The sequence below is a fragment of the Calonectris borealis genome, chromosome 13, assembly GCF_964195595.1.
Source record: "Calonectris borealis chromosome 13, bCalBor7.hap1.2, whole genome shotgun sequence".
NCBI classification, from domain to species: Eukaryota; Metazoa; Chordata; class Aves; order Procellariiformes; family Procellariidae; genus Calonectris; species Calonectris borealis.
The window spans coordinates 761,584-900,968 of record NC_134324.1 but is presented as its reverse complement, the minus strand read 5'-3'; the positions used below and the strand labels follow the sequence as shown (position 1 = coordinate 900,968).

The window sequence follows — 139,385 nt, the reverse complement described above, 5'->3', positions numbered from 1 at the left end:
CAAAATGACATACTGCCTTTGTAGAGTTTAACACCCTTTAAGTAATCCTGGGAAACAAAGGCATACATGCTCTGCCATCTCAGATGGTTGGGGTTTCACTCTTCTCCCCTTTAGGACAGTGACTCCAGGTCAGCTGGTGTCACGTTCTGTCTTCTATTATCTTTACTGTCCATTTCTCCCCTCTACTAAGGTCAGTCAAATCTCTGCAAAATGAGCACCGAGGGATGATCTTTAAGGTGAGGGGACTTTGCTCTCCACCAAAGTCTGCTCGGTGCCCTGTGCCAGGCACTAAAGGGAGTCTGTCATTGCTGGACAGTTTTATCCAGTTGTCCACCTCCCTCCATCCCTGGGGGCAGTGGAGCCACCTCGGGGACCCCAGCAACGCCCTCCAGACACCCTCACCCCTCCCCGAGCTCCTCAAGGCTCAGTCCCAAGGCCAGATTTGTGAAACTTGAGAACAAATCCTGTCTTTTCCGTTAAGACTTGCCAGCAACACCACCAAGTGTGCCGCAGCATGTGCATCTGGTCAAAGTCATTAAGCCTCCATGATGAACCACTAACGTCCCTCGTTAGCTCGCTAGCACCTAGTCACTCGACTGATTTCAAAGGGTCCAAAATCTTGGGCTTTGCAGCATCACCGGTGGAAATCCGTTTTTGTCTCTTCGTGCTCTCTCAGTCCAGGGATGCTCGGGGCCGACCATGTCCCTTGATGCCACCACAACTGAGATAAGGATTTCCAGGCTTAATACAGCAGCTTTGGTTACTTTTGTTCATGAACTCATTCCGGGCCCGTTTCTGTTGTGACCTTTGGGATAAACTTGGGCTTCCACGGAGGATGCGGACTGTGGCTGCAGTGTGACGGTGACAATTTTGGCTGATTGCTGTGACCCTCAGCCGTTCCTGATTACAGGAACCGCAGCTGCCAGCCAAGCCTGGACCCGCTGCAGGCGGCTGGGGCAGATCAGGACATTCAGGCTGAAGCCTTCCCCCCTGCCGGCGCGGGGCAGCTGGACTAGTACCTGCCAGCGCGTGGCTATCGGGCCGGGGCTGAGCCCTGGGCATGCTGGTGTTTCCCTGCACACCACACCACCAGGGAAAGGAGATGCCAGCCCTGTTCTCTGCAAATAAGGCATCTGGAGAGGTATAAGAGGAAAGGACCAACTGGAATATTACCGGGAAAAGGACAAGCCAAAGGGTAAACGTGTGGTGGGCAGGACTTCACGGGAGCCGTGCGGGCTCTAAGCCAGCCCCTCCAGATCTTGGCAATGCCTTGATCCACCTTTTTTGGAAACATATGTGTACATGTTGTGAGCGTGGGCAAGGCTGTGGCGGGGGAACTCGGCCAGCCTGCATCTTTTCTGTCATCTTCTCCTGCTCCCCTCGCAGCGCCGGGCAGCTCCCGAGGGCCGCTGGACGTGACGAACCGGCTGAAGCAGCGACTGCGGGATGAAGCCAGTGATCTGGTTTCAATAAAATCAGCAGATTGTTTCATGGCTGGATGGGAAAGTTGTGAGGCTCCAGGATTTGCTCCTCTGGCAGCTGGATCCTGTTTGTCCATCACCGTCTCCCTGGACTGCCGCTCCCACCCCACCTCTCTGGAAGAGGCTTCCTGGAGAGGCGGTCGATGCCCCGTGCCTGTCGGTGTTTAAGAGGCGTTTGGACAATTTCCTTAATAATATGATTGAACTTTTGGTCAACCCTGAAGTGGTCAGGCAGTTGGACTGGATGATCATTGTAGGTCCCTTCCAACTACTCGATTCTATTCTACTCTATTCTGTTCTCTGGTCGGAGCACGGCGCTTGCCGCGGGACCCAGCGCGCCCATGGCACCAACCTCCTCTGGGGACACAAGACGAGCGTAAAGCAGAAAATAACAGTCCGGTCTGAGAGTTAAATGCTTCTGCTGATTAGCAGCTTTCTAAATCTTTGGAAACACGGGCAGGTTGGATGGGTGAGAGGGTTTTCAGGGAGCACTGGGCTTCCTGGGCTGCCCAGCACAGTCCCTGCAGAGCCGAGCGCTGGGCAGCCTCCGGCTCGTGGTGCATCACCCTCTCAGGGCACCCAGCTGCCCTGCCTGCTTCCGAGGAGGGCACCCCCAAAAGCGCCGGAGCTACAAGTGACGGAGAGGGCTGGGCTTGGGGATGAACTCCGCTGTCGTCCGCAAAAAGCGGAGCTGCCCCCGGGCTCGGGGGTGTTTGCGGCATGCAGGAGGCAGAGATACAGGAGCATCTCCTGGCTCCGGCTCAGCAAACACTTCAGTGTGCAGCTTTGATGGGGACATTAAGCATATGCTTAATGCAGTTTTCTAGGTTACATTTAGCCTTTCTCTGTACCTTTAAATTCCAAAAGCAATGTGACTTCTAAGGAGAAAAACAAGCCTTTAAAGCTGTAAACAGCTGTTTTCCCTCTTTCTATATAAGAGCAATTTTAAAAAACACTAAAAAATTTAACAACCTTATTTTTTTTCGAAGTTTTTTTGTGAAGCAGGGCCATTTCAGGGGTCTGTCAAGCGTACTCGGTAACAGCGTGACATATCCAGTAACGGCATCACCAATAACCAGCTTGGCCTTCCTCCCTAGCTTGGCTTTATTACAGTCCCTAAACTGGCCCGATAGGAATTTCTGCTCTGTATTTAAATGAACTTGCAGGCAGTAAAGGAGCGTGTATAAAGAAAGGGGTGAGTATTATGTCAGTTTTGTGTATTGTAACCCCTTTACTTACAGCCCCTATATCTTCTCAATTCTGGCAGGGGCAAAAGCACTAGCTTATTCACTCCCACTGTCTCCATCCCCAAAGTGTGCAGTTAATCCCAAATCCGAGGCTGCAATATCAGCTTTCTGTTCTAGCCAGGACAGAAAAAAACCAGAGCAGGACAGACCAGCTGCATTTAGCGCCCCATCAGCTAAATTTCAATGAAATCATTTTGATGAATTGTTTAGGAAGGGAAAAAGCCCCATTAACGGTACATTTGCTGTTAATTAATAGTCTGCTTTTTTTCTCCTCTTCAGCACAGCACTTCCGAGCTGTTTCACGCTCCGCTGTGAGCGCAGCATCTTTGATAGGCACAGCGGCAGTGGGTGCCGGGCTGGGTACGACCCCGGGAAGGACGACTTCTCCAAGCTCCATGCCCTGCTCCAGAGAGACGATGATGAAGCCATGCCGATGCATGAGGAGCGGTAAAAGCTAATGGCCTCTGCATCTCCCTGCTCCGCTGCAGGGCTGCTCCTGCTCCGGCCCGGCGTCGGTCCATGGGCAGCACCCGTGGGCGGCTGCGCAGTGTCAGTGGGGCAGGCGAGGCGTTCCTCAGCTCCACTGTTTTATTATTTTTAATAAATTCTCTTTTCGTGTATTTATTTTCTGTACATATCTTGTAAATATCTCTGGAATGTTATTTGAGAGGAATGTTGGCCAATATTACCCGGAAAACAGATGCTGGAGTGGCTGTGGGGGACGGGAGCAGGGCAGTCCCGTGCGCCTCGGGGGTGGCGGGTGCCCGCAGGTCCTGGCCAGGACTTAAAACCAGTAGCAAACACACACAGTAGGCAACTGCAATGAAGGGAAAGTCCTGGTAAATCATTTTCATTCATAATTACTATGTTGACGTGCCCACAGGACGTTTCAGGAGCCAAAACACAGGCGAGAGGAGGGAGCCGTTGCACGGCAGAGCATCTGCCCGGCTGCCAGCCTGCCCCTCTCGCCGCGAGGCACGGGGTCGGCCGCGGCACCCCTCGCCAGCGCAGGCAGCCCTCGAGCAAGGAGCTTCACCGTCTGTTTTAGACCGGCTCCCGTGCTCTCATGGCTGTAGGCTGTAGGAAGCCCTTAAAAGCTCTGACATGATACAATTCCTTGGGCTGCCCGGCTTTATTTGAGTTCAGATGTCCTTCCCCCATTGAGACCTCCCAGGATAAGTCACCCTGGGAAGAAAATACGCGGACAGTGCTGAGGCTGGGCACTCAGTCCTGACCAGCCTTGCAGCTCTGCTCAAAACTCCTCATGCGAGTCTCTGACTTTTCTGTATTTAATTTTCAGTATTTTTTCCCTGTAATTAATCCAGAAACTTTCGTTCAAATTTAACTTGAATTTAGGAGAAACCAAAGGCTTTAAACATGGTTTCTTCCAACCCACCTGCGTCACCTGGACTCAGCCCTGCTAGAGAAGGAGAGAAAACCTCAGGAACATGGATTGTGTTTTACTAATTGCTTTACCTGCTTGTCGGAGAGTGCAACACCGGCTCCAGCACCTCCAGAGCGGGGCACCTGGCAACAGCAAAGGAACAGATACCTGGCGGTCGAAGTGCTTGTGAGCCTGCAAGATGCTCTTCTTCTTTTCCAGCCGTGCTGACTCTTCCGACAAGCAAAATCAGCCACAGACCTTGTCTCACGGCTGTCCTCCGCTGTGGCACGGGCACTGAAATTTGCTGTTTGACATGGCAGCTCCATCACAGGGGACAAAAAGCCCAAATCCACCCGTGACAGGCAGCTGCCAAACCCCTTGGGAGAAGCAGCCCTGCAGAGCTTGCTGCCTCTAACCCTTCGGCTCCAGACAGAGGGGCCGAGGAAAGGCTCCTGCTCCTCTTCCTGCACTACGTGCACTGACACCTGCTCCCCGTTCGGTGGCACCCGCCGTCGCAGAGGGTTTGACTCTTGGTGGACCGTTGTTTCTCAGAGGTGTCCACCCGTCACCCTGGCCCAGGACTGGGGGCTGCGGGATACAGGATGCTCGGAGCCAGCCGCCTCCGCAGGCGCTGCCCGGTCCAGCGCAGCCCCCGGCCGGGTGCACCGCAGAACCAGAGCGATGGAGGGAAAGAGCAAAAGCCGAGCTGGGGCCTGGGGCTGTGCTCTGCTCTAGGGGCAGGGATGAAGGCGACCGGCGCTCCCTGGGTCCCATCCTCCAAGGCTCCAGCAGAGGAGGCGGCAGTGGTGCGCAGGCGGGGGCGGGTGGAAGGCAGATCACTCACCTTCGGCGGTGACTTTCCATTCTTTCAAGTGTTTGGGTTTCCTGCAGATAAGCTCTGGATTTCCTGGGGCTTTTTTATTCTTCTCAAACTACCGTGGCCTCCAGCTTGTGCTGGCAGATCCCTGTGCCTGCACAAAATACCACTGCTGTCAGCCAGATCTCCAAGTCTGTGCAGGAGTCATTACAGGTTTGGGTCTAAAAGCTTCCTTGGGGGATTTCTTGCCCTTAATTTTTGATGTGCACGCTCAGCATTGGCTTCACCTTCAGGAAGCATTTTCTCTGGGTCCCTCATAGCAGCAGCGAGCCCTGGTCCCGGCAGGCGAGAGGGGGTGCACCACCCCGCCTTCGGTATCTGGGCCGCAGATGTCTGGGCCACGAGGTATCAGTGCAACGAGCTGCTGCAAAACCCGGGCTCTGCATCCCTCTGAGCCACCACTCCAGCCCAGAGGAAGAAGCTAATCTGAGTCTTTGTACAAAGACGGTGTCATTCACCGCCGTGCCACATGCTTAATTACCCGGACTAGAAAGAAGAGCCCTGCTAACATTTGGTCCAAATTAATGATGGTTTGTTTTGAAATGCAAATAGTTTTTAATCAGAGGGGGAAAGGTGGAAATAGACACTACTTAGTTTCTACATTTTAATTTTTTTAATGAAGCCATGCATCTGTGTTTTTTTTTAAATATATATTTCTTTTAATATGGAGAATAACTTTTGTGTGGGCTGAATTAGCTCTAAATGAAAGCAAACAAGGCATAATTAGAAACTGGTTCACTTTTTTCCTTCTGTTTCTTTTCCCCCGTAACGGCAGCATTATAATAAGGTGTGCATCTGGGAGGGGAGGGAAAGCACCCCAGCCAAGAGCGGGGTGCCCATCTGCGGGGCGCCTGGCTGCGAGGCTGGCGCGGAGGAGGCCGGAGAGGTGCTGCAAAACACGGGCTGAAGTGGGAGCTGGGCTGAGCCGGGAGCTGGGCAAACGCCGGGACTCATCCCAGCCGCTCCGAGGCTCCCGGAGGAGCAGGATACGGCCCCTCTCCCCGCTTTCAGCCCTGCCAGCGGCTGCATCGCTGCGAGCCCCGGTCCCCGCACCCAGACACCCCTGACCGCTGGAAGCCGCTTCTGCGAAGAGGCAGGGTGGAAGGCGAGGGGCCGGTTTCCAAAGGCATCTCCATGTGTGAATCTGGGAAGCTCCCATTTGGGAACGGCATGAGTTTCTCATTTAATATGGTACCATGCTGCATTCTTTATCTATAAAGAGACCTCATTTAACTTTAGGCGTGTTTATACATCTAATTAAAAATTGGTCATATTTAATTGACTGCATATATCATTGCATCCACGAGCACGGTCTAGCAGCCGTCACGGAGCTGCTTCCCCGCGCTGCGGCGCAGGCACAGAAGCTCTGCTAGGTCCCAGCCAGTTTCTCTCTGCTTTGTCCTCGTTTTGTTAGCGATGTCCACAAACTGGCCGGTGTTGCCTCCTTCTCGGAGCTCCCACTGCCCGGCTGCTGCGACGGCCGCGCTGCTGCAGCCGCTGGCTGGGAGCGTCTGGGCGGAGCGGGGAGGGAAGCGCTTTGCCGGGCGCTCTGTGGCTTCCCTCCAGCAAGATAGTGCACACGCAAAACACCACTCTGGGCTGGTGGTTTCCAAATCCCTTGGGGCTGGGGAGGAGAAAGTCGTTTTCAAGGCAAGGGAGAAGCTGGAGAGCCCTCTCCCGTGTCCCTACCACCACTGCATCTGTGCTGAGCAGGGTGCTGGGGCTGGGTCGGGGCCATGGCTCTCTGGCCGGCAGCTGCCTCGACTCCCCATCACCCTGTGCTTGATGCCCCGCACTGTCCCCTCCTCCTGCAAGCCCCATGGCAAGGGACACCTGGGCTCCTCGGGGTGGGAGTCTGTCCTGCTGCAGGAACAAGGGGGAGCAGGGGCAGACAGCAGAGAGCATCTCTGGGGGACAGCCACCACCCCGGCCATCGACGGAGAGCCCAAGCCTCGCGTGGCACGTGCACAGCCACCTCTGCTGCCCTGCCGGCCTCGCACCCCCAGCCCCGAGCACCGCCGCTGCCCCGGCGAGGGCGGCCACTGCGGCAGCGATGGGGCACTCGCTCGTCCTCCTCCCCGTCACACCTCTCCTGGGTAATTGAATCAAATTGTCAGCAAAGAGGGGATGATGATTCAGCTCCCACCAAAGGCTAGACTATTACCTAGCAGCTTAATAATGAAAACTGTCATCATTCCTGCAATAAGGAAAGATAAATAAGTTATTAAATGCAAGAGCCCGCCACCCTCCCCGGGCAGGGCACCATGCCAGAGGAATATTAACTTCTGGCCACAGCCTATCTGTTCGGGGAACGGCGAGGAATACCCTGAGTGCTGAGAGAAAGAGCTCTTTCTCCTCCAGCCGGCTTTGAGGGCTTCTGCTTGCTTTGTGCTGCTGCTCTGTGCTCGGCAAACCAAGAGCCACCGCTCCCTGCTCCTCCTCAAAGGCTGAGCGATAAATGCAGTCCCAGAAAGGAGGACGAGTGGGGAAGGCTGAGTCTGAGGAGGGGCCTGAGCGGGGTCTGACGATGCACGTTATTCACGCAGGTCTGATGAGCCCTAACCGGGAGCAAGGCGTGCGTTCACCGGAGCTTTACCGGGCAGCTTTGGTGGGACCTGCCGCTGCAAGGCAACCGAGGAGTGCCTGACACAGCATCACCTGCGCAGTGAGGGGCCGGCTCAGCACCCGCGCTGCACCCAGCTCGGCTCAGCAGCCAAAATCACTTTCCTCTCCCTGACGGCCCCTGCCAAGTTTACCTGTGTTAACATCAGTGCCTGTCAATACGTTACAAAATGAAAGGCACATCTGATGTGGAGAGAAAAAGGTGAGAAACAGGAAAGAGAGGAGGAAAGAAGAAGTGACCTTTCTTGCCCAGCTGTATTTTACTGGGAGAAAATCCATGAGCCGTTACACGAGCTGCCGGGAATTGGCGGGAGCGAGCCCTGGTGCTGCTCCGGCTGCAGCTGTGCGCTGTGGAGACCCGTAGGTGCTGTTCTGCAGAGCTAGCCATAATAAATGACCTTCATAACACCTTCCCTCTAACATTCTCCAACTTTCCCACTAATAAACAATGTGGTTGTCTAGGCAGTCCTATCGTTTTATCTAAAAATTGCTCCTTCCTTCCCTGCTGAACAGTCAAAGCATCTTCCACTGAGCCTACAGCGATGCATTCTCCTCTCCAGCCTTCTTCTGGGGGTGAGGTCCTCCCCCGGCCTTCACCTTCTCCCACTTCCCGAGCTCTGACCCCTTCCCCATTGCTGTTAGCTGCTTAAAAAGAAAAATATTCGCTGATGTGGCACTCTCTTTCTCTCTCTGGGCTACCTCAGTGCCATTTTTAGCCTCAGCACAGCCCCTGGAACCATTTTTTTTAATCACTGTGTTTACATGCACCTTCTGGAGGCTGCTAAAGTGTCCTGACAAGCCTCTGAAATCAAAGGCTTGGAGCTGCCCCGGGGGCAGGGACCAAAGAGAAACCATCACCTGTGCTCCCGCCGGGATCGCCCGGGAGGGGCTGCAGGAACACGCCTGGCGCGGGCGGATGGGCTCGCGTCCATGCAACCCGCAGCTCCCGCCCGCCTTCCCACCCAACCACCCACGGAGGCGCAGGTCCTGACACGCCGCGCTCCATTCCCACCCAGCAGCCCGAGCCCACAGACGCCATCAGAGACCACAGGCAAGTTTCCACGCTTGGCCAGAAAAGAATCCATAAAGTTAGCGAACATCTTAAAAATTAAGCATCTAATGAGCCCCATCCTGAAGCCAAGGGCTTGGTTCCAGTTTGGCACTGGCTCCGTACCGTGCCCTGCCCATAACGGCAGACGGCTCTGCCTGGCTTGTCTGCTGAATCCCATAACAGCCTCTCGGTGCCTTCTCGGGGGGAGCGGGGCTGTGAAGACGGAGCAGGTCCCGGGACACCGCCACCACTTAAAGGCAAATGAAGGCATGAGGACACTGGGGGGAAGTGGGGAAGACGTGAGGTGAGTCCTCATGCTCTGGGTTATCTCAGCAGACCCCTTGCTCTTTGACTCCCAGAAACATTTTACTCCCTGAATATCTATTTTGAGGTCTTGTGCTATCGATGGCTTATGTTCCCTCACCCCATCACTTGCGAGAAGGGGTAGGTATCTGGGGAAGTCCATTCACCTGCGCCCTCAGGCTAGAGCTAAGGGCTGGTCCGTGTTGCAAACACCTCCGTGTCGTGCATCCTCGCTGCCGCAGAGCCAGGCCAGCCCCTTTCACAAACGCAGCAGCAGTGAAACCTGCAGGCAGCTCGGAGGGGACCCGAGAGCCAGGCTGAAGGCGATGTGTTAAAACGCTTCGTACCTGCACGCTTTTCTTGCTATTAACAACGCAGCAGCCAGCAAGTGGACGAAAAAGACCTCGGACGTACTTGGTCTTGCAGCAGGAGGGGACGGCCTCTTCCCAACCTGCAGTGAGGGGTTTTCCCTCGCTCATCCCCCCTGGGCAAAGCTAACCGGGGCGGTACCTCCGCTTCAGCTGCCCCTCCTTCCCCCATCAGTCTGCTTTTGGCGCACTGCACCCTGACTCATCCCTCTTGCAGACGTCTGGGCACTTCACCCCACCACTCGCCCACTCCTGCCCCACTCCGCGCTGGACCAGACCCCGGTCCCAGGGTACCTGCCCACCTTGGGCTGCTCCTCTGGAGACTCCTTTCCTACAGCCTTCCTTCTGCTGGCCAGCCTTCTGCCGTTCCCTGCCCTCTACTGCTCTCCTGCCGGCCATAAAAATATATAGAATATAGAACATTATTTTATGACGTACTATAAAAAAAAAAAATCCTGGAACTACAAGACACGTGCCAAACCTCAGCAGCACATGCAGGAATGCCTTTGTTCCAGCTGTTGCTGGATTGCCTGAGCTCTTCCCAGCATAGTTTGAAGGCTTTTCGGGACAGGAACCTTGTTTTCTTGATTTATTTTTTTCTTCTGGCGTCGGGCAGCAGCAGTGGTTGGGGCTATACATAGTTGGTGATACCTTCTGTCCCTTACATACAGCCTGTCGGTGCCCCGGCTCCTGAACTGCTGCCCAGGGCTCCCCAAATCAGAGGCACACGTGGAGTTTGAAGTGTGGGTAAAGACTGAGCCGGGAAGTGCGAGGAGGGGCATGGGGCAGGGACCGCCCGTTTCTCACCGAGGATGCTGTCTTGTTTATTGCTCCTTAGATCTTGTCCCTTCCTCCTGCAAGAGCCCTCTCCCTCCTTCCCCAGGGCTGAGCCTCCCTGCGCCCACCGAGAGCCGGCAGCACGGAGCCCCTCGGTGCAACGCGATCCTCGGCTCTTTCTAGGGTTTCACTGAGGCGCTGGCTCCTGCGCGGCCGCTTTGGGGAACCGGTGAGCAGGGAACCATCTGTTTTCTTACCAGGGCCTTAAATCACCGAGGGATGCCATCGAGCACCGGCACCCACGCCGCAAGGTGCCAGCCCCACGCCCCGAGGTGCCAGCCCCGGGTCCTCGTTTCCCTTCCCTCCTGGGCTGGTGAAACTTTCTTATAAAACCTGCAAACCAAGCTCCATAAAACTCCCGATTCATTCTGCAGATATTTCCTGCGCTGGGGCTTTCAGCAGCATCTGCTGGTTTGAAGTACGCTTTTTATTCGTCCTGGGGGCACCATTACTTTCTGCTTTAGCAGTTTTGCCTGCTCTGTAGTCTCTGCCAGGCTCCATCCACGGAAGAGAAAATTGGTGAAAGAATAATAATTATGATTGTTATAAATATATATTTCATTGCGGTGGCCCTTTGTGCATGTGTTCATCGCTGATGAGGAGACCAGAGGGGAGAGCGGGTGATGCTCAGCTCCTAACAGGCTCCCGACGGCAGATGCCGTGTCCTCACCCAGCCCGGCGGGCAGCTGCCCTCCTCCTCCTCCTCCTCCTTGTGAGGCAGCTGCCAGGACACCCCCCGTCTCTTCTCCCTGGAGGGTCTCTGGTGGGCCAGAGGGGCCAGAAGAGCTGGACATGTCTGGAGGTGGGTGCCTGGCCGTCCTGCCTGCGGGGCATGCCCTGGGGCAGGCTGGAGCCGCTTCCGAGCTCGTCCATCCATTGGGATGGCGGGTGCGGTGGGGAGGAGAGAGCAGCTGAGTTGGGAATACTGGGGAAAAAGACTTGCAAAGTGGGGCACGGGGAAGAAGTGCATAGGCATGTCTTCTCGACTCTGCCTCAGTTTCTCGACGGATGTCTGCTCTCTTCCAGCTGAGTGGAAACACAAAGGACTGATATTTTCATCTGTAAATGATTCGTATTGGCAACCAGCAGCAAATTTCTCCTCTCATCAGGGAATTGTCTGAACAGGGATTTGGTGAGTGAGTGTAGAGGATCTTTCCCCTTCTCTTAGAAGGAAATCTTTTCCCCTTCTTTCACCAGCTGTGGACGACCACCTTCTCTTCATGTCTTCAACTACGCCGACTGAGGATGCTCCCTGGGTGAGTGTCCTGGCCCCTCACTGCCACTCAACCTTCTCCGCTTTCAGTTCCTGCTCCAGAAAGTTTCAGGTATTTCCTGTAGCCACTTCAAATTTCCTTGAGGGTTTCTTGATTTCATCCTCAATGGGATGGCCTGAAAGCAGGACAGTAGGAGTCGTGCAGAATGGGGTACACGAGAAGACTTTGTACTAATCAGCATTTCTTGGCTAATTTTTCCACTGGCCTTTCCACTCTGAGCAGCCCTCCCCTCCTTGCAGATCAGACTAGATAATTATATATGGTCCCTCCTGGTTTTGAAAATCAGCGAATGCAATTCCATCTGCGAGTGAGTCTAACATTACCGCTGTCGGATCTTCCCCACTGCTAGATGCAGCTCCTGCCAGAGACTGTCCGTACCGCGGCAGCTGCCGCTGGGGCTTCATTGGAACACATAGAGAGAATGAGCCCATGGTGGATACTTTTAGCTATAGATGGAAATTCATCTCTGAGGTACTTGCTTTTCCGTAAACTCATTTGCCATAACTTCTCCAGAGGACCTGGAGCAGGTTGCTGTGGTTTGCCTTTGCAGCAAAACAGAGAAGAGGTGGGAGAAAACACCCACACACACATTTTACCCTAATCTGCTCCTACCCTGCAGGAGCACACGAACTGCTCTGCGCTCCCACAGGGGCCCCACGCCGGAGCCGCAGGGAAGCCCGGCCACAGAGCGCCCTAACCCGGCCAGCAGCATCCCCCGAAGGCCAGGCAGTGCGGGCTGGGCAGACAACGTGCACGCTCTCTGCCAGGCGCTGGTGGTGAGGAGGGGAAGCGATGGGATGTCTGACAGATGCCAAAGCCAGTTTTAGAGACTGGTTTTGCCACAGCTGGGGTACGAAGGCAGAGGATCCTGAGTCCAGCCAGGATCTGCTGTAAAACACACGCCTTCTGGTTTCAGCGCCTTCAGGAGCCGCCATCAGCTTGGGTCCTCAGACATTAGCAAAAGTTTTAAGATGTATTTAAAATCCTGTGTTGGGAGATTGTCCGGAGCCGATGTCAGCCCGTCACACAACACCCATCTCTTGCGCAAGCCCCGCACAGAGCGCCTTGGGGAGATGCCAGCAAGCTGCTCCTCCTCCGGCGCAGGAGTGGGCTCCCCTGGAGCTGCCGCTGCCCCGGGCCCCGGTGTGCTCCCCGCCGGCCACACGCTAGCACAGGCTGTCCTCTTCAGCGCTGGCTGCTGCTCTCTCCCGTGTCTGACCCTGTCCCAGGGACTCGCGCCGGGGTTAGCTCACACTCGGTCAGCTCATCAGCTCACGCTGAGGGGGTCCAGCAGCTCCTCTGAGCCACCTCTGAAGCCAGGCCAGATGCCCCTGCGAGCTTGGCAATGAGTCATCGGAGCAGGAGCAGAACGGAACCTCTTTCTGTCTCTCCAGCCCTACATACTGCAGCCCGGGAAGGTGGGAGAAAAAGATTAAAATACATCAGCAACCGGAGCTTGTACAAGCGTAGCACTGGCTGCAAAGTCTAGGCTTTGTTTTTCCTTATCTGCCGTAAGATCAGTCATAACCTCTGCTGGGACCCTCCTCCCAGTTTGGTCAGAGGAGACAGACCTTTCCTGTCCCACCGTGGGGTCACTGGCTCCGTCCCCGCCTCCCGTGCTGCTCTGGTGCGTGCATCCCGGAGAGGGGAGCCAGCTCTCTGCAAAGCCAGAGCATCCTGCTGTGGCCATCTCCGCACCACGCTTGCCAAAAGAGCCTTCCCAAACACCCTGATATCTGTCTCCAAATGTAAACAGACATTTCCATGGAAAACCCGCAGCTCAGCTCAAACAGCAGGTCAGGGATGTTTGCTAAAAGCCTGGTTTCTGAGCCCAGACCAGAGAGAACCCATGCAGCCCAAAGGGTCTCAGTTTCCCTTGTTTGCACACAAGGAAGCTGTTTCTTATGGTAATTTGGGCTTCAATAAACGTGAAATAAAATTCATTCTGCCCTTTCCCAGCTGGCGTCATCACCATTTCCCTCTGTTTATCACATCATAACCATCGCCTCGGCAACCGCAGCGCGTCCCAGGCGGGGATGCTGGCTGCAGGTGGGGCGAGCACCGGCTCTGCACCCCCGAAACAAAGATCCCACTTCCACACAAGTGTCTCCAGGGGCACAGACGGGAGGGAAGGAGGGAGAGAGGCTGGGAAACAAACGTGAGAGGGGAGCAAAAACGCTTCTGAAGAGGATGCTCTTGGCAGCAGCCGGCGCCGACCCCAGGCAGCACCTACCAGCTTGAGCTTTGGAGGTGTCTGCCCTGGCAAACCTGCAGTCATGGACATCCCCAGGGCCTAGCGCCAGCTCCGGGAAGGAGCCAAACAGAAAGCCCAGCTCGGAAGGGAGGGAGGTTGGGCACAGTTCGGTGACCTAGTCCTGGTGCGGGCTCATTTCTGCACCCGCTCCCACTCTCCTGCCTTGCTCGCTCCTCTCTCTGTGCCTCCCCCTGCCCCGTCAAGGACTGAGTTCATCCCTTCGAAACCACAGTCAAGAGTCCATCTTCAGTGGGTGTCTTTTCCTCTTTCAACCCTGTATCGATTTGATTTCAGAACTCACTTTACAAATGAGGTCATTACGCCCTGGTGAGCCCCCAAAACCCTGCTAAGCGGCGCAGCACAGACCGCAGAGCTCTCTCCTCTCCATCCTCTTCTGCTGAATTGCAAAAGAGCCTGGATCTCGGGAAGATTCCCCGCAGGGCGGCCCGGCGCAGCGCCCGGCCGCGCCTCCCGCGGTCTCCGCTGCCCCCCCGCGGCAGCAGCCGGCACGCGCGCACGGACCCACGCGCGCACGGACCCACGCATGCCCGGACCCACGGCGGGACCCACGCATGCCCGGACCCACGCCCGCCCCACGCCGGGACCCACGCCGGCCCCACGCCGGGACCCACGCCCGGCCCCACGCCCACCCCACACCCGGACCCACGCATGCCCAGAAGGCCGGTGCCCTCTGCCGCTGCAGCATCCCACGCAGCGCTGGGCTGTAAGGCCCGGTTCCCACGCTGCATCGGTGCTGGGGGGACCCTCAGGGGCACCGGCACAGAGCAGAGGGCAGGACTCGCCAGCTCCTCCGGATCGCTTTGCACCCGCTAGTTTTAAAGCCACTCGCCCTCGGGTGTGCAAGCGGCTCGGTGCTCTGGCTGGCTACCCTGGAGGGCTTGCTGAAGATTTTGCCACCGTGCAGTGGCACAACAGGGGGCCTGCCTCAGCGAGGCGGGGGCGAGGAGCCGGGCGGGTACACACCGGACAGCACAACTCCGTCATGGGGAAAATACCGGGACACATTCTCCCAACGGCTTGTCAGCGGTGAGAAGACAACAAGGCAAGGAAAGCAGTCAGCATTGATTGCTCAAGAAAAAATCATGTCAAACCAATCCAGCGTTTCTTTTCACGGCAGAGCAACAGCCTTATGGATAGAGAGAAGCAGGAGCTGTCCTATATTTTGTCTTTAGCGCCTTTTGATGTTGTCTCTCATGGCACACTCGCAAGCAAGGGAGAGGAAAACTGAAGTGATTATGAACTGGGTGCTCCCTGCCCGAAACCTGCACGAATGGAGAAGTTATCCAGTGTTCCTGTCAGGCTGTGAGCGTGCACGGAGCAGGATTTCAGAAGGGTTGGCTCTGAGCTCATGCATTCATTAATGGCTTGGTTGATAGAATGAGAGCCTGCCTATTTATTTTGCATATGTGATGGAGCAAGAAGGACACAGGAATAGGATTTGAATTTGAAATGATTTTGAGAAATAGGAGAAACGGTCTTGGGGGAAAAGTGAAGCACAGTTCAACAGGAGTAGATGCGAAGTTCTGCCCTTAGGAATAATCAAGAGCACAGAAGCAGGAGGGGGACTGGCCAGCAAGGCAGGCTCTGAGAATTGCAGTGGACCTCAAGCTGAACATGAGTGCACCGTGCCACCCTGAGAGCGAAAATCAAATGTTGCCTGGGCTGCGTAGACAGCAGCAGCATTTTTGAGACACGTGGAGTACAGGCTCTCCTCCGCTTTGCCCTGGGGTGTGTCAGGAAGAGCATTTCGGGCATAGCAATTTGAGAAAGATGTGGGAGAAGGCCAGAGAAGAATGGTGAGAAGGATCAGAAGGAAATGCTGAACCATTGGGGGATATTTACTCAAGAGAGAAGATTGGAGAGGGGACATTATCATCTTCAAAGATGTAAGCTTTGGGGCTCATACCAACCTGACATCAGTCCCGGTCCTTTTAACTTCAGCTATTCACGCCAGTGTGGATGAGATGGGTCCTGCCTGCGGTGAGACCGGGACCTTCTGGAGGCCTCCAGAGCTGGCCTCAGCCAAGCCTGGCCCTGCAAGGCAGTTGCCATCTCTCCCTGCCCCACACTCTGAGAAGCCTGCGGGCAGCAGAGCCGCACTGCCACGTGCCCAGGAAGGACACAAGGACTGGCCCGGCAGCCAAGGGAGGGGTTGGAATGCCGGGATCCCCAGAGGACCCTTGTGCAAGGCTCTCAGCTGGCACAGTCAGCGAATGAAGATTAAATAGCCAAGTAAAGTTGCTTTGCCTCTTATCAAAGGGCTGTTGCTCTCCCCTCCACTTGCAATGACTCATGCTGTGCTAGAGCACTTTCCCCAGCCTCATCTGGGATGTATTACTGCCTCGGACCCCACTCTGCTTCCTCACAGATGTGGATTCTCCCGGAATGTCTGCCTCCTCCTCCTCTCTAGTGTTTCTGCTTCTGAGGTGTCCCCCTCCCCAGCTAACGAAATGCAGTCCCCTAAGCAGGGCTCCCCTTGGCTTGTGCCCGGCTCCTGGGAACCCCTTGTAACGTGTGCCCCGGCGCCCGCGCTGGCTCTGCTGATGGCTGCTGCCCGGGCTGCGGGCGTCGCGTCCCTTCCCCGGACCTTTCCTCGGGGGACTGCCCAGGAGTGAGCTCGCACCCTGCGGGGGGAAAAGGGAGGGGAGCAGGCTGGGCCACGCTGTCAGCCCTCCTGGAGGCTGCTCCTGCAAGGAGAGCGGTCGTGGCTGCACCTGGAAGTGGGCGTTTGTCCCGTGAACAGCAGAGCTGGGGTGGGAAGCCAAACCATCCTGGCAAGAGGGAGAAGCAGCCAGGAGACAGCCTGGGATGTGACAAGCCTCAGTCACCGCATGCATGAAGGGAGAGAGAATTTCTGCCACCAGGTGTGATGCTCAGGTACACGAAAGGTGAGGGACCACCCGCGGTCCCACCTGGAGGTGAGCAGGAAACTAACCCTCGCTGCAGGGAGCCCCCAAACTAACCCTCGCTGCAGTGAGCCCCCAGACTAACCCTCCCTGCAGTGAGCCCCCAAACTAACCCTCGCTGCAGGGAGTCCCCAAACTAACCCTCGCTGCAGGGAGCCCCCAAACTAACCCTCACTGCAGTGAGCCCCCAGACTAACCCTCCCTGCAGTGAGCCCCCAAACTAACCCTCGCTGCAGGGAGCCCCCAAACTAACCCTCGCTGCAGTGAGCCCCCAGACTAACCCTCGCTGCAGGGAGCCCCCAAACTAACCCTCGCTGCAGGGAGCCCCCAGACTAACCCTCGCTGCAGTGAGCCCCCAAACTAACCCTCGCTGCAGGGAGCCCCCAGACTAACCCTCGCTGCAGGGAGCCCCCAAACTAACCCTCCCTGCAGGGAGCCCCCAGACTAACCCTCTCTGCAGTGAGCCCCCAAACTAACCCTCGCTGCAGTGAGCCCCCAGACTAACCCTCGCTGCAGGGAGCCCCCAAACTAACCCTCCTTGCAGTGAGCCCCCAGACTAACCCTCACTGCAGGGAGCCCCCAAACTAACCCTCCCTGCAGGCCGGTGAGCATCTGCCATAGTCATTTCTGCTTTGACAAAGAAGCCCAACCGTTTGGAAAGAGGATGCTCCCAAAAGGCTCCCCCTTTTTCAGAAGCCGAAGAGGCCCGTCCTGCCTGTTCCTGCCCGCTGGCCCCAGCTCTGCTGCGTGGGTTCTCCTGTGGGTTTCAGAGCCGTCCTCCTCTCCTGGACCAGTTTAGTTCTGACCTGCAGAGGGGAAGGAGGAAGACATTCAAATTCAAGGTAGTGAGCACAGATTCATTGGATCTTCATTACGAGCTGCCAGCCGACATTTTGGAGGGGGGTGATCGCATACCCCTCTGTTTAGTAAGGTCTAATTTAACTGTCTCAGAAGCCCATACATCTTTCAGTGCCTGGGACAGTGGTGACTCAAAGAGGCAGCAGAGCTAAATCAGATGCCAAATACTGATTCCTCTGCACATCCCCAGGGACTGGCAACTGGAGCTACTCTCACCATCTGTCTTCCCGCATGCAGCCCCTGGAGAAGATGCACGCTCCTTCAGCTAACAGTGAAGACAGCGAAAGGACAAATGCTTTCATTTCCAAGCATATGGATTTTCTGTTCAGGTATTTCGGGAATGCGCTGCATTAGGGGAATGTGTTTTGTTCGTCTCCGTAATGGGACGTAGCTGCTGCACTTTGCTGTAGTACAGGTGTTGGGCTGTGCTTTACCGCATGTCACGGCTGGCTGGACCGACTCCTCCACATCCCCTGCCCAGGGTATCTTTCAGGGAGGTGTGTGCTTTGAGATCCTCGGAGGAAAAAGTGCGTAAAAGATTGTATTTGTTGTTCCTCGTGCTCTTGCACTTATACCAGGCAAGCTTGGAGACTGAATGGGTTGGCCGGAAACTTGGGACATACGATAAAAGCATTTTCTTTCTGGGAAGGACACATCTTCATGGGAACAAGTCCGGTATTAATAAACTATCAACAAGCAGCCAAGTTTGTTGTGTTAACTCAAAAGTAATGAGGTCGTTGTGAATCACTAGGAGTCTGGGACGCGGGGGTAGAAACCAGCTTGGAAAAATACTGGATTAGGCCAAAACCTGGAACTGAACCCTTTTTTCTTTCTTTATGGTTGAAACTATTTAACAGTTTATATTCTTCACATTAGTTTTCCATTTCACGTTTCCAAGAAAATGGGAGGGGAAACCTCAGGTACCGCAGAAAGCATCCCGGCCTGGGGGGGATGCACAGCAGGCAGAGGGGGGAGCTCGGGCAGGTCTGGCCTCTGCACCCCCAGGCAGAGCCCCCGAGGGGGGCAGCGCCCTGCCCCAGCTCTGCAGGGACCTGTCCCCGAATCGCCCGCCGACGGGGCTGGCGGTGATGCTGCCGTGCCGGAGGACCTGAGCTGGGGAGGGAGCGCGGGTTGCAAGCTCTGCCGTCCTCCCTGACCTCAGCCTGATCTTGGACACCAGAAGGAGGAGGAGGCTGGGGCTGGGGCCACCTTCCCGTTCTCCCCAGCCACTCACCTCTACAGCACCAGTTCCCAAAGGCTTTTTGTTCCTTGAGGGGCACCCACGAAATGTGGGAAAAACACCCATTTGCAAATGTTTTCCAGGCTACAGGTGTCTGGGGACTTTAGGGAAACAGCTCGGTGACAGGGTGACATTTGAGTCAGACGAGTTCTCATGGAGAAAGGGAGCTGGGGTGGGAAAAACCCTTCTCCCCAGCTTTGCATATTCATTTATTATGATTAACAGGCTAATCCAGTGCCCCTCCCTACACTCTGACAACCTCAATACCCATCTGCATTTTGAATTACCTTTTTCCTTGCGAAGTCTGGCTCTTCAGACCACCCACAGTACTGCCAACAACTCCTTCTTATCCCCCTGCCCTTACTGTCTCCCAGGGAGCTCCCTCCCTTCGCGCATCACCCTGGCGTGCCAAATTGGGCTGGGAGCAAAACCCCAGCTCCAAACACTCCCAGGCTCATCCCCAAATCCAGACAATGCAGCCTGAGCTTCTCTCTGCTTAGTCTCCACGCAGTTGTGCCCCTGCCACACTCTTCCTCAGCTCTTCTTCCCGTGCTCACTTTCTGGCGGGTTTTCCTCATCTTCCTCATCCAACCACCCCGGACTTCTCTTCCCCAGCGCCTGCAGATGTGTGATCTGTTTGCACGGGCATGCCAGGCAAGGTGGCACCTCATCTTCCTCCCGTCCTCCCTGCAGGGGAGCCACCTCTTGCCCTGCATCAAGCCCTGCTCCTCCCGAGGGCCAGTGCAGGTCCCTGACCTTCTCCTGCACCGATCCCCATCCGGCGGCTCTGCTCCCCGCGCTGGCATTGCCACATGCTCTAAAATACTGCTTGGCTCACTTCGAACAGCAGCTTGCCCTCCCCTAGCAGACCTTTATCCACCCCCGGAGGGGTCTGAATACACTTTCCCTCAGGCGGTCCCATACCAACATCCCCCATGTATTTAGCTGTGCCACCAGTGACAGCCAGGAATGACACCGGCACTGCCCAGACCCAGCAGAAGCCTGCAGCCAGGAGCATTCCAAGAGGCTGGTTAAAGCTCACAAAAGTTGCTGGAAAGGCATCACCCCGCCGCCCTCAGACCTCAGGAACCCCCTATCTTTGCTCTAGAAATGCTCTCTGGTAATCCCAGAGCAGTGGAGGTTAATCCGTCTTCTTGGGGGTGAAAACTGAAACAGGAGGAGGAATATATAAGCTCTTCCAAACTGTGAGACACAGCAAACCCATTGGATCAAGCATTCAGAAATGTCCCACTCTGACCATCGATGTTTTATTCAGCGCTAATTTGCAAGTCTTTGCATTCAAGATGATATTGAAATTACTCTAGTTTCCAACAATGGTAAAACCAGGGCTTACGCAGACCTGGAGGAAGCTCGTCTGCTTCCCCGCCAGCTTGGCTCCCACGGCATTTCTCAGAAGAATGGAGAACAATTCTGCAAAGAATGAGCTGAAAAGTGACATATTCGCCCTCCTTTGTTTTCACTTCCATCAGCTGAAATCTTCCTCTTCTCTAATTCCTGAAAGGCTCTCATTGTAATTAACTTCGCAGGAACATGTGAGCAACACGATGCTGCCAGTTCCTCAGCAGCGGAGGCAGCCAAGCAGATAAAGCCGCAGGAAGCCGAGGCCGTGCTGTAGCAACACCCGCCCGCCCGGCTCTCGTCTGCCTGGCACCAGCCCGGGCACGGCGCGATGCTGCTGCCTGGCACCAGCCCGGGCACGGCGCGATGCTGCTGCTCCCTTCTCCCCCATGTCCCCCTGCTTGCCTGGCGCTGGGCCCGTCACAGCCGCAGCCCCCGAGGCGCTGCCCGGGCCCCAGAGCCCGGGGGGTTCGTGCTCCCGGCAGCCCCAGCTGCACCGGCTGCCCCTGCTCCCCCGTCCCCGGGGGGCTGTTCGCTGCAGGTACACTTTTTATTGGATTTTGTTAAATTAAACATATGATCCCATATTATCTGACCCAGCTCTGAAGTCTCCCAGGCACAAGTAAGCTCTGCTGTCTCAGCTTTTCATTTACATGTTTATTTACTGCCTTTCAGATCACCCGGTTCGCACTGTGCAGCCTCTGATGAATAAATAACCAGTGCCCTTGTAGGCCAGATTGATTAAATGTATTTAATTAATGAGCCCAGCGCCCCTTGAGGACTCTCCCAACTAAAATACTGAAACCAGCCTTTTGTATATGACACCGCCAGGACCCATTGATTTGCAGCAATATGAAAGAGGAATAATTTAGTAACTTCACTGATGCCATAACAAGGACATCCCCGAGGACGGGGAAAGGCTGCCGAGGGGTTGGGTCGCAGGCGGTTCACACGTGGCTTGCTCCCCCTCACCGCTCGGCCACGCAACGCCTGCCAACGTCTTTATTTCTGGGGGCGGCGGCTGTCTGTCCTCCCCTCGCCAGCTGTACCTGCGCGGCTGGAGGGACCGGGTGCTGGGGAGCCAGCGCCGCCGGCTTGCTCCCAATGGGCATCGAGGGCACACGGGTACTGGAAACAACGGGGAAAGAGCAATTGTCCTCCAAGGGAAAAAATAATCTGCTGCCGTTCAGAAGGTGCTTACTCCTTTGCTCAGGTCAATAAATAGGGGTTCAGGGGAACAGGCAGAGCAGGGATAAAGAAACACAGAGACATTGCTGGAAGCCAGGGGAGATGTGCTGGAGGAAGGCTCGCAGTCTGTCCGAAACTACCAGGGCAAAAGGCATGGAGGAAAGACTTCAGTGTGGGCTCACCATCGGAATCATTTTAACTTGTTTCGTAAAAGACGGAGGCGGTGAGGCTGGGCTGGGGCTGGCTGGCATGGCCGGCTGAAGGCGGTGGTGCTGGGGCCCTCTGCGGTTGTGCAAAGCCCCCAGAGGGGAAAGCCCAGCCTGGTGCAGATCAACACCGCTCCCGGGTATCTGCCCGCAGAGCTCGGAGGATAACTGCTTTCCGGGCAGCAGGCAGGGAAGGCAGAGGCAGCCTCCTGCCCAGCCGCTGGGCTCCGGGGAGGGAGGCAGGCAGCGGGCAGCGGCCAGGGTGAGCAAACGGGTGCGGGGAGGGGTTCTGGCCCTGCACTTTCTCAGACAGATGCCTGACCTGCAGAGGCTCACAAGCAGCCTTTCCGAAATCCGTGCCTGAATCTTCTGCCCTAATTCTCCATTAGCAAATGCGATGACAGGCAGATGTTAAGAGCTCCCCCGGGCCATTCCTCACCAGGCAGGTTGCTGAGACATCACGATCCAGGGCTCAAAACCGGCTCTGAGCAGCTCTGCGCAGACCCGCAGCAATTTGTACCTGGGGACAGGAGTTGCTGAGCTGTCGCTCCCGTGGGAGGCTGTGCCCAGCCGCTGGGGGCAGCGGGGCTGCAGAGGGCTGGGGACCAGGGGACCTCAGGGGATGCTGCAGCCAGGGTGGCAGGGCTTTGCCGGGCGGTGCACGGCATTACCCCGAGAGGAGACAGCTGGGGTTGTTCCTCACCAAGGGCAAACCTGGAGGTTTGCAGGAGAGGGGAAGCAGGGGCAGGACTGAGGAGCCCACGCTGGGCTGGGGCAGGGAGAGCTGCCCAGGGCCAGCCTCAGCAGCCGTGGGCCGAGGACCACGTAGCTAAAGGGGACAGACCAGCCATGCAGTCAGGGTGTTCAAGCAAGCTGCCTCCCCGCTCCCCAGCTTTCCCTGTTCGAAGGCAGATGGCAGGCCCTGCCAGCACCTTGCCCTGCCGCAGACCTTGCCCTGCCAGGCCCAGCAGCATCCTAGAGAAGATACCGCATGGGTTTATTAATTAGTCCATTAAATTATTGCTGAAGCTAATTGAGACCCACATGTTCCCCCTCCAGCTCCCTCCCCACCGGCCGGCAGCTCGGGCAGGAAGACGCAGCATTACAAAGGATCAGTAGCGTGCAGCTAATTAGCTGCCGTTGGGAGCATCCAACGCCAAGCGTGCCGCGTGTCCTCCGTGCCGCCTGACACAGACGTCTGCCAGGCTCATCTCGGTGACGATCATCAGGTTTTAATTAGTCTCAAACACGACTCCTGTCACAAACACTCTGCTGGGGGTTGTTTGTTTTAATTTGATCAGGGACAGGCAAAGAGAGGGGGAAGAAGGAAGGTAATTAAATTTGACTAAAAATCTTGGAATGCCATTAAAGCTGATGTCCTCATTTGCATAACCCGCTACCCGCAGCGCCCAGAACTGCCACCAGCTTGCCGGCCTCCCCCCGCGCAGCCGCGGCCCCGCCACCCCTAGGTGGCACTGCCCGCCCGCGGAACCTGCGCGGAGCCCCGCGGAGCCCGGGCGCGGCCGCGCTGAGGACGGGTCGTGCAGGGCAGAGGGGAGGTGGGTCAGTGGGGAAAGGGGGAAAAAAAAATATCCTGGCCTGCTTTTTAGCAAGTTGGGGGGGGGGCTGCTGGTGAAGTGGTTAAAATACCAACACCTGGGCTAAGTGGTTAAAACATCACCACTTGGGTTGTTCCTCTGCTGGAGCTGCCGAAGGCTCCAAAACTCTCCTGCAGTGCTCGGAGCAGCCCGGTGCGGATGCCTGAGCCCTGACCGAGGAGCAGCGCGGTGCCGGGTCGTGCTGTGGGCAAGACACTGGGAAAAGAGGCAGAGCGACAAGGCTGGGTGGCTTCCCAGCAAGGCGAACACAGCTGGCTGTGGCTCCAGATCGCCGGCCTTGGGAATGCTGAGGCTCCCAGAGCTGGGGCTTCAGTCCCCAGCACAAGGACAACTAAGCGGCAGGTGGGTGTAAGATCAGACCGGGCATTTCTCTCCTCAGCCCTCCCCTTGTGTGGCCTTAAACAGCTCCTTTTGTCCTTGGGGTTCTGTTTCCCTGCTTGTGTTTCCCTGTTTAACATGGAGAAAATACTATTCCTAATTTCCCTGCTTGGCTGTCCATAAAGCAATTATCTGATAATTATTTCTGCTTATTGGCAAGTTAGTTCTAATGATGTTTGCTAAACATTTGATTATTATTGCAAACACCGCTTTTGCACGTGGACTCGGGGCTGTGATTTCTAGAGACTGTTTCTGGGAGAAGCAGGTTTCACAGGCAGGTGCTTTGTTTTATGGAGATATTGCAGTCAGAGCTAGAATTTGTGATGCTGTTAGGTTTTTCTGGTTGTATAGATAAAATAATTAAGGTGATAAGCTTACACTGAGTGACAAACAGGGGTTTGATGATTGATAGAATTAGACAGTAAAAATCCTGGACGGTTTGGGAAGAAACACAGAGACAAAAAGGGAATAGGGGTGTTGGGGGAGGAGAGGGAAGGAGGAATGTCTCCTGTCTGTCCCTAGGATGTGCATTTACAGCCAAACCAAATACTCTGGCTGTTTAAAGCAGGAGTATCTGCCCCCGTCCCCCCAAACCCGTCAGCGGTGGGTGCCAGGTAGCAGATATAGGACACAAGCCAGGGCGATGCTCGGGAGCCGCCCTCTGCAAGCACCCGGTGCCCACTGAGGGCTGCTGCTCCCCAGCCGAGCTCCTGCCAGCCTGGCCGGCCCCTCGCAGAGCACATCCCTCCATCGTGCCCAGGAAGAGGAGTCGATCACGAGACTCACACAAGACCACAGCAGCCAGGAGAGCTGGCTCAGCAGGACCCCGGCTTGCCCAGCCCAGGCACCAGGGTCTCCCGTGGAGCAGCTCAGGGCAGCCCCTGCTGCCTAAGTCGGCAGGTTTGGATGTTTCTTGGAACTGATTGATTCACCTCCTGCCACAGCCATCCCTTTTCAAGCCCTGGAGACCGCTATGCAGTGCTTGAGAAATGCTATTAAAGGCCTTTCTGGAGGGTTTTCTGTAATCAGGGCCTTTTACCAAGAGCCCCAGGGCATCGGAAGAGAGGGATCATCCCTATGGCACGCAGTGCTTTCCCAGAGATGATTTGCCCATTGCTCTTAGCTGTCTAAAGGCACACGTGCTTTTCTCACATTGCTCCCTCTCACTGCGGGAGCCGTGGTGGCAAGAAGAGCCCAGGAGAAATAGCAGAGTGGGTTAGAGTGCAAAACGCCCAGGTGTTTGCTGAGAATAATGCAGAGAAAACTGGAGAGAAGCCTCATTCCAGCCTCCAGGTGGGCTCTGGGGGAAGGAGAAAACATCCCTTAGAGGCACTTAGCTAGCCAGGTGGCATCGGCTCTTATTCAGCTGGGAGATAGAGCCCACCCTTGCATTGTTCAGCATTGCCCCTTCCCCACAAACCTGCTGGGAATAAAACCTTAGAATGAAGGAAGGAGAGAAACAATGTGGACGTGGAGCTCCTAAGTGCTGGGAAAGCCAAGGGGTTATCAGTACCACTCCAGGTGCTGGCGGAGCAGAATAGGCTCTTGCAATGCAAATACTATACAAAAAAAGAGGACTAAAGAGAGAGAGAGCAGGATAAAGAGGTTGAGCTATTACAGGAGCAGTGGAGGGGAAGAAAGTGATGTGGACAAAACGTAGGAGGCTTTTAGCAGCTGAGGACAGTTTGAACGAGCCTGTGCTGGCTGCAGAGGTTGTAAAGGATGTGATGGAGGGGCATCACGACTGCGCTTTGCAGCCTGTGTGAGAATAGAAGGAAGCTGAAATGCCACCCGCTCCCAGCTGGTCTCCAGGGGCAGTGGCACCCCTCTGGAGAGCACCCAAGGAGGAACTGCCTCTTCTAGTGGCACTGTGGAAATTGGGCCTCTTCCTCCAGCATGATAAAGCTGGCAGTGCTGGAGATAAAAGACCAGGCTCGCACCAGCAGCACGTTAGGAGCTCGTTGTCTGACAGTTGTTACGGCAGCACACATTACCTTTATGAGGAGACGTGGTGGTGTTCCTGTCTTAAGAAAAGGAATGGATTGCATTTATCGTGGGCCCCAGCAAAACCAGGATGTCATAAAAATGAATTGCACTTGTGAGCAGGGTAACATCTGTCATTACTATGGATGTGCCTCGGGAGCTCCCTCGGAAACTGTCCCAGCTACGACTGCAGCAGTCCTGCACACTGAGTATGGACCGGCCGAGGTTACTGGGGGGATGTGATCCTCTTCTACACCTTCTGCAACGATAGCACAGATCTGCCGAACTTTATCCTCCTATTTAAAAAAACTTGGGACTAATGACATGTTAGCTGTCTCTAAAAGGAGAGCTGGAGCATCCTCTGAGCACCTTTCCCCAGCTCGCATGCTTTTGCTTTCTCTGCTGCCATGTGGCTGAAACATGAAGTATTTGCAAGATGGCTGGAGAAGAATGGGCATCGTCCAAAAGTCATTGCTGGTGCTATTCCCCCTAGCCCTCAATATTCAGCTTATATGTGGGGTGGGTTAGCGTCTCTTGTGCATCTTGCAGCTTTCCTTTGATCGCGCAGTTGTGGGGCTCCTACCGAGCTCTGTTCCCTGCCCTCCCCCAGCGGCACTTTCCCGTGGTGAGCCACCGAAGCACTGGCACCTCCTTGCAGTGCTGCAAAACAGGCGTGATACGCGCAGGACTGGCAAGTGGGATTTGCGTAGCACTTTAAATCTTTCAATTAAAGGCAGCCCAGCTGTCTGCTTTCTCCCTCGTCTCGGGCTGTCTCTGCTGTGACATTCGCAGGTAATGATCTGTCCTTACATGCAAAGTTCAGGAGTCTCGGGCTGCCCAGGCAGCCAAGGGCACAGATGTCCAAGGAAGCTCTTTAATACAGTGTGCAGCAGAGCCCCAGGAATTTCAAGAGAAATCCATAGCTTCTCAAGGCAAGTCTGGATCCATGGGGGCAAAAACTACCTAAAAGTGTCTAAAGGACCAGCCAGTAGCAAGAGGAAAGTCGGGCTGGTTCCCCAGTAAAGCCCAGAACTGGCTTAATCCTTGTCCAGACCTGGTGGCCTTCAAGGAGCCAATTCTTCTCCTGAGCCTGAAAATCTGGATTTCCCTGCTGCAGTGGCTCCCAAACATCCTCCTGCAAGGCACTTAGCAGGCTGTATCTCTCAAGATGCCTAAAGCAATGGAGGGTATGAACCCTAAAAAGCAGCACAGCTCAGTATTTATGTCTAAAATCCAACATCAGAACAAGGTGTTGTGATCAAGCTTCTTGTCTGTTTTAAGGTTGGCGATTTCACACGATTTCAGCATGATGATTGGAAAGCAAAGGCCAAATATTTTCCTGTGATTTATTCTGCAATGATCTGCAGAAGTAAGAAGCATGCAAGTTTGCAGAATATGTAAGAAACTGCCGAGTGTGCCAGCTTAAACAGCTTCAGCAATTTGTTCCACTTCTTCCCAACCGTTGCACAGCCCAGAGCAGTTACAGGCGGCTCCACCTCTGCCCCGGTTGGTCTCTGGTGAAACTGGTTCTGTTCCTCAGAGTTTAAACCATAAACGAGTGGGGTAATTACTTCACTTCAATATTTATAGCTTTGTTGCCTGCAACTATGTTTTTGCCCAGCTCCGGGAACTGTGAGCGCTGGTCCGACGGCGGTGGGTTCATGCGCTTCCTCCCCGGCTCTTATGGCCTGAGCCCAGCGGATGGCAATGTTGGTAAAAGCTCATAGGAGATCAGGGGTCAGAGCTGCTTTACAATGCCAATGCTAACTCAAGTAAAGCTATGTTTCTCTTTAGCTTCAGCTATGCGTTTCCCTTTATGAATTCTTCTGGGCGTCCAACTTTTATAATGGTTCTGGTTTCTACTTTCCAATTCCCTCTCAGTGGCTGTCCTGCTAAGGTAACGTTATGCTTTCATGGGGACTGCCCCATGGCAGAGGCAATCTCAGTGGCAGTGGAGACCAGTTTCACCAAAGGGTTGGAATTTCAGCACGAAGACCTCGGACCTGGATGCCACCCTCGCTGGCAGACGCCGCACGGAGCAGTCCAGCAAGCCCTGCAGCATCCCCGCAGGGGCGTGCGACTGCACGGGCACAGATCCCTGTGCCGGGATGGTGTGTGAGCACGCATTAAAATGAGAACAACATGGTAAGAGGCATATTGGGCTACCATGCGCTAGCGTTTACCCTATTTCACATGTGTAGACAGCAGCCTTTGTGCAGCAAGGAAACGTTCTTCGGTCCTGTTTTGTAGTGGTACTAGCTAAATCTTCCATCCATGTTGGGGGTTTTCAACCACAGAATGAAATTAGCAGCAGTGGAGCATGGCCACATCCAGAGCAAGCACACAAACCACGGAGGGAAGAAGTGCTCAGCTGGGACTGCAGAGCAGAACAAGCTGGCAGAGCATTTCTCCCCAGCTGGAGCTGACACCCCAACTAACCTCTTTACGCCACCAAGGTTGGAGTTTATTAAAGACCATGAGTCAGCCAGACCTTGAGTATGAATCTCATTAAGCAGTAGAGCACTAACATGCCCTTGCTCCTAAGAAAGACTCTGTCTCCTACTTCTTCCAGTTCCCGGGTCCTTTCCCTTCCAGCGGGGACCTGTCTGACTTCATTTACCTTCAGGTTTTGGTCAGGTTTGTGCAATCTCCTTTTCCAGCATGATAAAAGGTGATAATGCACAGGAGAAATGTGGAACAACATGAAACTCCATGGGGACTCACACGTGGAGGGCAACAGCTTCCTGCTGGCTCTGCTGCATCCCCAGCAACGCCAGGACCTGGCTCCGCTGCGGCAGCAGGGAAAGTGGGGGTAAGGACAGTGTGAGCGAGGTCTGGCTCACGCTGTGGCTCGGGGCATTTTCACTCAGTCCAGATTTCTCTGGAAGCGCTGCGGCGTTGGTGTAGTCCTCGCGGTGTTTGCTAATGAGATATTTCTGTCCCTTACCTGTGAAGTGTGTGGTAGGGAACAGCACTTCTGATGTGGAAAGTGGCTTCCCAGGGCAAAACACAACCGCGGTGCTGACAGTGAGCCATCGCAAGGTCGGGGCTTTGCTCCACCAGCCCCTGTGCTGCGGGAGTCGGGACCAGACCGCCCGGCTCTGCAGCATCACAGCTTTGGAGAGAAAACCCCCGGAGCTGTGTGGGAGCAAGAGGCCAAGCCTCAGCAGCAGCACAAAGTTCAACACCGCTGTTCGTATCGGAGCCCTCCCTTCCAAAATGCAGCCCTGCCTGCCTCCTTGATAGCCTATGGGGCATTCCTCACAGCCCCCAGGTCTGGGATAAAGCCAGCCCTCTCCAGCAGCCCAGCTTCAGCTCCTGGGTGGACTTGGGAACTGTTTGCTGGGGCTGGAGACCTCTGCTCTGTCGCTGTTGTAGTGCATCTCTGAGCCTTTCTCCTCTGGACTTTAGTCTCCCCACCTGCAAAGTGGGGGACAGCAATTGCTTCTTACCCAGCCACGGGAAAATGAGGTTTAAACAAGCCTTCGTTACTGCCCCTTGGCCCCGGCCGGAGAGGGCTGCCAGTGGGAAGGGTGCTGTAGTTCCCAGTCGCGCAGCCGCAGGCAGTGACGCCTGGGGCTCCGGCTCACGGGCGGTGCTCTCCGGCGGTGATGCAGCTCCCAGTCGCTCTAGCGAGGACTGGCAGAATTTGTTTTCTCGCTTGTCCAGGGAGGAAACGCCTGCCCGGCATGCATGCACGCCTCCCTTGGCACCTCCGGGAGTATTATCCATTGTTGATATAAGAAGGGACGGGGCTGAAGTGGTGCGAGCTGCCCAACGCCTGCGGGGCATCTGCCCAGATGTGCAGGGGACCTCACCAGGAGAGAGGCAGCAGAGACTGAGTCCACTTTTCCTGTAACTGTGTGGAGCAGCAATGGGGGCAAAAGTGCAGCTTTTAGGAGGACGTGGCAGGTTAAGGTGAGGCTGCAGCGGGAGCCCAGGCTGCTGGGCTGGATAAGGCCCCCCTTTGCCCCAGGCGGCTCTGGCAAGGAGGGGAAGGGCAGCTTCGCATCTCTGTGTGTGGACCTGCTGCTCCACTCCTGTTTCTTATCTGTGCTTTCAAAGATTATACGGAAGCAGAAAATGAAAAAATTTAAATGTCACCACAAAACCCACTTTCTGCTCCTCTTGGTATTTTTTATTTTTATGACAGGTTTTTCAAAGCAGTGCAGCCTCCAAGTTTGGGGACTGCAGCAGCAGTCGCTGATGGTAGCCAGGCGAGGTAAATCCAGATGTGCCTGCTGGAGGACAGGCCATGTGCAGGAAGGAAAGTCCGGGGCACGGTGTCTTTTTAGGGCAGGAGAGAGCAGGGATTATTTACAGGTGAATCAGAGAAACTGCAGGTTGCAATATTTCATCACAGACCAGCTTTGCAGAGAAAGGAGTGGTGCTCTCTCTGCCCCTGTTCCCAGCGGTATCGGATGCTGCCTCCAATTCTCCCTTTGCAGTTTCATATTAAGTCACTAATTTCCACTTACCTGACACAAAGTTGTTTCTGGGAGCTGTTAACTGGTCCACATTAGAGAAGCGGACAAGGCGATGTGTGTGTAGGTGGCCTGTCCAGGGGGAAGATCGTGTACAAATGTGTGCATTGTTAATTATTACTGTGTTTTCTTATAGTTCAGCGGGGAGAGGTTTCTCCTGCCCGTTTGCTTGTTACTTGGCAGGCTCTCAAACCTGTGGCCGCCTTCTTCCCTGTCCTCTTCTGCCAGCTAATAAATGAATTTTTTGGAGGAAGGTGTTTTCAAGTTCACTGCCTCAAGTTCACAGCTTCTCTTCGCTGTTAATATGGCTGGATAATGGGATTGAACTTTGCCCAGGTTCCTTTTTTACCTTTCAAAGCACCAGTTAAAGTTGTGTTTTCTCCGATTTGCCCTCTTCTCCATCTCCTTTCTGCCTGGAGGGTTAGGTCCGAGGACAGAAGAGGAATGTAGAGACTGGCCAAGATGCTGCCCTGCTGGGAGCTGCAAATGAATAATCTGTGGTTTCAAGTGGAGATCCCTCAGGAGTCCTGCTGCTTGCTGGGACCACTCGCTGTCCTACGGGACGTCTGGCAAGCCCTTCTCCAAGCTGGGTGCAGGGAGCCCAGCCCGAGAGGAGCCATACCCGTCAAGGGACGTCAATGCAGCGCTGGCGGGACAGGGAGCATGGCACAAGTTGCAGCGCTTTCTCTTGTTCGTAAATGAACGTTTGCCAAAAATGTCCCGCTACTGGGGTTAGGCAGTAAAGGTGCATGAATTTCCTTCTTGTCCTTGAACGAGATCACATTGGTTCAGCAGGGATGCTGAAACCATCGTGCCTTTTGATGTGACTGCCACACTGGGCGGGCGGCACAGGCTTCGCCCGGAGAACTGCAGAAAGGATTTAATCAGGACTGAAATGCATGCTTCCAGCATCTTGTCTGGCTGCAGACGTCGTCCTGGTCTGATTAATCCTTCATATCTCACCAGCACTGCCCCATTCCTGCAGGTTTGTTGGTCCATCTGTAGTCAGTTGTGCAGAAGGGTTGTCGGCTCGGGATGCTGCTCCGGAGGGTCCCTCCTCCAAAGGTGGGAGCGGAGCCTGTGCCTGGCTGGTGAGGCATTGGTAGGAGAGGGAGAGAGATGCTGGGCAGCACCAGAGACTGCGCCCAGGGATGTTTCAAAGGCTGCCTGAGTCTAGCTCTGAAGATTCAGAGCTTTGCCTGGAACCACCTGCGGTTCGGGCACAACGCTGCTGCTGGCTCCGGCGTGCTCAGGTTTGGGTGGGAGGGGAAACCTGCCTGCCCCTTCGGCAGGAGGGTGACCATGGGCAGATGGGTGGGAAGAGGCTGCTGACTTAGGGAAAGACGGATCAGCTTCACATCTGCCTCAGCTCCTCCAGAGGCAATTTCTCCAGCTGATGAGCATATTTCTGTATTTAACACTGAACCTTGGCTGTTCTGCTGAGCTCAGCATCCCGCTTCCCAGGCTGGGAGCAAGGCAGCAGGCTGTGACTGTTGTTAGATGGATGAACAAACCCAGTAACGGCCCCAGACTAACAATGTCACCCAAGCGATCAAGTCCCACAGCAGCCAGATAACTGCCTTGACAAAGGCAGACGCTGCCCGCGCCTGGCCGAGAGCGGAGCAGGGCGTGCGGGACGTTGCACACGCAGCCGACATCGACCTGCCCACTGCCCGTGGGAGAGCAGAGCTGGTCCGTGACGTGCAGCTCGTGGCCTCAGACACAGGCAGAGACTCACCTCAAATAGAAGGGAAAGAAGGACCAGAGAAGTCAGACCTGAGTGAGAACCGAGGGATTTGGCACGAGGAATTATCCCAGTGGAAAACAAAGTAAAAGGGAAAAGCTGCTTGATTTGCTCAGAAGTAACATTATCCAGGGAGACAGCAAAGACGGCTCCGGCAGGGAAGGTGCTGTGCGTGGCTGTGCCGAAGCGAAGGCTGCTGGCAGATGACTGCGGAGCTCTGTGAAGAGGTTATGCTTTTAAAATCCTGGGATATAAATCTATGCCACGCAATTGCACAAGTCCTCTCCGAGCCCCTCGGGGCTCTGTATCGTAACGTATTGCCGGGCTTCACAGCCCAGAGATTTAATGTGTGTGGGGAAGTGTCCAACGCCCATACATCATCTGGGTAGTTGGTGGGAGGCGCGTCCCCAAGAGCTGGAAGAAGATTGCTGCCAAAAGGCGGAAATTTTTTGGCCCATTAACAAAGCTCATGTTAAGAAATACAAACTTGGTGTAAAGATGCTGACGGCCTGCAGGAACATGGGGGAAGAAAGCTGAAAGGCTCTGAGAGCACAGAAGGTTGATCAAGGGCCAGAGCATAGAATGGGCTGTGGACATGCCCCAGAGAGGTGCAAGAACAGCAAGTTGGATGAAGAGCCGTGAAATGTGGGGTGTACATAAGAGAAGATGGGCACCCCTTGGCTCCTGCTGGGCTTCCTGAGGGGAGCAGGCTCCGTTGTTGGGTTGGAAGCAATATGAAATGCAAAGCGGGATGCCTTTCTGCACCAGGTACAAGCCCACAAGGTGCTTCCTTGCTCCCGTTCGTGATGGAGCATCTCCAGCCAGGTCCAGCTTCAGAGCAAAGTCCTGACCCTGCACCTTCACACCTTTGCAAAAGTTCGCTCTGCAGATCTCCCTGTTTTGCCCAGACCCTGTGCCATGAGGACATTCCTGAAGACAGATTCCTCAGCTCAGGCCCATCGTTTGCTGTTGGGTGTTATAACTTTCAGTCAGATATTCCACGGCACGCACACAGCTTCACACAGGGACGGGGGCTCCCGAAGAGTCTGCAGAAGAAATGTTGTCAGTCCCTGAAACCCACTTTCATTTTAGAGCTTTGATTTCCGCTCCCCCCCCCCCGCTGCAGGTTCGAAGGCTCTGCAATCACTGATGTCTGCACCTCGGCATCCAGCAGCAAATGCCTGAGCTTGAAAAGTGAGTTTGTCTCCTGACACTGAGCCCCCATCCAGCCCTCAAGATCAAAGTCAGTGCTTTAAACTGCAGCAGTGGAATTGCAAAGCCTCTGCAGAGGGTCTAAGGTTTGCATGCACAGAACTTTTTTCCAATAGCTTCTTTCCTTCTCTGAAAAAATGGAGTATTTTGCCTCTTTTCCATTTCCTCTTCCCCCAACAGCCTCACCCTATCTGGCTTTTAGCTTCAAAGTGCCCTTAGATCTTAAATAAATTTGATCTAGAGCCACAAATACTTTATATCATGTTCTTTTGGAAGCAGGGCCAGCTCATGGCTGGAGGGAGGTGGCGGTGGGAGGGAAGGCTGCATTTCTGGGACCCTATTTCCCTCAATGCAGAGGAAAGGAATAGAGATGTTGGGTTGTTTTAGAAGCAAGAACTTATCAAGAATTTTGATAAGTTTATTGATAAGCTTTAAAAGTATTAGTAGGAATGCGCAAATAAAAGCGGGGATATGTCTGTCATTTAACCCCACACACTTAGGTCTTCAGGTCGAGGAGAGGTGGGACAGTAGGTCCTGTGGCCTGAGTAAAGATTTGCTCTCCAGCAGCAGGGAAGGGGTTAAATTTTTACAGATTTTCTGGACCTGTAACAAGCCTTTGGAAATGCTGGGGAAAGGAGACTCCAAGGAGACCTGTGCTCACTGTGCAGATGGTCTGGGGGCCGAGCGTGGAGAGCAAAGCCGTGGTAGGGGTTTGCTCTCTGGCTGGGACTACCTCGCCTCCCTCCCGCTCCCCAGCTCTGAAACACTGATTTCTCTCCCTCCTCCTCAGGGCTCAGATGAATTTGACCCCAAGAAGCTGTTTCATCCACAGGACTCCCCCTCCCGTGCTTCCCACTGTCCTGGTCTGCAGGTTTCCATGCAGCATGAGGAGCTGAGGAAGGGCAGCCTGCAAACGGGGCAACCATGCCACTGCTCGTCCCTGGCCGCTTTGCAGTCACTGATGGGCACAGCCAGGCTGCCAGGGGACAGCCCCCGCAGCGGGAGGACCTGTGCCCAGGGTGGGCTGCACAGCACCCCTCTCGTCCTCCTCTCTCCTCGCCCCCCTGGGCCAGGGGCAGGGTGTGCACGGTGGGCAAAGGGACAGGGAGGGAGTCCCAGACAGCATGGGGATGGAGACAGGGGGGCCACAGCATCAGTGGGGAGAGAGGAAGACCCCTCCCCCTACCCGCAGCCCACCTGGACCCCAGCCCACAAAGTCTGAGTATGCTGACGTGTGCTCGGATGAAGGCTTAGGGGTGGTGTCTGCCTTGTCCCCACTGGGGCAGCGTCCCTGTGCTGGGATGGCTGACCGGGGCATGTAGTGCAGGGATGGGGCAGAGCTCCCGATGGATGCCACCACTGCATCGTGTCCATCCGGACACGGGTGGGTGCAGGTACTGACTGCAAATCCAGCAGAGGGCCCTCTCGGGGAGGAAGCATCCTTCCTCTTCCTCCACCTCCTCCTCCTCCTCTTTCTCCTCCTCCTCCTCTTTCTCCTCCTCCCCAGGCTGCCCTGGGCTCCCCTGGGGCGTGCACCCCAGGGTGCCCCACGCTGCTCCCGGGGTGGGGACCGCAGGCGAAGGGCTGCACCCTCCTGGTGAAGGATTCATTTCCTTCTCTTCTTTCCTCACCATACACATCCCCTCGCTGGATTTTATGTGCAGAGCCCCAGGCAGGCTGCGAGGTGCTGCAGAAGTGCCCGACGGCCGCTGCACCGGCGCCTTCCCCGGGACGGCGATGGCCGCCCAGCGCGGGGCTTCCCGGGGACCGGTGACTACCTGTAGCATCCCTGGGGCGTGCGCTCCCGGGAGACATCGGTGCCTTCGCGTACGTTAGCAGGGGAGGACCCGCAGCATCTCCACGCTCCCCTTCCCGCCTCCCTCTGCCGCCCAGCAGCCCCGACCTTTCCAAGCCGTTCGGGGCCGGGGACTGCCCTGCCAGCGGCTGCGGACATGAGGCGGCTCCTGATCGTTCTGCCATCGCTTCTCTACGCTGCTACAAGTAAGTGGCTGGCTGCGCAGGTCACACCATCCAAAGTGGGGAGGAAATCAGGCCGTTTGACCGGGGGTGTTGGGGGGGTTGCAGAGAATTTTGTAGTGGGATTTCGATATAGATCCTGGCACACAGCCCAGGGATGCCGGCTGCCTGAAAACAGCCGTGCTCCGCCGAGAAAGTGCTGTCCTGTGAAGAGAGTTTGTGTGCCTGGTAACACTGCGCTCTGCACTGCTTACTGTTTGCTTTTCTGGGCATCTGTGTTACCTGTACACCCAGAGATAACTGCAAATTGTGATTCTGCCTTTTATTCAAGAGAAGAGAGAGCGAGCAGGGGAGTGGAGGGGGAGCAGATGCAGCCGCTGCGCCGATGTTACGGTCTGAAAGGGGAGGGAGCGGTGGACAGGAGCCGGACTGAAAAGCAACACTTTTTGCTGGAAGTTAGGAAGGGGGCTGGTGGAGAGGCAATAGCTCTGTGCTATTTCCATTTTACTCTGATTTGCTGTGGTTTACTTTTGTGAATGGCAATGCAAATTGTTCCCTCCCTGCCGGCCCTGTGGGAGAGAGGAGGGGTTAAACCTTTCTCTCCAATCAAACAGTTAATTGTTTGTGTCTCCTTTAGAGTGGTTTGCTTTAGGTGCAGCTCAGCCCACCCCAGTACGGGAAGTGTAAGGGGAATTGTGTGCGGTGTGCTGTGAGAAGGGGATTGCAATCCCGGGCGGGGGGCGGGGGGGATGCACCGTGGTGCGGAGAACCTGGGCGCTGGAGACGAACGGGACGGGCGATGCATCCCCCCGGCCACGTCCTGTAGCTCTAGAACTTTGCTGGCAGAACCTCCACGGTTTCTTTGCAGACGGAGGCAATGCAGACCGAAGGCATGTTTCATTTAGCCTGTTAGTTTCTAGAGAATATGGTCACGGCTGCTTTCTTGGCGATACGTGGGCTTCGTTTACAATCCTGGGTGGCCCTCGTGAAAAGTGGAGGCAGATGCCGAGCTCAGTCCCGGCTACATTTGGCCGCCTCCTCTGGCTGTGCTCCCTTCTGTGGCCCTGCAGAGCCGGGGCAGGCAGCTCCCCGCTGCTGCACAGTGCCCGTGCCCACCCCGTCCCGCCTCGGCCAGGAACGTCCCGTATCTAACAGGCTGCTTCGGCTGCTTCGTCCGAAAATCACCTGTCTTCTCAGCGTTTTACCTTGCCTGAAACACGCCCTTTTCCTCTGTTTTGGTTTGGTTTTGGTTTTGGTTTTTTTTTTCATTTCACCGTCTCCTCTCTTGTCTCAGGTTGTTCTCTGATTTCTGTCCTGCACAATCCCTGGTTGCTCTAGCCCTGGGGGGGTTAATGCAGAGCGAGGTCCTATGGGGGTGGCTGGAAAGCATCAGTTTGGCTGGGAATCCGGGGCTTGAGCGTCATTCCTGAAAAAAATAGAAGATATCTGTGTTTATATGTATAAATATATATATCTATAAACTCTTCCCTCTTGGTATTTACATAGCTCCATATGCGGATATGCTCTCTGCAATAGGGACCTGGAGGCTCTGGAAAGGTTCCCGTTGCCTTCTGCGGGTCCTACATAAATTCAGACTAAGAAAACAGCCAGAAACCTGCGTGGCATGACAGTATGCAACAGAGAGCCTCCCTGGATAACTAGAAAAGGAACCAAGACAGGGAAGAAATCCCTCTGGAGGGACTCGAGCTCAGGTCTGAGGGCTGGGGTGAGTTGCGTCTGCACTCGCAGGACTTGGAGAGGGTAAGGGACACGCTTCCCTCCACTGCTGCTGCGGTGCTGGGTTTAGTGTATAAAACTAAATCTTGCAAAATCAATTCCCTTTCCAGCTCAGTTATAATTAACAGGTAGAAGTAAAAGATGGATTTTCTCTTTTCCCCACACCCCTGGTTTTCAGCAGCAGCCCGGCCCTGCTCGGTCTGACCGCCCGGGAAGAGGTGGCCTGGGTCACGCCATTGCCGGAGGAGATGCCTCGGAGTGAGGTGTTATTCCAGGCACCGGCTTCGTTCCAGGTGAACCATTTCATGCTGATGGTGACGCTTCTGCTGCTTCCCAGCAGGATGGAGGTTGGCACCTAGGAAGTCCTATTCATTTTGGAGCTATGCAGGCAGGGAAGGCCATGCACAGGGTCACGCACAGCTGGTAGAGCCTTGCTCCTCCAGGAGCCCGTGCCAGGGAGCAACGCTGGCTGGCTCCGTCCAAGGGCACTGCCTACCCTTTTCTTACTTTCTGTTGTATTTCCATAACGTTCCCCCTTCCAAAGCTGATGTAATCTGGAGAGCACCAGCCCTCACCACACCCCTCTGAGCTTTGGGTGGACCAAAATTTACTCTTTACGAGTAAGAAACTGCGGTGCTAAGCGACTTGCCCATCATCATGCAGATCTCTGTCTTTGTCTATCCTCTTGGGGAGGTTTTGGCTTCATAGAACAGAATCACGCCCAGAAGTATTTAAAGTCACTGAGACTCTGCACTAACGAGAGGTCTTGGATGAGGCTGTCCAGTAACGAGCCACCCCTGGGCAAATTCCCCGGGAAATGCCCCAGGAGCAGGAGCTCACCTGAGAGAAACGGCCACGTGCCGGCTCATGTCTTCCTTCTTTTAAATGTATGTAACATTGTCATGGCACTTGCAGGCTGGGAAGGGAAGACCTCCGGCACAGGCAGCAGCCCTCACCCGCATCTCCGGTGACTTGTCTTGTCACGTCGTGTTGTGTACTCACACAACCTCGACTCGTGTCTGTTGTGTAATCAGAAGAAAATAGATGTTCTTGCTTCCAGCTAAAGGAACAAAAAATCACATGTAAATGAATTTTCAGTGATAAATTTTTGCAACATTTAATAGCAGATATGCTTTTTCATGTTGTAGGCAGAAAGTAATTTGTTTGACATATGTTCTGTGTTTCAGCGTTCTGCAGTAGCACGTGTGATACCCCCGTGGGTTTACACACATCTAATATGAAAGTAGAGCCACAAGCATTTGTAAAAATCTAAAATTACCTCTTCGTTTGCAAAAAGACTAGTCAAAAGCAGGCACTTCCAAAACAGAGATCTCTGGAAGTCCAATGTACTATACAAGCTGTACTAAGACTGCAACCCAGATTTTTCACTTTTAGGTAAAGGGGACACGGCCCTTTCTGGCAGTGCGGGGCCCCCAGCACTGGAGCTGCCCGCAGGGTCGGGTCAGCCCAAGGGGTCCCCAGCCGGGGAGGGAGAGCTGCCCCCGGCCAGCGGCCTCCAGCCAATCTTATAGAAACGGGGTTTCCCTTCGTGCCCCGGGCTGCCCCGTGGGGTCCCGGCTGATTCAAGGTGGGAGACGAAGAGGAGCAATAGCGTGGGTCTGTTAAAAATGTCACTTGGACCCGCTTTATGGCTTCAAGTGGACAGAGATCCCTTCCAGAGGTGCTTGGGATGGCTCCAATCTTCAGGAAAGATTTATGGAGCCACCATAGGTTCTGTCCCAAATCTTAAAACACTTTGAATCATGGTGATTAATTCCATTGGGTTTTGCGTGGATTTGGAGTCTTTGTTCTCCGCAGAACAAACACCCCAGATGTGTCAGTAAACCCCGGGGAAGGCTTGCGGGCCCCCCGGCCGGTCAGAGATGTCCGGGCAGGGATTCAGGCAGTGCACGCTGTTTATGTCGAGCTCAGCCAGCTATTGCAGAAAGCGGGGCTATTTCTAGTCTAATGGAAAACTTCCTCAGGCCCAGGCACGACCTGTCTGCGGGAAAACCGCATTGGAGTGGACGGGGCACCCGTGGTTCGGCTGCCGGGCCGGCCGGAGGGGACCGTGTCCACGCGATGCTGCCCGCCGTGCCTTGCGAGCCCCCACCAGTCACCCCGGCATCCTATCCACTCCCGCACCACGCCGCAGTGCTTGCTGATGGGATGGTTAACGGGGGGCATGTGTGAGTGAGGCAAAGTGCTTTTAATTATTGCATGCACCATTAGCCATTAATAGCCTGGCAGTTGGAGAAAATCCTGAGCGACAAGCTGGGCCCCCCCAGCCGTGTTTCCCCCGTGTGTGACGGCTGCCACTTCCCAGGGCACTGATCAAAGCAGGCTATGGAAACGTTTAGCTGGATCTGAAGCATGCCTCTGCCATGGATAATTGCAGGATATTAATGAACAGGGCCCTGCAGCTGGCTGGCTGTGACGGCTCTGATGGAAAGGGCTCAGCAAAAGGGGAGCCCGAGCTGCCAAGACAGCTTTGCACCCAGGGATGGGGCTCTGCCTCGGGGACGGGAGTGGCCTGGGGACGCTGGGGAGGAGGGATGGGATGGCCCATTTGTTGGGGCTCTCCGTTTCCATGCACTCCTCAGCAGAACTGCCTCTGCCCGGGTCTCCTGCCTCCACCGTGGTGTTTTGCCAGCTAAAAGTGCCCCGAAAGCAAGGTTTGGGGTCCTTCCTTTGCCCTGGGGCATGCTCGTGCCTCCTCAGTGGTCGCGTCAGCTCACGCTTGCTCCGGCCGGAGCGGGGTCTTGCGGGGCATAGGTGTGGCGTTGCTGGTCCTCAGCAGCAGCACAGGCACCCTTCAGCCCCCCGGCCCCGCTCTGCCCCAAAGGTCACCAGAGCTGGGCACAAAGCGGGATGCGGTCCCTGGACCTCAGCACCCAAAGGCGACAGCGCAGCATCTGCGAGGGGTCCAGGGGCGGGAGGTGCTGCCCCAGCACTGAGCATCTCCTCTTCCTTCGGCAGAGCCTCCTCTGACCCACTCCCGGCGGGACGGACACGCGTGTCCCTTGGGGCAGTTTCCCTGCGGCAACCTCTCCGTCTGCCTGCCCCAGGCCCTGCACTGCAACGGGGAGGGTGACTGCGACAACGGAGCTGACGAGGAGAACTGCGGTAAGCAGCAAGCCCCTTGCCGAGAGGGATGCCCTCAGAGCGAATAACCTCCGGACCTGGGAACGCCAGGATCCAGGACCACGAGTGCACTAGAGCAGAGCTTGCTTTTCCCCTGGGAAGCGTGAGGAATCCTGGATCTGCTCCGTTATCCAGCCTCTTCCCCAGCTCTTGCATTTGCATGCCATCCCGCACAGTGGCCATGTGTGCCCTGGGGAGGAGCTCATCCTCAGGGATTCTCCAGGGCTGGGGTGCAGGAAAACTCATTGCTACAAGGCTGGGGCCGTTATTTCTGGGCCGAGGTGGAAAGGCAGCGGAGCAGAGGGGCTCTGCACTATCAGTCCGGACATGTGGGTTCAGCAGATTTAAAGACACAAAATTAGTTCCTTTTTTCGCACAATACACAGTGCCATTGTGGAGCTCTTTGCTCAGGGATGCTGAGTCTAGGAGTGTAAATGAGTTGGAGGCTGGACAAATTCATATCCTCTGGGAGATGGTTAACTGAGTTGGATGCAGCGTCTGGCTTGGGATATCCTTAAAGCGGGCTAGGTGGGATGCTAGGAATAGAGGAAAGACAACTATTGTGGCTGCGCTTGGAGATGCACCACGGGCTGGATGAACCCCTGTTCTGCCCCAGTACAGCTGTGGGGCTGGAGCCAGACCTCAGGCTTTGTGCGATCCAGCACCCTCTCCTGAGGCTGCCGGGGTTTTGCTCCGCGCCGACGTTGGTGCACAGCAGCCGGTGCCTCTAACGGTGTCCCCGCTCTCTGCCCTGCAGTGGATGACAGCGGCTGGCTGCAGATCTTGGGCAACATGCTGGCTGCGAGGAGCAGCAGGATGGCGGTGGAAGAGGAGGGTGACGCCTGCTGTAAGCCGTCCTCCCCGGGGCCGGGCACCCTTCCCCACCCCGCGGGTCTGCGGGCCCCCTGTGCCTCCCCTCAGCGTGTCCCCTCTGCTTGCCCGCAGGGCTGGAGCTCTTCCCAGAGCGGTGCCGGTGCTGGGGAAGGGCTGTAGACTGCACCGAGCAGGACCTCGCCACTGTCCCCTGGGTCTCCTCCAACGTGACCAGGATGTGAGTAGCGGTGGGTGCACGCACCCCTCTCCCCCGGGAGAGGCACGAGCGGGGCATGCACCGCCACCCGGCAGGAAAACAAGCGTAGAGGGAAGGAAATAAAATCCCTGGCTTTTACTTGTTGTCCCTGTTGTCTCTGTCCCAAAGAAGCCAAGAGGCCTTTCCGTGCCAACAGACCCCTCTCTGCTGAGTTTCTGCTGCTCGCTGCAACCCTCCCACAAGCAGCGTTGAGCTGGGAGCAGGGAACGGCCGGGTCCTGCCCGGGGTGAAGACGAGGGAGCCTGCCTTCACTGCCGAGCCTCCTGCTGAGGTGCACAGGGCAGGGCCAGGCCTGGGGTGCCCTTTGTACAGAAAAAGCAAGGGCTAGGAAGGGAGGAGAGTGCAAAAAAACTTGTCTGTAGCAAATAAGGCTTGCAGATTGGGAGGGCAATTAGCAATGTAGTGTTAATGAACAGCAGCTGCCTTGCATTTTGTTTGCATTGCACGAGAAGGGGAGGGTCTAGTCCTCGCTGTTCTCCTTTGATAAAGCCCTCTCCTCTGTCCTAGTCTGCTGGCCCTGGGTTTGATTTTTTTCCTTCTGTTTTCCTGCTAGGGACCTGAAGAAAAATAAAATCCATTCTCTGCTGGACAATCAGTTTGCCAGGTACAGGAGGCTGAAGAAGCTGTGAGTATTGCCTTTCTTTGTCCTGCTCTCTGGCTTGTTTGTGGTGAAAGGGGAGAGCAGTGGATGCGCAGGTCAGCAGCAGCGGGGCCACGTGTAGAGGAACAAGTGTGTGCACTTGTCGGGACAGCTTTGCTTGGGACAACGCGCCCTGATGGGACACTACCTTTGTCCAGAGAGCAGCCGTTCCAGCTCCTGGAGCCGGTGGTGCCCACTGGAGTCAGCAGGCGCCTGCTACCGGCATTGCAAGCTCCTGACGCGCTGCCCCGCTGCGCCGCTCCCCACGGGCGGGCGAGCAGGTCGTGGAGCAGCGCCCGTGTTGGCTGATAACCGCCCCGTATGCACGGCGGCATGAGATGCCTCACGAGCGAGCTGCCCTGCTCTGGAGAGCTCGGACCCTTTGGTCGCTCAGCCCATCACCTTTCTAGGCTGCTGCACCGGGTGTTCTGGGAGGGACCCAGCGGAACGGGGTGAGGGGGAGAGGGGGGCTTGCTCTCGTGGGTGGGACGGCAGCTTCATACAGCAATAACCACGTGAAGCAGATCGCAGCAGCCACTTGTGACCGTCGGGTATCCGTACTTTCAGCTTCCTTCCCTTTGCATGGAGTAAATGAGGCAGAGGGGGAAAACAGCCTCTTCAGGGTCGCTTGAGACAAGGAGCCCGCAGCAGAGCAGGGGCTGCAGCCTGGACCTCCGTCCCCGAGCACGGACAGCCGGTCCGTGATGCTGGGCAGGCAGCCACCAGCCCTGCGAGCCATGTGGCTGGTGTCCTGCAGATGTGGGGACATCCCATGGACCCTGAGAATCCTTTAGAAGACATACTTCTTCGATCTCTTTTTTGTTCTTTTTTTTTAAAATAGGTTTTTGCAAAACAACAAGATCCGGTCGATCTCAGCCAAAGCCTTTGCTGGACTTTCTCAGCTTAAAATGTTGTAAGTAAAGGTGTCTGCGTTAGGGGGCCCTGGGGAGGGGAGCCCTGGGACGGACACCGTCCTCTGCTCCTCTTGGCATGAAAGCTCACAGCACAGCCAGGTTCTGAGCTCTTTTTCTTGCTCCTGCAAGAGCTGGTATCAAGCATGCTTTAAGCTGGAGTTGCATGTATTTTGTGTGAACGTGGAGCAGAGCAGAGCCATTTCCCCTTCTACAAACAGGGCTGTTCCCGTCTCCACATTGTCCAGCCTGAGTTGGGACCCTGTGTGTGAGCTGCTAAGGGAGATGGTCCCGCAGGCACCCAAAGCCGGGGGCCATGGGCAGCTCAGGAAGAACAGCTTTAGCAAAACCGGGTTTAATTGGCAGCGGTGTCTGAGGATCGCTCTCCTCCTCTGCACTGGTTCCAGGTTCCTCAGCCACAACAGGATCACGCAGCTGAAGCCCCGAGTTTTTGAGGACCTGCATCGCCTCGAGTGGCTGTGAGTTCCTCTGCCGGTCCCAACAGCATCAGACGTGACTGATCCCGACTCTTCCTCGCATTTACCATCAATTCATTTCCTTGGGGGGGGGGGGAAGTGGGCATGATGGTTTCAGGGGGTCTGTGATAACACGCCCATGCTGGGGGCTGCGGTGGCGAGGGGTGCGATGCCTGGCTGGGTCCTCCCCTCCCCGCCTTCCCCGCCAGCCCTGGGGACCAGGGCACACTCGGCCTCTGCTCTTTTATGAAACTCCTATTTGAGTTTCTCTCCTCTGTTACTGGGGTCAGATTTAGCACAGACTGGACGTGGTCTCGTCCGAAACCTCAGTATGGCCGGCTGGTCCCCGCGGGGCTCGCCATGCCACGCTCCCCGTGCCGGTCCGGAGCAGCCGCGGCAGCGGCCGGGCGCGGTGATGGGCTTCGTGCAGAGGCAGCCTCAGCGCCCGGGCTGGAGCACCCGAGGTTTGTGTATAAGAGGCTTTAAGTGCGCTGTTAAACACGGAGATTTGCAGCTCCATCACCTTGAAAAATATACGCCTAAACTGAAAGTACAGCTAATCTCCTTCCCCTCTGTTTATTCTCAAAGGCTTTCTTTGATCTGGGCCCACGCGGTGTGTGGTTTTACGCACGGAGCTTATAAAGGTTTCGCTACAGAAAAGAAACCGTAAAGGGCACTTTGCAAGATGGTTCGTTCCTGTTCTGCCTTCGCAGGAGCAGCGCGGGCAGCACTGCCACCCCCGGCTTCCCTCCTCTTACTTGCCGTGGGACCAGCGCAGTTGTTCCTTAAATCAAAGAGGGAAAACAGAAGGATGAGCAGCTCACAGAGGGTGGTCTGTGGTGCAAACAAGCCAGAGGACTTTTGAGAAGCCAAGCACGGCCCTGAATTCCCCAAATGGTTTCTAATTTATCTTTATTTCGCAGCAGAAGAGAGGAGAAATCCAACAGACCCTGACTGTGAAGGAATCCAGACTCTGCAGCTGGATCTAACGCTCCAGCCAGGGCTGCCTGGGCAGGATTCAAAGGGGGGAACGGCCTTCGGAGGGGGGCAGCCCACAGCCCCCCACCTGGGGATGGGTGTCCATGGAGGCTTGCAGGGGAGAAGGGACAGAGCCCCCTCCCGCCGGGGCAGCATGAGTGCTAAATGCGGGGGCTTCCCCTGCCTCCTCGCCCTCGCCGGGTCCCCTCGTCTCACTTCTCCCCTTCTCCTTCCAGGATGCTGGACAACAACAGGATTGCCACGATCGTCCCCAGGACGTTTGCAGGGCTGAAGTCTCTGTATTTCCTGTAAGTAGGGGTGGGAGCAGCCCTCTGCAGGGTTTGGGGGGACCCCGCTTCTGCAGGTGTCTGTCTGGCACCTCCTGCACCCTTTCTCCAGGCAGCTTCTAGCCTTTTTCCGGGCAAGTCAAGGATGCTGTGGCTTCCTCGCCCTCCCTGGAGCACAAGGGGTGATGGTACGAGGGAGATGTCTGTCTCGCTCCCGTTTCCAGGAGCTGCCGGGGATACCTGACCTGGCGGAGCCTTTGCTGGTGCCATCTCTGTGCCACCCCCTGCCTCTCTGTGCCATCTCCTGCTCTCAGCACACTCTGCTTAAAACCAGGGTTATTGCTTTTGCTTGGGACAGGGAAGGCATGTCCCCGGGGAGTTTGGCCTGAGCCTCAGCACTTACTGAGGAGCAGGACGGGTAGCAGTGCCCGCGGTTTGGGTTGCTGCTTGTTTTGCTCGAGTCAGCAACTGCAGCGATGCTTTCCCAAACGACTCTGGGTCTGTGGCCCAGACCCTCTGCTGGGTGTTTTCACACCAGGTCATCTCGAGCCAAGGGGGTTTTAAGGTCCAGCCATTTCCAAGATGGACGTACAGGATAACAAATCTGCTTTAACCGCCATGAAAACAATTTTGCAATCGCTATGAGATGACTTTAACCCCCTCTCCATAGTCCAGAATACAGATTGGAAACCTTGGCAGCAGCCTGGAGTCAGCGTTAGGGGAGAAGTTTGGCTGTTACACTGGAAAAAACACGTGTGTGTGTGAGTGCCCACTGACCACGTCTGACCACGTTTTAAGCTGTATTCCTGGGTGTACACCTGCAAGGAGAGTGCTTCAGCCACGGCTGCTGCTCCGGGCTCGCACCATCTCTGCTGGAGATGTAACTGCTGGAGTTGGCTGTAAAAGCCTGAAAGTTGGTTTTGGGGGTGTGCAGGACTCTGGGACGGGGGAGCCATCGGCATGGGGGGGACCGAGGGCAGCTGGGGCTGGAGGCAGGTTTGGGGAAGAGGGGCTGTGACCCCGCGATTTTGCTCCTCTGCAAAACCTGGGTAGCACTCAGTGTCGAGAGACCCGTCCCTGCTCTGTCCCCTGAGGAGGAGCCGTGTGGGCTGCGGGGGACAGCCCTGGGGGGACGGAGCTCCCCTCAGCCACGCATTGCAGGCAGCAGCACTGCTCTGCTCGCTGACGGACTCTGTTTATCGTTCTGCATTTTTGTTAGCAAATCAAATAAACTAAAACTGCGGTCACAAAGCGTGCAGTGAGGAACACTGTGCACACAGGCACGTGCAAAAGTGCTGGGAAAAACACCAGCGGGAGTTCAGGCTATAAATTTGCCTTTACTGGCTGTCACTCTGGGGTCACTTGCTGCTGCTTTCACGCACCGTTCTCCTGGTGACGTGCCCGTCACAGCTCACCGGAGAGCATCTCCTGCAGCCACTGAATGTGCCCTGTATCGTTACTTTTACATCTTTCCCAGAGAAGGTGGATGAAGCTCGGCACTGCCGTTAACAGCCGCATGTGCCCGGCCTTTGCCTGGGGTGGCGGCAGCTGAACTCGCTCTCTGGTTTTGCGTGGCCGTGGCTGCTCTGCTGGGGTACGCGGAAGCTGGTGCAGCCGCACCCGCGCTGCTCTGGGCTGGCTGCTGGAGGCACCACTGCCCTGGGCTCGTCCCTGGGTATCTGCGCGAGCAGCCCACAGAGTGCAGATGGCCCCCCAGGTGAGACCATGGACCAGCAGAAAGCCCTCGTGAAGCACCGCATGGTCCAGGAGCAGCAGCAGGACCGTGCCCGTGCACAGGGTTGTGTCCCGGGCAGCCGTACGGTGCCGTGACCCCGTTTGTCCTTATCGCCTCCCGACCAGGTACATGCTGAACAACTCTCTGACTCAAATACCCAACGCCTCCCTCTGCGCGGAGATGCCGAAGCTCAGCTGGCTGTGAGTACCCTGCCCTGCGAGCGAGGCCGGGCTGCCTGCGGGTGGGCAGGGGCTGCTGCAGGCACCGGTCCCGCTCCCCGGCCGGGCTCCTGGAGCAGAGGAGGGGCGGAAAGGGCTGGGAGCATCCCGATGGGGATGGGGAGGGGGGCGGCTGGTGGGGAAGGGGCAGATCATGCTGGGCAGCCCCCAAGCATGGCGGGGATGCGGGGGGAGAGCCCGGGGAAGCTGCAGCCACAATTGCCTTTCTGCAGGGAGCTGGAAGGGAACAGGATCCGGGCGGTGCACAGGGCTGTCTTCCAGGAGTGCCACGAGTTCACGGTGCTGTGAGTACCTCGGGGGCCCAGCCGTGGCCCCGCGTGCTGGTGGAGACCCTGTCCCCTTGCGGGGGGGATAGCCAGCACTCGGATGGGCCCCCCGTTTCCCACTGCTCTGGGCTAGATAAGGGGCTGCTGTCTCGTTTAATGGTTTCAGCCCACATTTGTACACAGCATCAACAGTGCGGTCAGCTTCGTGAGTTTTGTAGGGACTTGATCAGGGGCCCCAGCGCCTTTTTCAGGGGCTCTGTGCTGGAGGATGGCTAACCCTGTGTTGGGGAGCTGGTGGGCTCATCCCAGAGCCCTGTCACCAGCCCGTGGGGGCTGCCCAAATCAAATGGGGACCTTTTTCAGGTGGGAGATAGTGGCAGGACACGGCATGGAAAAAGCTTCTTATGATGTGTGAATACCAGAGCTCACAGCCCAGCCAGACCCTTCCGCTGGCATCCAAATCCCCTAAAAATATCCCTGAGGAAGGCCATAAAGCTTGTGAGCCGGCTCTCCATGTCAAAGAGCATCTGCTTCCTCCTCTCCTGCCTGGAGCCTGCTCCTGCCCCATTCCCTCCTGGCCCCGGGGCTGAGCTCTCGCCCAGGGACCCTCCCGGAGCTGACAAAGGCAGAGGATTCGCATCGACGATGCACAGGCCTCTCCCAGGGTCTACTTTTCCTGCACATGAAGGTCATATATCTCCCAAAGAGATATATACGGCCCCTGGAGCCCCAGGAGGTAAGGACAGGAGAGTTGTGCACCATGCAGACGTTATCCGTGAGCACAAGGTGCCTGTAGCCACAGGGTGGTGGCAGAAGAGCAGAATTGGGGTGGGGAGCCAAGCCATCCCAGGGCATGAGCAATCATGGCCAAGCCATCCCAGGGATCGGCAATCATGGTTACCCGGGAATGCATCGCAGGACCCTGCGCCAATGCTGCCGGATCAGAGTAAGCAAATAAATCCAGGGCTTATCTGGACAGTAGCTGATGTGGGGCTGGGATGGGATCACCTCTGGCAGGAGCTGCTCTCCCCTCTCCTTCCCCAGACATAATTTTTCCGCGAGGCGCAGCAGAGCATGCCTCTGCCCTGAGGGCAGACGCAGCAGCAGCCCCGAGCAGGAGCGGGGTACGCAGCCGTAGTGGCAGAGCGGAGGCATTGGGTGCTCCGGTCTCGCTCCCTCCTCTCGCGTGGAGTTCTGCAAAATGCTCTTCAACTCCCTGCAGCTCCCACCGGAGGTCCCAGCAGGTAATAGGGATGCTGAGCAGCGTGTTTGAAAGTCAGGGTAGAGTTGCACCCCGCGCCCACCTCGTGGTCCCTGGCTGGGCAGTGAAGAGCAGCCGTCCCAGGCTGGCCATGGAGAGGCGGAGATGTGGATGGGGCGAAGATCCCCTTTGCAGTTTACCTGGTGGTCCCTGGGGACCGACCTTGGTCCTCCTCTGACCACTGCCCCCACACAATGTCTCTTGAGGATGAGCACTTTGGAAAGCTCTGCTGTGACTTTCCAGCTGAAGATTGCTGCACAAAGACCCTGGTCCCCCATCCTGCCTTTCCTGGAGAAGCCCCGATAGGCATTAAATCCCCAAAATGTACACCACTACATCTTTTCCTCCAGCGAGAGCTGCCTGCAGAACCCGGTGCTGGGTGGGTGAGCTTCCGCCCCGGCGTCCATCCTTCCTCCCCCAGCCGAGCCCCTGGCCTTTGATCAGCAGCGTGTTTCCCGGGGCTGTTATGGCACTGCCATGGAAACGTCCGTACGGGCAAGACGGACGGTGTAAACATGCCCCGCCGGTGACACCGGCGCAGGAGACAGCTTTGCAAGCAGAGGCAGCAGCTGAGACAGGGACCTGTGTTCAGGCTTTGTGCAAAAAGCCATCCTGGCCGGACTCCCCCATCTCCCCCCAGCCTGCCCAGCCTCGCCATGAGCAGTCGGGGTCTGAGCTCAGCAGAACCTGGCTGCTTGGTTGAACCTCTGCCAAGGAGCACTGTCCCTGGGTCATGGCACTCACGGGGTCTCCCAGCACCTTCAAGCATCTGCCATCCTGCAGGGCTCTGCTCCTGCTGCTCTGACACCGTTTGTGTTTCTTGGTGCACCGTTCTGGGTTTTTACTTCTGAGCCCTTTAACCAGCTCTGCTCATCTTCCATACTTCTGATGGGCTCTTCTCTGAGCTGTGAGCTTCTGCGAGATGGAGCCTTGCACCTGAGAGACGGGCTCTGGCTTAGACCTCCCCCACAACAGCGGAGCATTTGGCTGCTGGACGTGGCGGCTGTGGCTCGGTGCATTTGGGAGGGATGGGGCAGGGCTGGGTGCACCCCGCGGGTGAGCCCCGTGCAGCGCCAGCACCTCCGGCTGCTCGCAGCGAGGTCGGGCGGTGCTCCCGAAGGGTGTGCGGGGCTGTGCCGTACCCACGCGCTCTCTCCGCTTCCTTCTCCTCCAGCATTCTGCGCAGAAACAAGCTGAGGTGGATCCAAGACGGGACGTTTTCCAGGCTGAACAGGCTGCTGGAGCTGTAAGTTTCCAGCCATCGCCTGCCCCGACCCCGCTCTCCCGCAGGCAGGGGCTGTGCTGGGGGCAGGGGTGGGGGCCTTGCTCAGGACCCTGCTCTGCCCCTGCCCGGGGCACCTTGCTGCTCAGCACCCCCGGGTGCAAGGCTTGGTGCCCTCAACCGCTTCTCAAACACCGCTCTCCTCCGCACAGCGACCTGTCGTCCAACAGACTAGACCAGCTCCCCTCCTCTCTATTTAATGGCCTGGCTCAGCTCCAGCAGCTGTGAGTACTGGGGCTGCACTGCCCCAGGGGTGCCCCTGCCCCCCTGCAAGTGGCAGGGGGCCCTGCAGGACCTCTGCACCCCCTGCATTGTATTGGGTGGATGTCCTTGCTGCACGGTCTGTTCGCTCACCAGAGCCATGGTGGCCCCAGCAGGACGGGCTCATTCCCGGTGGATCTGCCTGCATCCCGGTGCCATCACAGCCTTTTTGCTTCAGGGCTGCAGACCCGTCCCGGGGGAATGGGGAGTGCTGGGAAAAGCCATAGAAAGACACCCCTTTGCCCTTGCTTCCAGCTACTCTGATAGCTTCCAGGTGGGAAAAACTCCAAAGGCTTGTCTCTTTTTCCAGGAATATTTCCTACAATCCCTTGAAAGAGATCTTCCCCGACCAGTTTGAGAGCCTGCCCCAGCTACGGTCTCTGTGAGTCCTGCAACATCCCCGACCCTACAGCGCTGCCTCCGCCTGCGGCAGCCCCAGACCCAGCCCGGGGCTGCTCACAGCATCCCCTGCACTGGTTTCCTTTTGCAGGAGCTTGGAAGGGCTGGAGATCCCCAACATCCACAACCTGACCTTCCAGAAGCTGACCAGCCTCTCCCACATGTGAGTCAGGGGAGCAGGCGGCTGCTGCTGCCCCGGCACCCGTGCCCGGGGGTGCTGGGTGCGGGGAGGGAAACTGGTTCACTCCTACGCCGGTGAGCAAGCTATTTCAGCCTGCTGGAAGCCCCGAGCTTGATGATGCTGTTTAAATGCCCCCGGGGCAAGAGGGTCTCTCCTAGCTGGGGCTTAGAGCAAGGGGAGCATTGTGCCCATCCAAAGGGAGCAGTTTGCAGAGCCACGGGCGCACGTGCGATGCAAAGCGTGATCTGCATTTCTTGCGTAGGTGATGTGAGCAAGGTAGACTGTCAGGCCGAGGCATGCCAGGCTGTGTGCTGAAACTCTGGTTAAGCAATCACGTGAGAGGTCCTTTTGCTTGGGTCTGAGATAATGGCCCAAGAACCCCAGAGATGTGCAGACAGACAGGCTGGGCAGGCATCGCACACAGGGTGGAAACAGGACCGCGCAGCCAGCTGTGCGCGCTTCAGCTTCTCTTTGGAAGGAGGAAAGAAAAACCTCATTAATTTTCTCCAGATGCACATTTTAAAGTACCTGTAATGAAAGACACTGTACATCTTCCTCTCCGTAATTGGTCTGTTTGCACTATAAATATGGTACATTTTCTACCTGACTTGCTAATAAGCAATCATTTTCTCTCCTCTTATCTATAATTAAGCAGAAATGAGCCTCGCATTGCAATTTTGTAGTCATTTTCTAATGCAGAGTTTTGCTAAGCTTATATGGGTTGGCTTTTATAAGGTTTGAAAAGATTAATCTGAAATAATATGCAGGGTAAAAAATGTGAATCCCTGTTAATGGAACTTGAAGGATTTGAATAAGGGATTGATTTTTAAATGTTAGTTTGTGAGAATCATGGGTTGGAGGAAAACACTCTTGTATTTATCAGTCGACAGTGCTGAATAGTGGCAGATTTAGGAGCGCGGCTGTGGTACATGATCCAAAAAGCACTGGGGTGCCTCCAGCCGGTTTTGCAAAGCCTTCGGGGTGTTGCTTATTCAGTGCAGCTCTGTGCAGACGGGGAGCGCCTCGCTCAGCTCCGTCGCCCTCTGTCCCCCGCAGATCCTGGCCCCGGGGGCTGTCACAGGGAGGGCTGTGTGCTGGCATCGCCCTGTCCCTGCTCCCACCCTGCGCTGCTGCCGCCTCCTTCCTCCCCCTAACCTCCCCAGCTCCTTCCCTGGTCTGTGCAAGTCCCCAGGCTCCTGGCTAGTGAGGCGAGGGGGCTCTTCTCCACCCCGACAGGGAAAAATGTGGCCGCGAGGCTGGAGGGAGCTGGCAGGGGCAGGCAGAGCGCGGGCCGTGGGGCAGGGGGCTGTGCACGCTGCATCATGTTTGCTCCCGGTCCCGGTGGCAGCCAGGAAACCTTCCTCCCTGACAGCTACTTCAAGAAGTTCCAGTACTGCAGCTACGCGCCCCACGTGCGCAGCTGCAAGCCCAACACCGACGGCATCTCCTCCTTCGAGAACCTCCTCGCCAACATCATCCTGCGCATCTTCGTCTGGGTCATCGCCTGCCTCACCTGCTTCGGCAACCTCTTCGTCATCTGCATGCGGTCCTTCATCGTCACGGAGAACAGCCAGCACACCATGGCCATCAAGTCCCTCTGCTGTGAGCTGGGTGGCGGAGGGGCAGGGACCAGTGGGGGGCTGCAGAGGGGACCGGGGCGGATGAGCTGCCCACCAGCATCTCCCCAGGGAAGACCTGTCTACTGATGCCAGCCCTCTCCAGCGCAGCCAGGGCCCGCTTGCTGCCATCTTTCCCTTTGTGCCAATGTCAGATGGGTTTCTGAGCATCCCTCTGTGCCTGGGGCACCTCAGCCCCTGCCCTCAGGTCTGTGCTCACAGGCACCAGCAGGCAGCTCTTGTATATTTTTTTTTTTATATATATATATGCATAAAGCCAAAGGCTGCCCAGTTCTATGATGGGCCGTGGCATTAATGCAAAGGGCTGCATTTGCCCACTGGTGCTTTTTTCTCACCTTGTCTCCCCCCCAGGTGCAGACAGCCTGATGGGCATCTACCTCTTCATCATCGGAGCCTTCGACCTCAAGTACTCGGGCGAATACAACAAGCACGCGCAGGGCTGGATGGGCAGCCTGCAGTGCCAGCTGGTGGGCAGCCTGGCCATGCTCTCCTCCGAGGTGTCAGTCCTGCTGCTGACCTACATGACCCTGGAGAAATACTTCTCCATTGTTTTCCCGTTCAGCCACCACAGAGCTGGCAAGCAGCAGACCGTCTCGGTGCTAGCGGCCATCTGGCTTCTGGGCTTCTCCCTCAGCATCATCCCCCTGTGGTGCAAGGAGTCCTTTGGGAACTACTACGGGAGGAACGGGGTGTGCTTCCCACTGCAGTCCGACCTGGGCGAACGGCCCAGTGCCCGGGGCTACTCCGCCACCATCTACCTGGGTAAGGCCACCTCGGGACTTGGGACCCAGGGATGGGGACGGTGTGGGGCAGGACGGGCTTCCCTGGTGGGAGCGGGGCTGCTCAGCCCAGCCCTCCCCTCCAGGGTGCCATGACAGCCCGCATTGCCTCCATCAGTGGGATGTCTGACTTTACGGGGTGCTGCCATCCCGCTGGGACCCTGTAAGACCGGGGTGCCAGCTCTGCCCTCCGTCCTGGGCTGGGGAGGGTCCCTGCTCCAGCCTGGTGCTGTGCCCAGCCTCTCCCCAGAGCTGGCCAAGGCCACGGGCATCGCTGGGCTAAGGCTGGATTCAGGACTAACCGGGGCTGCTGAGGTGTCTCTGCCCCCTCTAGTGATAAAAGCAGGAGTCGTCCTGCTGCTGCCGGCCACGCTGCTGATCCCAGCTCGCGAGGTTTGCCCTTTGGCTACGCTCAGAGCGAGATTTGTTCCTCTCCAGGCTTGAATCTTGCAGCCTTCATCACCATTGTCTTTGCTTACTCTGGCATGTTCTACTCCATCCACACCACTGCGTCCAAAACAGCGGAGAGAGGCGTCTGCTCCCGGGAAGTCGCCATCGCAAAGCGGTTCTTCTTCATCGTCTTCACTGATGCTCTCTGCTGGATACCCATCTTCCTCCTCAAGCTGCTCTCCCTGCTGCAGGTGGAAATACCAGGTGAACCCCCACTCCCCACAAGGCCCCAAAGCAGAGCCCACCGCTGGCTGCTGCCCGCCATGAGTCCCTGCGTCGGGGACCCCTCGATGTAGGTGCTGCTGAGTTTGGAGCTCTCTTCGCCCACGCATGGGCTGCAAGGGGAGATGGACAGCGTTAGTGGTGTCCCTGGGCCCCTGCCTCCCCCCAGGGAGCAGCAGTCGTGACCCCCCGTGGGGGGGCTGCCCTCCCAGCCATGAGCCCACGAACGGCATCGCCCCCCTTTGCTGCGTGGGCTGGAGCGGGTGGGCTACCCCGGGCAGGGACAGCCCCCTCGGCTGCCTAATGTCGTGTCCTTGTTGGCACAGGCACCGTCGCCTCCTGGGTGGTCATCTTCATCCTGCCCATCAACAGTGCCCTGAATCCCATCCTCTACACCATCACCACCGCCTCCTTCCAGGAGAGGGTGAAGGGCTGTTTGCAGACCAAGCAGCTGGAGCTGCACGGGTCCCGCAAGAGCGTTACGCTGCCGGCCAGCAGCGCCTGACCCTCCCGGTGGCACAAGGATGCCCGGGGCCCCCAGCCTGCCAGGCACGGCCTCCAGCCCCGCAGCACCGCAAGAAAGCGCATGGCTCAGCTCTGGGATGCTCCTGTGCTGGAGGATCAGCCGGCAGCGCTCACTAACCATGAAAGTTTCCAGCCAGCAGATACCGTTAGTACTTTATTAATTACACGGATGGGAAGAGCAGCCCCGATCCACGTCAATCAATCTGTTGCAGTTGCATATGATACAAAACAAAAGTCCCTTAAATACAAAATACACGTCTTTTAAGTGAACATCACCTGGCGCTGAGCTCTTCCGCCGGAGTTATATATTAATATTCCAACTGTACAAGTATTTATAGGTAGAAAAAAGAAACATTTTAAAAAAATATTAGGAGAAAAATCACTCCCCCAAATGTTAGTTATATTTTTATATATATAAAATATATATATAAAAACACAGAATACAGGCTGGGTTGCTTTTTTTTCACCAAAAGAGAGACGGATAGGATGTGTTATGGCAAAACTGACACTGGGAATTGCTCCCGCGTGTGGGTCATGTTGCCTTCCAGTTGGAACGATGTCTGGTAACTGGGGTCCCTGCCTGGATGGAGAAACCAGGTCGGGGCCCGGGTGCTGTCAGCTGCGGCAGACGGTTTCTCCACGGAGAAGGGAGGGATGGGAAGGGGAAGGGACATCTCCGCAGGGAGGAGTGTTAGGGAGGCAGCTCTGCACCCAGGAGGGGCACAAGCTCTGCCACCTGTAATGCCCAAAGAGGGGTGAATCCAGGACAACGCCACCTCCCCACCTTCCTGCAGAGGCCCGGACAGGCCTGAGCCTGGCCCGAGCAGCTGGCACGTGCTTGGCCCCGCTTGGGCTACCATGCTTTGCTTGCTTAAGGGAAGCAGGTGCTGCGCAGTGGGTTGGGATGAGCGCTGCCTTGGCCAAAGCTTTCAGCCCAGAGCGCTGCCGTGGGGCAGCCGGTGCTGGCCAGGCTGCTCTGCCCTCCTCCCCTCCCGGGGCAGGCGATGTGAACCCCAACAGCAGCGAGGAACTGGGAGCTGCAGCACTGGCCCTGTCCCTGCCTCCTCCTACGCAGCCCCCTGGGGCATTGCCCCTTCCCAGCTTGTAGCCAACTACAAGGGCAGCTGCTCTGGGGCTCTAGACATGTCCTGTCCCTCCAAATGATGGGTAGGCTGGTTTCGAGGGACAGGCTTGCCTTAGAACATCGTCCATCCAGCCCCCACTGAAACCTAGTGCACAAGAGAGGGCTTTTAGCTGAGTGAGAGCACGGCACAGGACTAGAGGGCTTTTTCTTCTTCTCCCATGAAATTCAGCACCAAAGGTAATGGCAATAGGTTCCTCTGCCACTCGACAAGGGCTGGCACTCAGGCATACCTAGGTATCTAGATGTAGCCCCCCTCCTCCCAGAACAGCAGCCTCTTCCACTACCGAACAGGTCCTCGCAGTGACTCCCTGGCTGTCCCCGCTGGGTGACACCGCACACGATCCACCCCTCGCTGCCCGCCCTTCACTTCCCGACACAGCGCTGCGTCCTACGGTCACAGCACCGTCCTCCCCGCTCGCTTCTCCCGCACCTCCGCGCCCTCCCGCTTCGCTCCGCACACCTTCGTCCCCGCGGCTGCTCCCGGCTCACGGGGGGACCCAGCTCCACCCGGGCCAGCTGCTTCCCCACCCTGCCCGCAGGCTGCCTTCCTGGGGGTCACCCCACAGCCCCCCTCTCTCCCTCTGCTCACCAACCCCTCCTGCAGAGACCACGGGCTGCACGGCTTCGCCGCTGCAGACAACCTGCTGCACAGCGCGCTTGAGCAAGGGGCGGCTGAAGCGGCAGCAGGGACGGTGGGACGGGGAATGCCCAGCCCAGGGTAAAAGGACACTTATAAATATGTGCCTGCGAGCGCACCAGCCTCTGCCTCCTCCTCCACGGCCAGCTGCCTGCACTGTGCTCCCCTCCGAGAGCCCCAGCCCGGATCCACCGGCAAGTCCACGTCAGACAGGACAGAGCATCTTCCTGCGCCTCAGATCTTCGTCTCGGGGCCAACGGGGCTCAGGGCTGGGAAAGAGTCTCGGATCCTCACCAGCTCCATGGCGCAGAGGTGGCCAAAGACCTTGTTGTACCACTCGGGAGACCGGCCCCTGGAGAAGGGAACAGGCAGGAGGAGGGTGAGCGGGCAGAAGAGACCCTGGCAGGCGCAAGGAGCAGCACGCCGCTTCTTGCTCCGGGACCAGCACCCAGCGTAGCTCCAGCTGCGCTGGACTACGAGGCGCTGGACGAGCACTACATGACAGAAAAGGGAACGTGCCTCCCCTCCTCCCCACTGCAGACATGGCAAAACGGGGGAGTATCTGTGACCCAACGGGGCTTGCGCCAGCCCAGAATGACAACCAAGAGGAGAGCGCCAACGCCGTGCTTCAGACCCACAGGGGACCCTGTTTTCTGCAGAAGCTTTAAGGGACTGGCTGCCGCAGTCGGAGCCACCGGACGAACAGCCAGCACTGCAAGACGGAGCTGGTGGCTCCTTTCCCAGTAACCATCTGGCAGCTAACGCCTGGCCCCAGACCAGCACCCCCTTCCCTCCGGGCAGGCAGGCACCACTCGGCGTCAGCTGCAGCCCTGCCCGGCCAGGCCAGGCCGGCAGAGGGACGAGCAGCTCCTGCGCCCCACCACTACCGGCTGCCCCACTGACCCGCCCCGCGGCTGATGCGGCCGCACCAAGGGCCCCCGTTACCTGAGGTCAGCTCTGCAGATGTGGGTCACTTTGGAGCGTCCCATGGCGCTGGGCTCGATGAGGTACTGGGACGTCAGCACGACGGCTTTGACGCCTGCCTCCACCGGCAGCTTGTCGTGCTCCACCGAGATGGAGACGAGCAGGCAGGCTCCCCGCGGCAGGTCCGTGCGCCAGCGCCTGCGGGACAGAGCGGCCCCGCTCAGCTCCCGCCCCCCTGTGCCCTCCCGTGGCCAGCCCCTGCCCAGACCTCGGGCTCCGCACCGGGAGCCGGAGCTGGGGGAGCCTGTACAGCCCAGGGAGGAGCAGCCAGGGCGGGGGCTGGACGGGACCCACCAAACCAAGACCAAACCCTCCCGCTCGGGTCTTTCCCTGCCCTCACCGGAGCACCACGCAGTCCCTGCGCGGGTGGGGTGCCATGCTGTCCGTGACGTAGTGGTAGACCTCCATGTTCTTGTCCAGGGCCTCCACCACTTTGCTCTGCAGCAGGTCCTCGTCCCAGAGGTGACGCTCCCGAAGCACGCGGTGCAGCACTGTGGCGGGAGGGGCCTCGACCTCCGTGGAGACCTTCCACAAGCGCAGAGGGTGCCCGTCCCCAACCTGACAGGCCGAAGGAAAGGTCAGGCAGGCTGTCCTGCAGGACCCCACAGTGCTAACCCCCCGAGCGGCGTTACCGATGGCTCCCACCACCATGGAGCAGCACCATCACATCTGCTGGCTAGTGAGGGGATGGGATGGGATGGGCACAGGCAGCCAGCTCCTCTGCTAACAACCTCTCTGCTGGGCTGCTGGGCACAGAGCACCCTCCACCCCAGAGCTGTTCATCTCTCAGCCCCAACTCTGGCCAGCCTCTGGCTGATCCCTCCTTGCCGAAGAGAACAAACGCCAAGGGCTTGTTAGCAGGTCGGCAGGTGCCCGCAGGACCCGTGGCTCCCAGTGGTCACCCCGTACACATTTCCCTGCGTGACCCCAAGCCCCCCTCCACACAGCGGCATTTACCTTTTTGCAGGAGAGCTCCGTGTTCAGGGGCCCCGGAGTGCTCAGCCACCCCTTGAATTTCTCCGATGACTCTTTCAGCAGGTTCTGGACACTCTGCTCGAAGTAGGAGTGTAAATCCTTGCTTTCCCCCGGACACACAAAGTCAGCCAGGGGATGGGGGTAAGCATCTGCTGCCATATACGAGCTGCTCAGCTGCAGCAAGATGTCATGGGAGACCTACAGACCAAGAGCATACAGATCTTTAGAAAGCCAGAGGGATGCTATGTGGACTTTGTGAGCGGTCCCGGGCAGCCGGAAAACCACAACTCCTCATCCCACCAAGGAGGGGGGAGGATGGACACAGCCTCCCTGGACATAGGTCCTGCAGCTTGTGACCCGCACCACCACGAGATGCAGCTGGGCTTCGCTCCCAGCGCTGACCAACTGGCGGCAGCTGTCCCACTGGAGGACGGGTGCCCTTATCTCGCCCCACACTGACTCCGCAGGACCAGCACCCCGCCGGCGAGGTCACATCTCCCGCACCCAGGGAGGGCAACGCTGGGCTAGACACACCACAGCCACCCACCTGGAAGAGCTTCTTGCAGTCAGTGATCATGTGGGAGAGCCCCTGCGTCGCAGCCATGTTCTCGTTGAGGTCCTTCTGGTCAGGCTTCCCCATGGTGCCCCTCTTATGTATCACCCTGCGGGGGAGCAGGCATCACTGGGACCGGGTGGGCATCCCACCTGCCTCTAGCCCCCCGTCGCCCTGCTTTGTGTCGCAGAGCGGGGGACCCCCACATTGCAAAGCAGAGCGATGGGGGGCTGTGCGAGAGCACGCGCGTTCCCACCATGCCTTACCCCGTTCCGGTGGTCTTCTCCCAGGACAGACAAGGAAGGGGTGATGGGGAGATGGGTTGCAGGAAGGCTGGGGAGGCCGGGGCTAGTCCAACCCTTACCTCGGTGAGGTGCTTTCCTTCTTGGACACGTTGAGGTGGAAGATGGAGGGGGCCAGGCACACGGCCAGGTTCCCAGCGGTCATCTGGTTCTCCTCCGCGGAGGCGATGTCGCTCAGGAAGTAGAGCAGGGTCTGCAGCACCTCCCGGTTCTCGTCCGGCATGAGGATAACTGCTGCCTGCACCGCCTGCAGCCGTTGCTCCTTTGACACGACTGCGGGCACAGGGCAAAGCTGATGGTCAGTGGGTCTGTCCCACGGGCCACCACCCATCTCCATTACCTCTGTCCAAATAAACAGAGAGATGCCTCCTCCCTGGGAGACCCCAACTTTCATCCCCAGCCCAGGGGCGACCAGCCCCAGCCCAGCACTTACACTGGTAGATCTGCAGGAAGGTGTCCGTCAGCTTGCTGGTGAAGATGGGCTCCGGCAGGTCGCGGAAATACTGCTTCAGCAGGTCAGCCACGTCGTACGCCGACTGCCCGTCGTAGTTGACGTTGTCGGGGCTGGTTTCATTCATGTGCCGGAGAGCCTGAATCCGGGACTTCACCCCCGACTTTCGGAAAATGCCAACCTGCCGGGGAAGAGCAGGTCGGTGCTCGAGCGCAGAACGGGCACCGACCCGGCAGGCGCCCGGGTGGACTCCCCCAGGACAGGCGAGGAAGCCCCTTCCCCAAAGGCCTCACCCCCCTGCAACCCAGAGGAGAAGCCTGAGCGAGGGATGGCCAAGGAGACACCGGTGGGTGTGGGGTTCCCACAGACAATCTTGCCCTCCCGCTTCACCACAGCCAAGCGCCACAAGAGGTGAACAAAAAGCACCCGTGCAAGCCAGCTTTTCTCCCCAAATCACAGCGCCAGCGGCCGCAGCATCACCTGGTCCAGGCACTGGCTGCGGATGTAGCGCATGGCCTGCTGGATGCTCTGGGGCAGGGGCTGCCCCGTCCGCTGCACGTTGATGATGGGCGGCACCCCGAAGACCATCTTGTCCCTGTAGTCGGGGACTTTACTCCGCTTCATGAACTTGGGCACAGTCCTGCGGGGTGGGACAGACAGACGTCAGTGCAGCCAACGGCTCCCTCAGCACCACCTCGCAGAGGGGAGCAGGACCCCAGGTGACACACACATAGACGCGCTTCTGCCACGTTTTGAATATAAGCAAGGCAGCTTTCGAGCAGGAACTGCAGCACCTTTTACTAAGCCAAACTGCTTTAATACTTGGTTACGGTAGGAAACCACTGTCCCGCTCTCTTACGTTGCTGCAGCATTTTTAATGCCCCACAAATGCCTGCAGCCCTCCTGGAGGCAGACAATGCCAGAAGCCCAGGCATCAGCCCCCAGCTCACGCTTGCAAGGATGCCCACAGCCATGCAGAGCAAAGCCAGCTTTTGTTTCAGCTTTTTCCTCTCCCGCTCCACCATCTTCGCACACCGAAGCTGTCCCAGCTCAGAGCTGCAGCCCGCACCCGCCACGGGGGCACCTCCCGGTCCCCCTCCCCACCAGCTCACCACGTCCAGGCTTGCTTGTGGGGCACAGAGTACTTCTCCATGATGGCCGTGAGCCGGAGCAGGGAGCACTTCTGGAGCAGGTTGAGCTGGGCAGAGGACTGGCGGTTGATCTCCAGGGAGGCAGAGTTCAGGCTGGGCCGGTGCGAGTTCTGGAAACTGTGCCAGCGCAGCTTTCTGCGGGGACAGGCCGGCGGTGGCGGAGTTGGAGACCCTGGGGAAGGGCCCTTCCCTCCCCGCAGCACCCACTGCTTTGGGGGAAGGTGCGGGCACAGCGGCAGCCGGGCTGAGCCCAGGGATCCCAACGCCAGCCCCAGTGCCTGCTTCCTCCCCCCAGCTGCTCACAAACCCAGTGCGAGAGGGTGCCAGGGAAAGCACGAGAGACGCTTTCCCTTGCCTCCAAGGACTGCTCCCTCCCCAGGCTCCCCTGAAACAACCAGCGTCCTTTCCACTTGCACCTCAGGCTCACTGCACCTGCCGCAGCACCCAAGGGCTGTGCTGGGCTACAGCCCCGCCAGGAGACCTGGGGAGGGCTCAGACGCTCAGGGTGACACATGCCTGCAGGACCACCACGCAGAGCAATGCCATGGCAAAGGGGACACCTCCAACACCCGCCTTCTCAAGAAGAAAAGACACCCCAACAAGGTAGTGCTCTCTTGGGAGCCTGCTAAAACCCTTCCCAAGTCCGTGCTGCTCCAGGAAGGCTCCTGCCCAGCTGCTCCGGTGCACCCCCGAGCCCAGAAGGGCACAAGGGACATTCCCAGCTAACGAAAAAAGACACCCCTCTATACCCCTCCATGCCTGCCTGGACGCACATCACCCTCCAGCATCAGCCTAGCAGGGGCTAGAAAACTCACAGAATTCAGCAACGGCTGGAGTTTTCTTAGGGAAAGCCCAAGGGAGCACAAGCACACAGGAAGCAAGTGCCTCCTTCATTTAGACCTATTATTAGTCAATGAAAAACCGTTTAATTACGGGTCTGTGCAGGCAGAGAGGTCGCAGCCTGTACACGACAGGCAGCAGCTGCAGGCAGCAGGGCTGGCAGCGGTGGCTTGCAGCCGCCAGGGCGCACCAGCGACCCGCCCTGCGCTCCCCTGCCCGCACCGCGCCGCGGTGGTGCTCCACCAGCACCTCCCTCCTCCGCCTCGCTTTGCCGCCAGGCAGAGGGCGACATGGCCGAGCCAGGGCTTGCAGGGCCCCCCCGGCCAGCACCCCTCCAGCAACGGCTCCGGTGCTGCTCCCCCTGAGCCATGGGCCGTGCACCGCTGCTGCAGAGGCACCCGTGGGACGGGGAAGGGGCTCGTGGTGGTCCCCTGGCCAGCAGCACACCAGCAGCTCCACGACCGAGCCCTTCCCGCGCACCAGCAGCAGCCCAGGCACGACCAGGGGGAGGGGGACGCGGCCCCAGCCCCAGCCCCAGCCCCAGCCCGCGCTTACCTGCAGGGCCTGGTGAGCGATGCTCCCACCCCCGAGTCCCGGCGCTCCCGCATCTCGATCTCTTCGGCCTCGTTGAGGGAGTTGCCCGTGCTGTCAAAGTCGCTGGCAGAGGTGCCAACATCAGACATGGACCGCTCTTCGAAGTGCAGGTTGGAGGGTTCCCCTCCCGAGTCCGACTCCTCCTCCTCTTCCTCCTCCTCGCCCCCCTCCTCCCCAGCCAGGTCGGGGGAGATGGCTTTATACCAGAGCTCCACCTTCTGCTGCAGCCCCCACATGTGCTGCAGTATGTCGTCGAGGTTCTCGTAGGTCACCTCCCCGTCCTCCTTGCAGAAATCCTCGCTGCTGCCGAACTCCGGCACGTTGTCGTACACGCTGACCCGGCTGCCCAGGGAGCTGCAGGAGCCCCGCCGCCGGCGGCAGGCGAAGCCCCGCGGGGAGGACGAGCCCTCCACGCTGCTGCTGCTGCCGCCCCCGCCGCCTCCCACCAGCCCCACGGGCGCGTTCCCCGATTTCCAGTGGGTCAGGGAGCTGCCGCCCAAGGGACACAAGCTCTCGATGGAGAGGGATTTGGGGAAGGTGCCCGGCTTGTGGTCCCGGGGGATGTAGACCAAGCAATCCCCCCGGCGCGCCTGCCGGTGCTGGCAGTCTCCAGCAGCCCAGTTGCCGCTGGCCGTCACGGCCGTTTCGTAGTCCTCCAGGTAGACTCCGCTGCGTTTCGGGTCAGAGCTCACCTTGCTCCCGCCTGAGCCTAGCAAGCGGTTAGTCCTGTACGATACCGAGAAGAAGTGTTTTTTGCCATGGAAAGAGGCAGATATCCCTCTTTTCGGGGAGCTGGCCTTGGTGGCTGCAAGGTCCCCATTAGTCTTCAGGGAGCCCCATCCTGGTGTGGCCGTGATGCTGCTGTGTGGGGCCATCTTCTCGTCTGGGACAGCTTTCTCTTTGTCCTTCCTTCGGAGGGACTCGATCCTCTTCAGGAAGCTGCGAGATCGTCGCTTCTTCGGCTTCTCCTTGGAGCCCTCGCCGCGGCTCGAGGGCTGCTCCGGCAAGGACCGCTCACTCAAGCTGCAGCTGGAGGTAGCGATGGCGGCGGCGGCGCGGATGGGGGACGGGGGATCGGGTGTCGCGGCCCCAACGCCCAGCGTGCTGCCCGTGCTGCCGCTGCTGTGCAGGGACACGGCCTCCGGGTTGGTGCTGAGGTCCGTGAGGACGCTCTCGCGGCTGGATGCCGGCCGCATGGTGGAGCTCAGGACCTCGGAGCCCTGGGAGAGGACGTCGACGGACCCCACCCGTGACCACCTCTTGCTGTCCCTCTGAAAAGCCCACCGGTCGCTGATGGCGCACAGGTCTTCCTCCCCGGAGTCTTCATTCTGCAGGTGGTCGACAACAGGGGACAATCAATCAGTCAGAGTCACAGAGGGTCGGAATGTCCCCCTGCCCTGCTCTCCTGGGACAAGCACCCCAGCACAGACCACAGCACGGCCCCTTAAACCCGCTCTGGTCCCCTTTGGCCACAGAGGGCTCCAGGAGCCACCAGGCGTCATTTTGCCATGCCCGAGGGCCATACTGCGCTGGGGAAGGGAAGGTGCTGCTTCCAGGCTACCTCTGGATAGCTCACAGGCAGTCGGGACATCCCTGCGGAGCCTCCCTGCAAACCCCGGCCACACACGGCAGCGCAGCGCAGCGAGGGATGCAGGGCAGCATCCCTTCCCAAGCCAAAATAAGGGCAGTCGGAAGAAGCAGGGATACACCCAGGTAATGATTTCCATATGCTAAACACCAAGCTGGCGTGCATTTTGAATGTATTATTCGTTAAGGGAAATATAAAAGGTTTTGTTATTAATATGCCAATATTAATTATAGTTTGTGATACACAGGCAGGTTCCAACCCGTCCCTCCAGGGTCAGGCTTCCTCCTGGAGACGCTGCCAGGGGGTCGCAGAGCCCGGCTCAGCAGAGACCCCGAGGGTGATGCTGCAGGTTGCAGGCACACAGCCCTGCGCAGCCCAGCACGGCTGTCCCAGCACGGCTGTAACAACTCCTGCGGTTTGATCGCCGCTGCCAGAGCCTCAGAGAGGTGCAGGGGCACAGGGCAAACAGCGCCCGCTAATTCAGCCAGGCACCTCCGGGGCCGAGTCCGTCCTGGGAGACAGTGAAACAAATGAGCAGCAGCGCTGGGTGCTGCTCTGCGCCCGGGGCAGTCCGGGAGCACACCAGTGTTCTCACTGGACACAGGGCTGCTGCCCCACCAGCGCGCACCTTCCCCCACGCCCCTCAGCCCCCCGCCTGCCCCTGACCGCCCAGGACTCACCTGTTTACGCTGAAAGTGGACTTCCAGCTTCATGGAGGCACATGTGTTCAGGGTCATCAGCCTCCTGCAAGAAACCAAGAGAGGCTTTACCCGGTCCTGGCCGCTGCTGGGGCCGCTGCGAAGTGCTTGCTTTTTCTTTTTTTCCTGTTTCTGTCTTAGAGCCCTTGTTGTTCACTGTCACCTGTCACCCAGCAGCTGCCGTTCCAGGGATCCGAGGGACAGGCGGAGCCCGGCACAGCTCCAAGCCTGCTCCCAGGGGAGCGCGGCGCCCCAGCTGCGCCACTGCCCGCAGAGCTCTGTGGGTGCCCCGCGCCTCCGCCCCCCGCCCGGGCACCCACGCACATGCGCCTTGGGCACCGCCAAGGGGTGAAACCGCTCGAGTGCACGAGTGCCACAAGCCCTTGGTCGTGCACCAGCGGGGATTGTGCAAGCGTAGCCATCGGAGCGGCACTCCGCTCCCTCCACGCAGGCACCGGGACGTCCCGGCCGTGCCTAAACGCCTGCAGCCACGCCAGCGGCCGGCACTCGCTCTCCCGCAGCCGCAGCATCAAAGGACGCCCATTTCCCACTGCTCGCGGCACCACCGTGCTGCCGGGGCCACATGGGTGCTGGCCACCTCTCAGGCGGCGTTTGCCAGGTGTCCCAGCTCCCGCCACAGAGGGTTTGCCTTGGCCAAGAGCTGGCCCCACCGATGGCTGCGGGGAGCAGCCGTGACCCCCACCTGCTGCCCGGGGGGGAGCAGCCCGGCCCCGAGGGCTGCCGGGGGCGTTTCTGCTATTTCCGAGGGCAAACCCCCAGCGGGACTGGGGAGACCCGCTCCCTCGAGCAAGGCTGCCAGCCGCCCTCGGGGCAGGGCTGGCCCCCAGCTGAGCCCTTCGCCTTTCTCTAGCCTACAGCTTCACGTCCTGCGTTTTTTTCTTTACACAAGTGAATGAATCTCCAATTAATTCACTTTAATTAGCACCTTCACAAATGCTACTACAAGCACTTTTGTTCCAGCATACAAATGCCAGTCTGCACAGCCAAAAACAAACCTCAGGGACATTTTACCAAAAATTTGACTAATGCCCCTCTTGCAATCCCACTGAAGCCCCCTGGTCCTGCAGTGCATCCTGTGGCAGGATTAAATGCACAAAATCTGGCAGAGGGAGCGAGATGGGGGCACACGTGTGCTAGAGGGGAAGAGAACACGTCCAGGGGATTCATTTTCCAGCGCCCTTCTAGATCTTTTTGTTAGCCAAATGCTGCAAGGGGCCAGCTCAGGGATCCCAGAGACAGCCTGGGGGGCCGGGGACGTTCCTGCCCTGTGTGGCCCACCCAGCCGCACTGGTACCGCGAGTGGGCAGGGATGACCTGCTCCAGGTCATTAGAGCAAAACAATCTCAGAAGCTCCTGTGGCTGGCCAGGTGACGACAAAAGGACCCGAAAGCTCAGACAGGGCGGGAGGGTCAGAGAGCTCTCGCCACCTCCCGCCTCGCTGCCATCACCGGGAGGGAAAACCAGGAGCTCGCCGGGCACCCGGGAGGCGGCGCAGGGGATCCCCTCCTGCCGGCACAGCAGCCTCTCTGTTGGGAAAACAAGTAAGTAACAGACCATGCTCCCAGCCCTCCTCTGTTCCGTTGGCAGCAGCGTGTGTGGGAGGGACGCGAGACGCAGCGCTCATTTCTCGGCGTGGAGTCAGCGCGGGGGCACGGGCCCGATGATGTGGCCCGAAAGCCAAAGTGGGGCTGAGTCACCCACAGCACCAGGCGACACACAGCCCGTCTGGACAGACGGCCCGTCCGGACAGACAGACGCTGAGACGGGGGTGGGGGGATCCCTCTTTCTGGGTGTTTGCTTTTGCTCACGCTGGCAGCGCTGGGAGAGTTCCCCCCCGAAACGCACGCCGCCTCCCTGCAGCAACACCGGCAGCATCTCCCGGAGCTATTTTCAGCCCTGCTGCTGCAAGGAGTAGCGTGTCCTGGTGGAAAATGTACGGCAGGGCTGCGTTGCCAGGCGCCGGGACGACTAACGTCACACGAAGCCAGCGAGCACTTGTGAACACAGAAACCCTTGGTCAGAGCAGCCGACAGAGCGGTTGCTCCAGGGAAGAGGAGGGACCCACCCGCGCAGACTTCACCTGCGCAGAGCAAATCAGTGCGAACCGACAGCTCTGGAACCGCCGCTGCGAGCGCCCGCAGCTCCTAACGACCCACACTAAGCACTAATTAGCAGCAACTTCCATGGAGCACCTCGCACTGCACCAATGCTCAGCAAACCCCTCACTGCGTGTGCTCTCTCCTTCGCAGGCAGCACGCGCCTGATGACCGAGAGAAACTGTCCGCAGACGCGACTTCGTCCACCGGCACTTTGACCTGAATCCGCCTTACGCCAACAGCCGAGCAAGACCCCTTCGCTCTGACGCAGAGACGTGTTTCCAAACTCCATTTCGTTCTCAGAGACATCATGAGGTGTCCTTGCAAAATAAAGCAATATAAAACGCACCCGGGGGGACACGGCTCCCTCCCCTGGGGGGCACAGCCCAGAGGAGCCACCCAGGGCAGCCGGCAGTGGAAGGGGAGAGCGTGGGCTGCGGGGCAGCAGAACTGGGTCTCCCTTGGCACCTCTGCTGTTTTACAGTTCAGCTCTGACCAAGCCATTTCTAATCGAGCTCTACAGGCCGGAGTTACCCAAGCTTGAAATTAAAACACAGCCCAAAAGTCACACGAAGAGGAGAACTATTCCTGGGAAATGTTTCTGTCCTCCAGGAGCTCTGTATGTTCACACCAAAAACGCTGTCGTTTCCCTGGCATCACCCGACAGCCAGCAACGCTTTCTGACTCGAAAGACTAACACATCCAAACCCCTCGTTGCAGAGGGAGCGACAGCGCCCGAGCGGGCTCTGAGCCACAGCTGGGGTGCAAGGCAGGCACCCCACAGCACCCACAGCACCCACGGCCCCGGGGACCGCGGGCAGCTGCCCCGAGCCCTCGCCTGGGGCGAGTCCTCGCGCTGGCTCCGCTGCCTGCAGCGGTGAAGGGGTGCGAGGGAGCGTTACCTGCACAGGGATTTGAGGGAGTCCTGGTCCAGGAAGCTGTGGTCCTTCTTCACAGCGCTGATGTCGAGAGGGAACAACGAGTCTGGGGAGGAAAGCGAGAGGAAAATCAGCAGCCGTTTCCGAGCCAGCCGCTCCATCAGGCACAGGGGCCAGCAGTGAGCGTGGGAGGAGGGAGGTGCTGCGAGGAGCAAGAGGAGGAGAGACGCCGAGGATGGAGAGCTGGGGAAGCGGGAGAGCAGCAGAGGGGAAAGGCGTGGGAGTCTCCTGGGCCGTGAGTACCAGTCGGAAGGAAAGGCTGGGGCATCGCGTTGCCACTGGGAGCTGCCACCCGTGACAGCCGTGGCGGCGGGAGGGGAACCTGCAGAGAGGGATGGTCCCACTGAGCTGGCCGGGAGGCAGCTCGCTGCAGGCAGGACTCGACCCGCGCTCCCGGCAGCGGCTCCTCCCAAGGGACCCCTTTTTGCCCACAGCTCCAGGAGGCAGCCAGCAAAGAGCAAGAGCAAGACGCAGACGGGGGCTGGCGCGGAGGGGCCGGGGATGCCCTGGTGCTGTGCGGTGAGCGCAAGCCAAGTGCAGAGGTGGGAGGGATGAGCCAGGCAGAGGAGAGGGGTGGAAATAAGGGCTGGGAGCGGGAGGGCTTGCGGCAGCCCAGATGCTGGGAGATCAGTGTCATGCGGCAGATACCCCTCGCATCGCCTCCTCCTCAGACTGCTTCCCCCACGCAGGACCAACAACCCAGTCACTGCGCCGCAGACCTCGGCGTGCCCGGGACAGTTAAAGCCCACTGGGGTGCTGGCCTGGCTTTAGCGCTCGGCGAGATGAGCTGATTCAGAAATAAACACCAGCCCTTCGCAGCGCTTTCACACACCCACGCAGGTACCCTGCGCAGCTCTGCTCCCAGCTGAGCACGTCTGGAGCCCGGGCTGCCCCTCCTCGGGGGTGCCGGCTGCACGCACTGCAGGGGGGATGAGGACTCCCTTCTCCCCTCGGCTTCTCCCCTCGGCACCTCATGGTGGTTTTTGGAGAGTAGCCACCTCCCTAACACTGCCCAGGAGACATCTTGGTGCCCCATAAAGCAATACATTACACATGCATTGATTGCTCATCCATGACTCCCTTCTCCCACTGATGCCCCAGGGTCAAGAAAGCCTTTCAGCTCCCCTGGGGAGAGCTAGGAGCTGCTGAGAGGTCTCCCAGGGGCAAGAAAGCTGTAGCAGTATGGTGGTACAGTAGACCTAGCATCTCGTTCAAGCCCCCCACACACCTCAAAGGCCATGGGTCAGGTCTCCACAGGCAGATACGCTCGCTGGCCTCAGGGCAGTAGCTGGAGGACCACCCAGAGGCAGTACCTGCCCAGGGCTTTGGGCAGTGCTCTTTCCAGGTAAGTTAGGTGAGGGCGGCGAGGTGCCCAAGGGCCTCCGTCCAGTTCCCTGCTCATCTCTGTGCACTCGGAGACAGCTCTGCTGGGACCAGCTACGTAGGACCTGGACCATTAACCACAAGTGTCTAAGCTCGGCTGTTAATGAAGCTATCGAGTGCAATTACCAAGGGGACTCTGAGTCCTGCCAGCTGGGGAGAAAAACAGAATGAAACACTCAGAGGATGTGGAAAGTTTTGCTCAGAGAGGCTGGAAAAAGGGTCAGCTTATTCATAGACTCCAGCACCCAGCACCCGCTCCTCGCCGCCCCGGGCTGTAAGCACTATTCGGGGCCGACACCTGGGGCTGGGTCTCACCTGCAGGAATCCAGCCAGTCCTTGCACGTGGCCGTGCTAGGAGCCGGCCCCCTAAAATAGAAACCAGAGGCAAACAGGCAGCCTGTAAAGCCATCACCCGGGGGGCAAGAGCGTGGCTCCCGCACACGTGTTGTGGGGGGCGGTGGAAGTGCCTGGCCGAACAATAGCCATCGCTGCAGCCCGCCGGAGACCAGGCTTCCCGCTATTGTCCCGGCCAGCCGGGGCCGGCTGCAGCCACCGCTCCTCGGACCGGCCCCCCCGGCAGGGACCAGCGGTCCCGCCACGGGTTTGAAGTAAACACAGCTGAGCCGGAGGCGAGACCCACCCCCTGCAGAGTCACCCTGCAAACCGCCCGCGGGTGCGTGGCAGAGGAGGTGCGAGCGGGTCCGTCGGGGGGTCTGCCCACCCGCTGCGCCCTGGGCGCTGTGTGGCACGGGGACCCGGTCTGCCCCGGGCACACTCAGAAGGCGCAGAGCTCGCTGCCAAATAGCATATCGGGGCAGGGCAGGGGCCTGCGGGACCCGTCCGCGGGGAGGCAGGGAACGCTCACTCGCCGCGGTACCTGCATTGGCTGCCCCCGCGCTCCCACCCACCGCAAACGCCCACTGAACTGCTAAGCAGCCGATGGCTCTCCAAAGCCCGCCTGCCCTTGGCCTGAGCAGCCGCCCCGGGGACTCCTCGCAGCCCTGCCTGAAGGGGAAAAGTTCAGGAATGCAGAAAAGTTAACGGCATGGCTGGCTCTCCAGGCCTCGGCCAAGTCCGAAGGCTTAAAGATTTAACACATGATCGTATAATTAGTAAGCGATCCTCTCCGTCCCCTCCTCTCCCCAGCGCTTTGTGAGCTCTCCTTGCAGCCACCCTTGGTATTTGGTTGAGATACAGGGTATGGGACCAGGTACAGGGCAGGGACTGGGATCAGCAGGAGGCGGCAGCTCTCACCTTCGTAAAGCTGGGCATACTGAGGGAATCCCGCCGCTCGCAGCCAGTCGCAAGCCTTCTTGGCTTCGGTTTCTGAAAGAGAGCAAAGAACCAGCCTGAGCATCCCGCCCAGCGGCAGCGACGCTCCCCGCAGCGGCAGCGTGTTCCCCCCAGCTCCCGCTGCCGGAGCGCTCCAGCAGCGCCCGAGCCCGTGTTTCATCTGCACAAAGCAGCGGAAATGATCGACTGCAAAAACGGGAACCGGGTTGCCCGGGGGTGCGCTGCTGGGCCACGATGCCCGTGCGCGGAGGGGGGTCTCTGCCCAAGGGAGCAGAAACTGCTCGGCTGCAGCCTCTCCGCTAGCACGAGGCAAAGAGGAGGAGGTAACACAGGAGCGATAGGGCCACAAGACACAGTTTTAACCTCCCAATGAAACATTTCGTTTCCAAACCCACCAAACCAAATACAATACTTTGCCAGGCAAGAGAGGAAGTTCTTTACTTTTAATAATTAGTTCAGAGCTCATCAAAGCTTAGGGCCGGTCACCTCATGGGTCGTTCGCAAACACCCCCCAGAAAAGCCTGCCGAAAAAACCTTTCCTTCTCCCTCCTCCTTCCCACCCCACCTCTTCTTTCAAGCGGGCGTTCATCCTGGCAGGCACCAAAACCCTGATGGTTTTCTACACCCCCCGCCCGGCCGGTTCCCATCCCTCACACACGGTTCAGCTATCGCCTGGATGAGCCCATCCAACGGCCAGCACTATTTTCTGGGAAATTTCTCAGATTTACAGAACTTGAGGGAAAAAGCCCAATGCTCAGGCAGCCAAAGCAAGCTGCTGCCTGTGTCGGCAGCCCGTCGGTCTGCTGAGATTTATAATTCTGCCAGTAACAAACATTTGACCTCAAGTGCAGAAAACACGACGGCAGTTTCAGGGTCTCGCCCATCCCTCTCGGAGACACCACCCAGCACAGACTGGACTGAGGCCGGATCCACCCAGAGCAGATTGCAGTGAAACACCCCAATTTCATCACCATCCACCAGCAGCCTCAGCCGAGAGCTCTGGCTGCATTTACCATTACAAAGCTACAGCAGGGGAAAAAAAAAAAAGCCCAAAACAAGCAGTTCAGTTAAGGATGGGACCAAGCCAAAACCCTGGACCCAAATATTTCAGAAGTTTTGGGAAGAAGGTTTGGAATAAGCATCTGCATCTGGGTCCAAACTGTGCAGCTGTCCTTAGCCGTGCTGTGACCCCAGCCAAAATCTGTGGCTGACCCCTCCTGCCCTCGACAGGGCTCAAACCCAGTAACCCCAGTGGAGACGTGGAGCCCAACGGGGTCAGCCCGGTCCCCGTGAATCACCGCACCCCTCCCGCGCACCCCGGCACCTCCGCAGGGGAAGGCACCCTGCGGCTGCCGCTGCCCAGCCGGGAGGGCACCAAGACTCGTGCTCCGTGTGAATGGTCTTTGGTCGTGACAGCTCCGGAGAGCCGATCCCTCCCGCATCCGCAGGGCGGGTGGGGTCCAAGGTCGGGCATCTCCCATAGCCCCCCAGCCAACGGACCTGCCAGACCCCCCTCCTGCTCTGCTCCTCCTTCACTCACAAGGGAGTCACTGGCCATGGGGCCACCACGGCCAGAGGCTGCAGCTCAGGTGCCCCCAGCAAGAACAGAAACTCCGATCTCCCAGCCCGCTACTGCCCCATGGCATCCTGACCCCCCCGCTGTCCCCAGGGAGGGATGGCTCTGGCGTCCCCCCCAGAGAGACAGCGGAGGGAAGGGCAGCCAGAGGCAGAGCCGCGTGCCGACTTACCCCTGACGGCGGAGGGGCTGAACCGGTAGAAGAGCATGGCCGGGGTGCCGGCACCGCTCAGCCGGCCGGGGGACGCGCGGGAGCTGTGTGACCCCCAGCGCGGCCGCGGCCGCCCGCGGGGCTGGGGAGCAGCCGGGGGCCAGGGCCGCAGCCCGCAGCAGGATGCTCCCGCGCAGGACTGAGCTCGGCCGCCCATCGCCCGTCGGAAACGAGGAGTCAGAGCACGACATTTCCTTCCCCTCCGCCGCCTCCTCCCGGCGCAGGGGCTGGCTGGGGGGGCAAGGGGGAGCGTACCTCTCCTTGCCCCATTTGGAGCCGGGTCCCAGGCTTTGCCCGCCGCAGCGCGTCCTGCATCCCCCCCGCAGGCCCCCACAGCGGGAGCAAGCCCACCGAGGGCGGGGGGGCTCTGCCCACCCCAGGCGGGAGCCCTCCCCACATCGAAGCACTGGCACAGAAAAGGTCTCCAAGCGTCCCTGTCCCGGACGGAGCTGGCGGCCAGCTTCCTCCTCCCGCCCGCCCTTCCCGCAGCCGTGCTTTCCCAGGGAAGTGCAGGAAAGGACGGGCAGGCGAACACTCCTGCCGAACACACGGGCGGGTGGTCGACCGCCCGCGGGGGGCACGGCAGCGGCCGCAGCACCAGGGCCGCGGCCGGACGCTGTGCACGGGGTCACCCATTGCAAGCCGTGTCCCCAGCCCTCCCCGCCACCTCCTCGGGAGCTTCACTGCCAGGGCAAGGTGACGGGGGACCCACACCCCGCACCGGGCAGCCGGCAGCGCAAGCGCCTGTCTGCAGCCTCTGCTGGAAACCCAGCCCGAGCCCCCGGGGACACTGCCTGGAGACCCTCCGCTGCCTCGAGCCGGGCAGAACCACGCTGGGCAGAGAAGCCACGAGCAGCAGCGATGGAGACGGGTTTCCAACAGGGCTGTGTCTCCAGAAGTGCGGATTCTCTGATGTCTAATAAAGGCTCATCACACACTACCCCCACCCCTCAGCAGGGCTGGGAAGAGGGTCTCGTTGCCTCCTCTGACCAGCAAATGATCTCATGAGCTTGTAGTAACTTAATATCTTTGCAATCTGTAGTTTAAATGTGATGGAAATGATCCCATTCGCTGGAAAAAGCTCCTGATGGTGTGCAACCCTTACGAGCCACCCGAGAATCCCCTCCAGGCAAAGCCTCTGCCCTTCTCCGGCAGCTGCTGGGGCTGGATGGTGCTTCCCAAGGAAAAGGCATCCACGGCCACTCTCCACATCTCTTGCACCCAACAAGGGGCACACGCTGTGGCCCAAGTGCCACTGGGGTCCATCAGAAACGCCCCAAGCGGGTCCGGCGGGGGCAGCTCCACCGGCTTGGCTGCTGCCAAGCGACCCGGGGATGGAGGCACTGCTGGCGGGCGTCTGCCCGGACAGACCGGGAACCCAGACCCTCCCAGCAAGCCAGGGCGAGGGGCGGAAAGCAAAAACCGAGAAAGAGAAGAGTCTCTCATTTTGCTACTGAAAGTGGAAGAAAAGGATGAAAATCAACATGAAAGTGGAAAAAAAGGACAAAATTCCCCTAATCTTCCTGCACAGTCACGGCACCGTGGCATTTCCCTGGACATAACCCACCGGCGGGGGAGCACCGAGACCCGCGCCGGGTCTGGGGTGGCTCCGACGGGAACGGCTGCTGGCCGCGGGGAGTTTGGAGCCTGACATCTCTCCCTCGAGTGCTTTTGGGGCTACAGCTCCCCCACCCTGACCTGGCACAGGCGTGGACGGGGAAAAGCCCGGGAGATGCAATAAAAGCCCTAACACGAGCGAGCTGGAACAGCGGAGGCCAATGTCATTACAGGCAGGAAAGCCACTTCCCAGAACTCCAGCTCTGCACTTTCGCTTTAAAAATCAAAAATAAAAACGAGAAGTCACACCCCAGGATCCCAGCTTCTCACAGCAAGTTTCCAAATCCCCCATAAAAAGTCCCGCACAGCCAATTAGTGTGTGAAAAGAAAACCACACCATAAAATTGCCCATACGTTACCTAATGGAAAGCCATGAAACCAGCTGCCCAGCAGATGCGGGCGGCAGCTCCGAGCCTCCGGCTGTCACACTCCAGCGCTAGCGGGGGGAACGCTCTTTTTTCTTTTCTTTTTGGTGTGTTTTCTTTCCCTCCTGCCTTAAAATAAACTGTTGCCTACAACAGTGACTATGCAGAAGCGGAGCTCAGCTTCCCTTCCCAGTCTGTAAACAGAAGTATTTGCCTACGTTTTACAGAAATGACAGAAAATCCTGACACATCTCCCAAACCAGGGGTATGCACCTTCACTGCTTGAAAAAGTGAGGAGCTGAAACAACAGTTTCCCATGGGAAATGCGTATCCTACTGCTGCTGAAGGTTCCGGGGCCGGGGCATTGCCATGTACGTGAAGTTCCAGGGGAATTAGCTCTGGCTGCGACGCCCAGCGCCGTGCTCACAGAAATCAGGGTCGCCTCTCTGAACTCAGCATCACCCAAACGCATCCGAGGGCCAATTCCGGGCCCCTCCGCACTGACTGAGGGCACCTCTCCCCTTCCAGCGTGCTTAGAAGAGGCGCTGGAGGAAGCCCCCGCGCCGCCTCCCACGCCCTGCCGGGGCCGCGCTCGCGGCGCTGGACTCGCAGCCGGGGCTCGCTGCCCACGCCGACCTGGGCTTTCGGAGCAGGAGAGACACGCCGAGTTTTACGCAGCCACGGGCATCCCCCACCCACACGCGGTGCGGCACTCGGCACCGATAAATACCAGTTATCCGTTTCCAGCCCGGCCAGCTCCCAGCACCATCCAGCAAACCGCAGAGATTTCAAAGCCGCCAGCACGGACAGGGCACGCAGATAGGAATGAGAAACGCAGTTGGACGCTCTCCCAGATGCAGCAGGTTTCCATAATTAACCTTCATGCAGTAAATAGGTCTCACAAGTTTTGGGAACTGCTCCTTGCTATGTCGCCAACAAGGAATTGTTCAAATGCCTCCACCACCTCCAGCCCCAAAACGCCCTGTCTGCTCCCAAGGGCATCGCTCCCCGGGGGACGCACCAGGCAGGGGGGTGATGGCACTGCGGTGGCACTGCCAGCCCCGGCTGGCACCCGAGCCCACCGCCGCCCTGTTCATGTCCCAGACAGCCGCTGCGTGGTGCAGATGAACACGAGGGAAATCGTGAGGGAAACCCTACACGAGGGTAAAAACGATCCTAGAGGTAGCACAGAAATTGCTGGCCAGCGTCTGCGTGGGTGTCAGTACCCGAGCACCGGCCGGTACAACCTGGGCCAGAAGCCCTCTGGCCACCCATGGGGCAGGGAGACCGAAGCCGTTGGGTTTCTGGATCACCTCCTGCACCACCCTCAAACGTCACCCCAAGCTCCTTCGCTCCCAGCTGCCCTCCAGCCGCCGGCCGGGTGCCCTCCCTTCCTTCCCCATCGCCCCTGGGCAGTACCTGGCTTCGGCAGATGCTCGCGGCCGTCCTGCCCAGCACCCTGCGCCCCGGACGGCAGCAGGGCTGGAAACCCCAGCTGGGCAGCAGCTCCTCGGGGAGGAGGGAAGGGCCCTGGGACGCCGGACAAATTGCTGCTCTATTGTCAAAGCAAAGTTTCCAGGCAACAAAAGAGGCTCCGCTCCGCGGGTGCCCCCAGCCCGGGGCAGAAGCGGCTCCATGCGGGGTGTGCACGGAGCCTGCCCCAGGCAGCACCCCAGCAGCCACCCCGGGGAGCGCTCCCCCCGCCTTATCTCTGCCCCGCTCGCATCTCGGCTCAGCTCCAGGGTGGCATGTAACCACGCTTATCAACTGGATGCGACAGCTTTGGTTTCCTCTCCTGCAAACGAGCCTAACAGTAGTCTCGAGTCTGTTTTTTTCTGTTCTAAAGGAAGTCAAAACGTGGCCCTTTGCACCCAAAGCAAGTATAACCTTGTGCTTTGCAGGGCAGAAACGCGACTGTAAGACCACGGCCATGAGGAAGCCCAGGGCAATGCCAGAGCTCGGCTCTGCACCTCGCCCAGCCAAAAAGCAGCTTCTCCCCTTGCAGGCTGGCACCTGGGACGGGAGCTGCATCCGATCTGCAGGGGAACACCACCACTTCCACAAACATCACTTTGAGCAATTTAAATCCACGTTTGCAGCCTTTGCTGTCTTTAATAAAGATTGCAAGATAGCACCGAAGTAGCCACATCAGCCCCAAACAAATGAGGCTCCGTCATAGCTTTGCAAAATGCAAACACGTTTGTTACCTTCTTTACTTTAAGAAGGGGAGAAAACTGCTTGTCTCCTTTCAGTATTCACTGCTCTGGGACAACAAAGCCTAACGTTCACCTCCAGAGAAGCCAATGTTCATCTTCTGCAGCAGCAAAGCATCTCTTCCTCTCTTGGGGTGTTATTTTAGACGCAACTGTTGAGCAACGGACATCCATGCTCCAGAGGCAGGAGGGAAGAAACCAGCCGGGCTGCGGGACACGCCGTCCGCTGGACGCGGCTGCAGGACGCGGTGGGGTGGCAGAGACAGACCGAGCCGGGGTCCCCCGGCACCGCCGTGACGGCTTCCCTTTGCAAGGCAGTGCTGCTCCTGCCTCTTGCTAAGCAAGCCAGAGGAATGAGGATGCGGCCAGTCCCCTGGAGCTGGTGGCTGCTCCTCTCCGCAGTTTTAGGTGACACGCAGCACGGCAGGCTGGGCAAAGGCAGGTCTGTGGGTAAGCCAGGTGAGGCATTCCCTGCGGGGTGTCCCATTATAGATGCCTGCTCCCCACAGGCACCTCCACTCCTTTGAGTCTTGTAGCACCTTTGGCCACCCCAGGACACCTCCTCCTGGCCCTCGGCTTCAGACTGCCCCTGGGAGCACGAGCGCTGCGGTAGTTCAGGGGTTAAACGTCCTGCGTTTGAGTGCTGCAGCTGCAGAGCAGATGTCTGGTGGGAACAAGGGGATGGAAAGGGCACCGATAGGAACAGAAACAAAGGGCCAGGAAGGTGAGGACCCTGATCCGTCCTCCTTGCCTCCCCCACCTGCATTTTTGCAGCTGCTCTGACCCCAGAGGAACAACAGACAGGGCAGGAACCCGTCCCCTCCTGCGCCCCGGCGAGCGCAGCAGCAAGCCCCCCTCGCGCGGGAGGAGGGAGCGCAGCAGGAACCTCGGTCTCCGTGTCTGAGGAAGGCAACGGCAAAGCAAGCTCAGGGGAGAGAGAGCCTCCGGCTCCAGCCCATCCTTGCACCACCCCGAGAAGGTCCGTCAGCGCCGGCACAGCCGACAGCTTGCCTCTGCCCGGATCCAGACTTGGGGTGAAAGGACACCATCTTCCCTTTGGCACCAGTTACGCTATTCCCTTCCTGGGTTTCAGGCTGGTATTCACTCTGCTGAGCTGCCTGTTTCTCTACCAATGCATGTCTGTGTGCACGGGACAGGGAGAAGCTTTCCAGCAAAAATAAGAGTTGGAAAGAAGGTGCTCGTGTGGCTGCAGCACCCAGCAGGAACAAGTGATGCTAGCGAGAGCGACCGCGCTGCAGCGGCGGGATCTGCCTGCAGGTCACTGCCCTTTACCGAGCGAAGAACACCGAGACATGCCAGTACAACCCCAAACTGCTGAAAGAAAAAGATGGCACCCAACTGCCTGGAATGAGAAGGTAGAGCTTTGCAGGTCCACCTGCGTTCCCCCTTCCACACACTCGTGCTCCAACAGCCCTGCGCCTGCAGCCAGCGAGCGACCGCTCACGGGAAAGGGCAGCCTGCCCTGTCCAAACACAATTACCGTGTTCGCAAGGAGCCTGGCGCTGCTTGCACAGCCTTCCCAAAGACTGACGGTTGTATCAGACACTGTGGTTTCTTCTCAAAAGGTACCTAAGCACATAACCATTTTCTGCAGCAGCCTGTGCACTACACCAAGAAGAGAGCAGGGTTGTGCCTCCTCCTATTTAAGGTTCCTAATGATCCAACCATTAATTTATTGAATATATGTTGTCATACATATATGCACTTCTACTGCTGAAGTGGCTGTGATGGCTGGGTGCTCCCATTTCTGCTATTGGAAACCCAGAAGAGAAGCAAGATGAAAACAGCTGCTCAGATGCTGAAGAAAATTAATCCATCTTGCCCATCCTGTATCCCACCCTTTCTAAAATTGCACTGTTGTTTTCCTGTTGATCATCCCACGGGCCTCACACGCACTTTGTTTGGACTGACGGACGCCGTCCCCCCGCGGGCAGCCAGCGGTGCCCGAGCTCCCCACCTGACCTCCCAGCTTTGCTAGCGCCGGGGCACGGCATCCGTCGGACGCCGCAGGTACTGGCCGAGGCCGCACCTCCCCGACGAGGAGGGATCGCATCATGCATTTCTGTACATTGACAACAGCAAGAGCCCATTTTTCCGCTGCTTGGAAGAGCATCGGACCCAACAAAGCGATGCACCCATAGCCTCCTCCCGCCTCCAGCACGCGCTGAGGTTAAAGTCCAGAGAGCTGCGTCCCGCTGCTGCTTTCGCCACAGCATTTACACCGCGTGCAGTGCGAGACCCAACACAAGCCATCACCGAAGGCCAAGGAAGGTCAAGGCAAAGCAAAATGACAATAGTTTGGCTAAAAAGCCAGAATCAGCAGCAGCTCTCGCCTTTGCAGAGCCCTCTCAACTCCATAATGCAGCATCTGCAGCTAACGCACATTTGCATCTCCAGTCAATGCAACCTGCTGCAGCTTCTCTCCTGCACTACCTGCCTAGGAGCTATCCTCAGCTCCTTCTACTTTTAAATCCAGGCATTGAAGAATAATCGCTTGCTTAATACATGAGGGAATTTCCCCCCACCTTTTATGCATTTATTTAGAAGAAACACCGGTGTGTGTTACCAGAGGAACTCCACGGAGCAGCATTCCCTTGTGGTCTTTCTGCAGCTTTTTCCATGCTGTACAGAATTATAAACCCATCCGGTTCCCAGCTGAGGAACGCAAAGGCTCCTGTGGCCTTCGGTGGGAGTTCTGCGACCCTCTGGGGACGGTGAGCCCAGAGCCAGAGCTGTCACACCCGGTCCGATGCTGCCCGAGCCGATGGCCAGGCACTGCCACAGCCCCAGTACAGAAATGCATCCTCACAGGAAGAAATCGGCACTAATTTCTGAGCAGAGGCACAAGGGATTGCTTTAGGGCTCTGTTCTTCCCTTTTTAAAGGCTGCAATACAAAAATAAGCCAGAATCAAGTATTTCTCCAGCTCTGTGCAATAATCTGCCTCCTCCTCCCGCCTCACCAATCCCCTGTTGCAGACTCTGAAGCGCGACTCCGCAGCCATCTCCCCTGCCGCCTGCCTGCAGCGCGCCCTGCACCAGCAGCCCACTGGCGTTTGCTTCGGTCAGGCTCTGTCCATCAACTGGTCCCTGCAGCATTGCTGCAGCGGGTCCGGGGGAGCTGTGAGCAAAGGCGCTCGGCACTTCTGCACAGACGCCCGCACATGCTAATAGCTAAACTTGTGAAAATCCCATCCCACGTCAGAAAGATCTCTGCAAAATTCAGGTTTTTAACACCACGAAGTCCTGCATGTGCAGGTGACCGCAATACCTGCAAACAGCGTGCTTGAGGTTCATTTACAGAACGGCCCCCCTGCCCTGCACCGCAGTCTCCTGCCCGACAGGGACACCTCCCTGCAGTCCTGCCGGAGAAAACTACAAATCAAGGCGTAAAACCAAAAAAACCCAAAAACTAGGTTTCAAAAAGCAGCCAAGTAACATCTCTCCTGCGAAGGCCGGTCTGAGTATGCTGGGGCAGGACTTTCACCCTGCCAAGGGCTCAGCAAGAAGCCACAGCCCCTTTTGCCATGCCCAGCGCCCGCGGCATGGCGCGGGCAGCGCTCGCAGCGCAGCTGCTGGCAGCTCCCTCCCGCCCCGCAGCTCGCCCCTCGCAGCCCTGAAGCCCTCTGTGCCCTCCTTTCCTCTCGCTTAAAACGGCTTCTAAGTGAACCAGCGTCGGCAGGCGATGCCACGTCCCGCGGCACGGCTGGCACCGGCACTGCCGCGCTCCCAGGGCCGGGAGCCGCTGCCTGGCGGGAGGCGGGGGTCAGGCTCTCGGAAAGGCATTTTGGCCTGGGCTCAGGAAACAACCGAAGGTTAGGAGGGGCTGGCACGCTGCGCAGCCACCGCGCCTTCACCAGCTTGGCTGACTCTCTGAGAAATAAGCCCAAATATTAAAAAGGCTGCAGCTCTATCACGCTTACTGCATCTTAAGCGCGGAGCAGAGGGGTTGAAAGAAAAGCCACGCGCAATGCGACTGAACCCGCCTGTACTTTGTCGTATCCATTTCCCCCCTCCTTCCTATCACGCGCAGCCGCACCCTCAGCACTAGTGCCTTACTCCGTCAGGGGCTCAGGGCTCGCCAGGCACCTAACCGCGGCCCCTCTCCCAGGGGCACGCTCCCGTCAGGGCAGAAGCTACAGATCGTTTCAAGGAAAAAAAAAAGATAACGGAAAATCTGGTCTGTTTTTCAAGAAAAGGAAAAAAAAAAAAAGCTTAACAACAAAAAAAATTACACCTCCTAACTCTTCCCTCACCCAAAGCCAAAGCAAACTGACTCGCTGCAAAGGGAACACTGTTTTCAAGAAATCTCTGACAAGACAAAAGGTCATTTTACAGACTTTCCCACCTCCCCCCGAAAGTGTGTTTGCTGGCTGAAACCCCCCAATACAAATACAAAGCTGGGACACGAGCAGACTCACCATGGCAGAAGCTGTTAATCCTGGCTTTGTTCATTGGAAACCGTGGATTAAATGCAGAAAAAAATACCAGCATGACCACTGGCCTCCTTGATGCCCCACCTCAGCCACCCCAGCACCATCCACTGCGGGCAAGAGGACTCCCCGCCAAAGACCTTCCCGCAGGCAGTCAGCTGGAGATCTCCGATTTTTCCATGCAGGCCAACTGTACCGAGCTAATAAAATCTGCCCTCGTTGACCCAGCCATCTAATTTCTCGTTAGAGGCAAACAGGACATCCCCGGCCGCGCCAAGGGCTGAACTGCTCAAAGAGCGGGGGTGGGAGCAGGCGGGGAGCGCGCGAGAAAGCCGGAGCGAGAGCGCACATGCACGCAGGCACGCCGCTTAACTGTTTCCAGCTCTCCGTAAGCCCGGCCCGAGCGGCGGGACGGGCTCGCTTCCCCCGAGCAGCCGCTCCCGCGGCCGGGGGCGTTGCCGTCCCCTGCAGCGAGCGGGGACGAGGCACCCCGGAGCAGGGACACCGAGGTGGCCTGTCCTGGCACGGGACGCCCGTTCCAGCCAGGTGGGTTGCAGCTTTCAATTGCAACTGGAAAAATTAGGTACCGAGATGCTCAAGTGTGAACCTTCCCGCTGGGCTGCGTTTTGCTGGCCCCAGGCTCTGGCAGCGGGACCGACCGGGGGCGCGCGGCACTGCCCCGCAGTGAGCCGGGAGGGAGGAGAGCGACGGAGACCACCAGAACCCCCTTTCCCACCCCAACAGCCGTTGACTAGTCAAACTGCAGACCTCAAACCTCAGCTGAGGGGCTTCCCCTGTTGGCTCTTCGCAGCCCGCCCGCAGCAGGCAGGGCAGCGCCTGTGAACGCAGCCCTTCCCGTGCGCAGCAGGAGGGGGGCTGGGAAAACCGAAAGCAAAGATTGACCCGTCAGAGATTTCCCAGTCCCTCGAGATACCAAAGAGGACTAAAAGCTTTGGAAAAAGATGGCTCAGGGACAAGACCAAGCACCTGCTATCCAAGATACATAGACTTAATTGCTTAATTTTCTACAGATTCGTGGTCTGCATTCAAGCCACCGGTGCCTCACCTGCCTGGGAGGGCTCCTTCCCTCCACGCAGGCAGGACTCGCCTCACCTTTTCAGGCAGACTGAACCTGAGGGAAACGGCACGGTCCAAGTGAGAAGCTCTGGCTGACATGGACTTAGCCTCCGTAATGAAGCACACTCTCTGCAACCGCACTCCCCCAAGGCGGTGCTTTTGGCATAGCTTACAGAATGAGCTGTGAGATCCCCTCGGCTGAGCAGGAGCTGGCAGGGGAGATCCTAGGTCCAGAGTGCAGGAGGGGACAGCTGGGAGGAGCAGGCTGGTAGATACATCTGTGGGCAAACCTCGGAGAGGAGCGGGATGGAAACACCCGCACACGTGACAGCAAGGGTGTCCGGCTGACAACAGCGATCGCCTTGCAGATGGGCAGGCGTCTCAGCGGCCATCCAAGCTACCAGCAACCACGTGCAAAATTTCCGCCAACACGGGAGGAGTCAAAAGCTGCTTCCAAATGTGATCTCACGGCCCAGCGATGCAGGGAAGTACCGGGCCTCAGAGACAGCCGTGCCGCTGCCCTTCAGCGCGTTGCAACGGAGGGTGCCTTGGCTGCTGCCCGGTCCAGCACTCCTCTAAAGCCGCTCAGGGATCCCACAAAGCTATTTTGACATAGCAGGTTAATGAAATCCCTGAACCGAGAGGTCTTGATCCTCTTGGGGCTGAAAGCAAGCACTTCCCTTGCTAAAACCAAGCCAGCAGTGGACTTAGCCAACAGATAACAAATCATAACCGTATTTTAGCATGAAAAAGGCCTTTTTGTCGGCAAAGACACCAAACCCAGCTGACGCTGCAGGTGCACGCTGGGGATGCCGGACGGTGCTGACCGAGGTTGGCTCGCCGCAGGGACAGACGCCACGGCCACCCACACTCACGCCGGCAGTGGGACCAGGTCCCAGCCAGGGCGAGGTGTGCGGGGAGGCACCCGCGGGTGCCACACACACCCCCTGCCCGCTGCAACGCCCTCCCCCTCGACAAGGGGATTTCGGTCCAGTTCTCCCCAGGAGAAGGCTCTTCCACCTCTATCCCTGGCCGGACCTTCCGGTCATTAACGCTACCGTGGCGCCACAGAAGGAAACCAGACCGTAATTTCCAGCTGCAGCAAAAGAGCAGCAGCTGCCTCCCGGGTCTCCAGTCAGCCAACATCTGTAGGTGGGAGAGAAGGGAGGAGAGAGCCTTTGCTGGCTCCAAAGCGATGGGAGAGGCAGCCAGGCGTCCCCTCGTCCGGAACAAACTGAAACGCTGCCCAGGAGAGGAGGCTGAGCGGGTCCCTGAACCAACAGCTCCTTCTGGGGCAGGGAGGAGGTCCCAGTGCCGCTGTCCCCTTCACCCGCGGGAGAAAGGGGGAGCTGGCACAGCCCATCCAAGGGGCTCCCTGCGTGTCCTGGGGAGCTGCCGCCCGGAGAAGCGAGGGAAGGGGGCCCCAGCGCCGGGAGAATACCTGGCACGGGGACCTGCGGGTTGGCTTGTTAGTTCACGCTTCTCCTTGTCTAGTTGGTCTTCTCCTGGTCTCTCTGAAGTCTGGCTGTAGGGTGACCGAAGGAGGGCTGACGTGTTTAGCAGACATATCCTGATGCAGCTGATAACAAGCTGTACTGATTCAAGGCAAACTCTCCACTAGGTCACACCGTGGGCTTCAACACCAGATTATTTCTTTCTTGCCTTCTTTCTGATTCCCGGTGGGAAACACGATAGGTCCCTCATCCCCAGTCAAGGGATGCAGCATTGCAAAACATCCCACCCACCCCTCTGCTTGCTCCCTGGTAGGTAAGACAGAAGAGGCCAGCAGGACACCAACCCAAGGACCACTGTGGTGCTTCTGCCTTCTCCAAAGTTCTCCTCCAAACCCAGGACCCTCCAGACCGCACTGTCTAGACAGGTTGCGACGGCGATGAAAGCACAGCTAACGAGCCCCTAATCATCACAAAAAGGTGGAGGTCAGAGTGAAACCTTAGGACAAGGGTGGAACCAGATGGCACGGACCTGAGGTTTATGGAGGTCACCTCAGCCAAACAGGAGTCCACGACTCTTTCTTTCCCCTCTCCCCCCACTGGACAGAGATGGTGTTGGGGCTGGAGTCGAAGCTCAAGGCTTCCTTTTCTTTATGAAGCTAACAGGAGCTGCTGGAGAGAGCAGGCCAACGGACTTTTTGAGAAGTAGTTTTAAAGGATGTCACAGTTTTGCAAAGAGACAAAGGAACATTTCAAAAAAATACAGAAGTCTCCTTGCCAGGAATGTGGGGAATGTCAGGGAATATTACAAAACAGGATGCAAAAGCTGGCCTCAAGCGATGTTATAGACTCATATGCTGGCCTGACAGTCAAGATGCTGAATCCCGATGGAAGACGAAGCATGGGAATGGCAGACTCGGCTGACCTGGCTTGGTCCCATCTGTCTGTCTCCCACCAGAGGAGCCAGCACAGCCACCTCTGCCCGCCAGCCCTGCGCCCCTTGCCTCAGACATGCCTTCTCACAGCCCCGACACAGCCAGAAACGTGGCCCTTTACGTATAACACGGCATTTCCCGAGGAGCTGAAGCAAGCAAAGCCTGTGGGACACGGCCGAAGAGCCTGTTCATGTTACGGCAGAGGGAGGATCTGAGGATGCACGGAGGGAACTGGACTGGTCCGTAGCCGAAGGATAGTCCTGAACCCCGGACCTTTGCTGTAAGCAATAGGAAAGGCTTCTCAGAGATGGTTAAAATGACCCTCTTCTTCAGTTTCGTTAATTAACCAAGTACTTCCCGGCCTTCCAGGGGATTCACAGGCACATGAGCTCACACCCCCTTCCTTGCACAGCTATTCCGGCTCACGGGAAGTTATGATGCCGAACGCATTGGAGTCAGCGCTGTGGCTGCAGACAGCAAGGTCAGAACCAGAGGAAGACCTCCCCAGGGTCAGGCCAAGGAGAAGCCCGTGGGTCAGAAGACAGCAGGAAGCCCTAATTCAACACAGCAACCGTTTGCAGTAGCAGCATTAGAAAACAGAGGCCAGTTACTGGCAAAGCAGCGCCTTTTGGCAGGAATGGGCATGTTTTTTCCAGCTTCCCCTCCATGTGAAAGCCCCTGCGTAAAAGATTTGTCACAGCAAGACCTACTCGGGGTTTTCTTGCCCGGCTGAGTATCGCCCCGACAGCACAATGGTCTCGCTTGTGCTCGCAGCCGGACGCAGCGAGGAGGAGTCTGCTGCTAACGGGAGACAAATTCCCCCCGACGACGGGCCTACGCACAGGGCTGATGAAGGCTCCAGCCCGCGTCCGATGCTTTCTAGGGGTTATACTAGGAAAACTTTGCCCTAAAGACAATGATACTGGAACATCCACCGGCGATGACACATGGAGGAAACTCCCCAACACCACCCCTGCCGCAGTGGCCACGCGCACCGCGCAGGGCGGGGAAGGCCCGCTCTCCCCATCGTCTTGGGGCAGGAGGAGCAAAGCGAAGGCTCTCGCGGAGCTCGCCCAGGTCTCCTTGGCTTGTGGGAAACCAGCCAGGAAGAGCCTCCGCAGGGCTCGGAGCCCGTACCACCGCGTGTTGCAGGGACCTCGGCAGCATCGTCCCCCCTCCCCGCACCCCAGGGGGCTGCCCACCCTCGGAGCCCCTGGGGCTCAGTCCCACTCGTAGGTGCTTTGCACGGCAGTATTTTACACGTGTAAACTTCCCCAGCAGTCATCTTTGCATCTTTCAGAACAACACTTTAAAATGTTTATATCTTCTCAAGCAAGCGCTACTGCTCAGTCTCACTAGCGTGTGGCACTTCTCCTGTTGACGTTTCTGAGGAAACCTTTGCCTCAGAAAACTTCTACCTTAGAGCTGCAGGCTAACGTCATTTGTGGTAAATCAATCAGCTCACATCCTTCTAAAACTCATCCATGTCTATTTTTATGAGTTGCTAATTTTTGACTCATGCATGTTTTCTGAAGGGACTCAAAGCCCTTAATTGTGAACTCGGCATTTACAAGTGGTTAGAAAATCAAGTGCTGAGCTGCTTTGAAATGGCAGGCTGTGAAAGCCTCCGTTCCCGTCCTTCTGCAAAGGGCTGGCCGGGCACGCCTGCAGTCCTGGCCAGGCTCAGCATCTTCAGGAGGTGAGCAGCACCAGCCACCGCGGCCGCTCGCTACCCAGCCCCGTCTGAGACAGTCTGTAGCTTGCTTTTGTCCGAAAAAATGCAAGTTGCAGTGCCTGGATGCATGGCTGCTCGCCCAATGCTCGGCTGAGCGAGTTACAGCCGCGTGCACAGGGACGGGCAGGCTCCCACACCCCCCCGCAGGCGGGCTGGAAGGCGCGGACGCGCCCACGCAGACGGCGACGCTGACCCGCGACCGCCGCACTGGAGGACTCGCTGCTCTTGCCTGCCCGCTGCTCACCGAGCGTTTCGTTCCCACCTGCCAACAACCCGCCTGCAGAACTGCGGAGGGTCACGAGGTGCCTCCTCGTGATCACCAAGCTGGGCCGGAGGAGCTGATCTTTGCTCTCCCCGGCTTTCCAGAGCGTTCCCAGAGAGAGCTGTGGGATACAGCATCTCATCCCACTTCCACTGCAAAACTCACCTGTGTCCACCCCCACGCCGGGACCTGCGGGCTGGCACTGGAGAGGGATGCACAGGACTGCTCGGCGCGGGTGGACGGGGCTTCCTCTGCAGCCCCCGCCTGCGGTCCTGGAGCAGCACTCGCCTGGAGCTGAGCAGAACCCTTCTCTGTCCTTTCATCTTCCCCCACACAGCCTACAACTGTTCCCCTCTCACTTTTTTTGCCCTGAGGAAGGTCTAACGCACACCAAACACTGGTCCAGGCTGTCCGTCAAACAGCCCTGCTGAAAGGTGGGGATGCTCAGGTCTCAGTGCAGCCACCAGCCCACCCTGCCGGAGGACGCCATCCCAAAGCAAGAGGGTAGGACCAGCACATGGTCTCCTGCCCTGACACAACCTTAACTGCCGATTTACTCCACCAGCATCATCAGTCAGGTTGAGCTGAAATTACCTGTGCTCATTTTCCCTTATTTGCTCTCCTTCTCTCCAAGCCCTGCCTGCTGTTACTGTTTTCCCCTCCGGACAAGGAGCCGTTACTGGATAAATTACACACGCCAACGGGCTGGGCCAGAGAGATAACAAGGCAGTAACTAGGAGGCATTGGCAGCCGCCTCGCAGCAGGCAGGACATCCCCCACCGGCTGCCCGCAGCTCCACACCACGGCAGGTCCCTGGTACCGACCCACCGCCCCCGCCAGGCAGGGCAGCGGCTGCAGCGGCCGTGCAGGCAGGAGCTCGCGGGCAGCCCCTGGTTCCTCCTGCCCGCGGCCCGCAGAGCCCCCGGGCAAAGCTGGCGATGGGCGAAGGGCAGCAGCTCGCGTTAGAGAACGGGGCAAGCACTGTCAAAGCCGCTGGCGCACCATTCGATACCCTGATGGGCCTGGCCAAGAAAGGAGAGTGCCTCGATAATCCGCAAAACACAGACTTACGCAATGTCGAGTTATATTTATCCGTGCTATCTCCATGCTGCCAGGAGCCACTTACAAGCGCAGCTCCTGTTCAAGGAGTGGCACGTACCACCAGAGAGCAGGTAACTTCCCCAGGTGAAGCTGTTGGGCAGGCGAGCGGCTCTGCCAACGCAGCCAGAGAGAAGCCCAAGGACACCCGAGATCTCCATGTTCACTGGCAATACGGAGACTGGGATCCGAGAGGCTTCAGGTCCCATGCGGCAGGACCCCATCCCGACCCAGAGCAGGCAGTCGGGGAGGGCTGCCCCTGCCGAGGCAGATGTTCTTAATCCACCATGTTTTCCTCCTCGCTATGGAGACCAAAGATAAAATGTCAGTCAACCTTACCAAAGACTGATCATTGAGACTTCTGACCTCATTATCCTCTGCCTTCTCTGACGGCTGTGGCCAAAGCAATAGAGGCGCGAGACATGGGCTCCTTTCGCAGGACCCTGCCTGGGGACCTCAGTCCACCACCTCAAAACGAGAGCTGCCAGCCCAAAGCACAGCTCGGACAGAGGAGGGAAGAAGGGGCAGAGGCAGGGGCTGCCATCGCAGAGTGAAGGGCTCGCTCAGGGCTTGCTTCGCTGAGAAGGGGGCAGGAAGGAAAAACATCAAACCACGGAGCTCTGCCAAGTGCTTGGCGCTGCTTCCGGCAGCAGTTTTGCAGAACTTAATTAATGAGCAAACATCTGTGGCTTCACATCCCGTAAAGAACATTCACAAAAACACGCTCCATTCATGCAAAAAAAAAAAAAAATTAATTAAAAAAATCACTGCTTCTTAAGCAGGTGGGAAAGCTGTGGAGACAAGAGCGGGAGCGGCAGGCACCGCCGGCGCGGGCTGCAGCGGCAGGGGTTCGGCTCTGCCCCAGCCCCGGGCACAGCGTGACCCCCGCCGCGGCTTCCTGCGCAGCCCAGCGCTGGAGGAAGAGGTCTGGGGCACACCCAGCTCTCTCAGAACGGGCTCTACCGACAGAGAAAGGCAAGGCACTGAAAATTTGCCTTCTGCCAAGCCCCAGCCTGCCTCCACCTCCCTGCTGCCCAGAATCCCTCAGCCACTCGCCGCCTGCTCGAGTTGCGGGCTACGTACCGCTTTCTTGCAAGTCCAAGGTCGTGGCTAACAGCACCCGTGTGCCCAGGGATTGGGGCGTGAGGCACAAAAGCTTCTGCTCACCAGCAAGCTCTGACTTTCCTCTTTCTTGACCACTTCTTCAATCCCACACTACCTGTCCATCCCACCACAGGGATCTCTCCCAGGTCTGGGGACCAACAGGGAGGACAGGACTCCCTCACCCACCTCTTTCAACCTGCACGCCAGAGCAGGAGCGTGCTTTCCACCAGGCACGAACACGTCCTCACCCAAGCCCTTCAGCTGCAAGAGGACCCCCCCAGTAACTTCCCAGCTTCATCTCCGTGTCACTCATGGTGGTGAGGCACCCAGAGGAGAGCAGCGGAGGAGCAGAGGACCGCGCAGACCTGTGGCCGAGAGCAGGCAGCCGGGGAGGAGCGCCAGACCGGGACCCGCAGCCCTTCTTCCCCACAAGCTCTCCCAGGGGCCCGGCAGCCCGCAGAGAAACCAGGCGGCACGGGCAGGCTCCTCAGCCGCCCGGCACACGTGCCACCGCGCCACCCCGCAACCAGGGAGCCTGAGCCGGGACGGAGGAGGCGGCACACGCCTCTCCTGGCCGGCGTCCTGGCCCTGGGGACCACATCTCACATCTTCTCTGAGAAGCAGAACTAAAAGCGTACTTTAGAGAATTAATAAAGCCAACAGAGCAGGTTTGTTTTCACGATGGGGGTCTTGGAGGACAGCAAACGTCGCGGCCATGCCAGCAGGGCTGCCTCCCTCCTCCAGCACCCACACCTGTGCTGCAAAGCGGAATTTCCAGCTTTTCACCAACAAAACAGATTCCACCCACCACCCGTCTTAGCAGGCAGTAACGAGAAGTACAACCAGCCTCCTGTTTCACCGATAAACACATTTGTCATATTTGTAGCAGCTATGCAAGAAGCAGATCACTGTTTTCTTCAGACACGTTCCCTATTTAACCATCCTATGAGAAAATCGACGCATACTTTCTTGCTTCTGGATCAAACGTTTAAAACCAGAGCTAACAGTCAGCTGGCATTTCTCCAGTTACCGAAGAGAGGCAGTTTTGGTGTCTCTCTGTAGCCTGCACGGCTACAAATCTGACTGAGAGCCACCTGCAGGTTTTTTAGCCAGAGAAACTTAACAGATGCAAAACGCAAGGGGCAAGGAGGCCGGGGCACAAACGCGGCCAAAGCCGAGTCCTTGTGACTCTGGCACAGGGAAGGTTGTGGCGTTACTCGTACTCGTACATCACCAGGTGAAGCGGTTCTGCTGGATGACCAGGACACGCCGAGCAGACCCGGCGCAGCACGCGCTTCTGAAGGGCCTTGGGCCGCCGGCTCCTTTGGGGCAGCTCACTCGGACGGAGGGCTCGAGGGCTTCCCAGCAAACACAGCCTCAGCTCTCCGACTCCCAGGGGTAACAAAACATCTTTAAACAAAACCAATTCAATTCTTTCCAATGCTTTCCATGTCACGTTTGATGGAAATGCCCTGCACCAGTGCAAGGAACGCCCATGGGTGCCGACACGAGCCCCGGCCAGGCTCTCCACCCAACACACCGCAGCCCCAGCCGGAGGGCTGTGCCTCGGCAGCACCCGCCGCGGCAGGCACCCGAGGGTGCGTCTCCAAACCCGCTCTCTCTGCAGTACCTACGAAAGATTTAAAAATTACGCAGCTTCTTTTGTGCTGGGAATAATCCTCACCACACCGACCAGCACCACCCTACTTTATTTACCCTCTCTTCCCCTGGTTCCTTCCTCTTTTGGCGATCTGGATGTCAACCATTAGACCAGCGGCTATCGTTGTACATGGCCCAGCACGAGACGATCCCCGTTTGCAACCGAAATTTGAAAGAGCGGTGCTGATACCAGTGTCGTATTTTGTAGCTGCTCTCTGTGCTGCGTCTCGTCTCCATTTCAACAGCGGGCATCTGGTCACGGGCCCACGGTCTGCATCCCATTCAAACATACGGGATCCCACGAGCAAATATCAGCAAGGTGGATACTTGGAGCATTTTGGCTTGGGGCGTGTTCAAGCAGGAGTAGCACCAACCGTCTCCTCCAGACAGAGTCTTGTTGGAAGAGCGGTCACATACTGGAATATCTGCGCATGCCTTGCTGGAGCAGCGGCCACCCGAGCCAGCACCCCAGCAGCAGCCTCACAGCAGGCACGCTGCCTCGTTAACCCCTGCAAAGGGGCAGCTTCCAGTGGGCTTCCCAAGTGTTTTTGGAGGAGATCTACAGAATACCAGTGTTCCCAGTTCAGCCTTTTCACACCGCCTCATGGCCCGCAGCATTTCGTGGCTGGGACCACCGCTCCTCGGTTGCCAGAGCTGAGCGACACTACCAGTGGCCCCAGCAGACACGGGGCCAGGAGCCAACGCGAAACAATGAAAACCATTTACAGAGCAGGAAGCTGCATCTGCTGCATGAAACGTATCTTCAAACAAGACGTGTTTGGATAACTCCAGTTTCATAACTCGCCTCTTCCGATGTTAGGAAATCACAGTAATAAAAAGAAAACAAAATGGGGGAGAAGAAACTTGGCATGGGGAACAATAGGAGAATTGCTTGAACCACGGCGCTGCCTCGGAGGTGAGCCCAGCCTGCTGCGTCTCACCCGGGGGCCGCGGGGCTCCGGCTGCAGGCTCCGAGGACCTTGCACAAGAATAAAGGTCTGATCAAATATCAATGGGAAAAGAGTTAGCTCTGCACTACAGACATCAAGAGCACAGTACATTTTGATGATCTTATATATTACTGTGCTTGCTTGATTGATTTTTTTGTTTCAGGGGAAATCAAAGCCATCTTGGGGCAGGGAATAGAATTAGAACTGGTCAACAACGAGCCTCAGAATTTGGGGTCCAGCATCATCTTAAAGGTGATGGAAGGGATGGTCTTAAAGGGTGGAAGGAGATGACAGGTCACCTTTCCTTGGCATTGACCAATCCTTGGGCAAAGACAGACAGCTATTTTCTGGTGTTAGCAGTGGTGAATTATGGTGAAGATAAACCTGCCTGCTCCATAAATTCCTAATGCTAACCAAAAAACCCTACAGATATTAGAGAAGGACTTAACGGTGCCGTAGCAGGTCACTACATAGCAGGGAGAAGCAATGAGAGGGAAGACAAACACAACAGCTCCTCAGCTCCAAGCCCAAGGCAGCCGCTCTCTGACCCAGCAGAACATGAATTCCCACCAGAGCTGCTGCCCGAGCAGCGGGGCTGACTCTAGTCGTCACCCCAAATCACGCTCCCCGGCCAGGGACAGCTTCATTGTCCAGGGCACCCAGCTCCTCTCTGATGGTTTTTGCAGACGAAGGAATAAACAGCCCTCACTCTCCGTCACCCCACGAGTGCGGGGGAGCAGCCAGCCCATGCCAGGTAGATCACCCCATGGTTCAGCTGCACCTCAGCGGCCAGCGTGGCACGGCACGGCACCCACAGGGACAGCCCGGAGCAGATAATCGCCCTGCACGGTAACTCCATTTTGCAGAGGAACACAGTGCACCCGCTCAGCCACCGGCTCTGCACGGCCCCCCCGTGCTGGGCGCTGGCCCCCAGCTCCGAAACGTGCCGAGGGGGCAAACCAGCCAGAAGCACAAGGAGGGGGATTGCAAGGGCAGGGCTTGGTGACCGGATTTTGTTCCTATTTTTAAGCACTGAAGCTTTAATGCAAATCAGGGCTGGCTGCTCCACCGACAGCTTCACATCATCCTGTTTGCTCTGACCCATCTGTTTCGGGTCCCTGACGCCCCGCGCACACCGGCTGAGCCCCACCGCGGGCGGCAGCGGTGCCGGGGGCCGGGACGTGCGGGACCCCGCTCCTCGTCCCGCTCCGACAGCCAGCTGGTCCCTCCGCCACTGCTCCTGCGGCTGCCACCTCAAACAATTTAGGACAAGGAGCCAAAAGCTGAGGTCACTCGGCTCGGGCTGCCGGACCCCTCCCCAGCACCCACCTCCTCTCCCCACCCTCCCCAGTCCAAATATAAACTTGCTTACAGGAAATGCCTTAAAGAAAAGGCACCTCCCTGAGTCCCGAAGAATGCCCAGAAAATAAACTGTCTCTGGACATGAAGGAAATGGCTTTTTTTTTTTTTTTTACATCACACTGCAAAGCAGCTTTAACCCTTTCAGTCCCTGCTGCAAACTCAGTCCCCCACATGCCTCAGGCCCTCAGGCCGTTTCGAGGTGTCTGTGCTCCAGACTGGCGATGCGAGAGGAGCCTCCTGCCAGACGTCCCCATGTCCTTGCACCGTCAGCGGGTCTTGAGCAAAAATGGTCCAAAATCCATAATCCAAATGCAAACTCTCTTTCTGACAAGGAAAGCACTGGACCCTCAAAACAGGCTTATAGCCTGGGACCCACTCTTAATCGTAGGTGAACGCAGGCTCTGTTCCCAAAGCCGCCGGGCAGAGGAGGAACTCGCACAGTTGTTCGCGTTACTGAAGGTCCTGCATGGCCCCACGCAGCTGGGGAGGCCGGGGACGGGGGCTGCACCGGCGCCTCCCCCTCCCCGCCCCGACCCCTTCTCCGAGAGCCCTCCCGTGGGGTGCGCTCGCCCCAGGTCACCTACGAGGCTCCCTAAGGGGGTGTGCTCTGCCGTGCTGCAGCTAGAAATGCGTGTCCCGAGCTTCCCGCAGAGGGCAGGGACGGTGTTCCCGCATGGAAACTGCCATTAGAAAGCAGCAATGAGATGGGCAAAGCAGCGTGTCCCGGGCCAGCCCCCAAACCTCCGCAAAAGCAGCCCCCAAGCCCAGCAGCTCCTGCCCGGCACGGGCATAGCTCCGCATCTGCTCCAGCCGGGCTGGGGAGCGAAGCGACATATGGAGGCTCAGGAATTACGAACGCTGTTTTCATACCAACATCCCTACACAAAATACAAGAAAGAAAAAAAGAGACAAAATCCAGGAGATCCAGGACGCGGAGAGGCAGCTGACCCAAAACAGCCGGTCAAGGCGGCTCCAAAGCAAACGGCCAGCGCGGGGAGAGGAGAGCTCACCCTCCCCGCTCCCCGAGGCAGCGCCGCGGCAGACGGAGCATCCCGCATCCCGGGAGAGCCCTCCGACCGAGGCGCTGGCACGGTGGCACGGGCACTGCCGTGGGCACGGGCACTGCCAGGGCTGCTGGAGAGGAACGGTAATGGGGCAGGACCAATAAATAAAACCTGGTGGCAGGATTCGGTAGCGTCCCCATGCGTTCAACAGGTCACAGTCTGCAGAGAAGGCAATTCTGTTACCTCTCTTCCACAGAGGAGAAAGCTGAGGCAAAGCCTCTCCTGAAGCAGGGCCAGGAGCACAGCCCAGCTCCCTGCATTCGCAAAAGCGCTTCCCTTGTCACCAGACCGCAACGCCTCCCTAAACGTGCCCCTTAAAAAATGTATACTCAGGGCTTTAAGTCTCAGATGCACAAAGTAGTTTGATACAATTCAGCTGCTGATGCAAAATGCCTAAAATACTTGTTGCCTTTTTTTTTTTTTTTGAACAGCAGCAGCACTGGAAAAGTCGTGCTGCAGAGGTGTGTGCAGGCCCTGGGCGTGGGAAAGGAAAGCAGCCGGGCCAGCTTCCACTTGGCTGGAAAGCAAGAGTCCGTCCGGAGCACAAGTCAAGGGTTCAGCAGGAGATCACGCCTGCCTCCCGAGAAGAGAAACAATTTCTGCTCAGATTTTTTGCCTCATGTATTGAGGTATCCAGTGGGAACAGCCCTGATCCCTGCAGGAGGAGAGCCTGCACGAGCTGGCAGTTATCCTGGAGAGCAGTAACAAGTGCTTTGGAGAGCTCTGTAGGAGAAGGACGCTTCTGCAACGGTCAAGCAGGGTCCAAAAGAGGAGGGTTGTTCCTCTGGCTCTGCTGAGAAAAGCTGTGCAAGGAAACCCAGTGATCAAGTAAGCATTTTGGTATCTAAAGCCTCTGGAGATGCCCACATGGAAGGTGTCAAGGAAGAGCAAATCATGCAGCAGACCCAGCAGATGTCCCGTCCGGCTGGCGTTGGCAGTCTGGAGGATGGACGTCTCCAGCAGCTGAAGTCTGCAGCAATGTGAGGTGCAAAGAGGCGAGTGCTGGGAGCACAGCCCCGGCCGGACGAACCAGGGGAGCCCCGAGCACTCCCACCGTGGCACCGCGCCTGGTGTAGATTTTACTGGGTCAATAAAAGCGCCTCTAAACTTAAACAGTCTTCACAGCAAAACCGCTGCGTGCGCTTGTCACTGCTGCCGGCAGCAACAGGGCAGCTGGGGTTTCACCCCCCTCAGCCTTCGGGGATGGGGAGCTGCGGTGTCGGCCGAGAGCCCCGAGCAGGCGGCCGGGGGGATTTGGGATGCTGGCGCCGCTGCCCCATCCCTACCCACTTGGTCCCACATCGCCAGCATCCCGGCACCCGCGCTGCCGGGCACACCGCACTTCGGCTCAGCAGCTCCGGCATCTCAACAGCAGGCGCCCTCGCCGGCGATGGACGCCGTGCCGCGCTCGGGTGCTCCGCCACGGGACAGATCCTCCCACCAGACGGCGCGAGCAGCTGGGGAGGAAACACTGCAACATCCTACGGCAGCACCTGTAAATCATTTATTTGGACTTAGCTTAATTTCTGCAGCCCGCTTGTCACACTACCAGCCACGTTACAGGATGGCCACAACACAGCACTCATCCATCCTCCTGACAGGATGAGGCCCTGGGAAGACAAACAGCAAATGCACAAGTACCTTCCTCTGCAACTACCAGAGAGCCGCTGCCGAGCTGGCCCGCAGGCAGAGAAGATTTATGCACCACAGAAACTAATGAGGCCACATAACTGTCGGGAAGAAACGTTCCCCGCTCCAAATTAGCAACAAAAGATCAGAATCAGAAACATTTGTAATGGAAGGTAAAAAGATTTGGAGATGGGCGCAAGGATGCTGAGTGAAACAAAACGGAGGAGATAGATAAACCGCTGCTAGGGAGATGCTGGCTTTGCCGCGGCCCATCAAGCCAACGCTTGTCTCCCATCGGCAGGGGAAGGCTCCCCGGGCTGGAGGGGGACGAGGGGGCCCGTGCAGGACAATGGGGCACCCCGGCACACGGCAGGTACTGGCGACCTGTCTTCTCATGTACAATCTCAGGCGCGCTTAAGTCCTTCAACCTTTTTTTTTTTTTTTAGAAGCCCATTATTTTTAACTAGGGGAGAACCACTGCTTCCTAAATTCTTGCTGCTCCCGAGACACCACCGTAGCTCCCAGGACTTCATCCCAGGAGAAATCATACAGACACCGATCGTGCCCAGCCCCAGCCGTTAAGGCCGGTGCGTGCCCGTGCCCGGGAGGCTCGCGCCGGTGGCCCTCCCCAGGGACAGCGTCCCCGGGAGGTTTGCTCAGGAAGGCGTTCAGCGGCCGTGGGGCAACTCTCTGCCTGGGAGAATGAAGCTGGAACACTGGCCCTGACTGCCCAGATGTCCTGCTCTTGCCCAACGACGCTGATGAAAGGAGGTCAAGTGCGCTCTGAGTCACCGCGGAGCGTCACTGTCCCGCGGCCTCGTGACACCTCTGCCCGCCACTGCCCGCGGCCGTTTCCAGTTTCGCTGGGAGCGGCAGAGGGAATCGACCCCCAGCCGCCCCTTGCCAGCCCCCCTGAGCAAACCTCCGCCTGCAGCCACGGGAACCGCTCCACCTCCCTCCCCAGCCGACCCGCTGCCCCCAAGCCCAGCCTTTAGCCCAGCGCTTGCAGCAAAGCCCCCTCCTCTTCAGTCCTTTCTTTTTCTTAATTCCTTTTTTCTTTAAATGATCTTTCTTGTCCTCTCTCCCCGCGCTTCCTCTCCCAGCACCGGCCGAGCTGCCAGCTGCCGCCCCCCCCCCCCCCGCAGACACGGGTCCCTGGTGGGAAGGCAGCAGGAAGGGGGACAAGCCCCCCAGCCCCTCTGCTGCACGCCTGCACAGCCCGCAGTCGCTCGGGAGGCTCACAGCTCGGGGACGGATCCCTCCACAGGGCAGATTTACTGCCTCAGCTCCACAAGTGCCCGGTTTCCAGCTGGCAGTGTGCCACGGGGCCGCCGGCTTGACCCCGTCCCCCAAAACACGCGGCAGCACAGCGGCTGGAGCACCCGGTGAGGGGTGCGGCGGAAGCGTTTTGTTGCCGTTCCTAGAAGGAATGGGGAGAGCGTGACTCCTCTGTGCCGCACCAGACAAAAGGGCATTCAGAAACTGAACTTGTGCCCTTGACAGCAACGAAACTATTCTTGTAAAATTCATGGCGGGGGAAGAGAGGGAGAACAGAAACCCCATCATGTGCCGTTGCAAATACACGGTACTTGAGCAGTGACAGCCCTGCGGCTCAGAAGCACCCTCTCCCGCTGCCACCCGCACACGCCGGCGCGGGCAGCGCTGGCAGCGTGGAGCCGCTTTCCTTAAACAGTGGCGTTACTCGCTCGTGCCCCAGCGAGCTTTGAGCACAGGCATCAAAGCGGCTCCCGAAGGGCGCGGCGAGCCCGTGCCCGGCCCAGAAGGCGCAGGCTCTCTGCGGGCCCGGCGTGCACACGCTGCAGGGAGATGCTTTTCACTCCCAGATAAAGGGCAGGAAATCCCCCGGCACACCCGGGCTCCGGCGCGCTGGGCCCCTTGGGTTCACCGGCGTGCCGTCCCGGGAGGAGCCGCCGAGCTCCTGCTCCCAATTAAGCAACGGGAGGCCCAAGCCTCGGCTGTGGGGTCCATGGAAATCCAGATGTTCACCCCGGGACTGCGCTGCCTTCCCAGGAGTTATCCTGACCACTCCATCGGCCTGGGCACTCTCGTCACATTGGAAAGCGGGGGAGCAAAGAAATGGCAGAGCACGAGCACACCCAGATGAAGACTCGTCCCCTCCTGCAGGACCCCGGGCTGTGACACTGCGCACCTCCGCCTGCGTCCCCCCAAGGCAGGCAGCCCAGCGGGGGCAGAGCCGGCGCTGGATGAGGCTGAGCAGGGACCCCCTGCTCTGCTGCTGTGGGGCTCGGCCCCCAGCTGCCGCCCCCCCTTCCTGCTCTCGCCCCACACAGGTCAGCAGACCCAAGGTTGACATTGCATCCATCCCGGTGACCGCCCCAAGCTCCCGCTGCCTCCCCTGCACCGAGCGCAGCAATGGCAGTCGCAGCAGCGAGCGTTTTCCCACTGGCTTAGCTCCCGAACCCCGCACGACGGCCAGACCCAGCTCAGAGAGACTCTGCTAGGGACCAGCTCGCACCTCAGCGGCTGCATCTCACGTACGCAGCCTGGCCAGCGGGTTTTGGTAGCCCCGAGCTCCCCCTGACTGGCGGCAGCAATTCGTGACGCAGAGCAGGACACCTCAGCGGCACCCATGAGATGGACACTCGGAAGCCGCAGAAGGGGACGGCTGAGCTCGGCCATGGGACAGCACGAGGAACTCGAGCTGGCCACATGCCTCCGTGCACTGGGATACAACACGGCTGAGCCCCCGGGGAAGTTCCCCCAAACTGCTGTGCTTGTTAATGCCGTTAACGCTTACTCTGCCTGTAACTGGCACTGGGCGACAAGTGCCCTTTTCTGATAAGGGATCCTTCAACTGGCTCGACAAACAGCTCCGCCGCTGCGCGCTGGGCGAGCGTGCCCACGTGGCGCAGGGACCCTGTCGATTATTAACTGAGCAGCGGAGGGAAGAGCAGCGGGCTGGCAAGACACCCGCCCATGGGCTGGACACCCCGGGACCCAGCGGGAGCCGCATCCCAGGGGCTCAGGGTGGGTGCCCAGGGTCACCCCTGGGGGAACACCGGGCAGAGGAGGGACGAGCACGGAGCGGGACAGCGCAAGGCCAGCATGGCTCTGCACCTCCGACAGTCCCTAGTGTAGAACCATGCAAGTAGCCAAATTAACCAGAAAGCAAACCGAGACAATGAAAACCAGCAAGCCTTCACTTCCTGCACCTAAAAACGAATTTCTTGCTGGAAATGTAAGGAAAGACCCTGTCTCTTTAAACTTCTGTGCCCAGCCCTGGAAGCCTGGAAAAGTTAATATAATTATCCGGAGGTGACTTTCAGAAAGCCTCGCACAAGAAGGGTTATTGTAGCTCAATCATTAACCGGGAGGGAGACCCCCGGCCTTGCTGGAATGTGGCCGCACGCTGCCGCTGCCGGTCCTCTCCGGAGTGTGCGGGAGCTCGGCACAAAGGTTAACGGACGGGTCCTCCACACCAGCCCTGGCCACCGGCCCCAGAGAGGCTCTGGCCGCTTTCCAGCACGGCCTTTCTTCCAACGCTAAACCCAACTGAACACCTCCTTCACACTTCCCGGCAGGGCTGGAAGAGCATGCGGATGAAGAAAAGTTGAGAAACGAGAAGACCCGAATTCCATGCAGACGTCCCCGCCGCCACACGTGCCTCAGCTCCCACCTCAGCTCACCCCGGGCAATGCCGACAGCACCCGCGGTTTGGGGTGTTGCTACTCCAGGCGGCTCCTCTCAGCTCAGTGCCGCTGCTGCCGCAGGACTGGCATGGGCACGGCGTGGGACGGGCGTCCTGGCAAGAGCAACGGCATCCCAGCCTTTGCAGCCCGCCTGCTGCCCTGGAAAGCCTTTTACACCCACAAAACCAGCTCAGCTTTCATCCCTGGGCTCTGGCAATACGTTTTACCAAATCTGGTGGGCAGGGGGATGGAACAACGTCTCTGTTATCAGGCTGGCGGAGATGGAAGGAGATACCCGTGTCATCTGATGCACCGCTGGGCCGGCGAGATAAGCCCTGGAGCAGGGCAGAGGTCCCTCTGTCCCCCAGGACCCTCCCCAGCTCCCCACGCAGCCGGGCCACAGCGACCGCGCCGGGAGGCATTTCCTGCCGCCGCAGCCTCGCTGCCGGCACGCTGCCTGTATTTGGAGGATTAAACTCCCACATACATCTGAATGCAAAAGCCCTTCCAAAACCATGCAAAGTGCAAATTCAAGTCTGCAAACCCCTGCAATGGGCAAACTGTCTCGGGCTCTTCAAGGAACGAACAGTGTAAGGAAGGAGACTCGGATCTCCTCTCTGCTGGGGGATGATTTACCCTGTTCCCCAGGAGAACCAAGCTGGGGCAGCACCTGGCTTTCGGCAGCTCCCCTCCTGCCAGGCTCCGCTGCGGCACAGAGGGGCCAGGCAACCTGCCCGCAGCACCACCCGCAGCGCCTGCAGGGCTCGGTGCGGGCCGGCTCATCAGCTTGTTCCTTCGCTGCAAAGTCACGCAGCAAGCTCTGCTACGCCCTCAGGGAAAGGGCAACCTTTCTTTCCTCTACTCTATTTCAATTGAAAATCTTCAAATCTTTTTGAAATTAGTACCAAGGGGAAGTACTGAAGTGCCCTAAGGCATAACCATATTTTGTTCTGTTACAAAACTAAATTGCTGGCAGCCTGTCCCATGCGTACGCTCAGGTTTGGACATTTGAGGCCATGCAGACAAGGAATGCTTAACAGAAGCACGCCTGGATTTATTCAGTCAGTCTTTTATTAGAAAAGTATTTCTCAGAGGAAGCGCAAGTACATGAAGTGAACGCGAGCACCTCCTCAGAAGCCATGTTTGATACCTGCCCTGCACTGGGACTTGATGTTTTGTCACACAAGGAAATTACTGACGAGCTTTTGGCATAGGGGTCAGAGCTGATTTTTTCCCTTCAGGAAGGGAGAGAGGCTGACAGGGTTTGAGCTGAGCCGTGCCCCTGCCCGGCTCACTGCGAGGAGCAGACCCCAAAGGCACACGCGGGCAGAGAGCAGCGAGGGGCCGCTGCGCCTGCTCCAGCAGCGCCGCTACCTCTCTGAACTGTGTTTCAGTTAAAATGTAAACAAAAAAAAGCACATTCATTGATAAGAATTGAAGCGTGCACATGCAAAAGAACGCAGACTTCTGCCAATAACATCACGATACATGCTCTGACAGCCTGGGACTGTTCGAGGGTCTTTAAAAGAAGAGGCTCCTCTGCCGTCCGCACTAAGGAGCCGTTCTAAAACGCAAACCACAAAACCACAAAGAGCTGGTGTTTAAGTTAGCCACGATCAAGCAACCCCTGAACAAACAGCCTCTCACCTTGGCAGCATGCTCTGGCAGACTATTGCTAGTTCACAACGTGACAAACTACGCATGCATGGCAAACCCATCCGTTTCTACCAAAGACAAAGGTCTCCAAAAGAGACGATGGACTGGAAACACATGCTCACGGCGCCGAAAGCCAGAACGCGGAGTCCAGCCTCCCCCACTATCGCGCAGGGGCCTGATCCGAAGCCTCGTGACGTCAGCACAGTTTTTCCATGAACTCACTGGCTCTCTGGATCAGATGGCAAATCTGTGCTTTTCCAGTCACCGATTTAATCGTCAGTAATCCCAGCTAGAGGAGGGGTGAAGAGGAGCCCTGAGAGAATCTGAGCAGTCCAAAACCCAGAGCCAGCCCATTCGCATCCCTCCGTGAGCTTAGCGATGGGTCTGCTGGCAGCAAACAAGTCGGCCGCAGAAGGAGCCAGGCAGCCTCACACACTGAACCCGCCGACTCCAATGGAAGCAGCCTGCGGCCTCTCACCCCACGCGCTGCTGTGACTCAGCCCGGGAATGACGGGGATCCAGTAACAGCTCGACTATGTCAGGAAACATGTACCAGCTCCGAGCTGCTCCTCCTCTCCAGCTACAGCCACAGCCACACGTACCGGCACCGCGTCTATCTGCACACACGCACACCTGGTGCCGAACAACAGATAACCCACCTGACAGCGTTTTGCTGCTGCTGGAAGCCTGAGCAGCATCCTCCAGAGCTGCCGGGCGCTATCTTCCGAAATCCGCCCCCTCTTCTCCCCTCACCCCCCCGCCCACACACACCCCCCACCGACACAACCGCCCAGAGGAACCGCAGGTTTCTGATTTACCTTCAGGCTGTGCTGTGCCTCCGTCAAACCCGCGCTTCCTGGGGGGGAACTGCCAAGTCCCGGCGAGCAGAGGAAGAGGAGGAGGAGGATGGGGGGGTGGAGGACTCCTCGGGCCCGGCGCCGCCGCGGGCAGCGGGCGGGCTCGGGCTGGTGCCAGCCGCGGCTCCGGCTGTTGTCGGTGTGAGCGCGGCCGCGGCAGGTGCGGGGCTGCGGCGCGGGGCCCCGCCGGCTCCGCCCGCCCGCCGCCCCCGGGACCCGCCCGCCGCCCGCCCCGCCGCGCCCGCCCCGGCGGAGCTGCGCCCCGCTCCCGCCCGGCAGCCCCCGTCCGTGCCGGCGCCGCTGCCCCCCCGTCCCCGGCTCCCCAGAGCCGACAGACGCACCAGCACCCCGCGAGGGGCAACCCGGCCCCGCAGCACCCATCAGCGCTCCGGAGCCGAGAGGAACCCGAACGCTGGTCCCCAGCTCCGGGCTGCGAGGCTGAAGGTCCCGAGGCTGCGCCACGCGTGCGCGGGCCGGCCAAACCGCGGAGCCGCTTCGGCTGCAGCCTGGGGAAGGGGCTGCCACCACACGCTGAGACCCAGCACGATCCCAGACCCCGTCCGCGTCCCGCGCTGCCCCCAGCCCCCCGGCGCCCCCTCCGTTCAGGCATCTCCCTCCCTCCGCTTCCCGACCGGCAGCAGCAACTGCAGGGCCCGTCCTGGCCCCGGCTTCGCTGCGAGCGCACCGGACCGCGGGCCGGCGGCCCCGGGACAGGACACCGAACAGCTGCAACCTCCCCGCCCGGCCGAGCACCCGTGAGGGTCCCTCGGGCTGTTCCCTCCCAAAGATGAGCCCCAGGACAGTGTCTGGACGGACGCCCGGCTGTCCCTGGCTCTCCCTGCCCATCAGACCAAGCAGGTGGCAAAAGCAGGGGTGCGAGCCGCAGCAAGGCGCCGAGAGGAGCAGGGAGGCTGCTCCTGCGGGACTAGTTTCCCGAAAATCCCCCTCACGCTGCAGAGGTAGTTAGTCCTCCGACAGCACAGGGCGAGGAAGATCCTTTCCACAGCACACACACGTCTCACGACCTGGCTTCTGGACCCCAGACCCGTGTCATGTGCGACGGGACCAGCCACAGACTATTTGCAAGAGGGTGAAGAAGAAAATGGGGGATAGGGTCTGGAATAAAGGGGCTAAGAGGAAAAAACAGTGTTTGAGGTGGACTTGAAGGAGGAATTTATTTGTGGGAAAGGGGAGGCAAAAGGGCTGGAAGTCAGGAAGCACCAGCCTGAGCGTGGAAGGAGAAGGAGAAGCAGAGGGGAGGCAGAGTGTGAGACAGAGACAAGACGACACTGGGCAAGAGGCTTGACGGTGAACACAGAGCACAGATGCAACGCAAGGAGAGACAGGCATCCTTCTGGCGTAAGGATGGCCAGAAAAGCAGGAGAGACCGGGTAAAATGTATGGATGCCACAAACCCGCTTTTCTCTTGAAATTACTGGTGGGGGTTGGAGGGTTGCCCAAGCACCCTAACATGTGAGGATCGGGGAAAAAAAATAGTTTTTTTCCATTGTTTTCATAGTCTGAGAGGCTTTTGATGCACATCTCCTTCCTTCCTTCCCCAGCCCCAACCTCCCGACTGCCTCTGCCTCTGCTTCCCCGCTGCAGCCCCCCAACGAGCCGCCTGGAGGGAAGGGGCTCTCAGCAACAGGACTCTCAATGAGGCTGTTGTTGACTTGAAAGTCTTCATAACAGCTTTGTGCGAGGGAGCCTCTTGCCAGCCAGGGACCGGGGGGGCCGAGGGCTCCTGCAGCTGGAGGGCAAGCAGCCGGTGCCACCCCCGCGGTCAGCCATGGCGAAGGGAGCGGCTCTCGATCTGCACTGGTGGAGATCAGTGGAAGGTCACTAGAACAAGGAGTGATGGAGGCTGCGAGCACCCCGCTACAGAGCCGCAGGCAGACGAGGGTCAGAAGGGAGGTCGGGGTATCGGGAACCCAGCCGAGCCTTGACCCCCAGAAGTACCAGCATCCACAAAGCGCTGCTCCCCAGCTCCTGGGGAGCATGAGAGAAAGGGATGGCGGGGAAGCAAAACCTCTGGAAGCAGACGACGGCTGCAAAGCCTCGGGGTGCTGACCGCCGAGCCAGCACCCCAGGACGGCCGGGATGGATATTTCACTCTGGCCACAGAAGTGGGAAAGGGGCAGCGGCAGAAAGACGCGGCACTGCTCCCAGCGCGGGGAGCACGGCTGGGTAAGGGCAGAGCTCACCACACTTTATGCTACCTCGGGCTCGGCTGGGGCTCGCCTCTCGCCCAGCGCCACAGCGGGTCAGAGCCGGGCACCAGTGCCTGGGTGGCCCCAGTGGCACGGTGATGGCCAGCGGAAAAAGCGCTCGGCTCAGAGGAGGATTTCAAGCATTTTCCACTCATTTCCTCATGCAAAGCAGGAACGGGGAGGGTGTGGGGGCAGAGAGGCAGGAAATCTCCCAGAGATGCCGAGCTATAAACAGGCGGCAAAGAGGGCAGGACCAAAGCGGCCAGTCCCACGCGGACCCGCGGGTGCACGCTTGTTCCACTCGCACCGGGAAAGCTGAGGCCGCACTGCCAGGGCGGATGCTGGGAGGAGCAGAAATCGCGCATACCGCACTCTCCCCCCGCGCCGCCCCATGAATGGGCCGCATTCATGCCCGGTGATATTAATAGTTCCCAGCGTATTGCCGAGGAATGGCGGAGCGCCCGCGGGCTCGCCTTCGGGCTGCCTGACGCCTGCACAAGGCGCCCAGTGTGCGCAAGTGCACACGCGGGTGCTCACACCGGGCACCCAGCAAAGGGGTTAACGCTGCCTGCAGCCGGCACGCCTGCGGAGGAGCTGCCAAGCAGAGGGACGAGGGATGGAACAGCCTGGAGCATGCTGCCCTCCCGAGCAGGGCAGGGAGGAACCGGGGCTGCCAGCCAGAGCACGCCCGGGGGGCTGGAGGTGCCCTGCCCAGCCCCCCAATAACCACCGCCAGCAAGGGGAGAGGGGCTGTTTAGGGTGGCCCAAAGGGCGTCGCTGAGAAGGGATAGGAAAAAATCCAACAAAGGCCCTTTTGCGCTGGCTGGATATGAGGAAAAAATGTCAGGAAGGGTGAACTGGCTGGGGAGCTGCCTCCTCCTCCTCCTCCCAGCTGCTCAGGGCACCCAGACCTAAACCTGGGAAAGCTCCAGTAACGGGCTGAAAGGAATAACCTCGGCCAGGCCCTTACAGGGGACCGTAAACGGGACCTGAGAAGAGCTGCGTGCACCCAGCGCACCCCGGGCTCGGCAGGCGGACAGGGCCGAGCGAGCAGTGCCACCTCAGCCGCACGCACCCAGGGAAAGCCGGGTTGAATCCTGACCCTACCTGTAAAGAGCAGCATGCACATACAGCCCAGCCCAAGCCACAGTCCGGAGGTCGAGGCACTTTTGGGTGAGCTCGTGCTGCCTGCACTGCTGCCCATGCTGCTTCCTCGCCTGCCAGCGCTCAAAACCGTTCCCTGCTCTGGGCAAGGCCAGCAATTTTTCCAGCGACGGGAAAATTGGCCAGGCCACACCGTAGCTCCAGATGAAGGCTCATTTTGCGGGACAGGTTACACTGAGAGGCGCACACTGAACACCTCTGCCGGAGCTGGGAAGCTCAGACAATACTGATGCTGAAAAAGACCGATTATTTGGCATTGGGCTGGATCCACAGATCCCCGCATCAAACACTGGCACCCGAGGACAGAGCACCTCCAGATGTGAAGGGCACCCGGACGTGGCTGATCCTGCCCAGCCGGGGGGGCAAGGGGGTGCTTCCCCCCCGGGGGCTTCCCCAGGCTCCAGCAGGAAACCCAGGAACAGCTGATGGGAGCTTGCAAAGGCAAAGGCTCTCAGAGACCCCCCTGCTCTGCTACAGCAGCGGATCAGGTCATGTCAGACCTGCAAACCCTGCGAGGGGCTAGCCCCGCGGCGGGGGGAGCAACGGGCGGCTCCCTTACTGGTAAGCAGCAATTTCCACTACAGCATTCAAAGCCTCCGCGCCGCCCCGGCCACCGCGTCCTCCACGCGTGACCCCCCCACGGCAGCAGGGCGGGAAAGGGCGCCCTCTGCTGGCCAAGGCACGCCACACCCCACGCCAAACGAAAACACCCCGGAAAAGTCAAAACAAGCAAACAGCTTAAAGAAGGAAAAAAAATAATACGAATCCATGGGAAAAGCATCTTTGCTCCAGCTGACCACCCACCGTGAAAGGAAAACCCACGCACCCACAGTGAACACATCCTGAGCAGCCCCGAGATGGTCATTATCTGCTCCTCTTTTTCCAAAACCGAAATAAACAGGGAAAAAAAGTTAACTTTTTCTTTCAGGTGTACAAATAAAAACCGGCCACAGAAACGAACAAAGCAGAAGTGGGTGTCCTGGGGTAAATTTATTCACAAGCGTATGCTCGGGGGACTCTTGCTCTGCTAATGCAACTATTATTCACGTTTCATAATTTTCCACTGCTGCAGACGGAGAATAGGAGAAGCCCGCGACGTTTTCACGTGAACCAGCTTCATCCAGGTCCAAGCCCGTGTCAGAGCCGGGTCCAGCCTGCACTTGCCGCCCTCTCCCTCCTTGGGGTGCCCGATTTATTTCTCTGTCCGGCCACCCAATGCAGAACGCTCGTTCGCTTTTCTCAATCCCCAGCTACAAAAGCAGCCACCCACACCGCTGCCACCGCAGCCCTTCAGCCCCCCGGGTCCCCAGTAAAACCCCCCCAAGGAGCCCCAGGCCCAGCAGAGCATCCCCGACACACCCGCCCGCGGGTCCCACTGGGGTCTCGCCACGGCAGCGCAGGTGCGTTTCTGCCCTTGCAGAGCACGCGGATCCGTGCAGGGTGCCGGGGCATTGTTCATAAAAAAGGATGGCCATAAACCTGATTTGGCATCGGGCATTCGCTCAAGGCCCTAATAGCGGCAAGCGGGAGAGGAGCTGCCCGCTCCTCCCTCCTGCCCACTTCAGGACCCCTCTGCAGCGCAGATAACCCCAAAAGCGCCTTTGCCCCCTCCACCTTGACCCCAGCTCACCCCCACTGCATCCCTCCTGCGAGGAGGTCAGACTCAACCGCGGGAGGCTGAGGAGGAGGAAGGGGAGGAAGGGAAGCCGCTCGCAGGACGGCTTCTGGGGCCGCAGGGATGCTCCAGCGCCGGCCTCGGCACAGGGTCAGCACCAGCCTGAAGTGCACAAGCCGGCTCCGGCTGAGAGAAGGAGGATGGCTTCAATATCCTTGTTTACGAGAGGAAAATCAGGGGCAAGAAGTGAACTGGCACACACGAAATGGCAGATGGAGCCAGTGTCGCCAGCTGCACGAGTACAGCAGGCAGGATTTCGCCAATACTGAATTCCCCAGCTTCCAAGGGAGGAGGGCAAGAGGGAAGAAAAGAGAAACTCAGAGACATACACACAACAGCATCATTCATGGGAGCTGATTTTGTGCAACAAGGGTCCTGTGTCTGGCCCAGAGCTCTAGGCAATTAAAACAGCAGCCACAGATCTCAGAGAAACAGCAGGAATTTATCTGAGGAATCTGGATTATGTGGCCACTGCTGAACCAGAGCAAAAAGCCTCCAGCTCCTGGAAAGTAAACACATTGGCGAGCAATGAGAAGCAGCAACCAGCTCAATTACCCCAACTGTTTCTGCTTCACCCACCCATGCCAGAGCCTCCTCCCATCGCATCGGGGGGGCATTACTGCTGCTGGTCCTCCCTCCGTGCAAACAGTACCACCAAGGGGATGGTGAAGAGCCAGGTCCCCCAGTCCACACACGGACTTTGCCACAGCGGGCAGACAGAAGAGCAGCCTGGCAGAGGAGATGGCACTGTGTTTGCAATCAGGGGGTCACAAGCAATGCTAACTACTGCCGGTCTGCTACAGGGGGACTGTCCAGAGACAGCGCTGGTGGTTTGCAAGTCTAAGAAAGTGGTTTTCCACTCTGGTCCAGCCTCAGGAAGCACGTACAGGGTTTACCAAGACAAGTGAAAAGAGACAAGATGCTGATTAATCTCTTGGAAATCTTACTGGCACGGCTGGCTCCTGGGAGCAACTACGGACCCTCTGGGAGACCCTCGGAGAGGATTAGCAGCTGTGCTCCCAGCTCTTGTGCAGATCATTCCAAAACAACCTCCTGCCCCCTCTGTCCCCTGCCCCATTGGGCTGACAGCCCCTGGCTACAACTCATCCCAGCGTGCCGGCACCGAGGTGGGCAATGTCACCGGCACGCGGCGCGGCAGCGGGAGCTCTTTGGAAAACTGCTTTCCCCTCGCCTACGACAAACTAAGCTGACCTCCGCATCCCTGAGGAATAACCCGCGTCCACCCGGCGCGTTTTGGGCCATTCCCAAAGGGATCATTTAACAGCAGGAGGAACGAGCCTCCAACACGAGTCTTGGGGCAGGTACAAGATGTAATTATTCACTGAGCATCGCAGCTGACTGAGACACCGAGCCACAGCAGTTCCTCTTTCACACAACCCAGAATAAATCACTTTCAAGATTGTTATCCACACACCGTTATCCAGTCATCTTTAAAAGCCACATCAAACCAATTTTAGCACTAGAGTTCCAAACGAAGAAAAATTCCTTAAGCATTTTAACAGTCTTAATAAAAAGACTGATACAAGCATCATTAAGACACTATCAAATACAAAATAATGCCCTTTTTTGATGAAAAGTGTGGGGTTCTTTTCTTCTGATGGCCCCTCGGGTGGGTGATCTGCTTTACCACTCGGCTTTGGGACCCGCAGCTCCGCACCCACCAGGAGATGGGCTCGGAGTGAAGCCCCCCACCTCCACGGCTCCTAGCGTCTTCATTCTCCCCCAGTGTTTTCAGTAGCAAAGAGCAAGACCGGGGGCTGCAGTAGCATTGAGACAGCCCCGCTCCATCACACCCTGAACAAACAGAAAACCCGGCCCCAGTATGGAGCTGGCAAACAGAGCAGGGTTAGTGCCCACAATACTAAAGTGACAAGGCTCTGCCTTGCACAAACACCCTTACCAGCCATTATAAACACATTAAACCTCACCAGCACTGCAGTTTTCCTCGGGGACATCAGCAGACACGACCTGTCCCTCCTGCCGTACCCTTATCAGCCCACTCAGACACAGTGGGCAGCACAGACACCGGGCCAGAAAATCATCAAATTCACACAATTTTAGATCAAAAGGAAAGCAAAAGCCCAGGCCCCTCTCAGTTCAGGTTTTCAGGCCGCACTCTGCCTTTCGCATCCCATCTGCGCTGTCTCTGCTGAAGCCCACCTTTCACCGCAGCCCCGGCCCAGCACCCCGTGCCCTGCCCACCGCTGCCCGCATCCACCGCTGTTTCCTCAGCCCCCCGCAGCCCGCGCCGGGCTGACCCCCCAGGCAGCGAGGCTGGTCTCTCTCGCCCCTTCCCACAGGCTGAGACGCGGAGCTAGGAATAGGAGGAAGAGGAGGAAGAGGAGCCGGGAGGGCTGCGCGGCGCTGGGGCTGTTTTTCCTAAGGAAGCCCCGGGGCTCGGCGCGGGGCTCCTGCTGCCCGTCCTCGCCCACCGCCCGAGCCGGGGCAGGGCGGGAGGGGGCGGCGGAGCGGCCCCGGCCCCGGCCCGGCGCTGCCCGCCCCGCCACTCACCTGCTCGCCCCCGCCGTCCCCACCCGCAGGGACCAGCGGCCGCGGCGCGGCAGAGCCGCAGCCCCAGGGACCGCCCGGAGCCCCAGCGCGGCGGAGACCCGGCTCCGGCCCCGGCCCCGCGGCTGCCCATCGCCGCGCTCCGCGGCGGAAAGGGCGAGCGGCGGCGGCTCCTCCCCCGCCGGCGGCTGGGCTGCCCCGGGCCGGAGCGCCCGCTCCCTCGCCGCTCGCTGCCCCCGACGGAGGCTCACGAGCAGTTCCTCCGGCAGAGGAAGCGGCTCGCCCCCGGGAAGGCTCCCGCTCCCCCGAGCCGCCCGGCCCGCAGCGTCCCCTGCGCGCAGCCCTTCGCGGGACGGCGACCAAGGCGCTAGTGCCGGGTGTCAGGGTCAGCGCGGTGCGGGTTCGCGTGTGCCGCATTTCATCTGCATCCACCTGAAACTGAATCGTCGACGGTCTGGTCCAACACAGCATCAGCGTACCTGGGAGCTCTCGCTCCCTGCCTCTGCTCCCGAGGGTGAGCTGGTATCCAAAGATACTGCGGATCCAAATGTGCTGCGGACATTTCAGGCGGGATTCACAGCCTCTTCATTAAGAGGAGAAGGAATCAACATGATCAGACTGGCCTGCAAACACCTCACACCTTTTTTTTCCCATCTGACCTCTCACGCTTTGAAAAGAAAACCACATGAGTATTACAAAGCACCCACAAAGGCCGTGTTTGCTTGCACAGCCCGGAGCCTCCTCCATTTACAGCAAAGTTCTCTCCAGAAGCACAGACGGGTTATTTCAGACACAGGAAACATTAGCTTTCTTTGCATTTTTGATGCAGCTTACATGTCAAAGCTCCTACTAAAGAAAAAACATCGTACAGCCAAACCTTTCTGTCAGTTTTCAATGTATTTTCTCATTTTCATTTCAGGGAAGTAACCACACTCGAAACTTCCCTCTTTATCCTTTTGGTCTCATGCAAACTACCCAGAGGATGCAGATATAAATGTACTTTCTTGCCTGCAATTTCTTTCCAGTCTGTCTCAATTGCTCCTTGCTGCCATGGGAAAAACTTGGCGACATACTGGGCACAAGGCGGCCAACGGGGCCTTTTCCCAGCTCATTTGCGCTTCCCAAGCGCCCCGCAGCCCAGCCGACAGGAGGAAAAACCCTCTCTAACCCAGGCTCTTCCCTTCTGGCCTTCAAAGAAAATCATCCAATTCGTGATAGGATCCTGCTGTTCAGAGGGGGGAATCTGCATTTTGTTAGCTACAGGAAACAGAAAAACTTCCAGACCCTGAAATTAAAGCCCCAGAAGGACAGAGGAGATGAGCTGGGGGATGGGAATCGGTTACTGCAGCAGCCGCTGGGTTTCAGAGTTACAGAAATTTTTATAGGCAGAAGGGGAACAAGGACACGAAATGGCTTCATTTCATGGGCTGGAGGGGCCTCTTGCCGCTGACAAATAGTTTCCCCACGACCATTTATTGGAAAAACTGAAGTGCGGCCAAGTTGGTTTTGATTTTCTTTTAAAGTATTTTTTCTCATTTCACGTTTTCGGCTTGTTTCTCGGGAGCCAGCCATGGCAGCACGAGCACTCGGCAGCCTGCCCGTCCCTCGGGGGGGAGAGGGGCTGGAAAGGGGGGGCTGATCCAGCAGCCTTGGTGTTTCTGCTGAAAGACCAAAAAGGTGACACGAGAACAAACCAAAAGCGTTTAAAATTTCTGTAGGTCAAGACGAGTCCTTTGCACGCCCATATCACTGCCATGGTGGCTCCTGTTAATTAACCAAGGATGTAATTATATGCATGGCTCCATGGAGTTATACGGAGCTGCCTTTCCTGCAACCAGTTCTCCGCGGGGCTGCAGAGAAGCAGCAGCACGAAGCAGCAGCTCCCGGGAAGCGGCTGGGTGTTACAGAGGCACCGACGGGGACAGGCAGTGCCTAGCACAGCACCGGGAAAGGTGTTTTATTGAAACCGCGCAGAAGGCACCTACCCCTAAACATCCCCGGCCAGTGACCCACGGGGGACAGGCAGGAAACATCAGAGCTTGCACCCCTGGCTCTGCCCAGAGGCTTCGGCACCAGCCTACCTTCTAGGGGAAATTAAACCAATATGGATAAATACGTATCAAAGAGCTCAGCGGTTCAAAAATAACCTCAAGCGTTCACGGAGGAGGCTGAAAAGGAAATGCTGGAGATGGTGTCTCAAGCCTGAGGAGATGCTGTACCCAGCTCCCGAGAAAACATCTGATGGAAAGAAGCACAAACGGTTTGTTCGCTCTGAAGCTGCCCTGGCTGGGTGATTTTTAGTGTATAAATTCTTGTTTAGGAATTATCTTTTTACTTTTGTTTAAACTTTTTTACTACTTAGAGGTAATCGCAAAGCATTTTACACTAGCCAGACAGGGGATCAATTCCCAGCGATAGGAGAGTGCCCAGGAGTAGGGCCACGGAGGCTGTAACAGAAGGAAAATGAGAATATTTGAGAAACAATCCTCTTCCTTCATGAAAAATAACCAAAAGGGTGGCAGAGCCCGTCCGAGCGCAGGTCGGGTGCCGCTGCTCCCAGGCCAGCTCCAGCGGGGCTCTGGGTTGGGGGCTGCCACCCGCCCGGGCTCCCGGGGGCTGCGCGGCTCCGGGGGGGACCTGAAGTTACTTCGGGACTGAAGTCGGCGTTTCAGCGTGATTCACCAGCTGAGCCCGCGACTGACCCCGCGGCGGGCAGGGAAGAGGAAGGAGCAACACAGAATCCCCTTCATCACATGTCACAAGAAAACCGCTAATAATCACATTCAGTTCAGCTTTTCTACTTCCTACCTCTTCAGTCGGGATCCAGACCACATTTTCCACCACGTAACAGGCAGCCATTTCTCGGGGACTTTCAGCAGTGCCCAGAAACGGGTCCCTGCGGCCACATCCAGCATCCCACCCCATGCCTTCAAGCCAGCGGTCTCCTCCCTTGCATGGATGCTGCAGCCAGAGTGCGGCCCCGGTGCCCAGGGCAGTGGTGCTGGTCCCTGCACGCCTGCCTGTCCTCGTGGCAGCACCCTGCCAGCCCCCCGGTCTCTCTCTCCTTCAGCCTATTCAAGCAATGACAGAAAACCAGATCCCAATCCCCCTCTTCTCCCCCCACAAACACCGAACGTGCGGGCACACACCAGGCAAGGCACAAAGGGCTCGTGCTCGGGCTACAAACCAACAGAACCAGCGCAGAAGATTTTCATGTAAAGAGAGAAGAAGAATAACTCAGCTGTGACAACATATCAACAACAGCTAAATTTAGCGGGTTATTTTCAGAGATCCAGATGCTGGGTAAATACAATCGTACTATTTCATGCAGGGGCAAAAGTTCAGCAGAGTCCCTCGAGCTTCTTTTCTCTATTATTTCACCACATCCAGTCGCAGAAGCCCACTTTTGGAATACTGTAATACCATCATTGCCTGGCTGCACTGAAAGAAGCCGTGAGCTCAGTCCCTGTCCCTCGGCAGATAGAGGAGGCCACTGCTTAATGACATTTGCAGAGCATGCTCCCCATCCTGCTTTTGGAAGGCCCGATGCTACTATCGGCAGGAATTTATTCGGAGGATGCAGTTTTCACGTGCACGGCTGGTGTGCGAGCCTTTCCTTTCCGCTTTGTCCTGAACAATACATGGGAAGTGAATGTCAGAGAGGAAGCGGCGGGTTAGGAAATCCATGGAAACCTGGCCCCAGCTGGGACTGCTCCAGCGGGACGGCTCGGGGCCGCGCAGCGGGCACTGGGTCCCACACAGCCCGGGGTTGCCCGCAGGAGGGGACCCCCATGGCAATGCGAGGTGGGGTCCTGCCGCTGGGCAGGGCGGTGGGGGGGATGGGGGGGACACAGGGCCCCCCGCTCACACCACAGCAGGGGAGGGCTTGCCGCAGGGTCGGGGGAGAGGGCTCTCCCTCTGGGTAGCACACTGCACAGTTTTGGCTGGTTTCCCTCTAAAATGAAAGTTCTGGGGTTTTTTCCTTTGATTAAATTGTCTGAGAGACAGGCTGTGACCCTGCCCTGGAGGCGGGTTACCAGCGATGACTGTTCACCGGCTTCCTCGGTGCTCGCTGCCGGCACAGGCGTCGGCGATGCGCCGCGGGGCTGGCAGCCGCTGCCGGGAGGAGACTGAGTCCCCGTGTGCTCCTGCTGACACGTTACCTCTAAGCAAGCAGACGAACCCAAGTTGTTTTCCGCCGCTACTGCTGAGGGAGCTGGGCACGGCACACCCAGCTATTGTAATGACGGTGGGAAGCAGCAGCCACTTCGTACAGCCGGCGTTCCGGGAAGGGGCCGTGGCGGCGCAGCCCCAGCTCCCGGCTGCTCGCAGGCAGGGACGGGGCCTGGGAGCTGGGAACGGTCCGGCTGCGCCTCGGGAAGCGGCTCAGGGTGTGGTGGGAGAGGAGCCCTGCTGCAGGGGGAATCAGGGGCAGGCGCCGGGAAGCGATGGAAGAGCCAGGAGAGGCACGTTCCCAACAGTTACCAGGATAAACACAGAACCAACTCAACCCTGCCTCATGCCGTTGTCTCGAGAGCTGAGGTCCTCTTCGTACCCACCCCGAAGAGATTAAAAAATCGTCAGGGAAGGGAATGGTGTCTCCTGAGACCACTGTCTGAATGTTTCTTTAAGTGACCCCCATTTGTCAGAGCACCTTCTGGGGACGATCAGCTAAGAGGACAGTAATCAACTGCACCGGCCTCTTCTCAGAGCTTTAAAAACCCCAGCGGAGGGTATGAACTGACCGCGGGCTTGCTCCAAGTCCAGCGTAATTCAGATGAAAGGGAGAGCTTCAACCACGCTCCACTGGGCACCACGCTGCTGCAGACCGCAGTGACGCTGAGCAGCCCGCTACGGCTCCAGTCGATGCATCGGATCGCAGGTGTAAAACCACGCAGCTGCTCACGCAGGTGAGGGCTCCCGCTCCTCCTGCCCCAGGCCCCTCGCAAGCGTGACGCCGTGGCGGCCGAGCATCCCTCCAGCAGCGCGGAGCTCGTCAGGCTGGGACACGGACGTGTGGCCAGGAAGGTGCGGGCTGGGATGTGAATGTGGCTGAGCCTTTACCAAGAGAGACTTGGATTTTACAGGAGGTTTTAACCAAGGGGAAAAAACCTATAAACATACTTCCCCCCAAAATCCTAGCCACGGATGCGATCTGTAGGAGTCTTCCCTGCCCCTTCCCTTGCACAGAGGTCTTTAACCTTTTTTAACAAGCTCCTGATATTCACGTTGTTAATCTCTCCCATGAAAGGGCAGGAGAGACCACCCAGGATTACCTCTGGAGCTCTGTTCACAAAGCACCTTTTGTTGTCCAGAGCTTTCCTGTGCTCCTGGGCTCTTGCGCCGGCCGGGCTCGGGGCTCACCTAACCCTTAGGTGGATGAAAAACGAGAGGCCGGGTCATTGCCCTCCCGTCAGGGGAACTGCTCGGAGATCCCCGGGCACATCCCGCGGGCTCCCTGCAAGACGGCGTTTCCCGTTTCTCAGCACCGGAGGCTCCGGCCGGCAGCGCGGGCAGCACCGCTCCTCCCCGCCTTCGCTGCTGCTCGAGAGCCATCATCAGGAGACTGTTTTGACCTCTGTGCCGAACGCAGAGGAGCCGGCACAGGGCAGAGGAGTCTCCAGGGTCTCTCCGCTTCCAGAGGTGCTGAGAGCCAGCGACCACAAGCTGACTGTAGGACCAGGCCAGGTTTACTTCTGGAGACGTCGCTGAGCAAAGAGCCTCCATTAGACCAACCGGTGAGATTATAAAATGCAGGACCCGGACCCATCTTGCCCATGAGCAGGGCCACGCTTGCCCACGGGGCTGTTTGTCCGGGGTTGCAGAGGAGGACGAAGCGCGATCCAGAGCACTTCACAGCCGGCAGAGCAGCAGCCAGGACCGCCAACGCCGTTTCGGACAGGTTTGGCAGCGGGGCCCTGCAGTGTTCTTAAAATGAGCAGCTGGCTGTGCCCCGTCCGGGGGCACAAGCCCTGACCCCATCCCTGGTCCCCAGCCCCGCAGGTGCACACCTCCTCCTCTTCCTCCTCCTCCCACAGACCACCACCAGCCTCCAGCCTCCCCGGCACCCGCTAGCCCCCCGTGGCAGGGTGGCCCCGACCCCCAGCCTCTCCCCCACCTTTGCAGAGGGACAGTTAGGGCAGAAGCAGCCCATGGACACGTGGACAACAACCATGGATCAGCCAGGAGCGGCAACACGATTCCCTCCTGCCCGGCTGTCGCTGGTGAGACATCTCAATCTCACAAAGCGGAGGGGGCTCCAAGCCAGGGGAGACCCTCCTTCCGACGGCACGGCAGTTTCAAGGCTCTGGAGCTCCTAACGAGCTTATCTGTGGAGCATGAAGTTGTTCACCACAAAGAAGAGAGGAACGGAAAAGGAACCAGAACGGAGCAGAGCCGCTGCCGGGCTCACCGTGTCGGCACAGCTACGGCAGCGCACGCACGCCGGCGAGGGGGCCCGCTCCTCTCTGCGGGACTGCTCCGCACACACAGCGGCCGGGGTTTCACACCGCTAACTGGTGATTAGTGCGACGTACGGCCAAGCCGCCCGTGCAGCCAGGGTGGGGGAAGGATGGGGCGAAGGAGGGGCTGGGCACGTCTTGGGGGGTCCCTCCTGCACCGCGGGGGCTCGGCGGGTGTCCTGGCTGGCACTGCCTCACGCTGGCTGCCTTTGCTGCCCCTTTGCAAAACAACAGTTTGGGGGAAAACTCATACTGCTGGCAGAAGAAACCAGAAGCCCAGCAAAAGGATGGTCCTTTTCTTCTTGTAACCCCCACCCACCCCGCAGCGAGAGCATTCCTGCCCCGAAAAACATTGTCACAGCTTACCTGCATCTTTTTTATCTTCTAGCAATGTGAAACACTGTGAAAAGAAAGAAAAAAGAACAGAAATCATTTTGTTATCTTTTTGATTTTCACATTCACGGTCTCCTACCACTCACATTTGGGCTCGGTACCCACTCCAGCCCCTGGTCCACGCCTGGGTGCCACTGGCATTTTGAAAGAGGGGGGGAAGGGACCACCAGCCGGGGGAGGCTGCAGCAGCTCCGCTGAAGAAGGGCTCTGCTAACGGCGTGAGAAACAGCCGGAGCAGAGGGAAGAGAGATCCCAGGACACTCGGACCCTGCCTCGGAGGGAGTTACTGAAGGAGCCCTTTTTCCTTTGAGCCTCCACAAGGGAATTTCAACACAGGGACTGGCAGCCCAGCAAAGCCCTAACCGAGAGCTCATGGAGTTTCTCCTCCTTCCTGCATCTATGCGCACTGGCTTTGCACCCTATCTCCAGTTCCCTCCAGTTCCCACAAGGAAGGAAAAGGGTGTTGTGGGCTGACAGGTCACCAAGACAGACAAGGCACAGGGTCAACCCCAAACCGGCACAGCTCTGCCCTCCAACCAGTGCCACGCCAGCCCACACTGGAGCTGGATCTGGCTCTGGATGGCACTGGGGGAGCCTTGGTGGGGCAGACCCTCCAGCGGAGGAAGCACCGGGCAGGGGTCCCCCCAAACACGTCCGTCGGTACCTGTGCAGCTGACAGATGGTAATGGAGATGTCCATGTTTTAATCGCATTGGCAGGTTTGGGAACAGAGCGTACAATGGTGTCTGCAGGCACGGAAAGCCAACAATAAAGAAAGGAAATGAAAAAAAAGAAAAGCTGAAAGCAGGCTGGGCTCGCGCTCCCCGAGCCTCTCCACGGGCACAGCACCCAGGGTGGGGAAGGGGCCACCAGCACCACGCGCAGGGGCTGCCCCTCGCCTGGGGCTGGACTTCTGCGGGGACAAAGCCAAGGGAAATGGGATTTACAGACGGCAGAGCCTTGCCAGCACACGGGAGACGATGGCGATTGCACGGAGGTGGAGGAGCAGGAGGGTCCTGGCGCTGCCCAGGTCCCGAGGTGAGCGCAGAGCGCAGGACCCTCCCCAGGCCCCTCTCCGGGCACAGGCAAGCCCCCTCCAGTGCAGCCCAGCCCTGCCGAGCAGGGCCAGAGGTGCCGGCAGGGCGGCAGGGATCACTGCAGGAATGCAGCGTGCTGCTGAGCCGGCCTTTCCCACGGGCCGCCCGGGACCCCTCTTCCTGCCGGGGCAGCGGGGCTGGGGATGACCTGAGGGCAGATGGCCTTAACCATCTCCCCGCTGCCGGGCTTCTGGCCGCAGCGCCCGCCTGAGAGCTGCGAGCTCGGCTCTGCGCTCCCTCGGGAAAGCCTGCGCGGACGCCCGAGCCCTGCTCTGGCAGCGTGCGGGCAACTGGAGAGCATCAGAGCCGAAAATGTTTGGACAGGGAGATGATCACCCTATCATGTCTGCTATCACAAGCTCTGCAAACATCAGCCTTGCAGCCGGCACACGCAGTTGACACCCACGGAGTGGGGCAAGGTCTGGCGGGCGATGAGGTAGGGCTGCTCTCCCAGGCCATAGCAAGGACAGGGAAAGCTGGTCCCTGTGCTAAGGCAGCTTTAGGGAGCCTTCTCTCCCCTGCCGTCGTGTCCTGGCCCTAACTCCTTCTCTCTCCCACGAAATCTTCCACCAGCCACAGCTCCACCTCATTTAACCTGGAAAGCATTAATCCCACGGACAGAGCCCTGCACGCTTCTCCCCCTTCAAAAAATTCCTCCACTGTTCATAGCCAGTAGCTGAGCAAGACCGGCACAGGGAGGAAAATGGGAAACCAGGCCGAAGCAGAAGCCTCAGCCCCACACAAGGCCATCGGTGCTCGCCAAGGGAAATCAGGAGGGTGCTGTCCTCCGTCCCTTCGGCTTCCTGGGCAGCTGGCTGGCCCCAACGCCCACCCAGCCGCTCGGCCCTGGGAGCAGCTCTCGGCTCCGGCCGGGCAGGGCTGCTCCCCGGCTGCCCCCCTCCCAAAGCCTCACGCTCCACGGGGACTTGTCCAGCACTTGTGGGACCCAGGTGGGGGTCAGGCAGGTCTCATTTGCTGGTGGAGGGTGGCTGCTGTGGAACTGAAGTGGAATTATGGCAACGGCAGTATGCCGATGGAAGAAGAAGAGAGAAACGAAGTGTCCACCAGAATACTGCTGCAAGCAGATTAACGGGAAGCTTGAAACCAGCAAAGGTTGTGTGCAAAGAGCACAACCGCTCCTGAACTTGGGAACAAGGCACCTGCAGTATCTGTCAGGGAGACCCTTATCACCGTTCCGGGGTTTTGCCATGCCAAACTCAACAAGAGCCTGATGGGCTGAGCTAACGAGGAAGCACAAAATGCAGAAACATCATTTTGGCCCTCGCCTCTGATCTTCGGGGAAGCTCCCATCCAGGCAGAGTCCCCCATCCTTCACTGCTGGGCCACCGCTCCAAGGGAAGCACCACTTTGCTTACACTTACCGAAACAGATTTTCTTTGTCCCCATGGCAGGTAGCTGGAGGGGGTGAGCCAAGGGACTCTCACCCCTGTTCTCCAGGGTTTGTTCTCCTTGGGCAGAGCCCATCCTTTCTGAGCGTAAAACCCAGCTACCTCATGGCAAATATCTGCTGGAGCCTCCAATTACCTGGAGCTTCCCTTACCACAGGCCCCTGCACGGGTCCCTGGCCATGACACCTCAGTGCCGGGGGTGACGGTGGGGAGGAAGAGCCCCAGACCCGAAGGGCAAATTTACTCCCAGACCCATGAATGACTTCTGCCCACGCTCAGTCCCCACACTGCTCCAGGCATACTGCGAAAGCGTTTTCTAAGCAAGAAGCAGATACAAATATCGGCTTAATTAGTAAAACGGGAGGGTTCAGAGGGGGAAGTGTCCTCAGATGGGGGGCTGGGAACATGTCCAGGGTGGGGAGAAGACCCACGCGCTGCCCAGGGCCGCGGCCAGGGGAGCAGCTGCAGCCGGGGGGGCCGGGGCAGCCAGGGCAGGAGCCATCCCACGGCTCCCAGCAGCTCGCCGCCTCCTCCCCGCCACCCACGCCAGCGGGGCATCCGGACCCTTCCTCAGGCAGGAGGTTACCCGGGTCTGCTGGTTGCTTTCGACTTCGCCGAAGTGCGCGGGTGCCCAGCGCGGGCCAGGCTGGAGCCCTCGGGGAGCTGCAGCTCTGCAAGGGGGGATGCAGGACCCGGTCCCTGTCTCCCTGTCGCCATGAGCACGATGGCAATGACAACACGCAGCTCACAGGGACGAGGAGGGTTAACAAGGACTTGCTAAGCTCCCTGGAGACAGCGGGGACAAGACAGCTACTAATATTATTAATGAATTTCACAAATGTCATCTTTAGACTCAACTATTTTAAGCTTTGCATTGAAACCCCGGGGGAACAGCGTGCATTCCACATTCATTAACCACGGCAGATCCACTCGCTTGACACAGCCCGGTGTACAGCACTGGTTGGAAAGGGATTTTAGTGCTTTTTCCAGTCTGAAGCTCCTGAAATCCATACTCACGATACCTCCAAAACCTACCCGGCACTACACCTACCACCGCACTGCACAGGCTGTGATACAAAAGATCTAACACAACAAACAGGGGCAGTCAGAGAGAGAGTTGCACATTATTAAGGCGGCAGATGAGGAATTAAACCCGAATGAAAAATACCAGATGCCACGAGAACCGCTGCTGCAGGAAATTAAAAACTCAGGGCCTCCGGTCTCACTGTTCCTTTGTCATCCCGCTCGCAGCTGCCCTGTCCCTCCAGGTCAGCAAAGCCAGACCTGGTCCCGCTGCCGCGCCGGGAGCGACCCAAGCCTGAGGGGACCCCCGGTTTGCAGGGGTGCCCCAGCCCAGCCGGCCGGCCGCGCCAGCCGAGCCGTGCGCGGCAGGACCAGCTTGGCGTGTGCAGACCAGCTCGGGGGGCTGGCAGCACTCACACACGCACAGAGCCCACCGATGGCTGCGTTACAGCCGCCGGTGCTGCACCCGCACACACGCACGCCCGCGGTCGGCCGGGCGCAGCACCCTGCCTGCCCTCGGGGCTGCTGGCTCCGCGACGCGGGTACCGTCGCTGGCAGGTGGTGGGTGAGCACAGGGCGCCCTGACCAACGCATCCGCATGCAGCCCATCCAAAATTAACCTTTCACGTGTGCGGGCACAACATCCCTCCGGAGCAGACGTCAGGCACCGTGCGCAAGCCCCAGCCCCGCTGGAGACGCCTCCCCCACCGTCCCTTCTGGCAGCTTCTCCTGAAATGAGGAGGGTGTCGAAAGACGGACACCGTTAAATAGATGGTTCCTTACCTTGGCTCTTTTGAAGCAAGCCCAGAAAAAATCCAGCAATGGCATGATGTGCCGGGTGGGGGGGGCAGGCGCGGAGCCCCCCTAGACCGCGGCGCTGCCCCCGGCCCCGGGGAGAGCCCACCCCGGCACCCCCATGGGTGCTGCCTGCGGCACACGGAGCTGGGCAGAGCCCCAGTGCGGGCAGGAGCTCGGCACAGGCAGGGAGGGAGGGAGGAGGAGGCAGCGCTGCCTGCGGAGGCGGGCCAGCGATTCAAACCCTGCACCGTTATTCAGTTGGTTGCGAACAGGCTTGGACGGCGATTGAAATTCCCTGAAGATTGTGAGTTTTAAACAGCTCCAGGCTTTCCTTCCTGCCTCGAATGCAGCGAGCAGCGCTCCCGTTCCCAGGCAGTGGGAAGGAGCGAGGGAAAGAAACCCCCCCAGAGCAAAAGGAATGGGAGTTTGGCTCTCAAAGGCACATGTAGGACGTTGGAAACCCAAACCCCAGACGGTTTAGGTTTTCACTCCAGCCCCTGCTCCGGCTCACCAGCAGCAGTCACAGATGCACTCGAGAGGACTCCCGACACTCTCCGAGGGACAAGCCGTACCCACGCGGTCACGTTGTCGTCCCCAGGTGCCCCCGCCGCAACCTGCAGCCTCCTGCGCGCGCCGGTGCAGCCAGGCTCACCGCGGGCACCCCTCGGCAAGCCTGCAGGTGTGACGCCAGCAGGGAGAAAAACGTAGGGAAAAAACCACCCCCAGCTATCAGATGTGGCCTAGCCATTCACTCCGACCCTATTCACGGCTCCTTATCTTCCTTCCGCAAACATTTGTGCAAACTTAGCATTTGTTCACAAGAAGTACCATAATAAAAGGCAATGCCACAAACTTTCGTGCAAGCCGTCTGGCGCACAGGCCCCCAGGCGAGAAGTCTGCTCGCAGGCACATAAGAAAAGCCCACCCACTTGTGATTTACGAGATTATTTCAAAATAAGCAATGGCAAGTTGATCAGCAGCGACGCCGGGCTGAGCCATGCTCCCGCAGGACACTTGGTGGATGCCCAGCGAGCCGGCGGCACCGCTCCTGCCCACCGCCCAGCCCAGGCTGGCGTCTGGCTCCACGCACCCCAGGGGACGACCCTGCCCGCGCACAGCCCGGGGCCCGTGCCCGCCGATGGCAGGCGGGCAGCATGTGCTGGCGTGCAGGAGCACGGGGGCTCTCCCCCGGGACCAGGCGCCGTTTGTAGCGCGATACCCCAGCAGTTGGTGCGTGCAGCAGCTGAGCCTGCTGCCAAATGTCAGCGAGGGCGGACCGGGACATGGCGCTGGGGCCCCCCAAAGCGGGTCCGGCACCTTGGCAGAGCGCTCCTGCCTGTCTTGGGGCCACCTTCACTGCTTTTCCTGGCCTGTCACCGCTGCCCTTCAGACCGCCTGGCTTTGTCCATGCGGGGGCACTGAGACAGCCTCGAGATGCTGGTGGAGGGGAAGACCATCAGGGAGAGGAACAGAGGAGCGAGCAAAGCACTAGAGGCCGTGGTTGGCAGGACCCGGCTCGGTGGCAGTGCAAGCGCAAGACATCCCATGGTGTGCGGCTGCTCCTCCCGGCCACGGCCACGGCCACCACTGAGCCGAAGGGCCCTGCTCAGATCCCAGATTTCTGTTACAGCGGGAACAGTGCCAGCCTCGCTGGTGCTCTCTGCGGTGAAGCGGAGGCAGCGGTCACAGCTCCTGGGAAGTAGGAGCAGGGAGACAAGGCAAGGACAGGAGCACGGAAGACCGTGGAGAAGCTGCATGTGCCTGGAGAAGATGGCATCGGGCACCGCCACCCCTGTAGCATCCCGCAGACCTGACCTGCGCCCAGGACCCCCGAATCTGCAGCACCGCCCCGGCAGCACCGACATGGCACCAGCACGGCCCCGGCGGCAGCACGCGGGTGGCGTCAGTCCCGGCGCTGGCTCCAGCTGCCTCCTTCCATCTCCCCCTCGCTCATTCCTCAGCGGCATTTTGGCACCGCTCCCAGGCTTGGCACCAGCCGCAGCTCCTCCGCCGTGTCCCCTGCGTTACTGGGCCAGCATGGCGGGGCTGGGGGCACCAAGGCACGGCATAAGCTTTGTGCGTCGGCCTCTTCTCTCCTCCTTTAAACCCCTGGGGCTGGGAAGACAGTCTCACCTCTATGGGACACTTGCCCGAGGTCACCTTTCCTAGCAAGCATTTCACCCGCAGGAGGGTGCACGTAGGAGTTAAAGCCAGACGCTGCTGCCTGACAGTCAGCCGCCCTCCATAACTCACTCACCGCTGCCTCAGGGGCCACAGTTTTTATTCCGAGGACTTGCAAATACTTCCCCATGGTGGACGAAGGCAGCTGGGACGAGTGCCCGTTTCCAGACGTCCCCATCCAGCTCACTGCGTACCACTGCCAGGGGACCCGCCACCGCGGCAGAGCCGCTGAACGGCATTGCCACCACGGGATCCTGCGGAAGGTGCTCCCGGCCAGCGTCACTCCGGGCAGCCCGGGGAAACGTCTCAACACCTCTTACAGGCTTTCCTCCCAGCAGGGCAGGGCCGGGCGCACGGGCGGCGCTGGCTGTGGAGCCCCGGGCTGCAAGAGCAGGGCTCGCTGCCTGCAGAACGCCCCGCCGGAGCGGGAACCGGGCAGGGGCCCGCGCCTGCGCACGGGCCAGCGGCTACCCAGAGCTCCTGCCCTCGGTAAGGTTCCGGTACAGGGACCCGCTCCTTCGCTTCCGTCTCTGCCAGGGCTGGGGCTGAAGGCAGCTTGGGCAGGAGGGACCGTCCCTGCAGGGACAGCGGCGCTGCGGCTCTGCCCCGCTGGGCCCCTCTTCGCGCCAGGGGCTCGGCCGCCAGCGCCGCGCTCCGCACCAGTTGAGGTGGCGGACAGGTGTCCGCAAGGTCATCACGACGGACCGCTGGAGACGGCTCTGTCCTGCCAAAACCAGGAAAGCCCTGGGGGGGGGCAGCCGCGCAGCGGCACAGGCGCAACGACGCCGGCCCACCAGGAAGGCGCTGCCAGAGGAACGACCCCGCCAGCACCTCGCTTCGCTGCGTGCTCTGACCATGTTGAGTCCTTCTCCCACTTCCTCCAAAAGCAAAAAACAACAAGTTAGTGCAAACAGAAGAAAGCTGTCTCCTTCCCAGGGCCTGGGAGACAAACCACAGAGGCTTCTGCATACTTGTGTAGCTTCTTCCTATCCAGTCATCCCAAAAGCATTCAAGTAATTTCAAATCTAGGATCCTTCTTCAGCACACCAGGATACCATCCTCGGTAAGAATAGGTCCTGGGGACCGGATCCCCTGCAAAGTGGCTGAAGCCTGTGCACACCAAAGCGGGTATTTCTGCCAAGGGATGCCAGGACACAGGCTCCACTGCTGCGTTTGTCTCTTCCCAACATTTCTAATGTACCTGCTCCACAGACATCTACAGGAAAAACAAAAGCAATTTCTATTAATTCTCTCTCTATATATATATATGTATCACCTTCAGACTTACGTGAGAGCCCATTTTAAACTCGAGTTAATTTTAAAAGGCTGATTCTACGGAAAACTCCACACTGTACAGGCTCGCTAAGAGTTTTCCACATGGTGAATGCCAGCCCTGCCCCGTCTGCTGCCTGCAGTGCCCAGGCTGGGACGGACACCGGGCTGCTCACCAACCAGACCCAGCACCGCGACAAACACCTCGCTTTCTCTGTAAAGTCATGGGACAGGGCCGGTATTTTGGAGGACAGGTACAGCCTCCTCTCACAACGGATCATCCCCCAGAGGATCCCCTGTCGCCCCCGAGCAGGCCTGCGGCCAGGAGCTATTCCTGTCCCATTGAGCTATTGCTGTCGCGGCTGTTGCTCAACAGCACCCCGGCACAGTATTAATAACAGCTAAAGGCTGGCAGCCTGCCAGGCAACATCCTCGCCGGCAAGAGAAGCCACCATCGCTGCTGGTACCGCTGCTGAGGGCTGGCCCCACATCTGCGGGAAAACGTGGGGCGTCTGGAGAGGTGTGAGCAGGGGGCAAGCGGCGCCTGGCCAGCGAGCAGCCCCAGCGAGCCGTTAGCACGCAGTGATTTTCCACTTGCTGCTGTGTGCAGGCATTTCCCCGAGGTCAGGAAGGGAGCAGCTACTCGCCGAGCAGGCGTTTGCGCTATTAGCATAGCGGGAACAGTAACCCTTTTCTTTTAACAAGGCTGGATGGCGGGGCGGGCGCTGACGGGGCAGGGCTGGCAGCGCCGGGCAGGGGCTGCGGCACCGCGCGGGTGGCGAGAGAAGAAGGGGTGGGGAAGGCGTAAAACCTGCTGCCCATGGGACGCGTCACCTTGGAGGCTGCGGAGACCGTGCCTTTCCAAGGACAGGGCTGAGCCCCTCCTGCGCTGGACCAGCCCTGCCGTGCCCCCAGGCGAGGGGCTGCAGGGGCTCTGCCCGGGAAGGTCCGGCACACGGCACCCCACGGCTGGGGCTCGGGCTGCGATGGCATCCCCAGCACGGACCTCGGCGCTGGGCTCCAGCCCGAGAGGCCAACGGTGCTATTGAAGAGGCACCAGGCACCACGACGGCTGGACCACGAGAAGCCTACTGAGACACGCGAACAAAGAGCAGCAGAAGACGTACCTCAGCTTCCCACTGTCCAACGGCCGCCCCATGCCGCCGGTGAGGCAGCGAGCTCCTGCCCGCCTGCCACCTGCTTTTCCCTTAAAAAGTTTCTCATTAAAAATAATCCCATCTCCAAAGGGGCATTCGGGAACATGAGAAAACTATTAAGACCTGCATTTTTTTTTTAACAGACAGAGTCTAAACTGTTTGGGTTTGATTCTGAAAACAAACCATTCAAACAGAAGTCATGTCATCTCTTGGAACAGGTACCTAATTTTGTAACTCATAGCGGGGCTCCTGGCCTTTGCTGCTCGACCAGACGTTGCCAGATGTCCCACTGGCAGTGGCCCCATCCCAGGCAGGCAGGGAGCCATGGCTCTGGCACCCATCCGCCCTGGGGAGCAGGCCAGCCCCGCTTGCCAGAGAGCACCACCCTGGAAGGGGGCTTGCAGCACCAGGGGGGATGCCATGGGGTGGTGATCAGTAAGGGAACAGTTTTGACCAATGCAGGCTCGATTGCGAAAGATCACCATCCAACGTGGTCAGCCTTGACACACGCACGCCTGCAAACAAAGAGCCCATTTAACGATACAGGAGAGTTATTTCCAGCGGGGCAGTTGCTGCTTCTACTTTGAGGAGCGACAGAGAAGCTATGAACGTACCGCCCGGGCTGGTGCTGTGACCAGGACCAGGGGAAATGCCCTGACCTGTGGGGCACGTGCCGCTCACCGGGCAAACCAGCCCGTTCCTTGTGCTGCAGCTACTGCGTGCACCGCGCGCCCTGCGCGGGGGCGGGAGCAGGGCAAGCACCCGCCGGGCGGAGGGGCACGCGCCCGGGTCCACTCCTGCCCGAGCGCCCCGCGCCGGCGCCTTTCGGGAGGCCTTCCTCCCCGTCAGCGAGCCAGCATCAGCGGCAGGCGGCTGCGGCGTGCTCGGCCGTGGCTGCCATCGGGAGGCACGGGCGGGGTGGGGCTGGGCACGGGCGCTGCCTGCGAGGCAGGATGCGGGCGGGCGCTCGGCAGCCGGGGTGCCACGTGCTGCCGCAAGCTGCACCGGAGACCCAGCGCTGCGGGAAAGCCTCCCTCTCCGACGGACAATTAGGCAATTACTTAATCCCCACGTGCCAGCTCCTGCGGCAAAAGGAAGCACTCCGGTGGGCAGGGCAGCACCCCCGTAACCCTTCTGGAGCCAGCGGTGTAAATCCCCCATCCCACAGCAAGAAAGCAGCCGGCTGGTCCCACCGGCGTCCCCGCGGCAGGTCCCTTTCCGAAGGCTGAGAGAGAGCAGCAGGACGTCACCCTCTCCCAGCACTTGGGGCACGCGCATCCTGCTGAAGCTTCACCTCCAACACCAGTTACGTTTTTCCTTAACCCAGATGCGCAGTGGACTCTCTCAGACGCCCCGAGGGCCCCTTGCCTTATCCACGGCTGCAAGAAGCCCCCGCCCTCCCCAGTCCCCTCAAAGGTCCTGGCAAGGGCTGAATCTGTGCATTTCCCCGCGAAAGATGGCCTGGTTTGTAAATACCTGTGACTGTATTTACAAACACATATGTGTGTGTATTTACAAATACTGATTTATTTAGTATACACACAAAAGCCAAATAAACTTTTCAGATGACTAGTCCTCACAGACTCACAAAACTCCCCAATTTCACTAAACAAGAGATGACACCACCGAAAAAATGAGTCAATGATGTTTTTGTGGAATTTCTGCTGCACAAGCTGGGGTGTGCTCCTGCCCCGATTCCGTGGGACTTCTGCGGATCTATAAGCCCGCAGCCAGAAAGCTTGAAGACTTCAACAACAGAATTTAATGGTGCGAACCTCCTATTAACATAAAAACGTTAGCCTTGTTAATGAGCGTCCTGGCTCTCCCCAAACGCGGGGTGCCCTCCCTCCCTGCAGCTGCACGCCCGGGGCTCGCCAGGACCCCCCACCTCCGCGCTCCCGGGGCTGCGGGCGAGGACAGTGACGCCACCGGTGAAAAATAACCACCCCGACCCCGGCGGGTGAAGCAGAAATAACCTGCAGGCAGCCCAGGCGCTCGGCCGGCGGCGGCCCCGCGAGGGACAGGGCTCTGCCGCGCCCCGTGCAGCCCGGCCGGGGGACGCAGCCGTGGGGGGCAACCACCGGGAACACGCTGAGCCGCGGCATCGTGGAGGATCCGGGCGCCTGGCTCCATCCCTCCTCCCGCTTTCCTCCTTCATCCACCCCCAGTAGCTACCATCCACAGGGGACACTTGCTCTCAGCCTTTACATTATCATTTCCAAATCCACGGCTCAGCACCCGGGCTCGGGTCATTCCTCACCCCGCACCCCTCGCTTTGCCCGCGTTCGAGGCCGACCGGTTTAAGTTCGCGATGCTGCAGCGCCCAGGGCTTTTCATCAGCGTGGGGGAAGCGCGCTATTTAAATGCATTTAAAGGAACGTGATTGATATGGTAACGTTTTTGAGATACTATAGCCAAGTTACACAAATTACAGATAGACCCAAGTGATACAGAAAGAAAACAGCTCTTTTTGAGACCTGTATACCTAACCGATTTTAACTCTATTGCTGTTGAAGCACCTAAGAGTAAGTGCCTGGGAAGAGCCTGCAAAGATTCCCACGCAAGGCAGAACTGCAGCAAAAACCCGCTGCTATGCCACAGTTTTCATATAGGCGTCTTGAAGATAAAAAGAAATATAATACAGGCTGCATTTTTACATATAAAAGAGTAGCATAAGCAGAATGCTCACAAGGCAGCTTTCCCTTCCCCATGGGAATATTGCTGAGCTGCTAGAGCCTGGCTGGGACATTAATCCGAAGGCAGGCGCCAGACCAGCACAAGGAATTGCAAGCATCTCTTATTATTAGCAAGAGCAGGGAGGCTCCTATGGCAAATGTATAGGAAAAGCAAAGGGCTGTGCTATTAACAGCCAGAGGACAGCCTGAGGCACGGCCTGGCTCTGTCCTGGGGGCCGAATGCAGAGGGACAGTCCCCAGCGCCCACTCCCCGCACGAGCTCAGGCCCAGAAATGCAGCTGATTTAGCAGGGGGCTGCCTGGGAGCCCTTCCCCTTCGCAGCCAGCCTCTCCTGCCCGAGAGCAGCACGGGGAGGGCTGGCATCGCGCGAGGGGCACCAGCACACGCGTGCGCACCCACACGCGTGCGCACACAGACACGGCCAGCAGCTGGCTGGATGCAGGGGACACGCTCCTGCCGGTGCCCAGCTACCTGCCTCCGACAGCCAACACGCTCAGCAGCTAAAGAAAAGTGATCACAGGCACAGAGACACATCTGTCTTTCAGGCCTGCACAATTAAATGCCATTTAATAAACTAGATTTGACCTACTCGTATATTTTCGCACATAGTTCTAGCAACAGCTGCTGTCTGGGGAAGATCCCGGCCCTATTTTTGGCCGAGGTTTGGGATTAATTAACAAGACAGAGGAATCTCTGTCAGGTGCAGGGCTCTGCTCCCTGCAAGCGAGGGCAGGTCTTTACAAGTTTAACCCCGCGTGACGAACTCACATGCAGCCTCCTCTCACTTGCGCAGGGTTGGACCGTCCATGGACCAAGTTTTCCACATCCCAAATTCAGAGGCAAACCCTGTCCAGCACAGCCCCCCATGCAGAACGCAGTGCCAGGGACACGGCAGCTCCGCTCGTGGGATGCCGGGCCCTGGATGCAGCACCGTTGCTTCCACCCAGTGCAGAGCCAGGAGTGAAATTCCCTGACGGATCCAAGCATCAGCGCGTGCATCCCCGGAGCACGCGGAAGCACGAAGACGACAGGATCCAAAGGCTTCTGCAAGCCAGCCTGTGCCCCGTTTGACTTACTCTGCCGTCACGCTCCAGCACCCTGGGGTCTCTGGAGGATTGCCACCACGAGCAAAGGGCTGCCTGGCCACGTGAGCCTCCTCGCAAAAGCACCAAGGACCACGGCACAGAGCTCGGAGGCCAGGAACGATCCATCCTCAAGAGCCCAGATTTGCTGCGGCGGCTGCAGCCAAACCCCACCAGAGCTGAGCCAACCTTGCAGGCAGCCCGACAGCAAAACACACCAAAGCAAGGCGGGGGCCCAGGGCAGAGGCAGCCGGGTGCGGCAAGCACGGGCACGGGTGGGGTGGCTGCATGGTGCTCTTCTCATTCAGGAGCATCACAGAAGACATTTAAAACAAACCAGCATCAGGCACAGCTTCTCCTGGCACCCTTTCAGTCAAAATCACTATGCCCTGTCTTTAGGCCATCGATTGCATGAATAAGGAGAGACGCTTCTTGCCCAGGGACAGCAAGTGCCCGACCCGTGCCCACGGGCACAGCAGCTCCAGGGTGCTTCCAGGGCTGGACAGGAGCCACCACGCTGCTGCTAACCTTTGGGGACGCCAGGAAAACTCAGAGGCAGCTTCAGAAAACACTTTATGCAAACTCTCATGCACACAAAAACATTATTATTTAGCAGCAAATCCTTTTCTTCCCATGGCCGCAGGGGCTGCCAGGCTTGTTCCAGCGAGAGCATCCTGCCCTCAGCCCCGTGCCGAAGGGCTGAGCTGGAGCAATGCGCTCTGGTTCCCCGCTCCAAAGCGAATCAAGAGCTGGAAGAGGAAAAGTGAAGGAAGAGAAGATTAAATGAGCAGAATCCCTGTCCTGAGTGCTCAGAGACTGAGCCGGCCATGCCGCGCTGGGCGGAACGCGCCGAGCCCCGCAGCCTGCACGGCCGCCCGCCCTTCTGCCGGCCAGGGAGAGGGCTCCAGGGGCCACAGCAACAGGACTTGTTTCTCAGGTTCAAACCCACACGCTTGGAAACATCCAAGCCCAAACTTCCACAGTCAGGTTACAAGTCTCTTAACAAAACACAGCATCAGAACAAAAGCACCTTTCCTTTCCAATTCACAAAGATGCCTTGAGGCTGTTGAGTGTGAGCCACCTCCAAGGAGCCAGCAGCCCCATCTCCGCACTCGCCCCGGTCCCCGTCCCAGCGCCCGTTTCGCCAGGACACATCCTGGCTGCAGGCTGGGCGCCAGACCATGCTGTCCCCGCGCTGAGTGCAGGGCTGCGCTGTCTCGGGCTTCTGTCACTGCTGCTGTGAAGACTTCAGAAGCCCCGAGAAAGAAAGCAACCCCATCCCAGCTCTCAGCCACATTTGTTTTGCTAAAGGAGGACTGAATTATGGGGAGAGGCAGGTTTTAAATAAGCGCATGGTATAAATAATTGCACCGCCTGTTTATGATCCTGAGACAGTAACACAAAGCGCCAGAATAAGACTTGAAAAGAACCAGAAAACACAGTCCGAGTGAAATCCGGCAGTTCTTGCTGAGCTCCGAAATTTACCCTCTGCCTTTTTCTTGTAGAAACCGATGAGCTGATCACAGACTCCTGCCTTGCATCGGGCGGCGTCGGGGATGGCGGGAGAAGCACAGAGGAGCCCAGCAGCTCCTTCCTTTACGCTGAGCAAAGCGCAGCCAGAGCCACCTCCGGCAGGAGCAGCACCTGCGGGGAGGTCAAATATGGGGCATGGCCCAGGGGAGGGATTTCCCATCTCTTGGGTTGCATGGGAAAACAACCAAGCAAGCGTCCCTGTCCCTGTCCCGTCAGGACAGACCTCGTCAGGAGGTGACAGCCCCTCTCCCAGCGGGGAGCCCTGGTGTAAGCCCGTGCTCACAGAGCCCCCTAAGCCCTGCGGGCTCCCGTAAGCCCGGCAGTTCAACATCTGCCGCGGGACATCAAGAAAACACTTGTTCAGCGAGACCCAGCCGCCTCGTTCCCCACTCCCTCCTCGGAGGCGGGGGCAGCTTCAAAGAGCCGCCCGCCTGCGCGGGGGCTGGACGCCCTGCAGGTGGGCCAGACCAAGAGCATCCCGGATCCCCATCAGCCCTTCCAACGGCGGCCCGCTGCCCCCCGGCTCCCTCCAGCGAGCCGGCTGCCCCCGGCGTGAGCCGAGTCCTGCGCCCGGCCCACCTTCCTCCCCAAACGCAGCCAGCAACCGCTGCGCGGTGCCGGCACACGGTGGGGAACAACGACCAACTCCAAAACACACTTGAGGGGAGACAGGACACGTGCTCTTGGCTTCTTAGCTCGACCCAGGCATTTGGGGTTTGTGGGGAGCAGACGGGCGCTTCTGTGCAACCCCGATGCACCAGAGCTCACAGGAATGAGCACGATCCAGCCAGAGCACCAGTGACACCCCGAGTATCTTCCTGAGCACAACCTGGATGCTTGGAGCACCGGGTACAGGCTTTGAGCCAGGAAATGCCGTCAGGAAGGCAATAGTGGTTGGTTTATTTTAAGCTTCAGCCTTGGGGGGGGTTAAGTGGCTTGTAGGGACCCCCGGGACCATGCAAGGGACCACAGCCTGACGCCCATCAGCAGGGGAGAATCAGCAGCTCTAGGTAGGGATCTGTTAATTTTAAATCTCATTACCCTCTAGATTTTCCTTTGCAGCACCTGTCTTGCTTAAGCAAGGGGCGCGCACAGACACACACACACACACACATATACACACGCACATATACTTATTGCAATGGCAGGAAAAAGTGCCAAGTGCTAGAGAGGCTCAGCCTGGTTTTGGAAATTACTCTTCTGGAGATGGTTTAGGGTGGCTCATAGAAGGCCACCAAACCTCTGCAAACAAAACGATCGAGTGCCACGCCAATCCTGCTGCCCGGTACAGCAGACCCAACACGGGGCAGAGAAGCGCAGGCAGTCTCCTTTGGAAAACCAGGGAAAAGTGACTCCTGGCCGTATCAAGGGAGAGGCGAGGCAGGACGCGCAGCAGCTACAGCCGCTGTCCTGACTGCCTGGCCAGGCTGTAACCACTTCACCCGGCGCAGGAGCGGACACCTCTCACCAGAACCACATCAGAGGAAGACGTGCTCCTGCCCGACAACGAGCCTGCGCGGGAGGAAGGGCGAACCAAGGCTGGGCAGGACAGCCGCGCAGCACCCCGCAGCCGCCTCCGCAATGGCAGAGCGCTCCTAACGTCAGCACCCAGTCCGATGGCTTCATTGTACCTTCAGTTACAAGAGAAGCAAACCAGAGCTGGTTTGCATGGGAAAGCAAACCAGAGGGCCAGCCTGGCGTGCAGCAGGACCAGGAGCGGCGGGGCCGGAGCTGCCTGGAGTCCCCCTGCCCGCTGCTTGCTTTGTGCTGGGGGAACAGCCACAGGGACCAGGCTCGTCCGATGGCTCCGTGTGCGCCCGTGGCCAGCACGGCTCGTCTGCTTTAAGGGCTCCGGAGCCCGTCAGCCATTTGTAACCAAATTTAACAGGGAGCCAGAGGCCTCGAGGGTAATGATGTTTGTATGAGTTTCTTGTAAACAGGGACTTAAAAGGGGGGACGGAGATCTTACTGGCACCCCAACAGCAGACACGTCCCACAAGGAGCACAAATACCCCAAGCAAGGGAGCCCACCCAGGAGCCTGCTGGCCCACAGCCGCAGGAGAAGCCTTGAGCAAAGCCCGCCATCCACCAGACCCAAACGCGGAGGAAACCAGCCGGCGCCGATTCCCCGGGCCAGAGCCACTTGTCCCAACAGCCTTTCCTGCAGGCCCTCAGGGGACAGTTTTGCCCTCAGTCCCTGGATGCTCCCCCTGCTCCCCTCGGGGCGAGCAGGCGTTGGGTTCCTGTCTGGGTAGAAACCCTGCAGGGTGTAAGACTGACTGCTAAAGGGCACGAAGTCAGCTTCGCGCGCTGGATTTGAACTGCACTTCACTGGCCTGAAGCACATCACTAACCCTGAGTTAAGGGTACAGAGAAGACAACGACACTCGACATCTGCCAGGGCAACCCAACCTCAGGACCAGCCGGGCGCCTCAAGGGTGCAGGTAATGGGGCGCAGGTAATGGGCACCCACAGTCACCGCCGCCCTGAAGTGCCTTGGCTCTGGTTGTGGATACGCCTGAAAGACAGATACACTTACCAGCCAGCTGGGCCATGTCTTCATTTCCCTAGGAGACAGAGAGAAGGCATTATCCTCATCTTCCTCCCAGTCCGGGATGCCGTGGTCTCTCCCCAGGTCTGCCCAGAGCAGCTCGAGCAGCCGCACTGGATCTGTTTCACCATGCTCGAGCACATGCCTGTGCTTTGGCTGAGGAAGTTCATCGAAGGCCAACACTTCACCACTGCTGAAAAATTTATTATTGCTTGTAGCATCCCCTCTGCGCCCGGCACGATCCTCTGTGAGGCTGATAAATCTTGGACAGTGGCCCCAGGTTGTCCTGGGGAAGGATCCCCCCAGGGAGGGCGAGAAGTCGTTGTCTACCAATGCATAGACAGGCTCATCCTCAGGACTGCGCTCGCTGCTCCTCCGACAGAAAAAGCCATAGACACCTTCCTCATCTTCCTCGTCAGCTGAAGAGTGCAAGGTCAGAAGCTCATCCCGCTGGCCTTGAGATGCAGGTGGCTTTGCTCGGCATTCAGCGCTCCTCGCCTCCATTGTCCGTGGACAGAAACCACCACCCAACGAAGGGAAAACTGGTAATGCAGAAACATAACTTCTTAGCAAGAACCACCTAGAAGACAACATTTATTTTGCTTTTCCTCATTTTCCTTTCCATTCCATTCGACTAGAAAGGGATGTAACGGTCCTTACTCCAGGTATGCCCATCCTTTACTCACTGGAGCAACCAGAGCTGGCACCACTTCTTTCTGAGGTTGCAGCACGCTGCACAGCTCGGCTAGCCTAACTATCAGTCAGGTCAACAGGGGCTTTAGAATACCTTGGAGCAACAGTAATTAGCAATAGCTGTCTGTTCTGTGGCGGTTCCCTGTGCGTCCTCCACTAATACACCTCCTGCAAAAGATGCTCTCTATGCAATTGCACTGGGACTGCTGCTCAGCGTTTCCCCACCTTTGTTCTGTATTCTTCATTTCTCTCTTAAAATAGACAGCTCCTTTTACGCTTTCAGAGGGAGCTTGTGTTTCACGTTATGCTCTTCCCACTGCCAGCAACGCAGCACTGGGGGGAGAGATGGGGTTTGCAGGGTCTCATTGAGACATGTTTCGCCTGGGAGCAGCCTGAAGGTTTGTCTCAAGCCAGTGCAGCGCCGGAGATGCTGTCCCAGGCCTCCCGGGAGGAGCTGGGGCCGTGCTTCTGCACGTGCAGGAGGAGTTCAACCGAGTCAGATGGCGATCGCTCCGTCTCCTCCTGCCCAGGCTGGGAGAGCTCGTGTCCCCCCGCCGCCAGCGCCGCGGCGAGAACGGAGCAGCAGGGTGGCAGGAGTCTGCCCGGCTGCTGCCTCGCTGTCCCCAAGGCTCCTATTGACATTCAGCTCCCTCGCTTCGGCCTGCAGCACAGACAGACACAGACGGCTTAGAAAGCCAGATGTGCCGAGGTGCCAGGCAGAGGGAGGCTGTAACTCGCTGAACAAAACTGTCCCTGTTCGCTTTCCTGTATGAGCGAATGGCTTTGAACTCTGAAACGCGGGCAGAGGGTGACAAGGTTCAAGGAAAATAACCAAGGTGGAAATAACGAAGCTATCCTTCCCACATCGGCAAGTGCATTTTTTATAGCTCTCTATTCTCACTAAGATCAAGAACAAAATCTAGAGCAAACCCTGGAAACAAGGGTTTCCTCACTCCTGTCTCTCGGGGACCCGTCCCCTGCCGCACACACGCCGAGCCCCTGCGCAGCACGGGCATTGCCCCCGACAAGGTGACAGCAGAGCAACGCAGCGACCCTTACGTCTGTCAACACCAGCGGCCCACATGTACAAGCTCCCTGCCACACCGTTCCCGTTAGCGATGTTATCCTCCGGCGTCTCCGCCGAGATACCTGCTTTGCTCAGCGCAGCGCGTCCCGTCCAGCTCCCCTCGCTGCCGGCAGAACGGCTCGCCCCGCCGCGTGCCCGGGGGACGTGAGCACCCCAAAGAGCAAAACCTCTCACGCAGGCTCCGGGCAGAGTGGAAACAACGTGAAGATTTAGCAGTCTCCAGCTTGACTTCTAGCTCCTACAGCCATTTCATCAGTCACCTGCCGAGAAAGGCAAAGGTCAGGAATCACGGGTTCGCTGTGCCAGCAGTCAACAGGTTCACTGGGTGAGTTACTGCCCGATTTTACTGGGAAAGTCATTCCCTCAGCTGCTACCTACACCATTCATTTGCCCTAACGTACAATCCAGCACACAGAATATTAGCCTTAAAAGATCAGCTTGGGGGGAAAAAAATGCTAAACTGGAGCTTTATCCAAATAACCTGTAATTACCAACCACTGAGTTGCATCCAGGAACACCTTCTTTTGAGCGGAAGAGCTGCATTTTTAGCGCCGGTTCCCCACCGCCTGCGGGAGGAGCAGAGGCCAGACCCACTCTCCTGGAGAACATCCCCGCCAGGGCTCAGCCGTCCGCACGAGCAGCTGCCAAGGACAAAACCGCGCTCCTGCCTGCAAGCGGGCTGCAGCTCCCCTGCGCCGCCGCGAGCCTGCCCCCCGGCACACGGGACGCACGGACCCCCCAGCGCCAGCCGCCGCCTCTCCGAGGCAGGGTTTCAGCCGTGCCCGCTCCCGCCAGCCCGGAGAGCCCAGGGATCCCGGCCCCGCTGCTTTCCCGGGGAGGGTTCGGAGTACAGCCTTTCAGCTTTCCCCAGGTTGTGAGCTGGCTCTGTCTGAGCAAGGGCTTGGCTCTATGGGAAGGAAAACAAAACAAAACCCACCACCCTTCATTTCTGGGCCGTGAATGTGCATTCAGAACATGTTATTTGGAGGGGGGAAAAACCCACAACAAAACAAAGAAACAAAATCCTAAACCATGTGTTGGTAAAAGTGCAGCCTCCAGCTTCTGGGGGTGCAGAAGGTGCCCCAGAGCTGCTGCTAAGGGACTTCACCTGCCACCCTGGGCCCTAGCACCCGGTCACGGCTGCTGAGCTGAGGGAGGTGGGACGTTCCCAGCCCTGCTCAGCTCGGCCGCATCTAGCGCCTTTCGCTGGTGGAGGGTCCCCCTTTTCCTGCAGCACTGCTGGGGTCTCCTCTCCTCCTCCTGCAGCACCCTGCAGGTGGGCTCACCCCTCCCTGGCCAAGCAGGGCGGTCCAGGGGCGAGGGGCTTGGGCTGCCTCAGTTTCCCCCTCTGCTGCAGTCTGCACGCGAGGAGGAAGGTGCACAGTGCACCCGTACCCCCGCAGCACAGGAGGAGGACAGGTCCCTCTTACGCTGGGAGCTTTGGGTGTGAGAAAGCGAAGGCTGCTCCCTCCCGGCTGGAGGGCTGGAAAAGGAACATGGGTGATGGAAGGCAATGTTTCAGATCATCTGATTGACTGAAGAGGTGTATTCAGAAGAGCCTGATTAACAAATGGGATTTTCTGACTTTAAATTACTTACAATTCTTAAAGATTACATTTAAAGGTGAAATCATTTTGCCTATAGTAACCTTGCAAAAAAGTTAGTTTTGACCAGCATTAATGATATACAAAGTTATACTCTTCATTTTGCTAATCGTCCTCTCCCTTGCACCAATGTGAACGGAAAGGTCACGCAGAGTATCAAGGAGGAGGAAGCAACAACCCATCTGCTCAATAAGCATCAGCGATGGACCATGTGCAAACTGCTGACAAACCAGGGTTGGTCTCGGACCAGTTCTTTCAGGTGCAACAATTTTGCTTCCAAGAGCAAAGCTAAATAGATTGCAAAACACTGCTTCTGCAAAAAGGTCAAGTTTTCTGACACTTTTGATACCATTGATAACATCTCTTACTAATTTGCCAGGCAAGCTACTTGGATTACTCTAGCATGGCTCCAAAAGCAAAACTATCTTAAAATTTGCTATGCATTTATAAAAGACCAATTTTAAAATCTTAAGCATCTAATAAGCCCTGACTCTGTACAAAATGATCTTAAAATTTGCTCAGTTTTCCAGCCACCAATGACTTGGGCAAGGGTAAAAGAAATTGCATTAAGCAATTGCTCTGTGATATGCAGAAGTGTAAGAGGATGGTATGCTTCAGAGCATAAACACATTAATTGATGAATAGATGGAAATAATTCAGAAGGTCTTAATAATTTCCTATGCACAATTCTCAGTGAAGTTACTTTAATGCATATCTTGATTGTTATCGTCTTGGGGAAAAAAAGACATGCTTAATCATTTCCCCACTGCCACAGTAAATAGGCTTTTTAAAAGAATGGTCCTTGTTGAATGAAAGTAATCCTCTTGCTCAAAATTGCATAAATATTACAGAAAAGGCAAAGCAGGCAGAGAGCCTACAGCACGAGCAGGTCAGGCCCAACAGCACAAGTCTCTTCCCACGTCGGTGGTGGCCGAGGTTGGAAGCTCAGAACCTGCCTCTTGCGGCTGCCTGCAAGCAGTTGTCCTCGCTAAACGCAGGACACGAAAAAACGTACTGCTGCATCCTAAATCTCCTCCGACGGAACAGAAAAAGCCAAGGGGAGAAAAAAAAAAAAAAAGAGAGAAAAAGCCAAGCTCTAAGGGACTGCAAGGTCGTGCCGCCCTCTTGTGACCACCGGGACATTTTGGCCTTCTCCAGCCGAAGAGCTGAGGAGCACGGCCAGCCGCGTCCCTGCTGCCACCGCCTTCAAGCCAAGGCTCTCAGCCACGGTGCCAGGCTGCTGCAGGACAGCCCTGCTGTCACCCCACAGCGCACTGCAAGAGCACGGACGTGCTTCAGGTACTTCAAATTCCAGGACTGGTCAGGGATAGTTTTTCATTGCCATTCATTTATGAGGCCACCTTCCCACCAAGCTGCTGCTCCCTCTTTACCCGTGCCTTACTTAGTCCCCTCGTATTTCAATCACGGCGCACCGCGTCCCGGTCAGCGCCGCTCGGGCAGACTTGTGTCAGTTAGGAGGTTACCCAGACCTTCCTCCCCTGAAGCTGCAGGCAACGAGAGAGAGGGTTTACCTGCACGAATACCGATTTAAGAGTAAACCAGCTGTCCGTTCCCCTTAGCAGAGCCTGGGCCCAGACGGGACTAGAGGCAAGACTTAAGCACGAGCAAACTGATGTCATGGCTCAGCTTCAACAGGTTCTGGCACGCGTGCCTGGCGCGTCCTGCTCTGGGTACAGAGCGCCCGGCGTCAGGCTAGGGAGAGGTCTGGGCAGGGACTCTGGGAGGCTTCCACCCTTCTGCCTTGCTGCTGTTACCAGTACACAGCTCTCCTTCGGTGTCTCGTCCTTGCAGAGCCTGAGCGTTACTGGCGCTTGGGCATCTCTCTCATGGACCTGTAACAAGAACTTCAGGGCTTTTTTTGCCTCCCCAAAACGCTGAAGTGCTGATCCCCTACCGCACCACCGGCGTTGGACAACAGCCCAACATACGCAGACCAAATGCTCACTCTGGTCCTTGCTCTAAGAAAACATTAGCACAGCTGGCTAGAACACAAGAACATCAAATATTTACATGCATCTGTAATAGCAGCAATGCTCTTCTAGCAGAGGGAAAAAGGATTTATACCTTTCCCTAGTGCTCCTACCAACATCTATCAACTCACTGACGCACAGACACACAACTCACATACTTAAAAGCATTCCATACGCATGGGAGTAGAGAATTCAGCTGCTTTTCTGCCCCACCTTCTTTTAATTCACTCCAAACTCCCAGGCCACATAGAATGCCTTCCTTTGGACAAAGTATTGGCAGGATCCCTTTGGAGTGCCTCCGCGCTTTGGGAGAGGCTCCGCCAGCCGAAGGTGCTGCCTCCCACCCACGCAGCCAGGCCCCGGGAGCTCCTGCGGGACAGGCCATTCCTCACCACTAACCAGAAGTACAGCGTACACAGTGCTTTTAATCCACACACAAGATTGCCCGCATGCCTTTCAGTGCGTTTTAATTTACAAATTGTAAAGTCAAAACAAATAAATTCTTCTCCTTTCCATTGGTATTAAATAGATCAAAATTAAAATCAGATTCAAACACATACAAGTTCAGTTGATAAACAGTATTAAAAAAATTTTAGTAGGAAAGAAAGCCTGGTTTATGCATCAGAAAACCATCCACTTTCTCTACAGAAAAGTTAAAACACTTCATTAAAGGCAAGACGTCTGTTTTTCTCCTTGCTACCCTTCCCTCAGCTGGCTTTAAACAAGAAGGAAGAGACTTTTTCCCCTTGGAAAGCATGACAAATGAGTTATCACATACATTTTCATAACAAATTAAAAATATATGTTGTGGTTATAAGGATTACTTACCCGCATGCATTTTTGGAGGAATGCGTTTCTATAACTGGCTGAACAAGATGAAGTACCATTCAATGAACAGGCACTCCCACCGCTCATGCAGTACCATCATTTTAAAGGACTATCATCAACATGAATTCTGGGCAGTCTGCGAATATCACATAAGCTCAAGGTATTTCACTTGCCTAAACCTGGACTTTTTCAATCATGCTTTAATGTGCCCATATCTAGTTTGCTTTGAGAACCACTCGTTTGCTGAGAGGCAAGCCGATTCAATCAAAGCGGTGGCTCTACACAGAACATCAAAGTCTGGCTGAGGAACAAAATCCAGTTTTGGCTTCTTACTTTTTGAAGTCACATAAGACAGTTAATCTTCAATCAGGCAATCTGATGCTCATCTCCACTGGTGCTCATCGCTTGCTCTCTCTGCCTTTCTAAGCAATTATATTCTACTTACAAAAAGGGCTAATTTTTTTCACAGATTACCATCTTCAAGTTGAAAGGCCAACCCACTCTTAGTGAAGCTCTTCCAGAACTAATTATAACATTGTGGTGGGGATATTGTTTTTGACAAGATACACTGCGTGCTTTTAAGCATATTGGCATCAAGCACATCTCACACGACCGAAAGCTGAGAGAAGCAAGGCGAATCAGGCAATGACCTATAGCAACTACAGCTCCTGGCTGAGGACATCAGTGTCCGCCACACTCTGTTAGAGGAAACAACGGTTAAAAACCCACCATACATAAGACATGTAACTTTATTCAACTGGAAGCATGAAAACTCAGAAAATCTAGTTTCCTGCCTGCATCCTGCCAGCTAAAACCTTAGGGCAAGTTACATCTTTAGTGATATAAATCCACTTAAAAATTTTACAGCTTTAGAAGATGATGGCTTCCATACTAAAGAAGGATTGCCATGAGTCAAAAAAACAAACAAAAAAAATTACACCTTCACCATATAACCAGTATATTTCTGCTTATTCTTTCAGATTAAAAACACCTCTTGACTAAAAACTTCGGTGACCAGTTGAAAAGTAAATCTAGTTAATATAAAAATAATTTTCTTCTCTCTTGTATAAGCCAGGAACAAACCATCATGAGACTTATATCTAAGTCGAAAACAATCAAGGAAAAAGCTGGGATCTTAATTCCTCTTAAAAATCATTTTCCTTCTTTTCAAAGATACTGGATCAATTAAATGTTATTCCAACTAGCTTTCAGATATACTATCAGCTTAAGTCACAAGACACTACAGAGATAGAATTCCAAGAATTTCTCTGAAAGTATGGTTAAATTCTTGTGCTGCAGTAGAAAAGAAAGATTTGGCTCAAAGAATCCCATTGTAGCCATCAACAGCTGTACTATCTACTTCCCTTGAACATTTCTTTTCAGCTTCATAAAGCTACACTAATCTTTAAATGAATGGAAAACTGCACACTTAAAAACAAAAATCACATTCCATACCAGTAATAATTTAATGGAAGTTTAAAAATTCACCATTTCCATTTTATATCCATGTATATGAAACGCTACAGCTCCTCTCGCAGCACCTTAGAACAGCCACGGACGAAGGTGTGAGGGAGGCAGCAAGAACAGCTGTCAGCTTCACGCATGCTCGCTGGTAACGACTGTTCTGCAGCAAAGCTGGGTCCCTGCAGAGAGCAATCGATTTTTCCCTCCCTCTTCTCCACACTCCCCGAAATGCAAAAATGTACTTTTAATCTGCACATTTAGAAATTTCCATCCCAACTATCAAATACTTATAGTGTTTATAGCAGAAACTGCACTTTTATATATAAATATAAATTAGGCATATTTACACCTCAGCAGGACCCACTTACATCAATTTCAGGTCTACCTGCATTACTATAGGAAAAAGGAAATATGATGCTCTTTCAGGAAAAGTGACATTTTAACAGCAGCTTTTTCACCCCCGGATGTTTCAAAGCTCTCCCCTTGGATTGCTTACTGAAAATAATGGACAACATAAATAATT

General features: G+C 57.8%; 2 protein-coding genes across 6 annotated transcripts; one reads left to right on the top strand and one right to left on the bottom strand.

The window, feature by feature from the left end:
* Window positions 1–34,848: 34,848 nt before the first annotated feature.
* LOC142087557 (relaxin receptor 1-like) lies at window positions 34,849–53,364 on the top strand. Its single transcript, XM_075161886.1, has 18 exons — window positions 34,849–34,897; window positions 39,590–39,736; window positions 40,512–40,601; window positions 40,700–40,805; window positions 41,398–41,469; window positions 42,326–42,397; window positions 42,803–42,874; window positions 44,086–44,157; window positions 45,997–46,071; window positions 46,323–46,394; window positions 48,812–48,883; window positions 49,072–49,143; window positions 49,491–49,562; window positions 49,671–49,742; window positions 51,133–51,362; window positions 51,749–52,159; window positions 52,615–52,830; window positions 53,175–53,364. The coding sequence occupies exons 1-18, from the start codon at window positions 34,849–34,851 to the stop codon at window positions 53,351–53,353; spliced, it is 2,151 nt and encodes a 716-aa protein (XP_075017987.1). The 3' UTR covers window positions 53,354–53,364.
* Window positions 53,365–53,512: 148 nt separating this feature from the next.
* Window positions 53,513–137,028, bottom strand: STARD8 (StAR related lipid transfer domain containing 8). Of its 5 annotated transcripts, XM_075161879.1 has the most exons (17): window positions 133,467–137,028; window positions 132,948–133,235; window positions 131,184–131,737; window positions 114,371–114,404; window positions 68,983–69,054; window positions 66,310–66,391; window positions 63,273–63,336; window positions 60,966–62,332; window positions 59,532–59,705; window positions 58,900–59,059; window positions 58,402–58,600; window positions 58,031–58,241; window positions 57,661–57,775; window positions 57,096–57,311; window positions 56,479–56,696; window positions 56,100–56,276; window positions 53,513–55,506 (listed from the first exon to the last, which is right to left on the bottom strand). In XM_075161879.1, the coding sequence occupies exons 2-17, from the start codon at window positions 132,970–132,972 to the stop codon at window positions 55,389–55,391; spliced, it is 3,786 nt and encodes a 1,261-aa protein (XP_075017980.1). In that variant the 5' UTR covers window positions 132,973–133,235; window positions 133,467–137,028; the 3' UTR covers window positions 53,513–55,388. The 5 variants fall into 5 exon arrangements, with proteins under 5 accessions (XP_075017980.1, XP_075017981.1, XP_075017982.1 ...); XM_075161880.1 differs by having other exon boundaries at window positions 131,184–131,775; window positions 132,948–137,028; XM_075161881.1 differs by having other exon boundaries at window positions 133,038–137,028.
* Between the last annotated feature and the right edge of the window lie 2,357 nt (window positions 137,029–139,385).

What these genes read in the sequence shown, in the direction of transcription:
- LOC142087557 (XM_075161886.1), top strand. Translation starts at nt 34,849, where the DNA reads ATGAGGCGGCTCCTGATCGTTCTGCCATCGCTTCTCTACGCTGCTACA. An exon ending in AGAGGAGGGTGACGCCTGCT is followed by an intron (nt 40,602 to 40,699) that starts GTAAGCCGTCCT and finishes GCTTGCCCGCAG; the next exon opens with GGCTGGAGCTCTTCCCAGAG. An exon ending in CTGAAGTCTCTGTATTTCCT is followed by an intron (nt 44,158 to 45,996) that starts GTAAGTAGGGGT and finishes CCTCCCGACCAG; the next exon opens with GTACATGCTGAACAACTCTC.
- STARD8 (XM_075161879.1), bottom strand. Translation starts at nt 132,972, where the DNA reads ATGTGGGCCGCTGGTGTTGACAGAC. An exon ending in GCAGCCAGTGCCTGGACCAG is followed by an intron (nt 58,601 to 58,899) that starts GTGATGCTGCGG and finishes CTTCCCCGGCAG; the next exon opens with GTTGGCATTTTCCGAAAGTC. An exon ending in AGGGACTGCGTGGTGCTCCG is followed by an intron (nt 56,277 to 56,478) that starts GTGAGGGCAGGG and finishes TCTGTCCCGCAG; the next exon opens with GCGCTGGCGCACGGACCTGC.